The following is a 144,179-nucleotide window of genomic DNA, read 5'->3' as shown; positions in this document are numbered from 1 at the left end:
CAGAGAGAAAGAAACAGAGACAGAGTCAGAGAGAAAGAGATAAGAAAGAAAGAAAGAAAGAAAGAAAGAAAGAAAGAAAGAAAGAAAGAAAGAAAGAAAGAAAGAAAGAAAGAAAGAAAGAAAGAAAGAAAGAAACAAAGAAACAAAGAAAGAAAAGAAAGAAAGAAAGGAAAAGGAAGGAAGGAAGGAAGGAAGGAAGGAAGGAAGGAAGGAAGGAAGGAAGGAAGGAAGGAAGGAAGGAAGGAAGGAAGGAGGGAGGGAAGGAAGGAGAGAGAAAGGAGAGAGACATCAAGACAGAGAGAGAAGTGGGGGAGAGAGAGAGAGAGAGAGAGAGAAAGAGAGAGAGACTACATTTTCAACATGATATCCCATGTTCTACAAGAGAAACGAAATCCTTTATAACATCCACAATGGAACGGAAGTCCTTTATAACAGAAGACAGCACACAGAGCCTATTTCATTATTAGTAACCCAAATGCTGCATTGTTTGCCATAAAATAGAATTTTTTTTTTCTTTTTTGGGTCACACCTGGTGATGCACAGGGGTTACTCCTGGGTCTGCACTCAGAAATTACCCCTGGTGGTGCTCAGGGGAACATATGGGATGCTGGGAATCGAACCCGGGTTGGCCACGTGCAAGGCAAGTGCCCTACCTGCTGTGCTATTGCTCCAGCCCCTAAAGTAGAACTTTTTTTGTTATCTCTTTCTACCCAGTTTGCACGTTTATTCCTTAATATAATCCTATGAGGAAGGTATTCTCACTCCCATGTTACATATGAAAAATAAAAAACTTAGAAAGCATAATCAGTTTTATAGAACACACTGATAAGAGAGACTAAGAATTACACTTGCTTAATCAGTCTTCACAGTTTAGGTCTTCATTGAATTCCAAAATCCAGACTACCAAGCAGTGGGGGGAAGAATAGAGACAAATGAAGACGGAAATAGAGAGACCTCGGGATGCTGGCGATGGGCTTGGGGACTTGACTGCTACAAGTGACTTTATACATCAGTCTCATAAATATTAAGACTGTTGTAACATGTGCCTAAGCTATAATAAAATAAAATTTTATAATTCTATGATGGGGCAGAGGTGGGGCTCAGAGCTAGAGAACATACCTTGAACATAGTTGTTTATTTTCAACAAAGAGGGAAGGAGGCCCTCTTGTTGTAAACAAACTCTATGAAGGGGAATGTTTGAAAACCACAGAAACAGGGCTGGAGCAATGGGACAAACGGTGCTTCTGATCAGGTTCAATTTCTTACACCTCATTTGGCCTAAGAGCCCTGCCAGGAGTGATCCCCTGAGTGTGGATCCAGGAATAAGCCCTAAGCACTACTCTGTGTGACCCAAAAACTAAATAATTTTTTTGGGGTTTTCTTTGGGTTACTCCCAGTGATGCACAGGGTTTACTCCTGGCTCATGCACTCAGGAATTACTCCTAGCAGTGCTTGGGGGACCATATGGGATGCTGGGATTCGAACCCGGGTTGGCCGCGTGCAAGGCAAACACCCTACCCGCTGTGCTATTGCTCCAGCCCCCTAATTTTTTTTTTTAATGACTGAAAAAGTTTAGGTGTTTAAGCAATTCATATTTATTGAATCTGGATAATTTTTGTTCATTTGTTACAGATATACCAATTGTAGCTACTTTCTGGAAAGGAAGCTAAAAAAGTTACTTAAAGGTCAGAGTTAATTGTATTTTATTCATCTGTTTGCTGCCCCATATTCTTACTGATCTCTGTTAATCTTTCTTTTGGGGGGGAGGGACACTTGCCGATACTAGTTCTTTGCCCCACCCTTCTTTGCCCCTCCCCTTGTCTTTAGTTTCTTTCTCCTCTAGGATTCTTCTCTTCCTTGCCTCTCCTGGCTAGGTGGCTTTAACCGCTTAGACCTCAGCACTTGTTCTCTTTCAATTCTTCAGAAAGCTCACCAATTCATCTTTTATTACTATGTAGGTGATCCTTCGTTTGATTCAGTGTGAATGCAAGAAAGAAAGAAAGAAAGAAAGAAAGAAAGAAAGAAAGAAAGAAAGAAAGAAAGAAAGAAAGAAAGAAAGAAAGAAAGAAAGAAAGAGAGAAAGCAAGAGAGAAAGCAAGAAAGCAAGAAAGAAAGCAAGAAAGAAAGCAAGAAAGCAAGCAAGAAAGCAAGCAAGAAAGCAAGAAAGAAAGAAAGAAAGAAAGAAAGAAAGAAAGAAAGAAAGAAAGAAAGAAAGAAAGAAAGAAAGAAAGAAAGAAAGAAAGAAAGAAAGAAAGAAAGAAAGAAAGAGTGAGCAAGGAAGAGGAAGGAAGGAAGGAAGGAAGGAAGGAAGGAAGGAAGGAAGGAAGGAAGGAAGGAAGGAAGGAAGGAAGGAAGGAAGGAAGGAAGGAAGGAAGGAAGGAAGGAAGGAAGGAAGGAAGGAAGGATTTCCCCTTTTTATACCTTTGTAACCATCAAGTGAGCAGCCTGTTTTTTATCTTGTTAGCCCGAGGCATACAGGCAGGATATTTAAGAAAGCTATCACATAGTCATTTATCAGGTCTGGCCCTGTGACATTCCATACAGTTCCACCCCCATCAAATTTTACCCTGCCTATTTCCCCTTGTTCTTTCACTCTTTCCTTTATCACGCTCACATTTGCATCACTTCCTGGTTCCCACACAAGCCACCAACTACATCCCCTCTTGCCTTCAATTTTGATATCAGTTTTATATTTTGTATAGATTTAACCACATTCCTGTGGGAAAAGATAGAGATATTTTGAAGCAAATCATCCCATTTTTACAAGATAACTTACTATATAAGCCCTAGATTGGTAAAGTTAATTAAATTTTAAAATGAAAGACTAGATAACAAGTATTTTTTTTCCTTTTTTGCTTCTATGTTATTTTCAGACAACATTTAATCACTGGATCATTCTGACATCATATTTCTGGAAGAAATGAACATGAAATAGTACTTGAACATGAAATAGTTCTTATGATTAAAACAGTCTTTTTATACCCCATGCTGTAAAAAATTTCAGCACAAAGAATGGGAGAGAAAACATTTAATATGAGGGTATCAAGGCTTGCACCATTAAATATGATGTATATCTACATACACATTCTTTAAAATTTTCTAAGAAAGACCAATTAAAGTATAATCAAAAGTGAAAGATAGTAGCACATCTTTTTGAAATGAAAAAAAAAATTCCTTGATCAAGGGGCCAGAGGCAGCTAATGTGCTTACCTTGCATGCAGCCAAACTGAGTTTGATTCCAGCAACCTATAGGCTCCCTTGTCAGCATTGCCAGGTGTAACCCAGAGCCAGGAGTAAGCCCTAAGCATCATCAGATATGAATCCAAAGCAAAGCAAACCCAAAAGTCCTTGGTCCAATTAGGAAGTGCTGTGGCACTGTATCACTGTCATCCTGTTGTTCATCGATTTGCTCGAGCGGGCACCAGCAACATCTCTATTGTGAGACTTGTTGTTACTGTTTTTGAAGTTTATCGAATACGCTTGTCAGCTGGTAGCTTGCCAGCCTCTGCAGTGCAGGCAGGACACTCTTGGTAGCTTGTCTGGCTCTCTGAGAGGGACTGAGTAATTGAACCTGGGTTGGCCGTTTTCAAGGCAATAGCCCTACCCGCTGTGCTATTGCTCCAGTCCAACATTTAAACACACACCAAATATAGTTTTAGCTCTGAGAATCCATTCTAGCCTACGTCTATTTGCTATGTGTTTATTAAAAACACTTGGAAAAGGGAGCTGAAGCAATAGCACAGTGGGTAGGGCATTTGCCTTGCACGCGGCCAACCCAGGTTCGATTCCCAGCATTCCATATGGTCCCCTGAGCACCTCCAGGAGTAGTTCCTGAGTGCATGAGCCAGGAGTGGGCCTGTGCATCGCTGGTTGTGACCCAAAAAGAAAAAAAAAAACACTTGAAAAAACTGGTAGCTTGACATCATGAAAGAAACAAAATTGTCATGAACTTCTACTAGATCTAAAGGTTGTGGTATGTCACATGTTGGAGAGTTAACAACTGGTAATGTTGAGAACTTGTATTTAGTCAGATCATTACAATAGACTGACTTATAAGTGCCTCAAAATGTATAAATGCTGGGCTAGAAGGCAATTGGAACAGAGAAGGAACCAGTATAGTTGGAAATGATCACTCTGGATAAGAACTTCATGCTGAAAGTAGGTAAAGGAACAAAGGAACAAAGATGATAACCTCTCCGTATCTGTATTGCAAACCATAATGTCCAAAAGGAGAGAGACAGAGACAGAGACAGAGAGACAGACAGAGAGAGACAGAAAGAGACACACACAGAGAAAGAGAGAGAGAGAGAGAGGGGAACTGGGGACATTGGTGGTGGGAAATGTACATGGGTGAAGGGTGTTGGAACACTGTATAACTGAAACCTGATCATGAACAGCTTTGTAACTCTGTAGCTCATAGTGACTCAATGAAAAAACAAAATGTGTGAATAGGTTCAGATAAGGGACCAATATACTTGAGGTAAAATGACTCAATCCAATGACCCTTTGATTCAGAGGGAAGCCAGGGCAATTTTACATAGAAAGGACTGAAACTAAGCCCCCGAGGCAAAAACACTGCTTTTGTTTCTTCAGGAAAAGAGAACTGAAGAATTTGCTTGGCTAATAATTCTGTGCATGTAGTGGAATATGCCTTCCCCAGTCTGTTCTACGATAGCATATACCCTTATTACTCAACCACTCCAAAAGAGTGAGACGAAAAATTAAACTGGTAAATTGAATGAAGTTGATGAAAGGTTCTAGTGCTGAATTAAATGAAACTTTTATTGCCCCTTAAAAGAAAGGGCAAGATTTCACAGTCTAGTTACCTCAAAACCATCAAGAAGACAATAAGAAAATAGAATCTTTGGAAGAGAGCTAGAGGTCAGATTTAATGCCAGAGTATATTGAAGGAGCATTGGATTTTCTCAACTTCCACTGTATCCCAAGCAGTGATGTGGGTTTCTATAACTCATCTCCTAATGTTAACCTGAGGAGGATACAGAATGGTTCTAGTGAAATAAAAGCACCAAATATCATTAGGATGGAAAATAGATATTCTTTTAAAATGCTCAAGAGTTAAATTTGAAAATATTTTCCTTCTGGCTTAAAGAAATAATGATGGGTTAAAGGGACTGTGCCTCCTTCGCTACCCTCAAGGTGCTCAGGATATGTTAGATTTCTTTCATTATTTTTACTCCAGAAGAATTAATATCTTTTCATTACAGTTTTATTTTATTTTTGTTTATTTTGTGAATGCATGCAACCGTGTTCAGGGATTATTCCTGGCTCCGTGCTCAGGAGATCTTTTGTGGTGCCCAGCATTGAATCCGGTTCACGACATGGAAAGCAAGTTCCTTATCCACTAAATTATCTCTCTGACCCTCATTCCAATTTTAAAAGATTCAATAATAGCAATTTAGAAAACTCAGAAAGGCATAAAGGGAGAAAAACACCATATAATTTCACTCTTCAAAGGTATATACTTAAGATATTGCTCATTCGATTCCTTACCAACATCCTAAATACTTCATCCTAAATAAGTAAACTACTTTTCATGATTTCAACAGTATTAGATTTTCCAGTTAGCAATTACACAGCAAAGAAATTACAGATGTCCTAGAGCTTTATTTCAGAAGACAGCAAACTAGTGGATGTTACAAAAACCACTCTGCCACAGTACAGAATGGCACGAGGACAGTGTTCTAAATCTAGTTTACTCTACAAGTGGGGCACTGCAACAGAGTGGTTATGAACTTAAATACTTAAATATTACATCTAGCAAAGGAAGAGTAATTCCTTTCAAGCAAAGCTGCTTTACAGATACAGAAGCGAAATACAGACAGAATATCAAAAACAACTACATGAAATCAAGAGAATGTGACCCCAGACAGCCCATACCTAAATGGGAGTGGAAATATTCAGTGATAAAGGTAATTAGCCTAAGTAAACTTTTTTGGGGAGAGGTCTTTCTTTCTTTTTTTTTTTGCCAACTAGTGTCATGCTTTCTGGCAGAAAGAACAGTCACTAGTAATCTTAGTGACATTAAAAAATATTCAATAACTGGAAAACTATGGATAAGTGGAAATAGAGGAACAAAAAAATAAGGGGAAAATGAAAAAACATATGGTACAAGGTAACAATGAAATGAATCAGAATAACAATGGCATTGAATATAAATTGGTTAAAAATTCTATGTAAAAGAAAGAACTGCTCTTAGTAAATTAGGAAAAATAATATGCAGCAATATGCCATATCTTTACTATACTAATATCAGATACAATAGGCTTTAAGACAAAGATAATTAACAAATATAGTGAAGGATAACTTATAATAGTAAATAGGTTAGTTCCTTAAGATGATAATAATATATGACTTTTACAACATATGAAGTAAGAATTAACAATTTTTTAAAAGGACTGGAGAGAGAGTACAGGGAGTAAGGTGCTTGCCTTGGGTGTGGTTGACCCTGATTCAATAGCTGACAATGCAGATGGTCCCACAAGGAACACCTGTGAGCACAGAGATGACCAGCACCTGAGCACAACTGAGTATGGCCCCAAAATGCACACACACAAAATTAAAGTAAAATAATAAAATAAATTTTTAAAACAGAATAGACAAGTGAAGAAATAGACTAATCTATAATCATAATATTTGCCATGGGTAGCTCATCAGACTCTGCCTGTGTCGGCAGGATATTCTTGGTAGCTTGCCGGGCTCCTGGAGAGGTATGTGTGTGTATATATATATTATATATATATATGTATTATATATATATTACTCTCTATGATTTGTTGCCTACTGTCTGAACAGCATCAAATATGGTGTGATAATTATGGAAAATGGATAGGAAATATATATATATAATGTGTCACACGATCCTGAAGGTTGGCTGCCAGCGCTGGGTCCCTTGGGCCAGGGAGGGTTCTCACCCGCCCCCTCTAGGGTGACCTGAGTGAAAACAGCCTGGTGAGGAGTCTGGTGGCATGGCTATGGGGCCTCATTTTATAGTCCCCCCTGGGAGGAGCAGCCTTGAGATCTGGAGGGTGGCTGATGAGGAGGTTATCTGGTGCCGGCAGGGTGTGGCATGGTGTGGCAGGGAGTGGCTTATGGGTGTGATCACTACAGATTGATTACTAGTGATTGATTGGTCTAGTGATCACTAGATATCACTGGAGATTGGGAGATAGCAGGCAGAGGATCTCTGCTTAAGGTCCCATTAAGTCCAGAGTCCAACGTCATAAAGTTCTGCAGTATCAGGGTTCTGTGGGACTTTATTCATGTGTGAGGCTCAGCAGGAGCATCAGGAAAGTAGCCTGGAGCGTGGTCAGGGTGAGAACCCTCCCTGTCCTAAGGGAACCAGCCCTTAAGAGAAAATAAAATGACAATGTAATTCGTTTTCCGAAGAAAAGAAGGTTACTGACATATTATTAATGGAATAATATTATTAATAATACCTTTTGCTTTTGTCTGAGGAGCAACCCGGTTGCTCTGAGCTACTCCTGGCTCTGTGCTTAAGGATCTCTCCTGTGGTGCTGGGAAGGGGGACATATACAGTGCAGGGGACGGAACCAGGGGTCCAGGTGCAAGGTCAGCACCTCAAAACCTGCACTACATATATGGCACAGCCAAACTTTTGGGAAAATATAGCATCCTACTAACAACAAAATGCAACCAAAATTCTGAATAGTCCTTCAACAGAATCAACTGGATTTTACAATAAACCCGGCCACCAAGAAAACGCTCAGTTCAGACAATTTCTTTAGTGAATCCTATCAAATATTTAAAGAAGAAATTACACCCAGAGGTTACATTATACTTCTTTTTTCTTGCAAAATAAAATAAAGGGCAGTCATAGAAAAGACGGGAAAAACATCAACCTGAGAAAACATTTAACATTGAAATCCATAACAAAGAAAAATTGACCTGTTGTTACAATATATCATAGAACAGCATTTCTTTGGAGAATGGGGTAGGGGGGACCCAGCATCAAGATGGTGTGTTCTGGTGAAGGTTCTTTTCTTGCCTCATAGCACTGTGTCAGCACCTGGTGGAAGGTGCTCAGGAGCTCTGTAGAATTTTTATCAAAGCACTGATCCCTGCCATGAGGAATCATTACTACAAGCCTCCCAAATCCCAGTTTCCTTATTTTGGGAAATGATGGTATCAACAGATAAGTTTTCTGGGTGGAGAGGAGAGGCATGAACATACAGCTTCTAGCAGCCTGATTTCTTCTTCATGGCTCAAGGGATCACAAATAGCACATTGGCCAGGATCAAACAGCAGAGTTGCTTGGCAGGATATGGCAGCACTGGGGACCAAATTCTCAATCTTGTGCTTGCAGGACAGCCACTGAATAGTCTCCAAACACCACAATTAAAAAATTTTTATTTCCAAACTCTCTTAAAGAGGATTTGCCAAAATTTTATAAGATTTGGGATATACAAAAAAAATTGTAATGGGCTATATGAAAATTATATCTACTTTTATTCAAATCGTAGGAAAAAATGAAGAAGAAGGAAGGGATCAAGAACAAGTCACAGATATTGCTTAATCCTAGAGCTTTAAGAAATGGTATATAAGTGGAAGTTAAATATCCAGGAGCCAAAAAAAATGCATATTTCTAATGTACTAAACAAAAAAGAGAGTTTAATTCTATAAAAGGCAAATTGTTTAAAAAAAAAGACTTTTAGTAAATAATACAAAATAAATGGCAGATAAAAATGTAGTCATAGGGGGCTGGAGCAATAGCACAGCGGGTAGGGTGTTTGCTTTGCACGCGGCTGACCCAGGTTCTATTCCCAGCATCCCATATGGTCCTCTGAGCACCGCCAGGAGTGATTCCTGAGTGCAGAGCCAGGAGTAACCCCTGTGCATCGCCAGGTGTGACCCAAAAAGAAAAAAAAAAAGTAGCCATAATAAATAAAAAGAAGCTAAAACCTTGAATAAGATAAAAACACAGCTATTGGACTTAATAAAATGCAGATACAGATGCTTTTTTTTTTTTCCGGAAGAAGTCTTCTTTATTTTTTCTTTTTGGGTCACACCCGGCAATACACAGGGGTTACTCCTGGCTCTGCACTCAGGAATTATTCCTGGCGGTGCTCAGAAAACCATATGGGATCCTGGGAATCGAACCCGGGTCAGACCCATGCAAGGTAAACACCCTACCCGCTGTGCTATCACTCCAGCCCAAGAAGTCTTAATTCTTTTTTTATTTTATTTTATTTATTTATCTATTTATTTATTTTAAATTTTTTATTGAGTCACCATGTGGAAAGTTACAAAGTTTTCAGGTTTAAATCTCAGTTATACAATACTCGAATACCCATCCCTTCACCAGTGCACATATTCCACCACCAAGAATCCCAGTATAGCTCCACCCCGCACCCCCACACCCCACAGATGCTTTTTAAAAGAGAAAAACTTGAAGGGCTGGAGAGAGAACGGTGGGTAAGGCACTAAGTTGCTTGTCTTGTATTCTGCTGACTTAGGCTTGATCTCTGGCACTGCCTACAGTCCCTGAGTCATATCAGGAGTGATTTCTGAGTATAGAGCCAGAGCCAGGAGTAAGCCTTGAGTATAGCATGGTATAGCCCCCAGATCAATAACAAAGGAAAAGAAAGGAAAGAGAAAGTTAAAATAGATTTTTAAATAATATTGAAACACTTAATACCAGCACCGCCTAGAAAATTACCAGCACTGAAACACTTAATACCAGCACTGCCTAGAACCTTCCAGGTTCACTTACAAAAATCATTAAATTATAATAATGTAGTTGATTTTGGGACCCTGGGAAGAAGCCAGGATTTTTGACATAGTTATATACTGATATTCTTTGTGGTTTCTACTGTAGGAGAAATAGAACATCAGTAAATAGAAGTGAAGATGAATTGATGTCTACTTTTACCATATGCATTTTTGCCCTTTGAGCTTTATTTACTGCCTATATATTTTTACCAATTGAAATTTGTTCATGAATGATACAAAACCAATTATACTACCCACTCTGATAATTTAAAAGTTTAATAGAACATGTGGGTGAAGGAAGGAACCTCAATCGATCATATTCAGTTTAACAGGCAAATTACTTGTGCATTGGTGAGTCCATTATAAAGAGAGGGGACACATGGAAAGTACTTCAGGGACAGAAAACTTACAATCTTGTATTACCCTAAAGAGATTCTGCATATACTAATCACTCTATAGGTACAGAATAGATCAGTTAGGATTATGGTCAGAAAACAACTAATGACCAAGATTTTTCTGTTTGTTCTTTTGTTTGGGCACTATGGTATGCTGTGCTCAGGGCAATTCCCAGCTCAGAACTCAGGGGACTTTGTGGTGCTGGGACCCAAATATGGAGCTTCCACATGCAAATTACACCCTCCAGTGCTTTGAATTTTCCCTTGCCCTGCCTGGCATGTTCAAGAATGTGAAACTTGTCTCATATTCCAGGAATGATAGACATGTGAATGAACCTATTTTTTGTCTAGGCCTCACTTTCACTCTGTCTCATAGCGAACAGAGTAAACTTTTCCAGCTACTGTGCAAATCCAGAGCAGCAAAGGAATTCCAGTCACTTTTCTTTCTCCCTGCAACACACACTGAAATTACTATTCTCTGGTCAGTGATTGCCTTCTAGTCTCAGTTCGAATGTTGTATTATCCTCTTCTCACCTTTTCTCTCCACAGCATGCTGATAGTAAAATCAGAAGTTTCAGGATATTCTTCTGAAAGTCTCAGTACTTTCAAAACTCACTTTCAGGAGTCTGGAGAGATAGTACTGTGGGTAGTGCACTTGCCTTGCATGTAACTGACCCAGGTTCAATTCCTGGTACTTCTGAGCATCTCCAGATGTATTTCAAAAACAAAATTTTAAGAATATCTTTTAGGAAAATAAATTGAAAATGAATTTATCCTACAGGTAACAGCTTTAAGGAATTATGTTTTTAAACACAAACACTGAATTTCTAACAGTGGATTGTGGAATGGAGGTTGGTTTTTAGACTAAGAACCTTCCTTCTAACCTTCCTTTTGCTCCTTGTAACTGTAACACATGATCTTTTTCTTTTTCTTTTTTTTCTATTTCCAGTAAAGCTTGTTCTGTTTTCAACAACTACAAAGTGTAGCTGTCTGATCTGCCCTTAGTCTCATGTAACTTTGATCTGTTTTCTGTCAGAGGTATCTCCATCTCAAAAAGCCAGGAGGAACTGGCAAAGAGTTGAAAAGAGTTCCTTTTTCCCTCCCAGACTGGAATGACCTAAGTTGCAAGAATTGAGAACTTTCTCAGATTCTCCGGAAAAGACAAAGTGTTGTTTTTCATGTAGCTAGTAAACAGAGAACAGAACTCATCATTGGCAACATTTATCTAAAGCAACTCTTCAGCTCCTATTTGCCCAAGTTAATTAATTTATTTTTTAAATTGTGGTTTACTACTGAACAGTCTCTAAGAGAGAATTCTGAATATTAAAAAAAAAATGCCAGCATTGACAACTTCCGTAAGAAGCATTAACAACTAAAGTTCAAATTATCCATGTCTTTGCACAGGCAGGAGCAGGTTTATTGTTTAATAAGAAGATACATGAACTTAATAGTTTATACAATATAGCGTTCAAAATTTATAGATCTGCTGCTTTAAGGACTGGAGCGATAGCACAGTGGGTAAGGCATTTGCCTTGCACGAGGCCGACCAGGGTTCAAATCCTCCATTCCTCTCGGAGAGCCCTGCTAGCTACCGAGAGTATCCCACCCACACGGCAGAGCCTGGCAAGCTCCCTGTGGCCTATTCGATGTGCCAAAAACAGTAACAACAAGTTTCACAATGGAGACATTACTGATGCCCGCTCGAGCAAATCAATGAACAACGGGACGACAGTGTTACTACAGACAGTGCTACTACTACAGCTTTAACATTTTGCATAGGGATTTTCAGGGACCAAATCCATGGCCTCATACAAGCAGTCTAGCACTCTATCACTAGCTATCCATCCCATGTAACTTCTTCATTCCTTCCTTCCTTGCAGTGCTCAGGGCTTATTTAGGGTGTTGCCAGGAATCAAACGTGAGTCAGTCATGTGTAATCATGTGTAAGACAAGTGTCTTACCAACTACAATATCTCTCTGGTCCCCAAGTAACTTTAATGTTTTTAATTTGAAAACTGTGTGTGGAGGGTCCATAAACCAAAGAGCTTAATGATATTATATTTATATGATATCATTGTTTTTAGCACAAATAAGAAACCAATATAAGTAACTCAGACAGATGGTGCACTCAATCCTTTTTAGTCAAAATTGACATGCATAATCACTATTTGCAGATGACGTGATACTGTATATTGAAAATTCCAAAGGCTCTATAAAAAACTCTTAAAAATAAGAAACCAATATAGTAAGAATGGGTTATAAAATTACTATACAAAAATCATCATTCCTGTGTGCAAAATAATGATCAAGAAGAAAAATAAATTAAAAAGACCATCTCTTTCAAAATCATGTCCCCAAACGCCAAATATCTAGGAATCAAGTTAAAAAGGGAAGTGAAATACAGTAAAAACTATATATATATAATATGCATTATGAACTACAGATACAGTATCACCTGTATCACCTGTCATCCCATTGTTGCTCATCCATTTGCTTGAGTGGGCGCCAGTAACATCTCCATTCATCCCTGTTGCATTTTTTAGTAACCTTACTCATCCTTCCCAACGATGCCATATTGGGGGCTCTTTAAGGGTCAGGGGAATGAGGCCCATTATTGTTACTGTTTTTGGCATATCAAATACACTATGGATAGCTTGCCAGACTCTGCCATACGAGTGGGATACTTTCGGTAGCTTGCCAGCGTCTCTGAGAGGGACGGAGGAATCGAACCCGAGTCGGCTGCATGCAAGGCAAACGCCTTACCCACTGTGCTATCCTTAACTCTGGCTCAAAATATAGAGGTAATTGTAAAGTCATTTATTGAGATGGCGCAGGGGCTGGGGGGAGGTGCAGTTTGTGGGTGTGACTGCCAAGCTAGTGGAAAACTGGGGAGCTGAGCGGAGGAGGCCCAGTCCGGATCTGAGCAGGCTTGGAGATTTCAGCCGCAGATCCCGCATACCTGAGTTCCCCTGCCAGTTTCTTCATGCGTTGAGGCTCGTCCGAGCATGTGGAGAGTGGCCTTGGGCATGTCTATGGCTGGGTTCTGGAGGTTTTCAACAACCAGGGCTCTGCTTGGGGTGGGGAGGGAGACTCAAGTCGCCCCGCTCCGAGGGGTCTCAGAGAGGATAGCCTGGTGCGGTGCAGGAGATCCTGCACTTATACAGTAAAACTTTATATCAAGAGAAATAGAATAAAACACCAGAAAATGGAAAGATACTCTCTTTTCATGGATTGGAAGAATCAACATTGTCAAAATGACCATTCTACCCAAAGTATCATAAAGATTCAATGTTTTTAAAGGTGTGGAAAAAGTCTACTAAAAATTGTGTGGAACCATAACACTCCTCAAATAGCCTGGCTAATCATAAGAGAAAAAAATATGATGGGATACATTGCACATCCCAACTTTGAACAATATTTCAAAGCTATAATAGTAAAAACTACATGCAACTGGAAGACAGATAGACCTGCAAACCAGTAGGACAGAATTTAGAGTTTTGAGTTAAACCACCAGATTTATGGGCAGTTAAATCTACAACAAAGGAGCTAAATATATGAAATGGAGCAAAGAAAGTCTCTTCAACAAATGGTGTTGGAAAAACTGAATAGCCACATTAACACCATATCTCACACCATTTATAAAAGTAAACTCCAAGTAAATTAAAGACCTTAAGACTAGAGTAGAGCACATAAAATACACTGACGAAAACATGTGTAAAACTCCCCAGGAAATTGACTGCAAAGGTATCTATAATGAAATGGCCACAGAAGCAAAGCCAACATAACCAAAATAAACAAACTTGATTACATCGAAAGGCTCTTCAGAGCAAAAAACTCAAGCTGTAATAAAAAGTCACCCTACTGAATGGGAGAAAATATTTCCACACAAAACATCTAATAGAGGGCTAGTATTTAAGATCTATAAAGCACTCAGAAAACTCAGCAGCAACAACAAAAATCCAATGACCCCACCTAAAAACTGGGAAGAGGAGATGAATAGACACTCTCCCCCAATATCAAATAGGGATATGAAAAAGTGCTCATCGCCACTCATGACTAGGGAATTTTAAATCAAAGCAACATTGAGATATAGTCTCACTCCAATCATAATGACATATATCAAAAAAGTCTAGAAACAATCAGTGTTGGTGGAGTTGTGGTGAGAAAAGAACCCTCATTCACTGTTGGTGGGGATGCTTTTTATCTTCTTTGGAAAGCAATATGGAGATATCTCTCAAAAGGACAGAAATAAAGAAAAAAATACATTCATACATATGACCCAGGATATCACTTCCTGGCATCAATTCCAAATCCACAAAACTTTTTTTAAAGGATATATGCACAGCTATATTCACTGCAGCACTATCATTGCCAAGATATGGAAACAACCCAAAAGCCCAACTATGGATGTATGGATCAAAAAGTTGTGGTGAATATACACAATGGAATACTGTGCAGCTCTAAGAAAGGACAAAACAACAGAATTTGCTGCAACATGGTTGGGGCTCGAGAATATCAGGCTGAATGAAGTCAGAAGGAAAGGGATAGGTACAGAATGATCTTACTCATATGTGGGACTTAAAGTTAGACAACAAGGTAGCAACAAAGGGCAAAAGGCAACACAACAGGAGAACTGATTCAGAGAACTTATTTTGTGGGGGAGGGCATGGGATGGCTTTGAATGGGAGTAGCATTGGGGACCTTGGGGGAGGGAGGTAGGTGATGTGTATGGTGTTAGCATTACATATATGGTAAAATATTATTAACAGTATTATAAATCTAGTACCTCAATCAATAAAAGTTAAAAACATTGATAACCATATATATATCACATTATATGCACTCAATTACTTTAAATAATAATATCATGATATCATGCATGATTAAGAAGTTTCAACTTAAAAAAAGTATCTATCATGACCAATGACAATCAACAAATGGGACTGCTCTTACTGGATAGAGTAACTTACAACGAAAATTGCTAAATAACCATTAACAAAGCATCTCTGATGTGGTATATTGCAGAAAGCACCTATATTGATTTTCATTTTCTATTTTTTAGTTTCGGGCATACTCAACAGTGCTCAAGGATTATTCCTGGAAGTGCTTGGGGGACCATATATGATGCCAGGAATCAAACTGGGGCCAGCCACATGCAAGGCAAATGTTTTAACCTTTGTACTACCTCTACAGTAGTGATGATTTATCTGTAAAGACAAAGCATTAAGATGTATTTTGAGAATTATATGAGTTCATAACTACAAAGCACTTAAGAAAAGTGCCTGACACATAATAAAGTTGTCAGCAAATGTTTTTGCTGCTGCTGCTGATTGTAGTGGTGGTGATAAATATGCATTTCATTTACAAATATATTTATTCATTCAACAATTTTGTGGGGCGGGGAACTCCTGGCAGTGCTCAGGGATTAAACCTGGCTTTGTGCTTAGGAATCACTCCTGGCAGTCTTTCTGGACAATACAGGGTGCTTGGTCAAACCCAAGTCAGCTGCATATAAGGCAAGTGTTTTACCCACTTCACTATCCCTCTGGCCTCCAAAACAACATTTTATGAGAATTTATTAGGCACCAAGCCCACAAGGGCTAGACAAGATGTCTCAGCCATGGCATCAAGGAAATGGGAAGTCTAATCCATCAGTAGGGTAGTAAATCATTAACAAAATGTAATGATAGCAGCCAGATCTTGGAGCATGTGTAATTCTGTCCCTATCAGATTACTGTTGAAAATCCAAAGCTGGTTTCTGGTTGTCAGTTGTTTTCCTTCTTCCTTTCCTCTTCCTTTCCTTTCCTTTCCCTTTCCTTTCCTTTCCTTTCCTTTCCTTTCCTTTCCTTCTCTTTCCTTTCCTTTCCTTTCCTTTTCCTTTCCTTTCCTTTCCTTTCCTTTCCCTTTCCTTCCTGTCTTCCCTTTCCCTTTCCTTTCCTTTCCTTTCCTTCCTTTCCTTTTCCTTTCCTTTCTTTCCTTTCCTTTCCTTTCCTTCCTTTCCTTTTCCTTTCTTCCTTTCCTTTCCCTTTCCTTTCCTCTTCCTTTCCTTTCCTTTCCTTTCCTTTCCTTTCCTTTCCTTTCTTTCCTTCTCTTTTCCTTTCCTTTCCTTTCCTTTCCTTTCCTTTCCTTTTCCTTTCCTTTCTGTTCCTTTCCTTTCCTTTCCTTTCCTTTCCTTTCCTTTCCTTTCCTTTCCTTTCCTTTTCCTTTTCCTTTCCTTTCCTTTCCTTTCCTTTCCTTTCCTTTCCTTTTTCCTTTCCTTTTCCTTTCCTTTCCTTTCCTTTCCTTTCCCTTTTCCTTTCCTTTCCTTTCCTTTTCCTTTCCTTTCCTGTTCCTTTCCTTTTCCTTTCCTTTCCTTTCCTTTCCTTTCCTTTCCTTTCCTTCCTTTCCTTTTCCCTTTCCTTTCCTTTCCCCTTTCCTTTCCTTTCCTTTCCTTTTCCTTTCCTTTCCTTTCCTTTCCTTTCCTTCACACCCAGCGATGCTCAGGGGTTACTCCTGGCTCTGCACTCAGGAATTATTCCTGGTGGTGCTCAGTTAACCATATGGGGATGCTGGGAATCGAATCCGGTAGGCCGTGTGCCAGGCAAATACCCTACCTGCTGTGCTATTGCTCCAGCTCCTGTCAGTTGTCTTTCAAACTGTGAAAATCTCTGGTAAAGCAAAGAGACTGTATGGTCCAGAATTTACAACCTTTTTCTTTTTGCACATATTCCTTTTAAGAAGTCCCTGCGACTTTCTCCAATTTACCAAACTCCATTCTTTCCCACACAAGAGAACCTAATTTACTAGAATCTCTTTAACTCTGTATATTAATTTCACAGGGTGATGTAACAAATTTGCACAAATTGTGGGCTTTCAATAAGAGAAGTTTAAGGAGCCCAGAATTAGCCTGAATATGGTCTCAGTGACTCTGTTTTGGATCCCCAGAACCACAGCCAGGTGTATGCAACCCTCTTTCATCATGATGACATTAAAAAGAAAAGGAAGGTGGAAATTTTTTGAAAACTGAAGAACCAAAAACAAACCAAGGACCGTACTAGGAAATTTAACCTAGGTTTGACTGACCCGCATAGACACATTTTCTTTCTGCTATGTCAAGTTCATCTTTTCAAATTTTCTTTGCAGAGAGACTAAGCAGAGTAATCATTTGGGAGCTTTTCTATCAGTTTGAATCTTATGTCAAAAGCTGCAACTTCATTTTTCCTTTTCTTGATCATTGTCTGGCTCAAAACAGAATTTTAAAAGTTCATTTTGTCCACTCTTAGTATTTTTTTTGCAAGTCTCACCTCATTTGGGGACTTCAGGTTTCCTGACATTATCCTATAGGGGCCCATGTTACCTTTTTATAATTATCCTTGGTATGTGGTTGCTTTCTCCCAAGGTTTCTGTCACTTCAAATTAGCTGAGCAATTCTTCCTTGTTGGTAAGAATTAGATTCTTCAGTTCTCCGTGGGGACATCAAATCATGAGAAAGGCAAATCAAAAACTTGTCAGCTGTATTGCTTTTGGTCCAATGAAACTTTTAAAAGGTGTCCAGCTATTTGAATTTTCATTCTTTTTTAATTTACTTTAGTATTGTGTATTGCTACAGGTATTGACAAACAGGCACCATGCTATCAATAATGAATTCTTTTGTAGATAATTGCATGTGGCAGTATATGGTTAGAACGGGTTTTAAGTGTCTCACATAAAATAATCTAAATCAGTTACAAGCTTCTTACTATATGTACATTTGATCATACAATACTATCCCATTTCTCTTCCTCTATACAAGTTCATTACATAGAGAAGATTTTTAAAATAAGCTAATTTATTGGTGTATCTCATTTTTAATGTAACTCCAAACTAGAAAGTGGAAAAATGGGTTGGGGAATATAACACCTTTGAAGTAGTGCTTCAGAAAGTATGTGAATTAAGGTCATAAAGCAGAGGTCAATAATTTCAGATGGGGAAATAATCCATTTAATTTTTTGCTAACTTCTAATGAAATTTAGCATATTTTTCCCTATCATAACATAAACTGGTGCTTTACTAACAACTTCTTTCACTAATACAGATATTTTCACATTACTTTGTAGTAGGTAAGTCAGGATATAATTAGTGTTTCAATTATTTCACATTATTTAAAAAGTAGGGGCTGAGGAATTTGACTCAGCCACAGAGCTCATGCCTAGAGTACATGAGGCCCTGGGTTCTATACCAGCAATGAGAGAAAAAAGTACATATATCTTCACTTTTATTAAATACAAGAGTATTGCATTCTTACAATATTTTTTGTATACAATGCTATGCATGTTATATGTGTTTATTTCCTCCTCCTCTTCCCATTTTGTTGCTGCTGGGATGATCTGGGATCACACATTTGGCTGCATAGCTTGCATATTTTAGTTGTGGATCACCTCAGAGGTTGTATACATTGTGGGGAGTGGAAGTGAAGGTGGGCTACACCTTTGGTGCTCAGGATTTATTCTTGGCCCTGTGCTCAGAGCACTCCTGGTGGTGCTCAGGGGGACCCATATGTAGCCCCCAGAGATCAAGCTGGGATCAGTGGCATGCAAAGCAAGCACCTTATCCCTTGTATTAGCTCCCTAACCAATAAGTCAAGTGATTTAGCTGCATGTTCGAGTTACACATTTGATTGCAGTGTGCTAGACATTCCATACTTGGTGGCACCAGGGATCCCAGAAAGCATGCCACTGGAATTACACTCATATGTGACACAGTGATTGGGATCAAATTCAAGGTCTCATGCCTATGAAGCCTTATGCCCCTTATATCTACCACTGAGTTGGACCCTGTACACTTAAATATAAGGGATTTATATGCTTCATGAGATTCTCAAAAGGAATCCACAATTAAGCTTGTATTATGGACTCTAGCACTGTGATTGAGCATATAATTTGGTTTCACATTGTTTAGGTTCTATTGCTGTTTCGGTACAACTTTGGCTTGTTAAATATTCATTCTGTGTTTTGGAACTGGTAGTGGATAGAAGGTGGAAGGACTTCTGAGTGTTTAAGAGAATGTGTTGAGTAACCTTGAAAGTTTGAAGAACCTTGAAAAATGGTTTTTCATATGCATAACTTTGAAGATGCAGATGAGATTTTAACAGATTTTAAGTCTTATTGGAATTTGGAGGAAAGTGGCAGAAAAGTTAGCAAATTTGTCACCCTGAAGCTATGTGTAGAACAGAAAAATATGCCTAATGAACTTAGTGATCTAAGATTTCTAGCCAGAACGTTCAAGATGTCATCTGGCTTCTTCTCGTTGCTCATAGTAAAAATGTGAGTGAAGATAAAGAAGCTAAAGGAAGGATCATTAAACAGAAAAAAAGACAGAACTCTTGGAATCTGAAGATTCCTAGCCTTTCCTTTTAGGTAACAAATGTTAAAATTAGGAAATGACTCAGACTGAGAAACAAAATTCAGGACATGACTAAGAAAAAGTGGAGATGAGTATTTGATTATAAAGTCCTTTAGGACCTCTGAACCATTTAAAGGGTACCCCCAGGGTATTTTAATTCAGACGTAAAAGGATGTGCCTTAAAATTTCTCAAACTACAGTGTTTCTAAGATGTTTAGGAGTGTTATACACCACTATCATTTTTTCTATCTTTTCTTTCTCCTATAACATCTTTTCTTTTTTTTTTTTCCAGAATCTCTCATTGCAGAGCCTGGCAAGCTACCCATGGCCTAATTGATATGCCAAAAACAGTAACAATAATGGGCCTCATTTCCCTGACCCTGAACACGACAGGGACGAATGAGACATTACTGGCGCCCACTCAAGCAAATCAATGAGCAACAGGATGACAGTGATAACATCTTTTTGAAGTTTATTTGCCACATTTCCCATAGATTTGCCTGACTGTATAAGTGTGTTTTTAAATAAATTTCCTACATTTTCTACAAATTGATAGATTGGACTAAAGTCTTAATTAGTGTCAGATCCATTTTTTTTTTTTTGATTTGGCAAGACTTGTTTTGGGGGCTACACCTGGTTATATTCAGGGCTAGCTGCTGGCTCTGTGCTTATGGTATGCCAAGGATCAAATCCAGGTTGGGTGTGTACAGGACCTTACCTGCTGTGTTATCTCTTTGGCTCCTGGTGAGGCTTTTTAAATAAGCCATGATTGTTTTCCAGGAGATGTATTTCCTTCCTTGTCATGTTAGCAGTTGTTGAAACACAACATATAAATATGTTTATTCTCTGGGGATCTTAAAATGGCAGTTTTCTAATTTTATCTTCATTATACACACATACATACACATATATATATACACACATACACAAATTTCATCTACCATTTACTTACCTGCGGTAGTTAATATAGGAGAATCCAGGAAGAAAAGAACAAATATTTTCTTAATTACCTTTTTTTCTGAAAGAATCTGGTTTTCAAAATATGTTGATTCCATAGTATTTTCCGTGTTGACCAGAAAATGATTTTTTTGGATTACATTCAGGGGTCCTCAGAGGTTGCTTTTTTGTGTTTCTGGGGGACTATGTGATGCTGAGGATTGAAACTGGTCTGTCTGCAGGTAAAACAGTGCCCAACACATTGAGCTATCTCTCCGGCCTGACCTAAATCTTTTTGGCTAGTATACCATTGTAAATTCACAAATATAAAGACGTACTTGAAAATTTGATATATTTTCATCTATTACATTTTATGTTTCAAATCTGATCACTGGTGGATCTCAATGTTTTTACAAACTTAATTATTATTTCCTAAAACGAGTTATATGGTGCCCCTCAGTTTCATTGGGGTGCTGAAATAATGGGGGTTGTGGTAGTAATCTCAGTGGTAATTGTGAGGTGCGAAGGATACTTTCTATTTGTTTGCTTAAGGAAGATAAATTTTCAGGCAGGTGCTCACTTTATTTTTATTTTTTTTGAGAGGGGTGTGATAGGTTAAATAAGCTTGGGAACCTCTGCCCTGACACTCAAATTGCCCCATTTGTTCTGTTGGATGCTTTCTAGTTACCCTCTAGTCCATTTGACATCATCTTTGCAGTCACTGATAGCTTCCCTGCTTTGGGAACATGACCAGTGCTTCACGAAAATAAATGTGCTTAAGAGTGTTTTTGGAAGTGAGATTTCATGTGTATTTAAATATATGTATTTTTTTTTCCCTTAAGAGTTTGCATTTTTCTACAATAAAAATAATAGATTCCTCACTATTGTATCTTTGAAATATTTAATAGGGTTCTTTCACATTTAAATCTTTAACTTACCTGAAACTGATTTCCTTGTATGGTGTTGCATAGACAGACCCAATTCATTTCTTTCTCCCATGATATCCCCAAACCTTAATAACCTCAAACCATTTATTGAAATAATCTTACTTTTCCCAAAATATCATCTCACTTCTTCAAATTCCTTACAATGTTTCTATTTCTAGGATTTTACTCACTTAGAAAATTCCCAGCTGTAAGACAACATCATACACACTAATTACTGTGCTTGTTGACACAAAATTCACACACAAGTCACCCACTAAAGGGTACTATGGAATGTGTATGTTCACAAATATGTTCAACCCTCACAAATTTAGAACATATTTAGAATCTTAAAAATTAATTCAGTATCTTGTAGCTATTGCTACATTATGCACTCATATCCTTAAACTTCACTCCTAATCACCTGCTATTCTATGCTCTAGGTTGTCTACTGCGGACACTTTATATGAATGGAAATGCATGATAATGTGATCTTTTATGACTGTTTCTTAAGAAATGTAGTGTTTTCAGGGTTCATTCATGTTATAGCAATTATTATAGCAATTATCTGTACTTCATCTTCTTTATGTATCTTTTATTACACTATACAAATATACCAGATTGCTTATCTTTCAATCAGCTGCAAGACATTTGTGTTGATTCTACTATTTGGCTATCATAGACACCAGTACATCATTATCATAGTTTAGTAATAGTTCTTGATATCTGACAAGTCAATTATCTCCATCTAAAATATGCTTTTAGAGTATCTTGTAATTCTTTTTTTTTTCAGATTTTGTATTCTTTTTTTTATTTTTTTATTTTATTTTTTTTTAAATAATTTATTTATTTTTAATTAGAGAATCACCGTGAGGGTACAGTTACAGATTTATACACTTTTGTGCTTATACTTCCCTCATACAAAGTTCGGGAACCCATTCCTTCACCAGTGCCCATTCTCCACCACCCGTAAACCCAGTGTCCCTCCCACCCTCCCCAATCCCATCTCCCCCCCACCCCACCCTGCCACTGTGGCAAGGCATTCCCTTCTGTTTTCTCTCTCTAATTAGCTGTTGTGGTTTGCAATAAAGGTGTTGAGTGGCCACTGTGCTCAGTCTCTAGCCCTCATTCAGCCCGCAACTCCCTTCCCCCACATGGCCTTCGACTACAATGTAGTTGGTGATCCCTTCTCTGAGTTGCCCTTTCCCCGGAACGTGAGGCCAGCCTCGAAGCCATGGAGTCAACCTCCTGGTACTTATTTCTACAGTTCTTGGGTGATAGTCTCCCACTCTGTTATTCTATATACCATAGATGAGTGCAATCTTTCTATGTCTGTCTCTCTCTTTCTGACTCATTTCACTCAGCATGAAACTTTTCATGCCCATCCACTTAACTACAAAATTCTTGACTTCCTTTTTTCTAACAGCTGCATAGTATTCCATTGTATAGATGTACCAAAGTTTCCTCAACCAGTCATCCGTTTTGGGGCATTCGGGTTGTAATTCTTAATCCTTTTCTTTTCAAGACTTCAGCATTCAATTGCCAAGTTTCTGGAAAAGCTCATTTGGAATTTTTATGGCGACTGCTTTCATTTTCTATGGTCAGGAAGATAGCAATGGGCTGGAATGAAGGCTTCCCCGCAGCTTCTGGTTTCGAGCCCTAGCACTGGTTGGTCTCCTGAGCATCTTCTACTGTATCCCAGTGGACTAACGCAGCATGGTATACCCTATCATTCTGTTGCACAGCCTAAATCAGCATCTGTGAGTGGTCTGCAAGTCTCTGAGCAAGGCTGGGGATGCCTCCCCACCCCTAAATATACTCCCAACAGCTCCATTTCTGCTGGAAAGAAACTTCACTTTTGTATTTTCATACCCTATCCAGAATCCTTGCAACATTATCTTCTAGATTAAGACAATTTCCAATCTTTGCATCTTTCTAAAAGAACGTCTTACTAGTTAAAGTCTCCTATAATGCAAAAACTACTTTAAAATCTTGACATTGTTGCTTTTTTTGAAATGTTTATTTTCCTTACATCATCTCTTTATTATAATCAAGATGTTCATGTAAGTAGACAAGACTGAACATGAAGGCCACTCAATACCTCTATTGCAAACTACAACACCCAAAAGAAGAGAGAACAAAAGGAATGCCCTGCCGCAGAGGCAGGGTGGGGTGGTGGGGCATGGGGTGGTGGTGGTGGGAGGGATACTGGGAACATTGGTGGAGGAGAATGGGCACTGGTGGAGGGAAGGGTAAGCAATCACCATATAACTGAAATTAAAAACACAAAAGTTCATAAGTTTGTAACTGTACCTCATGGTAATTCACTAATAAATTTTTTTTTAAAGTTCATGTAATTTTAAAAATTATGTTTATAATATCCCATCTAAATTTCTAGTATTGTCTACAATTTTTTCTTCTGAAATACTGTCAAAAGTTTTTGTTAATAATAAACTTTTCGGGGGCTGGAGTGATAGCACAGCGGGTAGGGTGTTTGCCTTGCACACGGTCGACCCGGGTTCGAATCCCAGCATCCCATATGGTCCCCTGAGCACCGCCAGGAGTAATTACTGAGTGTAGAACCAGGAGTAACCCCTGTGCACTCGCCGGGTTGTGACCCAAAAAAGCAATAAATAAATAAATAAATAAAAACCTCTTTAAAAAAAAAATAATAATTAGAAACTTTTCACTTTACTGTCCTATGTACTTTTTGTTTCATTATTTTATTTCCATTATTCTGTTCCTAATCCTGTTGGCTAATTTGTTCTTTAATAAGAAATCTTCCTTAAGCTTGCCATTTCTTTACAAGTACCATTATAGTTGATTTCTTTAGGTGTTAAAATGTATTATTTTTTATTTTTAATTCTGAGTACATATTTCTATTTTTCATTGAGATTCTTATTTGATTTAAACCCATATTACAAAGAAATGGGGTTTTTTCCTAATGGTTTTCTGAAGTTGTTGTCACTAACTTATAATTTACTGATTCTGATGAGAAACATGTGATCAAAATGATACCAATCCAGTTCTTTTTCCTTTAAGTTTATTTTTATTAAAGGGCCGTGATTTACAGGTTATTAATAGATGAGTATATGAGTCTTAGGCATATAATATTCCAACAATTCTAACACCAGTGTCAACTTCCCTCCACCAGTGTTTCCATGCTCCCTCCTGCTCACTTCCATTCTCACAACTTCCTCCTTTCTCACCTCCTCCCCAATCATGCCTCCCACCTGGACAGGAACATTTCAGAGTTCTGTGGTTGTAGTTTAGATCTCATGTTTCCCGTGTTGTTGAGTCTGTGCCTTGGTTATATAGCTACACCACTTTCCCACACCACTGGTATACTGGGGGCTCCTGATCCTCGTTCCCCCATTACTTCCAATTTTCATCTTCTTTTTTCACCCCTCAATCCTTCCCTTCTCTTCCCTATAATGTAGGCTCATTGCTCAATGACATAATTTTTTTTTTTTTTTAGTTGGGATAATATTTTGTGCTTGAGAGACCATGTGGTTTCCTCAAACCTGGGGCTTCCTACCAATCTAAATCCTTAGACATTTTAAAATCTTCATGGCTATCTTCTATAGATGGTTCATGTATACTTAAAAATTCTTATTTTCAAGTAACAGCCAAGTGATATAGACTGTTCCTTTTAAAAACTAAAAAAAGCTGGATAAATATGAGGCATCAGAGGTAAAGAGGCAGAAAAAGAGGAGAGAAAAAGAGTTGAACACAATAGTCATGATAGCTTTTCCTCTTAGCTATATGCTGATTCTTGAGAAAATATCTGGGAAGCCAAAAAGATTTTCTGCATCACAGAATAAAAAACAATACTTTTGTAATCACTACTGGCTTCAAGTTAAGACCTCAAAATTATTTATCCTGTTGGGGAAAAATAATAACTAGAAAACCTACTCATGTTCCAATCATCTCAATTACTACTAGAGTAAGGTGATTTCTGATACGCTAGTATCCCAATCCGGACTAGTATATTTTCTATCTGCTAAAAATACTACTTTAGATCTCAAAGTACATTTTTTTTTTCATATGCTAGTTCTGGCATCAGTAAAAATGACAATATAAAAATTACTAATTAAAATATATAAAAATAACGATATAAAACAATGAAAAAATCCATAAAACAAAATAAGAATTACTCAGAATGAATCTGAAACAAAAGAAAATATAAAGGATAAAATGAAAGAATTTAACCAACATTACATTGGAGTACTAAAGAGTGAGAAAAGGGAGGTTGTAAAAGGGAGGTAGTGAATAATACCTCAAGGTGAAATATGCATAAGTGGAAAAATCGTGCCTTGCATACATGAGATCTGGGTTCAATCAATCCTAACACAATCGCCTAGGAGTTCAGAAGTTTTCTAAAATTAAAACCCCCAAACCGAATAAAACCCACAAAAAAACCACAAAGAAAACATCAGTCATATCACAATAAGACTGTTTCAAATTTAGACAAAAGCAAAGGAAAAAGATAACATCTAAAAGGGCAAAAATTAAACTGACATTATTTCTTAGTACAATGTACTAATTATAAAATAGCTGCCTTTTCTTTTAGACCAGGTCTGCCTCCTGGCTCTGTTGCTCAAGGGACTGTATAAGATGCCACAGATAGAGGTCTGTCAGCCACCAGCAAGGTGGCTGTACTACCTCTTATGTGCTGTACTACCTCCTCTCCAGACCCGAATATCTGGAAATTTATCAAAAAATTCCACTGAGAAGCTGGAGAGTCAGTACACTTGCCTTGCACACAAGGTCAACCTGGAGTCAGGAATAAGTCCCTAGCACCGCCGGTGTGGGGTCCCTTCCACCCTCGTCTTCTCCCACCTCCTGCCCCAAATCTACAATTTGGCTCTGAAAATGAAGGTGAAGCAAATAGTTTCAGGAAAGAAAAATTAAGAGAATTTGTCAACAAAAGAAACTTAAAAAAAAAAAGTCTTTCAGGAAGAATGACATGACACTCAAACTTAAGAGTAATGAAACATACTAGACAGAATTCAATGTCTGCATAAATATATATGCACACTAATTGTGTCTACTGTAGAGTTGTCCTGAGAAATCAAGGACTATTTAAATCATTATATACAATACATATGTACAGAATTCTTGATAGTAAGGACCACAACTTCTCTTTTCTCCACTTCCAAGTCTATGTTGTGCCTTGGGACAGAAGTCTATGGGCTAGCCCAGCAGGGGAGGGTGGTTTGTCTTGGATTTGGCCAACCTGGGTTTAATACCCAGCATCCCATGATTCTGGAGGCCATCAGGTATGATCCCTGAGCACAGAGACAGGAATAAATAAGCCCTCAGTACCACTGAATGTGGCCCCCAAACAAAAAACTAAAAATGAGAAAGTTTATAATAAATGAAGTTGTTTACTTTTCTAATACCAAAACGTATCAAATGATATCAGATACATTTATATATATCAGTGATCCTTGAAAATGTGGACTCTATAATTTGTATAAAAATTTAAGACTTATTATTCCAATTAAATAAAATGTGGTATAGTTTTAGATATAAATGATAATATGCAAATTAAGCTCAGAGAAAGGCTCATGGTGAAGGATTACAGCATTTCGTTTTTAGACCCACACTGGTGTTGCTCAGTCCAGGGCTCAGAGAACCAATCCTGTTGGTGCTCAAGGGATCATATGAGGTGTCAGGATTCAAAGAGAAGTTGGCTGCAAGCAAAATGAATGTTTCAGCCTTGGTCTATTTTTCAGGCATGACATTGCTAAAAGAATGTTTTTTTTCCTCACTCCTAAATCAAAAATTAAGAGTTAATTATATGGTTACAAAGCATTATTCTGATGGAAAAGGAAGAATGTGCTTCTTCTATTCTTCCCTGAAAAGATGGAGTGGCAATATAAGGAATAGAGAATATATTTGGGTACTTCTATTCCTAAGGTGACTTGGTAAAGTGGGGAGTGAGAAGGCAGCCTTGAGAAAACTTCAGGAGAAGTAAAATAGCAAAATAGTTTTTACTGAAATTGAGATGTTTGTGGATGGAGGTGGAAGGTGGTGGAATAAACGGCTTTGGGAGAAGGTTATATAATTTCTCCAAATTGTCTTGACCTGGCATTCTCTGCATGCATAAAAGTTAGTCTGGGTATTGTCACAGGGAGATAGGTTGGACTATAGTCCTGTGGTTTGGGTTTTTGCTTTGGCCAAACTTAGAGGTGCCAAAGCACCTCTAAGGTGAACACTGAGAGGTGCTCACCACTTAGGCATCACTTCTCGTAGGTCTTAGGAGTCCATAGAGGTGCTGAGGATCAAACCGTTAGCTCTATGCAAGGTAAATGCCCAAGCAGCCATATTATTGTTCAGACCCCATCCTTTCATATGTTTTAAATACTGAGCCATAGTGAGATACACAGTCAACAGAGTTGCTCATGATTGAATGTCATATCATATTTCACATCCATTCCCTTCACCAGTGTACATTTCCCACCACAAATGTCTCCAGTTTCACTCCTGCCCCTCTACCCCCTGCCTCTATGACAGGCATTTTTTTCTCTCTGTCTTCCTTTTTCTATCCCTCTTTCCTTTTGGGCACTATGGTTTACAATTCAGATACTGAAAGGTTATCATGTACATTCCTTTACCTATTTTCAACCCTTGGTTCTTGTCTAGCGTCTATCCTAACTAACTGCCCTCCACCCTCGACACATTTGTGATAGCTTCCAACCACTGACCAGTCCTCCTGGCCCATTTTCTCTGGCCTTGGATATTAGTCTCACACACTTAAAAAAAAAAAAACCACAAATGAATACAGTCATTCTCTATCTGTACCTTTCCTTCTGACTAATTTCACTCAGCATGATACTCTCCATGTCCATCCATTTATAAGCAAATTTCATTACTTCATTTTTCCTAACAGTTATGTAGTATTCCATTGTACAGATGTACCAGTTTCTGTATCTAGTTGTCTGTTCTCAGGCACTCAGGTTATTTAGAGATTCTGGCTATTTAATCTTTGATAAGGGCGCAAGAAATACGAAGTGGTGCAAGGAAAGCCTTTTTAACAACTGGTGCTGGGGAAATTGGGCAGCTATATATAAACAAATCAACTCAAGAGTGCTAACCACATGCACAAAAGTCAGATCAAAATAGATTCACATCAGATGTGAATCCCTAAGGTACATGGAAGAAAATGTAGGCAAAACCCTAGATGACACCGAAGCTAAAGGCATCTTCCAAGATAAAACACCACTGACCAAGCAAGTTGAAGCAAAGATAAACAAATGGGACTACATGAAACTAAGAAGCTTCTGCACCTCAAATGAAGCATTGACCAAAGATAAAAAAGACAGCCCATGGAATGAGAAAAATTATTCACCCAATACCCACCTGATAAGGGGTTAATATCAAAGTACAAGAACTTTATAAGAAATTTCCAACCCTACCAAAAAAATATGGGGAGAAGAAATGAGCAAAAACTTCCTCAAAGAAAAAATTCATATGGCCAAAAGGCACATGAAAAAGAGCTCTACAACATGAGTCATCAGGGAGATGCAAATCTAAATGAGATATCATCTCACAATACAGAGACTAGCACACGCCCAGAAGAACAAGACCAGTGCTGTCATTGATGTAGGGAGAAAGGGACTCATTCATTGTAGGTGGGAATGCTGACAGGTCCACACTGTTTTGAAAAATATGGACATTCCTCAAAAAGCTAGAAATTGAGCTCCCACTTTTTTTTTTTTTTTTTTTTTTTTTTAATTTTTATTAAATCACCATGTGGAAAGTTACAAAGTTCTCAGGTTTATATGTCAGTTATACAATATTCAAACACCCATCCCTTCACCAGTGCCCAAATTCCACCACCAGAAACCCCAGTTTACCCCCCGCCCCCACCCCCTACCCCCTACTGTATAACTAATGAATTCCACTTCATTTTTTCTTTACCTTGATTACATTCCATAATTCAACACAAAACTCACTATAGTTGACATAACTCTCTCTCTCTCTTTTTTTTCTCTTTTTCCTTTTCCATTTTTTTTTTTTTTTAATTTTTCCCCCTCATCCCCCTTCCTGCGCCTCATAGTATGGTGTACTCCACGCCACGTTGGCCAGCGTGGGGCTTTTGCTTAGCTCATAGTCCAGAGGTGGCTGTTACAATAAGAACCTTCAATATTTCAACAAAAACTTACTGTTATTATTTGGAGTTTCCCCCCCAAGTCTGACCTGTTCAAATGGAACCCTTTCACATTGATGACAATTATAAATGTTAAGTCGCGCGGACGCAGCAGCGTCCGCGCGGTTTTGGATTTCTGTATAAAGTCCTGGGAAAATTCTGCCAGAAACCAATTCCTAAAGCTGTCTCTGGTTCCCGCTTGTTCCACATCCACCGGCTCTGCAGGGGCATGGGCGCCCGGGCCGAAAACCCGGCCGGCCGGAGCCGAGCACGGGCCCGACTAGGGCTGGCTCTGTATCCTGCGTGAGCTCCCACTTTTTTACCCAGCAATACTACTTCCAGGATATACCCTGGGGCCCCCAAAGCACAACAGAAACACCATCTGCACGTATATGTTCATTGCAGCACTATTCCTTTCATACTTTTATCATGATCTTTATACTCTCCAGTAGCTTCTCCTTTACTGAGGGGTCCAGTCCATCCATCTCAAGGTCCAGTCTCAATTAGTCCTCTCCAAAGAACTCAGCATTTGCATTTGAAAAGGGATGAGTTCTTCATGCCTTTGGGCTACTTCAAAGCTAGGCAATTTCTTAAGTTTATTATCTCTCAAAAACTCATTACCAGGGTCCCCTGTCTATCAGTTTGCAGCACTTTTCTTTTATTCCACTCTGTGCTTAAGACTTTTTTCAGGTCAGAGCAATCATACTGGTCACAATTTTGCATCCTGCTCTTTTAACTTAGTAAATACACATTTTCCATTTAAAACTTGAGTCAAATAGCTTTTACAAAATAGCTGGTATTTTACGAAGTATATAGAATAGAATTTGACACATTGCTGATTTAAGAATTCCTGAAGTAATACTTTTATCCATAAAATAAGGGCAATTTAAGTGAAATAACTAAAGGGGGGGGGCAGACAACACACACAACAGTCACAAAAAGGCTCTAGCTGTCCTGGCATTTGTCTAATTGGGGGAAAAAAAAAAAAAACCCTTGGGAGTGGGGGAACTAAATTTGTGATTTCATTCTTCTATGAACAGGCTCCACACCCTATAGGTAGTTCCAGTCCTATACTGATGAATCTCAAGGTTTAGGATGGGTGTAAATAACCTCAGAAAGGAAAGAAAAGAATAAATGACAGCTCAAAGCTACTTTCCTTGGGGCTGAAGTGATAGCACAGCGGGTATTAGGGCGTTTGCCTGCCGCACAGCAGACCTGAGTTCCATTCCCAGCATCCCATATGGTCCCGAGCACCGCCAGGGGTAACCATTGTGCATCACTGGATGTGACCCAAAAAGAAAAAAAATGAAATTAAAAAAAACAAACTACTTTCCTTTATCACCCTGTCTTCCCCAAGGATATTAGTTTCTTCTCACAGATACATAGAAACCCAATTCCTCTCCATCCCAATTCCATCAACAGTTGCCTAGGACCTTGCTGTTGTTATACAACAGAAGAGGAATCTTCAGGCAAGTTCTGGATTGGACCTCAGCTAGGCTCTGACTGCTCAACTCCACCCCTTCTGTAGCGCTCCCCAAGTCAGCCTTCAAGATTCCCACAGCCCTTCACATGGGACTCCCACCGCTTTAATAACCAGCCCCTAGGCCCATTTGTAACATCATGCAGTTACCCTAAAGCATGCAGCTTTTCCACTGCTCAGAACCGATTCTTCCGCTTTTACCCCTGGTGCTCTGCAAAAACTTGGATGACTCCCAGCCTGTACAACCTTCATAACTTCTGATTTCCTAGTTTTCCTCAAATTCTGGCTGGGCGGCAGAACTAGACACTAAGAGCAAAACAGATCTCAGATGAAACTGCAGCTCGACCCACGAACTACCTAAGGACCGGGAAACCGTGAACGGGAAAGGGGCCCTGTTTGGGAAGGGGAAACGGGAATATGCCTCTAGAGCCAATACGACTCCAGCATTGTCCAATAAAACGCACAGTAAAATGCAGAGTTGACACAAGGCAGGCAGAGGGGAGAGAGGTACAAACATGTATAGAAAGAGGTCTTTGGAAGTTCCACCCTTTTCTAACTGATACGTTTGAAACGAAAGGGAACCGTGCACATTGGAGCATATTCAACTGGCAGTCTTCTCTCTGCTCTTGGAAGATGTCTTCTTTCCAGCTTCGGTCGTCAACCTCGTGCAGGGGAAAACCTGGCAGCATCAAGTCGCACTGGCTGGAAGGAGAGCGGCGTTTGGAGCCGCCACTTCAGCCCCGCGGGGAGACGACCGAGGAACACGTGCGTGGCGCTCCGTAAAGCGTCCTAGGGGGCCGCCGAGAAGCCAACGTTTAAAAAAAAAAAAAGAGAAATAGGGGCGTGGCCCGAGTGCCGCAACGGCCCCGCGCTGCCAACCGGCGCCCACCTGTACTGTCCCTTCCCCCCCCCTCTCTAGATACTGTGGGTCTGGGGCAGCCCCCACCCCATTTACCAATCTACGCCTCCCCCCGCCCCTACCACCACCTCGGGCGAGAAGGATGCGCTCCGGCCCCAACCACCCAACATACCTCGGGAGTTTCGCAGGCGCAGCAGATGCGCGCCGTCGCCCCCCTCCCGCCCCCCTCCCAAGCTAGCCTGCGCCTGCGCCTGCCTCTCCTGCGCACGCTCAAGGTCAGCACCACCCCGAACCCCTAACCTAGCTCCCACGGAAGCGGCTGGAGAGGACGTTCTGCGTCGCCTCACCTCTGCGTGGCGTGGGGTCGCGGCGCTCGGGAAAGGGGCGGGACTTCCTGTCCCGCGCGGGGAGCACTTCCGGCGGGGCCGGAAGACCCTCTTTCTCACAGGCTCTAGAGGTTCCTGGCGGCTGCCTCAGGACTGGCGGTCTGGACGGCTCCGCAGAGTCCAGGCCGTTGGGTGCGCCACCTGTGTCCTTGACGCCATGGTGAGCTCCGTGAGGCCCGGGGGGACGCTGGTGGGGAAGAAGGCGCCGGTTCAACCAGCCTTGTGGTAGGAGTCGGCCGGGTGCCCCGTCGAGGGGGAAGCGGCTTGGCGCAGTGGGCTGAGCCGCAGGCAGGACACCCCGGCACAGACGCACCCCTACCCGGGCGCCCGCGCTGCCGGGCCCCCGAGGGGGCCGCCTCCATCCCGGCCGGCTAGAGAGCTGCCCAGCCTGCCCGTGGCCCAGACCCCGTAGGGCCCGCGGCGCCGGGGGGTCGCGGTTGACCTTGGCCACTTGGTCACCTTCACTCCCGCCACCCGTCTGGGCTCGGCCAGCGTTTAGGAAATGGCCCTAGCTTTCCCCGCACACACCCAGGGCGCGTGCTCGTCAGGGGTCAGCACCTGTCATTGCCCTGGCCCCGGCGTCTGCCCGTCCCGCCCGGCCCTGCCGGCCCTGGGAAGCTTGAGGAGAGACTCAGTTCGGAAGGAATACTGCAAGGGCGCGGGGGGAGTCGCCGGGGCTGTCGGGGAAGGCCCCCGAGCCGCAGAGCTGCACGAGTTTCAGAGGTTGGCAGAAAGGGGCGGGCGGGGGTCTTTTTTGGGGGGAGAGGTGCCAACGGCCGGCAGGACCAGCCAAAGGTGCGTGAGAGCAGGAAGGTGCTGAGGACGGGCTGGGTGCTACTGGACGCTGAGGCTGGGCAGAGTTCTGGGACGAGGGGGAAGAGGGTCTTGTCCAGATATTGAGGACCAGGTTGTGAGCCCAGCTGATTTGTTTACGCAACAACCGGGGCGGGGGTGGGGTGGGGGATGGGGTGCTGGAGTTGCAGGTTCTGTCCCAGTCTAAGTTTCTCTTAGGGGAACCGGAAGAGCATCTTAGGATCTTTGCCAGGGCTCATTAGGGACAGGTGCAGTGCTTCTTGGCAGTAAGTTCCTGGTTTCCACACCGCAGAAAGATGAAGGTGTCCGGAAGGGGGGATGGGGAGGACAGGTTTCTTAACCTTGAACTCTTGCTCTATTCTAGGGTCACGGGGTGGGGGTGGGGACGTTCTGTGAAGTTCACCATTGTCCAGTTCGTTTCTCATTGGCTTAAGAGATTTCGAGTCTTCAGCTGGAGGAGATTCTGTCTTGAAATTTAGCTGCAGTTTTCTGCTTTTTTAGGGGTGGATGTTGTATTGTCTTTGATTGTTTTTTGAACCCGAATGTGAAACAAGTCTGTTTTAAAATTGTGGTTCCTCCTGCACTCTACCTGCTAACTTGCGTTGTATGTTTAAACCTAGGTGAATAAAGAGTCCTCCTCCTCCCACCCCCTCACATACCCACACACCTTTTTTCCCCTCATGAAATTAACAAAGATGGGGGAAGTCACGGAAGTGCAAGTGATCGTAGGTATTGATTTGCTTATCAGCCTCTCCTTCATCCACCATTGCACCAAAGGAATGAGGTTTTATAAATAGTGTTTGACCTGAAGTAACAATAATTTGACAGTCTGGAACCACAACTCAGATCCCCATTTCTTTCTTTTTTTTTTTTTTTTTTTTTGCTTTTTGGGTCACACCCAGCGATGCTCAGGGGTTACTCCTGGCTTTGCACTCAGGAATTACTTCTGGCGGTGCTTGGGGGACCATATGGGATGCCGGGGATCGAACCCGGGTCGGCCACGTGCAAGGCAAATGCCCTACCCGCTGTGCTATCGCTCCGGCCCCCCCATTTCTTTCTTATATGTGAACTCAGTTTCTGACTCCTTGGAGAAACGTTGGAGGGTGAGGATAATTAAAAGTTTTCATTTCTTGAACAAGGGAAATAGCTCAAAGGATTGGACCACATGCTCTGATTTTGACTCCTGGTAACACATGGCCCCTTGAACCTCACCTGGTATATAGCCCTGGTGGTGCTGCCTATTGCCAGATGTAGCCACAAAACATTGATTAAAAAAAATTAGTTTGCAAGCATCCAAACGTGAACCTGTTTTTACTTAACCTTTAATTACAAGGTTCAGAACCCTTCTCAGCTGTTTCAAGGGGCAGAGTATAGCTGATGCCATGACTGGACAGTTGGGCATGTGCCTTTTATAAGTAAGGTCTTGAGTACAAACTCTGCAGTATCAAAAGAAGTAGTTTTGTATTAAACCAAGTTAAACTCATGCTGTTTCTTAGAATGGCAAGTAAGAATATAATCAGGGGATAGGGTTTGTACTTTCTTCCTTTTAGTAATTGTGTTTTTTTTTTTCTTTTTGGGTCACACCCAGCGATGCTCAGGGGTCACTCCTGGCTCTGCACTCAGAAATTACCCCTGGCCGTGCTCAGGGGACCGTATGGGATGCTGGGAATCGAACCCGGGTCAGCCGCGTGCAAGGCAAATGCCCTACCCGCTGTGCTATTGCTCCAGCCCCTGTTTTAGTAGTTGTTTAACTCTGGTATTCAGGAGATCTGGGACCCTACCAGCAGTTATTGCCTGACTGGACTGAGATTCAGTGCTAGGATTCCAGGTTGCAAAGCTGTTAACAGGGTGCAGTGGACCTTCAGAGCCATACCTTGTTGTGTTGGGGCTTTGTGGTGGCGGGTCTCTAAAGCTGCACTAGGCTATACTCGGGGTACCATGAAGTTGCTGGAAAGCTGTTCATACATGTCAGGCATGCACCCTAATCATTGTACTCATTGTACTATCTCCTAGGCTTTTTTTCATTAAAAATTATTTTTTTCTGCAGTGCTGGGGTCAAAACCATGGCCTTTCCCTTCAGCTTAAATTCCTCTTTGTATGATTCTTATTTTTGCTTTTGATTGCCGGGGGATGAGGGGGTCCTCCTCTTCCTACCTCCTACCAGGGGGTTCTCCTGGTAGTGCTTCAGGGACCATGCATTTCTGGTTCCAGAGAGAACCGGGGTTGATTGCACATATCCTTAGATGGAACTCACCTAGCATGACACTTGTTTTGCAGTGCTTGTTCGGAGTCATCGTATTCTTTAGTTGAAAAGTCCGTGGACGGTCTGGTTGAAGGGCTCCCATGGAGCATTGCAGTGCTTACCCCTGTGCTCTTCTCAGGTTGCACTCCTGGTTATGGTCATCATATATCTTTCCAGTTGGGAGGCTCTCTGTTGTTGCACTCATTACTGTGGTCCAATCCTGGCTACAGTGTGGCCAGAAATCAAGTGTGTTGTGGAGATCATAGATAGCAGAGCTACAGACAGGATTATCATATTTAGTTCTTACAATACACCATGAATTAAACTTCGGGCTTCAAGTTTGTAACACAGGTGCTTTAGCCACCGAGACATCTGACGCCCAATTACTTGATTTATTTTATGTTGAACTAGCCTTAGATTCCACTTGATTGGTTTGCCCATATTTTGTTAAGAATTTTTGCATCTCTTTTCATGAGAAAAATTGATTCATAGCTTTCCTTGTAATGTCTGGTTTGGTGTTGTAATAATGCTGGCTTCGTAGAATGGTAAGTATTTATTTACACCTAGAGATTATAGAACACAAGTGTAACTTATTTGGTAGAATTATTTATTGAATCCTGGTTTAGTGTTTTCTATTTGGAAGGTTATGCATTGATTCAGAGTGTGGGTGTGGGTGTGTGTATGTGGGTGGGTGTATGGTTTTTGGGCCACACCTGGCTGTGCTCAGGGGCTACTCCTGGCTTTGTGCTTAGGAATCATCCTGGAGTTGCTCCAGTAACCATATGGCGTGCTGGGGATTGAACTGTGGTTGGCCTTGTTCAAGGCAAGCACCTTAAATGCTGTACTATCTCTTTGGCCTCTCAGGTGGCATATTTATGTGAGTTTTGGTGAATTTAATCTTTTCAGGAATTTGTCCATTTCATATAATCAGTTTGTCATCCTGGGGCCATATGGCTCCATGTGGGTCCCCAGGATATACTAAAGGGCTGAGAGCTGAAAATTGCATAAATGTTGGACAGTGTGATAAGTCTGGGAGGCCAACTGAAAAATGGGGGGGAGCCGGTTGGTGCACAGGACAGGTTGGATGGAGGCCATAGTCAGAAAAAGGATGAGAAAGAGTGATCTAGATTTGTGAACATGAAGTCTTACTGAGATAATGTTGATTTATAAGATTAAATATAATTGCCTGTATTCCTCCAACTACAGTCCACTGGGGACCTGATCATTAAACTTCCCTTGCCCCATTTTGGTAGTGTCAGTTTTGTGGTCAAAGGGTTTCTTTAACTGAACATCATTCATTTAACTACCTGAGTGAAGTCATCTGGTATTTATTTTCCCCTTCAACTTTTTTTTCCTAGTATGATAGCCTCCAAGTATTTTGTGAGTATGATGCCCTTCAGACTTGTTGTAGGTAAAGGCAAGATTTCATTTTTTTAATGGTTAAATTGCATTCCATTGTGTGTATATTATCTTAATCTTTTGTTTTTGGGTTCTTGAATTGTTCAGGGTTTTAGCTATTGGGATTGAAGAGAGAGTACTGAAACTCTAGTTGCTGAGTTTACGCTTTGAGTGCTGGAGGCTTGCATTTGATCCCAGACACACTTGGTCTCCATTGCAGTGTAGAACTAGGAATGAGCCCTGAGCTTATTAGCAGAGTGTGGCCCTAAAGCCCCAAAACAAACAATTCCTGTTCTAATGGAGCTTATGTATTATTGGAATGGTCTGATGATAATCAAACGAGATATGTCAGTCTTGGTAAATGTAACAAAGAAAGAGCAAAGTACTGCTAATTAAAAAAAGATTGTGATGGTTATTTTAGATAGGGGATTCAAGGAGGTAACATTGGAGCAAATTTGAATTCCTGTGTAGTTTTTCAGCCCTATATCCTAGTGTCTGTGAGTTCATATTTATGAATTATGCCCTACCAAATTGTAAGTTATCAATTGTAACTTGTCATCCCTTTGCTCACTAATTTGCTCGAGTGGGCGCCAGTAATGTCTCCATTTGTCCCTGTTGCGTGCTAGTGTAGCCCAATGGTGTCTGCTCGCTCAAGGAACACAAAGAGCCTCAAACCATTTGTTTAGGGTCTTGACGAAGAAGTCTGACCATTTTATAGGTGGGCGACCAGGCGTTCTTTTGACGTCCTGTGGAATCCAGTCGGTAACAGCTGTAGTCCAGCGGTTGTCACCAAATCGCTTTATATTTGCGGCCCATCTGATTTTCGATGCCTTGGCAAACAAGACAAGCGTCCCTGATTCTCCATTGTCGACAGAGGTCGGAACTCCGGATTCCTTCTCTCGCTTGAGTGAAAAATAATATTCTAAGCATAGCTCTTTTGATTCCTCTTTGGGAGACCCAAATAGCCTTCTTATCCTGTTTTTGTAGGGCCCAGGTCTCTGAGATGTATGTTAGTGCAGGAAGAACGGTGGAGTCGAAAAGATGTGCCCGGAGCCGGAGGTTCTTCGCCCTCCTAACAACTTCTTCAAAGCTCTTGAAGGCGTTCTATGCCGCTCTCTTCCTCCTGCGCAGTTCAGATGCCAAGTCATTCGTCATATTGAGTTCTCGGACCTAGGTACACATAATGGCTGCATTCGGAGATGTTTGTTCCATTGAGAGTAAATGGAACGTCAGGAACTAGTTTGTTTCTTATGAAAATTGTCTTCGTGAGATTCAGCTGCAGTCCAACCTTTCCACACTCATGGTCGAAGTCGGCCAGCATTCGTGCCGCTTGGCTAATGTTTGTTGTTATTAGGACGATGTCATCATCGAAGCGGAGGTGGTGTAGTTGCCAACCGTCTATCTTCACTCCCATTCCTTCCCATTCCTGTCGTTGCACAATGTTCTCGAGGGTGGCACTGAAGAGTTTCGGTGAAACCCTACCAGACCCCTCTCTTTACATCAGTGATCACTTACTTGTAGAATGGTGAGATCCTGGTAGTGAATTTGTAATACAGCTCAGGCAGCATCCTGATGTGCTGAGTTTGAACGCCCTATTTGGCTAGGGCTTCGATGACCGCTTCAGTCTCAACAGAATCAAAGGCCTTCTTTAAATCAATGAACATTAGACAGAGCGGCATCTTGAACTCTCATGAAACTTCAATGAGCTTGGTTGATCATGTTGAGTCCTTTTCGGAACCTGTCTCGCTCGCATGGTTGTCCTTCGTCTAGTGTTCTGCCAATCTTATTCAGGATGACTCGAATGAATAACTTGTAGACGACAGACAACAGGCAGATCGGGCGATAGTTTCCCATGTTGTGGATGTCTCCCTTCTTGTACAACAGGACAGTCCAGCTGGTTTTCCATTGGGATGGAACCTTTCATTCAGACAGGTAGTGTGTGAAGAGCCGAACCAGTGTATTGATGAGTACTGGCAGAGCAGCAGTTTCTTTAGGTGTTCGGGTCTGACCTTGTCTGGACTTAAAATTTATATAAGTTATAAACTCATAAGTTTAAAAAAATTGAATCACCATGAAATACACAGTGACAAAGTTGTGCATGATTGGGTTTCAGTCATACAGTGTTCCAACATCTGTCCTTCACCAGTGTACATTTCTCACCACCAATATCTCCAGTTTCCCTCCCGCCTCCTACCCCAGCCTTCACTTTGTCTCTCTCTGTCTCTGTCTCTTTCTCTGTCTCTCTGTCTCTCTTTCTCTCTCTCTCTCTCACACACATACACACACACTCCCCTCCACCCCTTCTCCCTTTCGTGCTTTTCTTTTGGGGATTATGATTTGCAATATAGGTACCTTAAGGTTATTATGTATATCCCTTTACATCCTTTGAACATTCAGTTTTTGGCCAGGGTGATCGTTACCAACTATGGTTGTCATAGTGGTCCCTTCTCTGTCCTAACTGTCCTCTTTCCCCCCACACCCATCCTCCTTAATATTTTTAGTTATGTAAACTTTAAAAAGTCACATTACTTTTCAGTGAATAGAAAATAGTTGAGTCAATAACCTGATTTTGCATCTGTATTTTGTACTCATATAAGCTTAGTAATCCTTTTAGAATGTATTAAATATCTTTTGTGTTTTGACTATAAAAAAATTTAGAAAAACCTGAATGGTGACTTAGAATCTTAATGTTTGACCATCATACATAGCTTTAAATATTTAAACATCGATATCTCCAAATGACTTTGGAGAAAGTACAGTAAATGATATTGAAAGTTTTGAACTGGATAACCTCTACAACTTGACTCAATGTTCTGTGGATCTAAATTGTTAATTGGTGAATGTTGCTGAGGTACATTTAATTGAATGTACATTGAAGAAACAGGGGGAATATTCAGCTTGATAATATTTGGAGTTCATAGAGGAATGGAGTTAATTTCACAAAAAAATACTAGATCTTTAAGGGTAGAGAGAATTATGTCAAGTTAATAAATTGAATTTTATAATGACAAAAGCTACATTTAGTCACTATCTGTGTTAAGCCATTTAAATATTTATGAAATAATTTTCTTTTAAATCTTAAAATTTTAATTTATTCTATGGGATTACTCCTTGCAGTTACTCCTACTATCTGCCTTCCTGGGGATGTTGGGAGATTTTAAGTTTTTAATTCACTTTTCCTGGCACTTCTCTCTGTTGCTTCTGCTGTTGTGCTGACTGGATGTTGCATGCATGCCTGGCTCTGGTGCTTGTACTTTTTGTTCCCCTAGCTATGTGGTTTTCTGGAATTGTGTACTTCAGATTTCACTAGGCTGTAGTGCTCTGAGGTTTGCACTTCATTCAGTGTGCTGTGCTCCTCAGAAGGCACTCTCTCAGTTGAGGCTCTGCAGGGTGTGTGTGTGTGTGTGTGTGTGTGTGTGTGTGTGTGTGTGTGTGTGTGTGTGTGTGTGTGTGTGTGTGTGTGTGTTTATGTGTATGCATGCAATCTCCATATCAGGGTTTTCGCTTACTGACTGGTGCTTATATGTTTTTTTAGTTCCTGTGCTTGCTGAAGGTAAAGTTTTTGTGGTGACTTCATGCAGTTGGCTGTGGTGTGCCCAGAAATCACTTATAATGCTAAGGATCACAGAGAACCAGGGATCACAGGTAGCAGAGCTACCAGGTTCTCATTTGTTGCACGTAAGAGCCTGGAGGTTTGAACTCATAACCAAACGTTTGCAGACTCTCTAGGCCTCGCTTTTGCTCTGGCCAGCCTCACCTATTTAATACCCAGTGCTCCATCATGTATCATAATGTCATCATCTGTGGCATTAAGGACCAGAATTTCTAACCCAGATTGCAAACACATTGGATACTCCTGCAGTAAATTATAAAGATAGTTTTAGTACATGATAACCTCTTAGTATCTATATTGCAAACCATAATGCCCAAAAGAAGGAGGTAGGGGGAGCAGAGGGAGGGAGGAAGAGAGAGAGAGAAAGAGAGAGGTGAGAAAGGGCGGGAAATGTCTGTCATAGAGACAGGCTGGGGGGTGGGCATGGGTGGGAAACTGGGGTGAGAAATGTACTCTGGTGGAGGGATGATAGGTGTTGGAACATTGTATGACTGAAAGCAGACCATGAACAGCTCTGTAACTGTGTATCTCACTGTGATTGAATTAAAAACAAAACAAAACAAAAAGATTGTTTAGTATGCTCTGTTCTTAACTGTGTTTAGTTCTGTCAGTTCTGTATCTAGGCAAGTTTTCCTTAGACCTGAGGATGGAGTCAAGTAACAGTGATGAAGTGAGAAGCAGCTAGAGAACCAGGGACAAGGAACTGAAATTTCTTGATTTATTTTGATCCCATAAGGGGTTGCATAACTGAATGTGGGGGAGTCACTGAAAATTTGACAACAGTGAGTAGTTTCTGAACACAACTATCAAAAATTTATTCAGAACCAACCATGTAGTGAATGCAAGGTGTTTCTGAAAGCAGTTGCCTGTGTAGTATTTCCTGGGCAAAAAGTGATGGCAAGTGGAAAAAGCTTAAGAAATACTGTTATAGAGACCTTGCTTTTCGTCTCATAGGATCAGTACCCATAATACCTTTAAAATTTTTACTATATGAGAATAATTTTTAAAAGCCATCTGTCCTAAAGATATTTAGGAAAGCAATAGATGACATTGGTGGTCTTGCTAGTAGAAAGGTCTTAATTGTGAAGAGGAAATGAAAGGGGGGCCAGAAAGATAGTACAGCAGTAAGGTATTTGCTTTGCAGTTGACTGATCCGGGTTCAACCCAGGAACCCCATTTGGTCCCCTGAGCACTGTTAATTGTGGGCAAAGAAATTAATTTTTTAATTTTTTTTTTTTTTGCGCTTTTTGGGGTCACACCTGGCGACGCACAGGGGTCACTCCTGGCTCTACACTCAGGAATTACCTCTGGCTGTGCTCAGGGGACCATATGGGATGCTGGGATTTGAACCCGGGTCGGCTGCGTGCAAGGCAAACACCCTACCCGCTGTGCTATCTCTCCAGCCCCCAGAAATTAATTTTTTTAAACTTAAAAAATATGAGGGGAAACACTCTGGGGCATTATAAAGACATAGGGCAACTTTACTAATAAAAATTACTTATAAGGAAGTAATTTCAGCAATATTTTTATTGTGTATATGCATACATATAATTACATATGTATAAAATTATATCTTACCACCAGCTAATGTTGAAAATATTTGGCATTATAAGATCATAGCTAATTCTTTTTAAAAATAAGTTTGATGCTTATTATCTTTTGTGGTAATAGAATCTTTCAAATATTTATCTGCATTGCTTATTTTTCATGATTATCTGTCTTTGCCCTTTACATAGTTCCCAGCTGATTTTTTTCTTATCTTTTACCTGTTGATTGCTGCTGTTTACCCCCTTGCAGTGATCTGCTTAGGAGGGCAACGTCATTGTAGCCTGCCCTTTTTTTGTAAAAGACATTGAAGGATTTTTTTCAAGTTAACTTGGAATCAGGGATATAATTCTTTGGTAAAATTGAATGCCTTATATTCATGAGACCTGAGGCCAGTCCCTGGCACAACCCCTCCACCCCCCAAAAAGCTGAATGCTCATTAATATTTTCATCATTTCAGAAGAAATTTGACCATTTATATGAGTATAAACAATGGGAAAATAATTTGTTATGGAATATGGGAATATATATTTGTTCCATGACAAGTATTATTTGTTTTTGGATATAGTCTTGCTCATAGAGAAACCATAATGTTTTTTTCTCAAGAATTTTGCTTTTTTGTTTTTTTAATCAATAAACATATTAGTAGAAGTTTTGTTGAAATTTATGCTTACCATTTAACCACTAAGGAAATTATGGGTCACTTAAAAAACGATTAACCTAATGAGGGAATTGACCAGGTATCTGAAATGTAAAAAATACATAGATGAAAAGTATAGAATTATGGGTGTTCACAGATCTCCAGAGAACTCCTGCAGACCACTGTTAGGTGAGAATGCTGGTCAGTCAGCTAGGCAGGGAGTTCTGATATCCTTTCAGATCTCTTATAAATGTTATTTCATTTAGTTCTTACAAGGAAAGGTTAATTGTTTATTTCCTTTGGTAAAAATTATAAGTCATAGACTTAATACCCCCGGCTTCTCTTTGTTCTTCGGATGTCCTAGGAGTGCACACATTTGGTAGCAGCGCTTAACACGTGTTGTCCTTGTGTACTTTTTTATTTTCCCACTGTTCAGTGTTCATACACTTCAGTTGTGTGTTTGTGGTATTCACAGTTGTCACGGTACTTAACAGAAGTTTCACACATTTCTCAGGTTTGCTGGTCATTGACCACTTTGTTGAGGTAATAGGGATAACAAATATAGGACATCCGGGATCATGGTTGGAATGTGAAATAGTGTGGAACTAGAACTTGAGCCCTTAAGTCTGTAAGAGAGGCTTGACCCCTGGGCTATTCCTGGTCCTCCCCATCAGGTGGGGGTGGTGGTTTAGAAATGATTTGTCTGTGAATGCCTAGGAAATGTATAATTAAAATATTGCAGTCATTCACAGATATTTTGGGGGTTTCCCACTTTAGTCATTTTGTAGATAACTCATTACTTATCTAATTGCCCTGTTACTAGTGACAAAACTAGTGACAGAACTACTTTAATTCTAGTGTTTAATTATTCAGCACATTAAAATACAATGAACGCATCTTTTGAACAGTTAATATTAGGGATGTTCATTACATTTTCTTGGCTGTCGTATCACTGTCATTCATTGATTGACTCGAGCGGGCACCAATAACATCTGTATTCCTTTCAGCCCTGAGATTTTAGCAGCCTATCCGTACTCATCTTTCCCAATGATTGGAGGCTCTATCAGAGTCAGGGGAATGAGACCTATCGTTACTGTTTTGGCATTGAATATGCCACGAGTAGCTTGCCAGGCTCTGCATAGTGATACTATGCATATATTTTTCAGTAAATCTTTGGAAGTCAAGAAAGATTTTTATAGAGGGAATGAGCATTGAACATTGAGGGAGGAATTTTCTGGACAAGGTGATTTGTAAATGTCAGTTATGTCTTTTAATTGATTAAGTTTGAGTAATAGTTTCTTTGAATATAGATCTATAGGAATATTTTCTACGTTGTCAGAAAATGCTCTTCTATTTAAAGAAGAGTGGCAGAATTAGCATTGTCTCTTCCATTAAAGCTTTGTTACCTGTCAGTCCTATGATGAAACATTTATGCATGTCTTAGCTAGAGATGGAAGTAGATTGTTACGGTCTTCAAAAATATTTCATTCTTCATCAGCATTTTAATGACCGGTGGTGCTCAGGGAATCAAACCAGGGTGAGCAGTGTTCAAGGCAAGTGCCTTAGCCCCTATAGTATCTCTCTGGCCCCATTTTCTAATTCACAGTTAACTCCTTTCTGGAGTATACAGTCACCCTTACCTTGACTGGTTTCTTGCCTTTTGTCTTGAGCACATAGATTTTCCCTTTATAAACATAGGCTTTTGGTAACTAGTCATAGTTACCATAGGTAACTAGTCATAGTTTTCTTCATTGTTTCCCCAAGGATTGATGCCCACACTTTCAGCTTATCTTTAGTTGTTGTTTTTTTCTCACCTGATGCTTTCTTTGCAGAGATAATACTAATCTTATAATTATTCTGTGCCTTTTTGTTTGTTTATTCCTCTAAGTATTCTAATCTGTTTTATGTTACACTTGTTTTTGAAACAAGTTCAGGCTCTTAGGATATTGATTAGACTATTTCAGGAGATTTTAAATTTTCTCTTTGATTCCAATTGCTTTTAGTGCTCTATTTTCCACTACTGTGACAGATTGAATTCTTTCAAAATATGTTTGATTTTTTTTTTTTTCTTTTTGGGTCACACCCGGCTATGCACAGGGGTTGCTCCTGGCTCTGCACTCAGGAATTACCTCTGGCGGTGCTAGAGGGACCATATGGGATACTGGAAATCGAACCCAGGTTGGCCACATGCAAGGCAAACGCCTTACCCGCTGTGCTCTTGCTCCAGCCCATATATTTGATTTTGTTATTTCTTAAGACTTCCAGGTGCTTTTAAGGGAAAAAAAAAAAAACCTGTGCAGTATTTATTTTGTCATTTACTCTGTTACAAAGCTTATCAGTCTTAATTTTTTTCTTTACTTGCATTCCCCCACCTTTCCCACCAGCCTTATACATATTATTTATCATTGGATTACATGTTTCACAAACTGTTACTAGTAGGCTTTCTTACATGAACTGTTCCAACCCAGGGGTCCCTACCATCCACCATTATCCCAGTGTCTCTCACCCTGTCCATCACCCATATGGTATGCTTCCTACTTTAACCTTGTAAGACTAGTTCAGATGTCACCTTTGTGCACCAGTCTTTCCTAGTTCTCCTGTGTAGATTTAATCATGATCCTTTCTTGGCCCATTCTCATAACATTGGAATTGACCGATACTATACTACTTATCACATCTTATTTGTAGGCAGCACTGAGAGGTGTTAACATTTTGAGTTTGGAAAAATCAACACATGATGATAGAAATTCAAGCCCTCTCACCTTGAATTTAGGTATGGCTTGGTTTCAAGACTAAAAGAAGCCTTGGATAGCCCAGCCAATTGTATTTACATAACAAAAGAATAATTTTTATATAGGCTTAGTCTAAAGGGTATCAGTTGGAAAGTAATTTTATCATTTGAAAATCAGAAAAGTTTAACAGAATTGAACATATATTCAGAATTATTTAGAGTTATATTAGTTATATTATTTGTTCATGCTAGAGTATAAAATGTTGTAAGGCCATTTATAATTTGACTTCCAGTGTATGTCAAATGTTATTAAAACAGGAGTCTAACTCTTAGCTGACTCTCTCATCTTTTTGGAATTTTATGTTTCCCTGTAAATAGATTGACACTTAGACCCCCTTTCTTGCTCATCTCTCTTTGATTGTACCAGTAAAGCATGTTTTCTCTGTCTTGAAAAGATGAAGCTAGAACTAAGGTGCTGTTCATCCAGGGATCTGTTTGAGGATTGTTGGCTCTCCTCCTGGAGTTGCCTTTATTCTACAGTTTTACTGTGTGTGGCTCTAGGACACTACCAGTCAACCAGACTAAAATATTCAGAAACAACTGTTATTTCCCATTTTTATTCTAGTTGTTTTCCTTCCTAGTTTCAACTATTTTTTTTTTTTTGCTGGAGGGTGCACACCAATTGATGCTCAGGGGTTACCCCCAGTTCTGCTCTCAAACTACTCCTGGCAGGCTCAGAGGAGCATATGTAATGCCAGAGATAGAATTCATTTCAGCCACATGTAAAGTGTGGGGTCCCATCCTGTCCCGCAGGGAGGACCCCTCGTGGGGCTAAGGAGGGGACGTAACCGAATGAACAGATGCAGAGTCAGAAGGAGGAGGAGAGAGAGAGAGTTTATTCACAGCAGTTACAATACTTATACCTCTTGGTGGGAGGGGGCAGTACGCATGCTTGGACCCCCATAGGAACAATAGTAAAATGCAGATCAGGCATGGGCGTTGGGCAGATCAGGTATGGGCATTGGCTAGTGAGAGGAATGGCGAACTGATAAGATCAGTAAGGTCAGCAGTGGTGACCTTGTTACAGGAATCCCAAGTAAGCCTCCACTGACTAGAGGATAAGAGCCAGGCTTGTAAAATGGCTCCCTACAGTAAAGCAAGACAGTGGCAAGATATTCTTTTTTTTTTTTAATAAATTTATTTATTGAATCATCGTGAGAACAGTTACAAAGCTTTTGGGTTTAAGTCTCGGCCATACAATGATGAAACACCCATCCCCTCACCAGTGCACGTTTTCCACCACCAAAAATTCCAGTATGCCCCCCACCCCACACCTTCCCCCTACCTGTGTGGCAGATGATTTCCACATTACTCTCTCTCTACTTTGTGTTCAGTATTTCGACACCAGACCCACCATTAAAAAATAAAATCCTGTCATATCACTGATAACAGCCAGAAAGATCCTGAGACAGATATTAACTAGACAGCCTCTGAGTGAATTTTCATTTATGTAGCTATTGTAAAGCTATTATCATAGTAAATATAAACATTTGTACTTAAAATTGAGTTTGATAGCAAGTTTAAATTAACACTTTGATATATTTTAAAATTTAGATATAAATTGTTTTTTTTTTTTTTTTTTTTGCTTTTTGGGTCACACCCGGCGATGCACAGGGGTCACTCCTGGCTCATGCACTCAGGAATCACTCCTGGCGGTGCTCAGGGGACCATATGGGATGCTGGGATTCGAACCCGGGTCGGCCGCGTGCAAGGCAAACGCCCTACCCGCTGTGCTATCGCTCCAGCCCCCAAGATATAAATTGTTTTTAGAAATTATTTCTGTAAAATTTGGTTTTTCAGTGAACAATATAGGTTGACAGGGATCCTAATTTATTTATGACATAACACCTGTATTGTGCATCTCACCAATAAATAGGATATGTATATATACTTTAGCTTCTTGCAGTGCAGCTGCTTACACTTCTTACACCTTGGCTGTTATCTTAGAGTTGCTGGACTCTCCATTTTTTATATGGTATCCAGGGTGATTTTTCTGAATACTGATCTGATCTTAATAATTTGTTGGTATTGTTACTTTCATATTAAATTCAAAACTGTATGTCCTATCTTTCAGTATGTTTTATTTATTTATTTTTTAACCAAACCTAATCACTGGATTTACTTAGGTTTTATGTACCAAAATTCCCTTACAGAACCTTTTGTGCATAATTTCTCTCTCTTTTTCTATGTTCTCTTAGAATCCTTTGCTTATCCTCTCATCATCTGTGTCATAATGGTCTGTTTACTGCCCTACTGGAACAGCTGCTCATTGATGGCAGAGATTATATTGTTTCTCTGTTGTGTGAGAGATGGCACATGTAGCTCATTACTCAAAAAATGTTCAGTTGATACACTGAATTGATTAATATTAGGAAGAAAAACTTATGATCAAAAGTTAGCGGTATATGTTCTGAATAAGTTTGTAATTGTGTAGTTCTGTGATATTCGTTGTTTGGACCCTGATTTTCTATTTCTAAATTGTTTAGAGGTGGTTTGTTAAAATGCTTGATGGGTAGTTTGAAGTCTGTGTGAACCAAGGTTGAAATAACAAGTTTACACTTTCTTTTGGAGTATAATTTGAAAATCTAAGTGGTCTGTCTCAACATGTCTATGTATCTCTACAACATGTGAACAGTTAAAAAAAAAAAAAGAATGGAAAACTCCTTGGGATAAATCCATCTCCTTTTTTTCCTAACTTATTCAGGAAAGGGATAATCAGAAATATCGGCTAGTCTGAGTTCCAAGTATATGAGCAATTATGTCTTCTAAAGATATACAGTGTATTTATTTCACTCTGTTTCTCAGCAGGAGAGTTTGTTTAATAAAACAAAATGTCAGCTGAAGTTGACACAATATTTCAAGTTTGAATTTTCATATTGCAGTATGCTTTTGTTTAAGTTCTAAGAATTTTATTTTCCTATTGACAAGCAAGATAAGATTGTTTGACATATTTTGTTTCTTAGAGAATTGTTTAATTTTCCTTTGTAAGAATTTTTCTAACCTGCCCAGAAACGATTACTGACAAAAATTGAAATGATCATTCTTCTAGAGACTAAAGGCAAATAACTTTTTCTTGCTCTTGATGGCCTCAGGTTAATAGATGTGGAAAGGTTGAAACCTAAGTTGCCCCAGTGTTTCACCCTTCTTGGGTGCTTATGAGCTATTTCATAAATGACTTTTCCTAGTTCCAGTTATCGAAAGAATCAGGGCCTAGGGGCAATGAATCCAGACAGAAACCATCTCTTTGGTCAAGTTATTGTTTTGTAGCTTTAATAAAACCATTAGGGCTACTTGAGTCAATGACCCATATTGTTGTGTGTGAGACTTCAGCCATGATGAACTTTTTTGTTTCACTGCATCTCTGCCCAGTTTAACAGTATTCTATTGTGAAATTGGTATTTGTGGTTAAATTATTAAAGCATTTTAGAAATATAATAAAACTATTTAGATAATTTAATGGTTTTGTTTTTGAACCATACCTGGCGGTGCTCAGGGTTTACTCCTGGTTCTGTGCTCAGGAATTACTCCTGGTGAGTTCAGGGGACCATATGGAATGCTGGGGCTCAAACCTTGGTTGGCCATGTACAACACAAGTGTCCTGTAGTACCGCTATAGCCCCTAGATAATTTAATTTTAAAATATTAAGATGCTTTTGTATAAAATTAAATCTACATAGACTTAAATTGGACATTGACACAGATTAGTAGATTGACTTTTAGTTCATGATTTCAGTTTTTTTCGATATTGTTAATCTGGGCTGGAGAGACAGCTCATCAGACTGAATTTGTGGTTCATATGTGGGAGGCCTAGGTTAGGTCTCATCACCAGTTGGTCTCGTTGGGTACTGTGTGATCCTCCAAGCAATCTTTGAGCACTGAGCTGGGAATAGCCCTTGAACACCCCTGGTGTGGTCAAGAATAAACATTGAAGTATTTTCCACATAATTTAAAAAAGTGACCTAGGGGCCAGAGAGATAGTATATCGGGTAGCGTACTTGGCTTGTGCACAGGTTTGATCTCTGGAACCCCACTGGGAGTAAGCCCTGAGCATCACAGGTGTGACTCCAAAAAAACAAGCAAAATTACATCTTCCAAAGATCAGAACATTTTCTCTTTGAACTGCATATAATGTAGTCACCTAAAAATCAGATACATTCTAGAAAAGAATTATTGGCTTCTATTAGAAAGTTGGAAGAGTTGTATTAGTATATAATACACAAATTTTGAGAGCATATTCCTTTCCCCTGCCCCTCCCTTGTTCTGTCCCTTTTTCCCGCCTGGCTGTGCTCAGGGCTTACTCCTGGTTGTAATCTGGGAACCTCAAATGGTGGTAGGCATTGAACCCAGGTTGGCTGTGTGTAAAATAAAAATAAGTGCCTTTTTTATTTGCTGTGCTGCCTCCTTAGCCCTTGAGAAAGTATTTTCATTTAAAAAATTGGAAGTGGCATTGTCAAGTGGAGGAATAGATGAGGACACACTTTTTTATTGAACCTTTTATAGCCTAACATTAATCACAGCATGGAGTCATATTGCAGTGTTTGCCTTCATCTTGGTTGACCAGGCTCCAAATTGTGCAGTTATATACTCCACCACATGGTACCACACTTGTTTGGGCCACACTTGTCAGTGTTGAGGGACGACTCCTGGCTCTCTGTACTCAGGGAACCATTTGCAGTGCTGGGGATCATATGGGGTGTGTGTGTGTGTGTGTGTGTGTGTGTGTTGCAGGGGCTCATACCCAGCAAGACATTTGTTCTACTGCTCAGTCACATTCTTGATTTTTGTTTTCCCTTGTGGCTTATTCTTTACTAGTGATTATTTTAGCATTATCTCATTATACTTAATCAATGGAATAAGGAGTAAGTGCAATAAGATACTGCTTTCCCCCAGTTCATCGCAGTTTTTCTATTAATGTCTTCCAGGTATGTCTTCCTGGAATGCCATTTAATACCTGTATCAGTTATAAGATGTGGCTGATAAAATTTCTGCTCTTACAAAATTTATACTTTATTATATATGTTTGTGAGTGGTTGTGCTAGGTACTGTTAAAGATTCTATGACACTACCACTTTGAAACTTTCCCACAAAAGTTCCTGAGACTATGAAATTTTATCTTTTGTGGTTGTCACTGTCACTATCATCCCATTGCTCATTGATTTGCTCAAGCCGGTACCAGTAACATCTCCATTTTGAGGCTTGTTGTTACTGTTTTTGGCATATTGAATACACCATGCCTCTGCCATGTGGGCGAGATACTCTTGGTAGCTTGCCAGGCTCTCCGAGAGGGGTGGAGGAATCGAACCCGGGTCGGCAGCATGCAAGGCAAATGCCCTACCGCTGTGCTCTCACTCCAGCCCAGTCTTGTGCGGTTAAATATATTATCTCAAATAGACCAACCTTTTGGCATACTTGCTAATATATTCTTGGCCTTCTTCTTCCTAAAAGAGGTCTTTATAGTGGTATTCATTGTATGGAGATTACAGAACTATCACAAACTATAGAGAAAATAGAATAATAAATTCTAATGATTAGAAGTGTGAAAGTGAAAGGTAAAAATATGACCTTTCACTTTCACACTTCCACACTTGTAACTTTCGTTGTTACACGAATATAAAAATGGGCAGTACTTTAGCCCAGTTGGTAGAATTTAAGCATTTGCATTTGCATATCCACAGTAAAACTCATATTTGCTGAAAGTTTTGCAGACAGTATGCCTATGTATGTATTTCACTGTATCACTGTCATCCCGTTGCTCATCGATTTGCTCGAGCGGGCACCAGTAACGTCTGCATTGTGAGACTTGTTGTTACCATTTTTGGCATATCGAATATGTCACTGGTAGCTTGCCAGGCTCTGCCGTGTGGGTGAGATACTCTTGGTAGCTTGCTGGGCTCTCCGAGAGGGGTGGAGGAATTGAACCCTGGTTGGCCGTGTGTGTAAGGCAAATACCCTACCCACTGTGCTATCACTCCAGCCCAGAATAAAATGAAATAAAATAAAAACCAAAAAAACCAAGAGGCATTTGCTGTGAATGAGTTAATGAGGGCGTGAATAAGGCAGTATTGGCTAACACAAAGAAACCAATTCAAAGATTTAACTAAGAAAGTTAAAACTCCCAGATTTTGTGAATAAATGTGAGAGGTAAAGAAAGGAATGATACAAATATTATAGCAACACTTCTGGCTTAAGCAAGCTTGACACAAGATGATGCAATTCACAGAAATAATCATTGAAAGAAGATAAGCAAATCTGATGATGGAGGAAGAAGACAGAAGACTTTGGATATTCAGAAGGTATCATGTCATATGAGAAGTTTGAGGTTAAAAAGTCTAGACAAAAAATACTCCTACACCCAATTATTTCTGCTTCCTTACCTGGGGTTTATGTTAGATTTCACCCTACAGGCAAAGGCTAAGCATGGTGTCTCATATTTTTTCATATTTTGGGCTCATTCTACTAGGATCCTACATGGGGACTGATTCATTTCTGAGTCTCCCTAACACAATATACTCATTAAGTGCAGAAATTATGATTTATTCATTTTTGAATGTGATTCCTGGAACTCTGTAAGTACTTTTAACGAAAAAATGATGATTGAACCACATTTGAAAGTCTTCAAGCTAGAGTTGTGTTGTTAAAAAGAAAAAAAGTGTTAGGTGAGATCAGAGTGATATACCAGGGAGAGCATAATTCAAAACCAGATTCAATCCCTGGCACCTCATATAATTCCCTGAGCATCAACTGCCAGGAGTGATCCCTAACTGCAGGACCAGAAATATGCCCTGAGCACCAGAGTGTGGGCCAAACAAAACAAAAAATATAAGGTACTTCTCTAGATAAGACATACAGATGGCCCACAGACAGATACAGATACACACACACATGCACGCACACGCACACACACACACACACACACACACACAGAGTATCCTTATTATTAGGGGCAAGACAAATCAAACACAATACACAATGAGCTATTTCTTGCCACTTGTGAATATGACCTATATCAAAAATTCTAGAAGGGGCCAGAAAAATAGTACAGGTGTTAGGGTACATCCCTGTGTCCAACATCAGTTAAATTCCAAGCACTTTACAGTCCCCAAAATACCACAAGGGGGACTTCAAGCTCCACTAGGGTGGCTCAGATAATCCCTGGCAGCACAGGGCCTGAGTATCACCAAATAATTTGATCATTATATTAAGCCACCAGCCTGATTGTCACCTGAAAACCACCTCAAGTCTCCTGAGCACCACTTGGGAAACCACCCAAAAAATTGTTTTTGTAAGGCTGGGGTTCCATAGAGATAGTACAGTGGGTAGGGTGCATACCTTGCATGTTGCACCCACAATATGGTCCAAGGAGGAGGAGGAGGAAGAGGAGGTGATGGGGAAGGAGGAGGAGGTGGAAGTTTTGGCACAAATGTGGAGAAAAGGGAATGGATATGAAGGCTGTTGCAGTCTGAGGAAAAACTGTATAATATTCTTTAAAATTTTGAAAATAGAAGTAGGAGGGAATTTGCCTTGCATGTGGCTGACCCAGGGTCATACTCAGCACCCCATATAATCCCCTGAAGACTGTCAGGAGTAACTTCTGAATACAGAGCCAGAAGTAACCCCTGACCATTGCTGGGTGTGTCCCCAAACCAAACAAAAGCCTTAAAAATAGAAATTCCATATGATCAAGTAATATATTTCATAGGCATTGTCTGAAAAACAAATATTCAAAAATATAATTTCCAGAACAGTTATTGAAATTCTGAAGGAAAAATAGTTTTAAAAACTAAAATTATATGTTTCTCTGATTATCAAGTGTGATAGAAAACATTAAACTTCCCATACATGCTAAGACAGAAAATTTCTTCTGTTCTTATTCTTTATGAAACCATATTTATTTGGAACAGCTTTTTAAAAGTTTTTGGTTTACAATGCTGTTAATAATAATTTCTCATGCACATAATTCCAATATCACATCCGTCACCAGTATCCTCATCTCCTTCCTGCAAGGATCCCAACCCTTTTCCCTCTCACCCCTCTACCCATCTCAATTGTGTGGATCAGTTTTCCCATTATATTGCTTTTGATCTTGTTGCTACCTCACTATGTATCTTTAAGTTCCACATATGAGAGAAATCATCCTTTATCTGTCCCTTTTATATGAGAGACTTCAATCAGCATGGTATCCTCCAGTTCCATCTATGTTGCTGAAAATTATATGATTTTGATCTATCTTAGCACTGTATAGTATTCCATTGTGTATATCTACCACAATTTCTTGACTATTCATCTATAGTTAGGTATTTGGGTTGTTTCCATTTCCAATGTCTTGGCTACTGTACCAAGTGTGGCCATAAACATAGGTATGCATATATCCTATTGTCTGGTTCAACATTTATAGAAAACAAAATAGAGATTTCTGGAAAAAAACCAAAACCAGAAATTTAACTCCCATACAACCCAGCAATACCATTTGGCATTTATCCCCCAAATACTTGGAATAATTTTCAAGAAAAATTATTTTCTTGATTGTGTTATCCAGCAAAATGAAAAGGAAATCCAAAAGAAAAAACAGCAGAGCAAATAAATGATGGAACTAAACTAGAAATGGAGTGAAAATAAATCTCAGCAGATAAATGAATAGTAGCATCCAAAAAAGCAATCAACTCAAATTAAAACAAGAGTCCAGAGTACACTGAAGAAACTGTCTCAAAAGGGCGGGGGGGGGGGAGAATCTTCATTAATAAATGAAGCAATTAAAAGTTTAAAGATTTTAGTCAAGTCAGGAATAAGAAATAAAAGGATATCATCAACAAGAAAGATAATAGCCTTTGATTAGGAGACAATAAAATAAGAAGTTGATAGATATAAAAGGAAATTACCTAATTAAATCTTAAATTTGGGATTCAGATCATAGTATTGCAGGTAAAGCATGCGCTGACCCAGGTCTGATCCCTAGCACCATATACGGTGCCCAACCACCCCCAAACTCATTTTTTTCTCTTTTATTTGTGCATTCTAGTTTGGATCACACACGCTAGCGTTGACTCTTGTGGTTTGGATGTATATAGTTATAACACCCCACACAACTGAAATATTTATTTAGTTTTGGATTTGGGGCCACACTTAATGGTGCTCGGGCTTATTCCTGACTCTGCCTAGGAATCATTTCTAGTGGTGCTATGGGGTAACATAAATGGTGTAGGGATCAAACCAGGTTTGGTTTTTTTCAGATCATTGTTCAAGGCCTGTGCTACTCTTGTATTTTCTCTCCAGCCCCCAGAACAAATCCTTTACTTGTGATGTTGACTAAGTACTTTGGAAATAGCTGATATTTTAAATATGATTGAATTAATAAGATAAGTGCTTAACTTAATAAGATAAGTGCTTAACTTGGATAAGACTGGTTAAAATGTGAGGTTGAAAAATGAGGTTTGTGAATATTTTCAAAAAAAATAAAGATTTTAGATATATCTTAAGATATCAGCACAGTTCTAGCAAAGTATAACATTCATTTTTCTGTGTGAAAATTCCCACATGGCTTGAAGGATTTTATTTGGTATTATAACCAGGGGATTTTTGAGCATTGTTGAGTTACACCCTGGATGCTAATGATGACAGCCTACATTAAAATTTCTTTACCTGAAGACTTTGAGATTACTTTGGCTTTCACACTTGTGAATACTTAGAATTGAAAAGTAGGCATACTAATTTTAAAGCTTCCCAAGCACTAGCTAGAGTAAATTAAATTTATAGAGGATGAGGGATAAAAATCACTATTTAACCTCATTTCTGTATCCTTAAATAATGGAGATTATTATCCTTATAATTTCTTGGGAATAATTTTAAGAGTTGTGTTAGTTTTATTTATTTAACTGGGGCCATTCCTTGTTGTTTTCAGGACTTACTTCTGGCTCTTGACTCAGGGATCACTCCTGGCTGAGTGTAGAGGCCCATATGTGGTGCTGGGAATTGACCCTGGGTCAGCTCAAGATGAACCTGGGTTGGCTTAGTGCAAAGTACTTCACCTGCTATGCTATTTCTCCAGCCCCAAATGTCTGCAAATTAATTAAAAAAAAATTTTTTACATGGATGTAACTCTAGCATATAGGTGAGAGCAGTATATTAAGTTTAAACAAATAGTTATGAATACCTAACCACCAGAGTAATGCACATTTTATTAATTTTTTATCGAATCACTATGAATTACAAAATTACTCATTTAGTTTTAGGAATACCACTTCCTTCACTCGTGTCTACTTTCATTCACTATTGTCCCCAGTATCCTTCCCTCCCACCAACCTTCCTTTATAACAAGTACTCTCTCTTTTTTCCCCCCCTTAAGGCACCTGTGGTTTATAATACTGTTACTGATAGGTATCATGTGCAGCACTACCATACTATAGTACCTCTTACTTCTCCAGAGTGACCACTTACTTCCACCATTGTCTAGTTTTCCCCTTTATCGTTTTTCCATCCCCACACTGCCCAGTGGCAAGCTTCCTACTGAACAATTTTCATGCTCTTCGTTTCTGTAATACACATTTTAATAGTGAACTCATTTTTTAAACTAATTTTCAAATGGTTATAGAAAGTTTTCTAAGCCGTCCTTGAATCTAAATTCACTCATTAAAATTTTTTATTTTTTTTTAACGCAGGGCGTGATAGGTATTCAGCTGGTCGTTACCATGGTGATGGCCAGCCTCATGCAGAAGATTATACCTCACTATTCCCTTGCTCGATGGCTACTGTGTAATGGCAGGTAAGGCAAAGAGAGGCTGGTTGTGACTGCCACTTTCAAATCTTAGTTTACCAGGATGGTTAACTTCCTAGAAATTAAATACCAGTTTCTGTTTTCTAAAATTATGGCAATGGAAAGTGAAGTGAAAAATCAAATTTTTCTATGTTCTCTCTCCTAATTAAGGTATTAGTAATTTATCTATTAAGCACATCAGTAATTGGCTTATATTCAAGAATTCAGGCCCTCTGCTTCCTCTACCCCATTCTGTCCATGGTCTCAAAAATACCACATAATTTTTCTAATCATTTAAAAATATCCATCTATAGGGCGTTGAGACTATAAGTTGAAGTACTTAAATATTTTTACTATTTGGAGAAAGGGACTCAATATATAATATTGTGTTTGAGAGTATTCTAAGAGTTTGGGGTATTTTATTTTACTGCAAATAATTTTAAATTTTAATTTAGCAGGTTGTGTGAAGTTATTTTGTAGTAATTTCTATTTTGTAAATTCACTAATCTCCAAACCATCCACAAAGCAATTAAGTTGTCATGATGAAACTTATGCAATAAAACTTTAAAAAATTAGGAGCTGGAGAGATTGTACAGAGGGTACGATGCTTGTCTTACACATGGCTGACCCCCGGCATCTCATGTGGTTTTCTGAGCACCACCAGGAGTAATTCCTGAGTGGAGAAGTAGAAGTAACAGTACCCTAAGCATTGCTAGGTTTGTCCTAAAAACAAAACAAAATTTAATAATTTGGTTAAATGTAGAATAGGGAAAAGTATGAACTGATGTATGCTAAAATCGTATGTAATTATGAAAAGAAAGTTGTTAAAAATTTAATTCCATGATTATAATATTCATCTCCAAAAAGAAAACATTGATTTGGAGCGGGAAAAAGAGTGCAGCGGGTAAGGTGCTTATCTTGCATATGACCAGGCACAGCTAGGTATGGCCCCCAAACCGAAAAGATAGAAACAAGAAACAAAACACATTGATTTATACCCATTATCTTTTGATTCTACATTTTCATATTATAAAATAAGAGATAACTTTCATCCTCCTAAATATTTCATACTGCAACACAAAAACTAAGCCTTTACTTCAAAGTGTTCATTTCCTCCATAGAAGTTTTTCCCAGAGTTCGAGAGCAATAGGGCGCTTGCCTTGCCTGTTGCCAACCCGGGTTCTATTCCTGGCATCCTATATGGTCCCCTGAGCCCTGCCAGAAGTAATTCCTGAGTACAGAGCAAGTAGTAACCCCTGAGCATCGCTGGGTGTGTGACACAGCAAAACAAAACAAAACAACTATCCCCCCAAAAAAACAAACCAAAAAAATGCCTTTCTATACACTAAGGTATTTAGCATAATTTTATTTACATATTTTATAAAGTGATTACTGTAGATTATTTCATCTAACGTGCATATTCCTATATAGACAATAAAAAGTAAAGAAGAAAAAGGCAAAGATTTCCTTGTGATTAGGATTTATAAGTGATAAGAACATTGGTGATGAGAATGCTCAATTCTGTCATAGACTTTAGTTTCTGTTTTAATTATTAAAAGACTTTCTGCTTTACTTTTTTTTTTTTTTTTTGCTTTTGGGTCACACACAGCGATGCTCAGGGGTTACTCCTGGCTTTGCACTCAGGAACCACTCCTGGCGGTGCTTGGGGGACCATATGGGATGCTGGCGATTGAACCCGGGTTGGCTGCGTGCAAGGCAGATGCCCTACCTGCTGTGCTATCGCTCCGGCCCCTCTGCTTTACTTTTTTATATCCTTGTTTAATAGCAAAAATTTTATGTGTGGAATGTGAGCATGGTGTTTAAAAACATGTAAATATTCACATGAATAGTTGAACATCTATCACTGCTAGATAACTGAAAAAGTAATTTGTAATTAGTTTTTGTAGGTTTATGCCCTTTGGTTTTGTTTTTACCTTTCTTGCTTAACAGAACACCCTTTTCATACTGTATTGAATAAGTATCAACTGAGCAAATTATCTTTAAAACATCCTTAATGGAATCTGATTCATAAACTAGATAAAATATATTGATAGTTTATTTTCTATTAAAAGTTGAGTATTTTTGGATTTCTGTTTCTGATGGGTCATCAGATTCTCTTTGCTCTAAAGATCTTATGCTTCTTATGCTATTTAAGTCTATAGACAGTTTTCCTTGGCCTTATATAAATAATCTACTTTCTACTTGTTCTTATAAAATATGTCTTGACCTGTAGGCATTGAAACTTCAGATTTCAAAAACCTGATTCTCTTCTGTTCTTTACTATTGGAATAATGTAGAATAAATTAAAATCTTTATCTTTTTTGACAAGTTTATTTCAGATAGTATGCATACTGCTATTTTCAGGGTGAGTTCAATCTTCATATTTAGCATGAAAGTTGATGTTGTTGTGATTTTTGACTTGCATTTGCAGACACAATAGCTTTAGTGCTAATTAATGCTGTCTCTATGTCAAATAAATTCCCAAAGATTTCATCAGGATTTTCTAGTAATAGTTTTTCTTTCGCTATAGTTTCCTTTCCTTCTTAGATTTTTTTTTTTTTTGAGGGGGGTGGGGGGAAGGGGTGGGGATTGTTGGGGCAAGGTAGGGATTTGGCAACACCTGGTAGATCTCAGGGCCTTACTCATGGCTCTTCTCAGGGATCACTGGTGGTGTTTGGGGGATCCATGTGATGCCAGCAATCAAACCAGGCAGCACCTTTTCTTCCTTATTAGTGAGTAGAGCTGAAGAAACCTTAGTTTCTGTGTATTATCTTTATTATTTTGTTAATTGTAAATAAATCAGTTTTTTTAAAAAATGTGGTTTCTCTGTTGTCAGAGTGTAAATTAATCTTTGTTAATATCTCATTGACCTCATCTGAACTCTTTCCTATTTGAAATGGAGGATTTAACATAGAACTTGATTCTGTTACATTGCTTAATTAATGAGTAAGCTTGCCAGTTTTTGAATAAGTAGATTCCTGGAAGGAATATGTAATTTTTGCTTGTAGATTAGCATCCTGTTTATTTTTTTGCATATAAGAACGTTGCCTATTTTAAGTTCTGTTATGATGAAGACTGTATTGCCATTTGTATTGTAGATACCTAATTTTTAAAAAGGAAAAATTACCTAGGTTTATTTTGTTCTATTTTATTTACTAAGTTATAAAAAATTCATTTTGATGAAATTCTTATTTCTGTTCATTTCATTTGTATCTCCACAGTCTGAGCTCAGTGGGAAAGGAAATGGGTTGAGGTATAATATGACCTCAGAGAATTGTATTCTAATTTTATAAGATTGTCTTTTAGTTTCCTCTGAACAGGTATCATCAGGGTCAAATGGGGTAATCAAAGAGTGATTGGGCAACTGTCCAGGTAGATCCTTCACAAAGTGCTGTTTCAAGGATTCAACTAACCTTTAAGTGGTGACTTGGGGATTCTAGTCTCTGTCTCCTGTTTTTCCTGCTTCCTTGCAGTAGTCTGAGCTGCTGCTGTGCCAATAGATCTGTGCCAATTAGCAATTGGGCTATAAATCATTCTGGAGAATCTAGGGATCAGGCTTAGAATTAGATATATCACTTCTACCCATGCATAACTACCCACTAGTTACAGCCAAAGGACTGGAGAAACTGGTAAATGTAGTTTTTATTTTAGTGAAAGGACTAATGTCTGGTCCTTTTCTGATAGGTGATATCATCTGCGTAGTCACAAATTAAAGAACAAATTTTAATTTTACTCCCATTCACATACTGAGCAAAGCTTGAGGCTAACCCTGCAAGTTTGCTACACAGTTTAGTATTTATTTGATTTATGACTGGCTATTCATCAATTTGCACAAGCTCCAGCAATGGAGTTTTGAATCTGGTGGAGACCAGCTTTTCTGCAATCGCTGAGTTCTGTTGGCAGTTGGCAGCGTAACTTCTTTATGTAAGAATATTTTTTTTTGACCTTGTTTTTCTTAGGGGCTGGAGCAGTAGCACAGCGGGTAGGGTGTTTACCTTGCACGTGGCTGACCAGGGTTCGATTCCTCAATCCTTCTCAGAGAGCCCGGCAAGCTACCGAGAGTATCCCACCCGCATGGCAGAGCCTGGCAAGCTACCCATGGTGTATTCGATATGCCAAAAAGAATATCAAATTTCACAATGGAGACGTTACTGGTGCCTGCTCAAGCAAATCGATGAACAACAGGACGACATGCTATAGTGCTACTATGTTAATGTGACCACCTTTTATTATAAACTAAATTATAAGGCACATCAGTTATTTTTAATACCAAAAAATATGCTAATTATGAAGAAATACTTATTTTTCAAATTAGACTCTCATCTCACCACTTGAGATTAAATTTTTCCACATCACCAAATTATGTTTTACATTTCTAGTATCTTAATAGAAAAATATTTTTTCTAGAAATGTTACTTGGTTCTTCTTTTCTGTGCCTGTTTTTTTTTTACACATCGTTTTATTCAAATATCAGTTTGACCACACATGATCTAAGAACACTCAAGTGAACCAGCTGTTCATTGGTCTTCAGACATTATAGCCAATGAGGCCACGCTTCCCAATGATCTCGCCAACATAGAACCACATTCAGCAGAGCTTCCTTCACTGTGAGATGCCTGAAGCTCCCTGTCTTAGCACTGTTGATTATTTTTTTCAAGCTTTGAATAGCTGTTGGGATCTCAGCAGGGGTTGGAGGAATCAGCTCAACCTTGGCATACTGGAGAAATGTGGCAAATCGAGGCTTCGAGTAAGTCACAGCAGTGCTGATGAGCTCTGGGGCCTTCTCCGTGAGGTTGTGCATGAACTGGGCTATAGTGCCAGCTCGGAGCCTCTGTCGCCCAGCTCGCTGTGCCTGTTTTTAATAAGACAGATTTTCTCGAAAGGACTTCTATTTTACAAGAACTTAATTACCAAGATCTCTTCTGCACACAACCTGTGAACATATATTCCTGACCTTGAGAGACTCAACTCTGAAAGAATCTAGTGTTTTGATTCTCTAGTCTACCCACCTTCCCTAAACAGAAGGAAGAAAAAAAAGCATGGGACATTGATTTCTCTTACCATTAGCATGAACTGCTTAACATAAAGAAAACTTGTTCTAAAGGTTGCCCAGATTGTCTGAAGATGTTAGTTCTTTGTCCAGCATACCACTGATTTTTAGCCAAAGTATACTTTCTATTGTAATTAAAGTTCCTTTTTGTTTTGAAGTTTGCTTGGCTCCTCTTTTCATGGAGAGGTAAGTGATAGGTTACATTCTTTGTACATTTGAATAGTGGGTTTTGCATGATGAGTAGGATTTTGCTTCATCTCTGTAATAGTTTCTTTGCTGAACCTGCTTTCCATTTTCCTGATTGTTCAGCTCAAACCTTCTGCATTTTTCTCTATCCCTTTATCCCCTTAGGCTCTCTCTTTGGTCTTCCTTTGGTCTGCTCTTTCCCTTCATATGTCCCTCATTGAAAATACATTATGTCCAATTCTGATTTGTTTCATCCTACTTTGGGTAAAGAGGGTGTTACTGTACCTTCACATTCGATTGTTTAATTCTTTTTGCCTGGTCTTTTTTGCATGTTGCCTGATCTAAGAATTGCAAGTTCCCTTTGGTGAAAGAAACCTGTTATTCAAATGCACAGTAGGTGGGACCTATGACCTAAGGGAAAGGTTTAAACCTTCAGCTACTCCTCTTATGGAATGCCTGAGTCCTTGTTCTCCTTGCCTTAGCTTTCTTAACTTCCAGTTCCAGAACATCCTGGTATATTCTAGTAAAATTTCCAGTGAATGAGGAAGGCGCAATTGTCTATAACAAAAGGAATTTAACTATATGTATTAAGGAACTTTATGTGTTTTAACTGCTCTTTGCTTTTCCTTTTTTTTTTCCTTTTTGTCAAATTTTGGAGATTTAGAATGGAAACAAATTAGCTATGGTGACTTCTGTTACATACCTTGAAACAGTGATGTACAATTATTTATATACTAAAAGCTTTGTTAACTTGCATAATATTAAGCTTTTCTGTATTTGTTCATTGTTAAGTTTCCATTCTAAATTTTTGAAATTTTAACTATTTTTGTAATTTAGTGGGCTGGAGCAATAGCACAGCAGTTGGGCATTCGCCTTTCACTCGGCTGACCCGTGTTCGATTCCTCCGCCCCTCTCGGAGAGCCTGGCAAGCTACTGAGAGTATGGAGCCCGCACGGCAGAGCCTGGCAAGCTACCCGTACTGTTTTTGGATATGCCAAAAACAGTAACAATAAGTCTCAATGAGAGACATTACTGGTGCCCGCTCGAACAAATTGATGAGCAACGGGATGACAGTGCAATTTAGTGGCATATAAAATAATGTTGACTTTATTACTTTAGACTGTGTTGGCAATCAGAACCAGTGAAAATAGGGGGAAAGAAAGGTAAATGTCAGGCCAGAGCAATAGTATACATCGGGTAGGGCATTTGCCTTGCATGCAGCCCACCCAGGTTCAATCCCCGGCATCCCATATGGACCTCCAAGCACCGCCAGGAGTAATTCTTGAGTCCAGAGCCAGGAGTAACCCCTGAGCATTGCTGGGTGTGACCCAAAAGCAAAAAAAAGTGGGGGGGGTAAATGTCATAAAGTACGCTGAAATTAATACATTTAAATATAAGAGGTTCAGTTTTTTGGTTGGTATCCTGTCAATACATCTTATTTAATTAATTTTTTTCTACTGCAAACAATACTGTGGTGTAGAAAAGATGTAAATTACAAAAGAGAAAAGTTATTTTTATTCTTATCAGCAAAGGACAATCACTGTACACGTAATTTCTAATCTTTTCATTTTTTCATTTTTTCCTTTGGTTGTGATTATATTGCATGGTTGTGACTATATTGCATGTGCCTTTTGTCTATCTTGGTAGCATAAAACATTTTTTCTTGTGTTTTTATAGCAATTATTATTACTTACTAAATTGATTCTAATGCCTAATAAACTTTTAGACATTTTCCAAGTTCATATTAGAAGGGCTCAGTATAGCAGTTGCTAGAAGGTTGTAGAGGTACTTTACCAAGACAGACATACTAATTTATAATAAAGGCAGAAAATTTTTGTATTTGAGACTGGAAGTACGGTGAATGGGAATGATATGGAATGGAATCATGCTGTGCACACTAATTATTGAAGAAATTGATGTTACTGTCTGTACAGACTTTGAATTTGTAGTCTCAGAGCTTAAGTGGCCGTTCCTTGCTGTTTAGGTTTTATTTTTCCTCCAGTGCTTGCCTGCCTTGTCCTCACTCAGAGTTATTGAAACCAGGGACTGTCACTGTTATCTTCACACAATCAAGTCTACAACTCTAGTAAGACATGACACCTCATGTTATATAGTTTTGTGCCATGAAGGAAGTGTTTTGTCTGTCTGTGCCCGGTTCCTGTATTTGTGCTCTGTACCCCATCTCTTCCAGCCTTTATCTAGACAGTTTCATTGAACATTGCTTCTCTGTTATGCCATTAATTACTTAATTTTGAGGGATTCTTGTTAGCATATATTATGTTTGTGCCTGTCTATGTGTATATCCACACATTCACATATATATAGTTGAACACACACACCTGTATGTAACTATATATATTTTAAGAACTTCCATTAAAAGTAACCACAACCAATCAAATCAGAATTACAACCCGTCTTTCCTCTAAAACCAAAATCTCTTTCATAACTGTTAGCTTAGGCCTATTTTCATATTTTTCTCATTACTTCCAATTTATTAGCATGGATTATTTTCATAAAGCATGTTTTCTCATTTTTTAATTAGCTATTTCACTTTCTACTATGCTTTATTTTCTCCTTTTGTGATCTTAATTGCTAAGGATTTAAGTATTATAATTATGTGATGACTCCAAATTGTCTCTGAACTTAGAGATTCTTTAACAGTTGATCTGCCTTGATATCCGTTAGGCCCTTAAGAAAAACTAGCATGTTTAAAATTTTGATTTCTCTTGCTCTTCTACTGTATCTCAGAAAACGTACCATCTCTTGCAAGTGAGAAATGTAGATACAACTTCTTATTTCTTACCTTTTTTTCAAATCCTAACCTTTAGTTCATTAGCAAAACATGTTGCTTTGACATTCAAAATAGGTATCTGCTATTCTTGCCTCTCTGATTCACAGACCATATAAAGAGGGCTTAAATTATAATTCAGATTAAATTTCTCTACCTGCTTTTAGACCATTATAAACTTCATACTAAAACCCACAAAGCTTTGTATGATCTATTCTGGGGCATACCTGGTAGTGCTCAGGACTTAGTCCTGATTCTGTGGTCATAGATCACTCCTGGTGGTTTTAGGAGGTCTATATGTGGTGCTGGGGATTGAATATGGGTCAGCCGAGTGTAAGGCAAGTGCCTTACTTGACATACTATCTCTCTGACCCCTCTTATTTTTCGGTCTCTCCCATGTTTCTCTTTGCATGTGGTAGTACTGCTTCACTGACCTTTTGAGTAGTGCCTCCCCTTCACCCCCACCCACTATCCCCTTTCTTGTGCTTCTGAAAAGTCCTGTTCTTTGCCTGGAATGCTTTTTCTTCTGTACTAATCCTTTCATCTCTGGAACATTACCTCATCTAATTCCTAAGACTTGTATATCTGCTTCTCACCACTTGGTACTTATTTTAATAACAATTTATACCATTCCTGGTGCCTGTTAAATTCTGCACTAATAAGAATATAAATATCAAGAAAGTAGGACCATTGACTTTATTGTATATGATTGTATGTCCATTACCTAGCAGAGTACCTAATCATATGCTCCATTAAGGTTGATAAATGGATGAATGAATGAGTAAATAAATAGATGTGTAGATGAGTAACAGACTAAAATAAGTAGTTCTAAAAGCATCCAACACACTTAGGTTGCAGCTTTGAATTTGGTTGCTATTTAAAGTGACCTCCAAGTGTAGCTATAATTGTTACTAATAAAGATGACTTGAGTTGTCCAGTGAGAACTACAATAAAAGCAATCTATTTTAGAAAAATGGGTTTGCAAAACAAGATTAGACAATTTAGGTATGTTTCAAAAGAAAATTGGTCCCTAGAAGAAGATTTCTATATATCAAAAAAGTATTACATAACTCTAAATGTAAACTTTTTTCTATACTAAAATTACCTCTACTGGTTACTTATCTGAAAATCTTAAGCAACCAATGTTTGTCTTTTTAGATGAGCTATGTAAGCTATTTTAGTGTTTTTCTGTTATGCATTAACTCCATATTATTTGTGTATTCTGTATTTGCTTTACTTCAATTTATTTGTAACCCTCATATCTGTATACTTGCAGTAGTTTTGAGGTCATTTATTAATGTGTGCAGTGGCAAAAAATTTGAGTGCCTGATACCCCATGTTCTAAGCTAAAGCCTTTTTTGTTTCCTCTCACCCCATGTTCTAAGCTGAAGCCTTTTTTGTTTCTTCTTACTCTTTGTAAGCAAGTATTTTTGTTGTTGTTTTTTCCCCAGCTGTGTCAGATATTCCACATTTTTTGCTTCTTGTTGGTGGTTTTGCTATTTAAGGTGATCTCCTCTAGATAGATCCACAAGAACAAAACTCAACAAGGAAACACTGACCCTGAATGAAGAAATTGAAGAGAGAGGCCTAATAGACCTATACAGGGCCTTACACCCCAAAAAGAAAGAATACACATTCTTTTCCAGTGCACATGGAACATTTTCAAAAATAGACCATGTACTGGGCCCCAGAACATACCTCAATAGAATCAGAAAAATAGAAATTGTATCAACCATCTTTTCAGACCACGATGCGCTGAAGATAGAAGCTAACCACCCACAAATACGGAAAATCAAATCAAACACCTGGAAATTAAACAATTCCATGTTGAACAATGAGTGGGTCAAGAAGGAAATCAAGGAAGAAATCAAAAGATACTTAGAAACAAATGAGAATGAAGACACGAGCTACCAAAACCTATGGGACGCAGCTAAAGCCGTGTTAAGGGGAAAATTTATAGCCCTCCAAGCATTCCTCAGGAAGGAAGAAAGGACCCACATAGATAGCTTGACTTTACAACTCAAGACCCTAGAAAAGGACCAGAAAAAGGACCCCAAACCAGACCGAAGGAAAGAAATAATAAAAATTAGAGCAGAAATTAATGACATCGAAACCAAAAAAACAATCCGAAAGATCAATGAAACAAAGAGTTGGTTCTTTGAGAAAATAAATAAGATTGATAAACCGCTAGCAAGTCTCACAAAGAAAGAAAGAGAGAAAACTCTAATAAATCGAATCAGAAATGAAAAGGGGGACATCATAACAGAAACCAGTGAGATTCAAAAGATCATTAGAGACTACTTTGAAAGTCTTTACGCCACAAAAAAGGAGAACCTAAAAGAAATGGATGGATTCCTTGATTCCTACAATCTCCCAAGACTGAAGAAAGAAGACCTGGAATACCTGAATAGACCCATCAATGTTAAGGAAATTGAAACGGTAATCAAAAACCTCCCCAAAAACAAAAGCCCAGGCCCAGATGGTTTCACTGGCGAATTCTTCCAAACATTTAAAGAAGACCTATTGCCTGTTTTCCTCAAACTTTTCCAGGAAATTGAAAAAACAGGAACTCTCCCAAACAGTTTCTATGAAGCACATATCTCCCTAATACCAAAAGCAAACAAAGACACCACTAAGAAAGAAAATTACAGACCAATTTCCCTGATGAACACCGATGCGAAGATCCTCAACAAAATACTAGCAAATAGGATCCAACAACTCATCAAAAAGATCATACACCACGACCAAGTGGGATTCATCCCAGGGATGCAAGGATGGTTTAACATTCGGAAATCAATCAACATAATCCAGCATATCAACAAAAGGAAAGATAAAAACCATATGATCATATCAATAGATGCAGAGAAAGCATTTGACAAGATCCAACATCCTTTCATGATGAAAACCCTTGCCAAAATGGGGTTTGGAGGAACTTTCCTCAAGATAGTCGAAGCCATCTATCACAAGCCTATGGCAAGCATTATCCTCAACGGGGAAAAACTAAGGGCCTTTCCTCTGAGATCAGGCACAAGACAAGGATGCCCACTCTCACCACTCCTCTTCAATATAGTACTGGAAGTACTTGCGATAGCTATTAGACAAGAAAAAGAGATTAAGGGCATCCAGATAGGAAGGGAAGAAATCAAACTCTCACTATTTGCAGACGACATGATACTATATCTAGAGAAGCCTAAAACCTCTACTAAGAAACTCTTAGAAACAATAGACTTATACAGTAAAGTTGCAGGCTACAAAATCAATACCCAAAAATCCATGGCCTTCGTATATGCAAACAATGAGGCAGAGGAAAGGGACATGAAAAAAGCAATCCCATTCACAATCGTGCCCCAGAAAATCAGGTACCTCGGAATCAGCTTAACCAAGGAAGTAAAAGACCTTTACAAAGAAAACTACATAACGCTACTCCATGAAATCAAAGAGGACATGAGGAAATGGAAACATATACCCTGCTCGTGGATAGGGAGAATCAATGTTGTCAAAATGGCAATACTCCCTAAAGCATTATACAGATTCAATGCGATCCCTATAAATATACCCATGACATTCTTCAAAGAAATGGATCAAGCAATCCTAAAATTCATATGGAATAACAAACGTCCAAGGATAGCTAAAACAATTCTTGGGAAAAAGATGATGGGAGGCATCACCATCCCCAACCTCAAACTTTACTACAAAGCAGTAACAATTAAAACAGCATGGTACTGGAACAAAGGCAGAGCCGTAGACCAATGGAACAGGGTGGAATATCCCTACACACAACCCCAAATGTATGACCATCTAATCTTTGATAAGGGAGCAAGAGAAGTGAAGTGGAGCAAGGAAAGCCTCTTTAACAAATGGTGCTGGCACAACTGGACAACCACATGCAAAAAAATGGGTTTAGACCTTGACCTGACACCATGCACAAAAGTCAGATCAAAATGGATTAAAGACCTCAACATTAGACCACAAACCATAAGGTACATTGAAGACAAGGTCGGCGAAACCCTCCACGATATTGAAAATAAGGGTATCTTCAAAGGTGACACGGAACTAAGCAATCTAGTAAAAACAGAGATCAACAAATGGGACTACATTAAGCTATTTAAGGTGATCTCCAAGTAGCATTAAAGTGCAATATACTGTTCCTATATACAGAAAGCTATCTGTGATGTGCCTTTGGAGAAAATTTGCCATAATGACTTACAGAATCAGTAAAATCAGGAGAATACTTGATTTAAGATTACAAATATTAGATAAACTTTGTTCAGGCATGAATTATAGTACAGCTGCTCATGAATTCAGTGTTCATGATAAACAGTTCAAATAAACAGTATACATTCGTTCCAGCCACAATGCATTCAAGTATCTTCAAATAAAAACATATAAAACAGTTCAGTATTGATTAGTATTGAAAAACCGGAGGCTCTCAGGAACCTCACGCTATTTCCCTTAGGAGTAAAACCTTGTATTTCCCCAATGAGTAGTAGTTTGTTGTTTATAAAGACTAGAATATGACTGCAAATAAGAAACAGTGACTGTAAGTTAAAATTCTGGACTTCAGGGTCTGGAGAAGATAGTACAGCAGTTAAGGTGCTTGCCTTGTATGCAGGTTCAATTGACACAGATTAAATTCCCGGCATCCCATACAGTCCCTCAAGCCTGCCAGGAGTGATTTCTGAGTGCAAAGCTATAAGTAACCCCTGAGAACTGCTGGGTGTGGCATGCGCGTGCGTGCACACACACACACAGAAAAAAATTCTGGACTTCATTCAAAATTTCAGGAAGCTTTTCCTCATCCATGTTAATTATAATTTAGGGATTTTGGAGGACTGGAGTATTTTAAAATCTTGAAATCTAAAGGAGATTGTTGAGTTTACTTTGTGATTCTTATGAGCACTTCTCTATGCCAGTAGCTATACTAGTTTTGAAGTAGACTAAAAAATGTGAATCATAAAAGTTTGAACTCACATGGCCAGCGTGATAGTACAGTATGTAGGGCACTTGCCTTGCGTGTGGCTGACCTGGGCTTTATCCTTTGGCTCCACATAAGCTCGCTCTCTTTTTTTTTTGCTTTTTGGGTCACACCCGGCGATGCACAGGGGTTACTCCTGGCTCATGCACTCAGGAATCACCCCTGGCGGTGCTCAGGGGACCATATGGGATGCTGGGATTTGAACCCGGGTCGGCCTCGTGCAAGGCAAATGCCCTACCCGCTGTGCTATCACTCCAGCCCACCACATAAGCTCTCTTGAGTCTCTTCAGGAGTGATTCCTGAGCACTGCTGGTGTGGCCAAAAATAAATACATAAATTTTTGAACTCAAGAAACCTCTCAGTTAGGATAATGTCTCATTTTAATCCATCTAGTCTGATAACCAATGCAGTTTAATTTTTACATTATCTACCTGCTCAGAATTGATACAGACCCTATAGATTGAAGATAAAAATCCGGGGCTGGAGTGATAAGCATAGCGGGTAGGGCGTTTGCCTTGCACGCGGCCGACCCAGGTTCAAATCTCAGCATCCCATATGGTCCCCTGAGCACTGCCAGGAGTAATTCCTGAGTGCAGAGCCAGGAGTAACCCCTGTGCATCGCCGGGTGTGACCCAAAAAAGAAAAAAAAGATAAAAATCCTTCACAATAATGTCCTGGCTACCTGTGACAAGTGCAAGTTCTTGGGATTCCCAGACCTCTCATGCTTCTGACTCACTGGTTTCTAGCAACCACTTTGGGTTCTATAGTTCAGTAGAATGATAGGAACTCAAGAAAAGTGCTGTACTTGAGATTAGGTTTCATTATATAAATGATACATGTAAGAGAAGATTTGGGGAAGAGCTTGTGATTTCCATTGCTATAAAGTCAACATAAGCTTTAGTATCCAGAGGTTTTATGGAATTTCATCACCTAGGTATGATTTAAAATCAAAAGCCACATGATCGGTCTGTCTCTAGCCCTTTCCCTTCCCATAGAAGCCTCAATTCTACTCTCATCTTGATTTATATTTCTGATGACTAGTCTCCATTTTTATGATAATTGGGAGGACTACTAAAATTTCTCCCATTGATATAATAAAACTACCTTCTTATCCAGAACATTTCTAGCAAATTTAAGTTCTTTTCTATGAACTAGAAACGAACACTCTAGTAAGATTGCTTTATATGTGATAAAGTTAAATAGGAGTTTGTCAGCTAGGAACATTGATTTTTTTTTTTTTTAAAGTAGAGAGTAAGAATGCTAAGACATACCAAGATATAAAAAAGTATGTGGAATAAAATGGCAATAAAATTTCACATTTTCAAAAGGGGTTCAAGATTCAGATTAGGAGTTAGAACAGTTCTGAGTCTAGAAAAATTTTCCAAAAAATATTTTAAAGTTCTCATTTAAAAATTATGAATTTTCTGTTCTACTATTGTTAAACTCTTTAATCCATGCTACTTAAAGAAGAATATGTCTGGTATTGGGGAGGGGGATTGTTAAAACAGGCTGGAGAAATAGTGGTCAGTTCATGAAAGGCTATGGGTACTAGATCACAGTTATGTACATGTTTAGGCCTTGTAATATGTGTTTTAACTTTGAAAGTTTTCAAGCAGAATAAACAATAGTATAATGAATAGATAATGATTATAAGGAAATCCTGTGTACTCATAGTTAATACAGATGGTCAGATTTCTCTAATCTCTAGACCCCTTCAATTCTTCCCACCCCCACAAACACATTATTTTGTGGAAGATCTTAACTATTAGATTGACATTAGTACCATTGATTTTTTAAAAAATAATTCCATGAAATAAGTTGTTTTGTTTGAATGAAATCAGTTTCAATACTGATTTCAATATTTCAATACTGAAATACCTTATTGAACTAAAATATTGAAGTAATGTAAGATTTTTTTAATAATTGAAAAATTAAAAGTTCTGGCCATATTAGGTCTATTTCTACCTTATAACAATAGGAACATGATCAAGGTGCTCACTTGCTGCCTTAGTCATTGTTTTACCTTTTGAGAAATCTTTGGAAAGGTTTCAAATACGCATATGCCTTGAGAGATTTGCAGTATGGAATAGAGATGCTAATGGAATGCTTTTGAAGAGATGTCCCAATGGTAGGGAAAGTAGTCAGAAATCTCACTATTGTTAGAGGTAGGGAGGCAGAGTTTATACTATTTAAGGTTTAGAGAACAGATTAATCATAATGTGGAGAGGGCATATTGAAAATAAAATCTGAATACCCAATTTAGATGCCTGGTACATAACTTAAAGCGACACAGGAAGTTTAGATTGCGAAGGTGATTGTTAGGGAGTTAAGAATTATTTGTTTGGATGTTTGGATTGTGTGATTGAGGTGAATATATTTAGTTGTTGGAGCCTTCCCTGAAGTGGGTTAAATATAGTTAGAGTAAAGGATTTTATAAATAGCAAGGTTTTCTTCAATTTTCAGCAAAGTTTCAGAATTCTCCAGGAGACTAAGATAGCAAACTGAAGCAAAGTCTTGTAATTTTTGTTTGGTTTTTGGGTCACACCCGGCGATGCACAGGGGTTACTCCTGGCTCTTCACTCAGGAATTACTTCTGGGGACCATATGGGATGCTGGGATTAGAACCCGGGTCGGCCGTGCGCAAGGCAAACGCCCCACCCTCTCCAGCCCAGTCTTGTAATTTTAAGTACATTTGAAGACTTCTTTTTAAGACAGCTTGGATCCTTCTGTGTAAAAGAATGGTTAGAGAATTCTAACAGTTATAATATGTTTCTGTAGGTTCACCTGTAGAGTTCATTCCATTTTCTTTTTAAGAGTGAATGTGTGTGTGTGTGTGTGTGTGCGTGTGTGTGCCTCTATGTGGGTGCCTCTGTGTGTGCAGGGCAGGGTGGTGGTAGTCGAGGAGATTGCCAAAGTAATAGTGGACCCAGAGGCCACTCCTGATGACAGTCAAACTGGCCTGATGGGTCAATGCAAGGGTTACAGGATTCGATGCTGATTGGACCTGTGCCAGGGGCCACCAGTGCCATACTGCTGTGGGGACCTTGTGTTGCAGGAGATCCAACCAAGTCCTGTGCATGCAAAGCATGTTCCTCAATCCCTGTACTCTCTCCCTGGCCCATTTATTTTTAATAGTAATCCTATATTTTAATATATACTAATACAGTGCCAGTTTTAAGAAAAAACTCACAAATGAACAGCTGTACAGGATTTGGCATTTAGTAAGTGCTTAATAAATAGTATTGGATTTAAATCTAAACCCTTTTAAAGCTTAAACTGGTATGTTTCAGATGGAAACTTTCCATCCATTTTTACCTTCAATATTGCCATAAGGAGGAATTTGGGAAATAATTGTAGAATAAATTAATATTCATGCACTTTAGTTGCTTTGTTTTAATGGATTTTTTCAACTCTTAGTTTGAGATGGTATCAACATCCTACAGAAGAAGAATTAAGAATTCTTGCTGGAAAGCAGCAAAAAGGGAAAAGCAAAAAAGACAGGTAAGTCATTTTCCTTTGCATATTACGTTATAAAGAGTTAAATATTTGACAGAATTATTGTATAGAAATATATTTGTTTAATGTCAAAGGAAAATTTACCATTTATGTTGTAAGCTGTTGATAAATTTGATGGAGTCCATGGTATAAAATGATATATTAATCATCCTTTAAGTTGTGGTAGTATTATAGGTAAGCACATAAAAGTGATTCACTTAAAGGATAGTTAACTTTATTCTTTATGTTTGAATTAGGAAAGCCACATAGCCATATTAATATTTAATACTAACATTTGTCAGTCATGTGTTTACTCATACACAGGTATCAGTTGTCAAGGGTTCTTCTCTAGGTCTTACTCCACCTAGCAAATTTGCCATATTGTCCTCTTTTTCCTAATTATTTACTCCCCCCCCCCCTGCATGGGAGATCCTGGCAAGCTCCCCATGGCGTATTCATATGTCAAAACGAATAACAATGATGGGTCTCATTCCCCTGACCCTGAAAGAGCCTCCAATGTGGCACTGTTGGGAAGGACGAGTAAAGAGAGGCTTCTAAAATCTCAGGGCTAGGACTATTGGAGACGTTACTGAGACTGCTCGAGAAAATCGAGGATCAATATGATGATGATAATGATGGTGATGATTTACTTTATAGGTCCTTTTTAGCTGCTGGATATTAATATGTGAAGATTACTAATAAAAGTGCTGCTCAGTGATCCTCATTGATTTCTCAGGAATAACCTCTATGAGTTGGCCTTAGTTTTCTCAGCTTTTAAAACTAAAACTATGATATTAATATATTAAATGTCAAAGATTAACACTGAATCTCATGCATACCATAAAAATTAATGTTAATCTAGGCCAGTGCTTTGAACAAATTATTATTTGGCATAAAATTAATAATTTCAATATTCTCACTTCTAATTTTACTACTGTTCTGTTTTTCTTGTCATTCATTACAAGCACTGAAGCACATTGGAATTTTAGGTGTAATCCATCCTTTTTTGTTAAGTTACCTTCTTTTATAAAAGTACTGCTACCTAAATAATGTTCAAAACAATTTTATTTCTAATTTTACTTTGTCTGTACAACAGTCCTTGACCTATAGCAGCTATTAATTGACATTTTATTATTGAGAAAACTATAGGTAAGAAATGTTAAATTTCTCAAGTTCACATAGTCAAAATTTTAATTCAGGTTAGTTTTTCGTTTCTATTTTCCCTTTTAACTGTTTCACTTTACCTATTCATGGCTATTGTGTTCAACATTTGTAGAATTTAGTCATGTTTACTTTTGAGGGGGGAGGGGTCACACCCAGCGATGCACAGGGGTTACTTCTGCCTCATGCACTCAGGAATTAATTTCTGGCGGTGCTGCGGGGACCATCTGGGATGCTGGGAATCGAACCTGGGTTTGCCGAGTGCAAAGCAAATGCCCTACTTGCTGTGCTATCGCTCTAGCCCTTCCTTAACTCTTTTACTGTCTCTTTGGCTCCAAACATTTGAATTCTTACATGAAATGTGTTAGCAATCTTATTTTTACAATTTATGTGCCTTATATTTACAAAAGAATGTACTAGCAACACTCAAATTACTATGAAATGCTTTTTATTTTTTAAATTTTTTAAAGAGGGTATCTGTGAGATAGACCATCGCAAAGCTGTTCATAATTGGGTTTTAGTCATACAGTGATCCAGCACCTATCCCTCCACCAGTGTAGATTTCCCACCAATGTCCCTTCTTTCTTCACCACCATCCCTCAACCCTCCACCCTCCACTCCTCCTTGCTCTCTCTCTCTCTTTCCTTTTCCTTTTGTACATTATGGTTTGAAATACTGGTGCTAAAAGGTCATGGTGTTTGTTCAGGGCATTTGGTATTTTTATCTGGCTGGTAAGGCTGGAGTAGCTTTTCAGTTGGGTGGAAGCTATGGGGTATGGATGTGACTGTCGAGGCTTTCAGAAGAACAGGGAAGTGGGGGGTGGTAGCCCATCCTAACCCCAAGAAAGCCTGTATATTATGAAATAGCTATTTGTTGATGTGAATCAATTTTTTATCAGGGTTTTCACTTTTTTCAAGAATATATACAATGGGGTCTGAGCTATAGAATGGCAGGTAGGGCATTTGCCTTGCATACAGCTGACCTGGGGTCAATCACCAGCATCCTATATGGTTCTCCAAGCACTACCAGGAGTAACTCCTGAGTGTAGAGCCAGGGAGTAACCCCTGAGCATCTCTGGGTGCTCTCCCCCCGAAAAAAAAAAGAAGACTATATACAAACTTGTTTGTTTATATTCTAACAGCCAAATTAATTTTTATTCTATTTGTCTCTAAAAATTGAATTTGGAAGTAGTTAAATTTAGATGAACCTTATAATTTTTTGTGTTGGTTTTCTCTATCTTTATTCTTAATAAAAGAAACTTCTGGTTAGCCTTTCAGATATCTGACTTTCTCATACACATATATTTTAATATATTTCTTAAACTGTTTACAGTACAGGTCTGTTTAAGGTCAATATGTGTGTGTTCATATGTATTTCAAAGGAAATTTGTATTTTTTATTTTTTATTTTATTTAATTTTTATTTATTTATTTTTTTTTGCTTTTTTGGGCCATACCCAGCGATGCTCAGGGGTTACTCCTGGCTTTGCACTCAGGAATTACTCCTGGCAGTGCTTGGGGGACCATATGGGATGCCGGGGATTGAACCCAGGTCGGCCGCGTGGAAGGCAAACGCCCTACCCGCTGTGCTATCGCTCCGGCCCCGGAAATTTGTATTTTTTAAATTTGCTTTTACTATTGTGCTAAAAAGGAAGAGGTATTGTTATCTTTAAATATATGAGAGGCAGTAAGAGAAATGGGATGAAATGATAAGTTGGCAGTCAAGATTTTTATTTCAAAATTTAGGTAACTCCCAAATAATTTGTATATTCATGTAAGATTACACATGTATTTGCATTCCTTTAAAAATATCTACCTCATATTAATTAAAATTTTTAAAATTCTGTTTTTTCCCTGTGAAAACTAAACCCTATGTTGTAATTAGCTTGATTTGGGTATTAAATAAAAACAGTGTTGGTAACTTGCTTTTGGTATCACTTGTCTGATTTTTAGGAAATATAATGGTCACATTGAAAATAAGCCACTGACCATTCCAAAGGATATTGATCTCCATCTAGAAACAAAATCAGTTACAGAAGTGGATGCTTTAGGTAAGGGAAGTTTTGGCAAAGTGTTCTGTAAATCTCGGCTTTATATTATGCTAGTAAAAATACTTTTACCTATTTTGGCCAGATTTTTTTTTTAATCAACAAATGCATTATGTAGAATTTGAACTTAAGAATTTAAATGCTCAAAATCTAGTAATCATTAGTTTTTCTGTTATTCAAAGGAGGGCAAATTATACAAGCTTGTTACACAGTTTTTATTAATGTTGAGATCATAGTTTCATTTCAAATTTTGGGCTTTTGGCATTATATACTACTCTGCTATAGTTTATAATGCTGCTTTCAGAAAAGCACGTGTATGTTTTGTATTGAATTATCTATATTTATAGTGAGTCAGCTTTATGCTTACTTTTAGTAGAAAACAAAGTCATTTTAGAATAATGAACTCGATTAGGAGTCAGAAAACTTGAGATTCACTTTTTTACTCTGTATCTTTGAGTAAGCCATATAGTTTTTTTCCTCTGTATTTTTATAATTGTGTAATAACTATAATGACTTTAGAATTTAGATTTATCTGAAATTATCTTAACCGTTGGGAAAAAAGAAGGCATTTAAAACTCTGGGTTCAGACCTGGCTTTATATCAGAATCACTTGAATAGCTTTATAAAAATAAAGATTCCTGTACCTATTCTTAGAGATTCAGTGCATCTAGAATGCGTGCTGGGAATTTGTATTTTTAAAAAGGTTTAAGTGTTTCTGATATTTCACTGGGCATCAGATCTACTAATTTATAAATGAAGTGCTAAAGTCACATTTTTTAAATGTCAGTTTTGTAATGTTGTAGAGTCCTCATATGAATTGGGCCTTCTTGATGTAAATTAATCTGCAGATAAACCTTAATATATTTAATATCTCATATACATTATTTTGTAATGCAAAGTAGTATAAATGTATATATAGAAATCGTGTGTTTATGGAAAATGTCCTAAAGTAAAATTACTAGAGTAAAATTAGCAATGAGGAATAATATAAATTGTCATTAAGATTGTCATCTGTTCTTAACTATTTGAATACTAGTTGTCATTTTCATTTTTTAAAAGTTTATTTTTGATGCAAAATTTAGGACAAATAGGAAGTACTTTGACATTTGGAGTAGTTCTCTTTTATTTATCACTCAACAATTACTTGTCTAAGTATTCATAAGACATAAGCAAATATGAATGTGTGTGTATATGTGTATATGTGTGCTCTCCATAATTTTGTAATTCAGGTTTTTTTGGTCATTTTTGCTGTTAATATTTGTTGAATAATTTATTAGCTGGATTAACAATAATTGCTTGAAGTTGAGTATATCTTGTTTATATATTATATATTAATAATGTCATGAAGTGCTTTTCTTATTTTAACCCCTCAGAATTATTTGAGGTACGTAAGTAATCATCACATCCCGAAAGCAACCATCTTTCCCGTCACCCGCCAAAGAAACAGGAGTTAAATAGCTTGGCCAGTGTTACATACCAGATATGTTAGTTAGCCAGTGAGTGAGAACTTGGCATGTTTTAGTGTATTTTAAAAATGGAAATTAAGGCATTAGCATACAGCTTATTTATTATTTTGTTTCATTTTACGTTAAAATATCTTGGTACCTGGGATTAAACCCAGGGCCTCATACAGGCAAAGTTTATGAATATGTCTGGGTACACCCCCAACTCCCAATATGACAGTTTTGACAACTAATTGCAAATTGTGCTATTTTTAACAGCTGACCACATAATAAGTAAACATTCCAGATAATCACAATAACCCGAAGATATTTGTATTTTTGTAATTTTTTTTTTGTGAATGGAGTGCATGTGGGTTTTTTTCCCTTTTTTTCCCTTTTTTTTTTTTTTGTAATCATTCGTGAATGGAGTGAGTGTGTGGCTATTTGGTACTCAGAAGAGTACCATTTTCCTACCATTATTATGTATGTATCTTACTGAAAATAAAAAAATACAATACTTGGTTTAAATTTATAGCTAAGTATAATTTATACTTTTGCTGGTTGTATTAGCGGCATATAAATAGCTATCTTGAAATAACAATCTGTCCTTATGAGATCCTCTTAAAGAACACACTAATATTTAAATGTCACTTCTCTGTTCTGACTTCCCTGGAGGAGCCTGTGTGAGTGGAGCAAACATGAAGAGTTAAAAACACTGTTTGTTATTAATAGAAATTGCAAATATAATAAGATCTCATAATCTCTCCATTCTTTTTCATCCATCAATCCAAGAAGTTTCCTCCATTTCCCTAGAAAATTTCCTTTATTTCCTTCTTCCACAAAGTTATTTTGAATGACCTAACTAGATGATTTTAAAGGGAGGTGAAGTCATCAAGGATTGGGTATCTTATAACCACTCTAGAATAAATCTTTTAGTAACTATTTGGTCCCTCACCATTCACACACACAATATTAAATTATTTTTTTCCTGAGTGTTAAATTAACTGGAAGTAGTTACAGAATTTTTACATCATAAACAAAATTAGGAATTTTTCATGTACCCTCATAGAGTTAATGTTTTATTAGTTTTCGGTATTTTTAAGCAAAATACAGTAAGTAGGATGCTTGTCTTGTATGCTACTGACTCAAGTTCAATCCCCAGCATCCCATATGATCACCTCAGCCCACCAGAAGTAATCCCTAAACACAGAGCCAGAAGTAAGCCCTGCACCCCACCAGGTTTGCCACCTCCTCTGCCCCCCTCCTTTTTTTTCTACAAATATATGATTTTCTAAATATCCTCAAGTATTGCATATTACAATAGAAATTTTTCCATAGCAGTGTAGATCAGTTTGATATGTGCCATTGAAAACATAGGAATAGATCTTATGTACGTGATTTATTTCAACAGTTTTAGAAAGCCTTCTGCAAAAATGACGTTGCTATTTTGGATTAAACTCTGGGCAGAATATGAGATGGGAGGGAGACCGAGTTACTGACTAGCAGAATGCTAATTTTAATGTAATTACTTAGAGAGGGAATTGTTTGAAAGAGTATGACTTTTTTAGTAGATGTTAAGATTTTACCAGCTTTGCTTATAGGAGTAGAAGAAAGAACAAAAAGTTGCTTATTATTTTAACCTGCAGAACTTTTAAGATTTTGCGAATTATTTGATTTACAAAATCACCAATCCACTGATAGTGTAGTTAATAGTAGTAATAGTTAAACTTTTCACAAGAAATGTAGAATGAAATTAGTAGCCTAAAGCTGTTATCTAGCTTAGATTATTTTTTTAATCTTGATTTGTAATTTCGTAAATGAAATAGCTAATCATCTAAGAAAATTCAGTTCACTTTGTAATCATTTAAAGTACCAGTTTAGGTAATTTTTAAAATCATTTCAGGTTTAATTATTTAATTTATGAAGTATTAAACTTTAGTTTGGGATGCTCAAATTCTCACTTTGCTCCCTGCGTTTGAGAGTCTCATGTTTGCAAACTTTTATGTGTCACATCAACAAATAAAAATATAGCTTGTTTCAATTATCAGAAAATCCTCCTAAGCTGTTTCTGAAAGTTTAAGTAAAATCTGTCATAACATTTATTTTTTCAGCGTTACATTACTTTCCAGAATATCAGTGGTTAGTGGATTTCACCGTGGCTGCTACAGTTGTTTATCTAGTAACTGAAGTCTACTACAGTTTCATGAAGCCCTCACAAGAGATGAATATCAGCTTAGTCTGGTGCCTGCTTGTTTTGTCTTTTGCAATGTATCCTTCCCAACGTCATTAATGCTAATGTATAAATTTGGTTTTTGCAACTAACACCATTAGATCTAATCTCTGATTAGAAAAAGATTTTGGATCATTAGAGAATTTTTGTTATTGTTAATGTGCTCTTTATTGAAAACTTTTTCCCAAAAAAGTGGTAAATGTTCTTAAAAGCAAAATATAATGAAAGATTGCAGCTTCGTTTGACATTGCAGCCATAATGACGTCTTTTAGGTATTTCTTTGATTTTTTGCATCAGTTATTTAAAGAGTATGGGGTTGGGCAGAGAGATAATACCGGAGGTAAGGCACTTACCTTGCATGTGGTTGATGCTGGTTATGCTGGAACTTAACCAAATTAGAGACACATAGTTCTTTACTTACAGAAATTTTCTTTTTTTAATTTTATTGTGATTTTCTTTTTTCCTTTTTATGTTTCTGGAGTGGTTGTTTTGATAGTCAGATATTGAATCACTTTAGGCTGGTTCTCTGAATCTCATGTATTTTTGTATTTTTTAATTTTTTATACTAGAAGTTACCATCAGCTTAGCTTCCTCTCTCCCTCACTCATCCTCATTCATGCAAGGCACATAATCTATTGCTGATCCCTTGACCCTCTTTACCTTTGAGTTTTAATAAGTTCCCTCCTAAAACCTTCCTCTTAATCATAAAATCTACTTGGCTGCTTGTTTTATGATTACAATATTTTTGTGTTATTTGATGTTTTAAGAGTTCTTCCTGTTGTTGCTCTGAGTTGCGTCTGTTTGGTTGGTTTGACCATCTTTCTTTTTAAAGACTTCTATTTAGCCAAGTGTTACTTTAGGGGAGTACTGCATTAAAATCAAATTATTTCTTGGTTTTCTTTACTTTTCTTCTGGGCAGCCAGTTACTTGCTTCCTCATTCCAAATTTTATTGCTTTGTATTTTCTCATTCACTGTACTTATGTACTTAAAAAATATATCTTTACTGTCATTTTGATGGGGATTAAGGTGTGACTGAAAGCAGGCTAATAGACTCAGTCTGCTGGTTTTATACAGTTTGTAGGTTTTTTTCCTTCCTTAAAATTCTAAGTTTTGTGTCTTTTCCAGAAACTTTTTTTTTAATTGATTCACTATGAGATAGAGTACAAAGCTTTCATGATTGAGTTTCAGTCATAAAATGATTGAACACCCATCCCTCCACTAGTGTACATTTTCCATCACCAGGGTCCCCAGTATCTCCTGCCACCCCTACCCCACCACATCCTCTGCCTCTATGGCAGACAATTTTCTTCTTACTCTCTATTTATGGACATTATGGTTTGGAATACAAATACAGAGAGGCCATCATATTTGGTCCTTTATCTACTTTGAGCACACATCTCCCATCCCAAGTGATCCCTGCAACCATTATTGACTTAGTGGTTCTTCTCTTTCCCAGCTGCCTTCTCCCCCAGCTCATGAGGCAGGCTTCCAACTATGGAGCAATGTTCCTGGCCCTTGTCTTCTGTCTTTGGGTGTTAGTCTCATGTTATTTTATATTCTACAAATTAGTGCAGTCATTCTATGTCTGTCCCTCTCTTTCGGACTCATTCCCCTTATGATACTCTCGTGTCCATCCACTTAGCATATTTTATGAGTTCATCTTTCCTAACAGCCACATAGTATCCCAATGTGTAGATATATCATAGTTTCTTTATCCAGTCCTCTGTTCTTGGGCACTAGGGTTGTTTCCAGATTCTGGCTATTGTGAACAGTGCTCCATTGAACATATAGGTGCAGATGTCATTGCACCTGTGGTGTTTTGCATCCCTGGGATATATTCCCAGAGTTGGTATTGCTGTGTCAGATGGAAGCTCAATTGCTGTTTTTTTGAAGAATGCCCATATTGTTTTCCAGAAAGGTTGGACCAATCAGTATTCCCACCAACAATGAAAGAGAGTCCCTTTCTCCCCGCATCCGTGCCAGCACTGATTGTTCTTGTTCTTTTCGATGTGTGCCAATCTCTGTGGTATAAGATGATATCTCATTGTTGTTTTTATTTGCATCTCCCTGATGATTAGAGATATAAGGCATTTTTTCATGTGCCTTTTGGCCATTTACGTTTCTTTTTTGAGAAAGTTTCTGTTCATATCTTTTCCCTGTTCTTTCAAGGGGTTGGAGGTTTTTTTCTTGTATTTTTCTATCAATGTCTTGTATATCCTGGATACTAACACCTTATCTGCTGGGTATTTGATAAATAATTTTTCCCGTTCGGTGGACTCTGTATTTTGGTAACTGTTTTTTTTGAGGCACAGAAAATTCTTGGTTTGATGTAGTCCCATTTGTTTGTTTCCACTCGCTTGGTTGGTGCTGTTTTCATCCTTAAAGAAGCCTTTAGCTTCAATGTCATGGAAGGTTCTGCCTACATTTTCCTCCATGTACCTTATGGATTCAGGTCTGATATTGAGGTCAATAGTCCACTTTGATCTGACTTTCATTCCAGGCATTAGACAGAGGTCTGAGTTCATTTTTTTGCCAGTAGCTGTCCAGTTTTCCCCTCCCAGAAACTTTTTTTTTTTTAATTGAATAACTGTGAGATACAGTCACAAAGCTTTCATGAGTTTCGACTATACAATGATTGAACACCCATCCCTCCACCAGTGTACATTTTAATTGAAATGTCTAGTTTCTTTGAATTCAGGAGCCACTCTTGGTTATGTGCTTAAGGAACCATATTCAATGCCAGGGATCACACAAGGGTCTGCTGTTCAAGGCAGGTGCCTAATCCCTATACTCTCTCCAGCTCCTTTCTCTTGAATGTTTTTGGGAACAGCTATCAATTTTTAAATTTTTAACAACTTTCCTCCTCTGTTCTATTTTCATGGCATGCTCTGACATGGGTGTGTAATATCTTTTTGAAGGGTATGTGTGTGTTTAGATTGCCTCATATATGCTGGTACTTCTGGCTTGTACCTGACCCTGTAGTTAGCAGTCCTCCTGAAGTTTTTAGGGGATCAATCTAGGGTCCACCATGTATAAGGCAAGCTCTTTAACCTCTGTACTCTCTCTTCATCTCAATATCTTTTTATTTCTAAGGATATTATAGTACTGTCTTTTAGCTGTTATTTATTCTGGGGGTGGTGGGGGCAAACCCAGGGTCTCACACTTGATAACCCATGTTCTCTAACACTGAGAAACATCTTGGCTGTATCTTTAAGTTGTGTTTTGTTTTTGTTTTTTTCTTTTGCTTCTGCTTTGTTTTCTGAATTTCTGCCCGTTGCTTTTTTTTTTTTTTACTTTTAATCACTATCATGTTGGAATTTTCCCAAATGTCTTATAAACTTTGAGTATCTCTTTTTTTTTATTTAAGAATGCTCTAAGAAAATTGAAAGTTTGTGCAATGACTAGCCAGTGTTGATTTGTGACTCTTTTTGTGGATGATTGAATAAGGACCTTGTAATCACTATCACTCAAATGATTATCGATTTGCTTGAGCAGGCCCAGTAACATCTCCATTCATCCTAGCCCTGAGATTTTAGCAGCCTCTCTTTACTTGTCCTTCTGAATGGTGCTGCATTAGAGGCTCTTTCAGGGTCAGGAGAATGAGACCCATCATTATTACTATATTTGGCATATGAATACGCCATGGGGAGCTTGCCAGACTCTCCTGGACCTTGTAATATCCTTGTGTAACATAAATATCAGTAACTTTAGGTTGTTAGGCCAATCATTCTCTCCAGACAAGTGTCTGTTCTTCCATCTGTGGGTGTAATTCTCACAGCCAGTATTTTGAAAGCCAAGGAGGCTCAGACACAGAATTTAGCCTTCAGCATAAACTTAAATGTATGTATATATCTTCCCCCCATTCATTGTCTTTATTGCTTAATGAAATTAGATGTTTTACATGGTATTCCCATGACCAGTCTTCTCTGGTTTCATATCTTTATATAGTAAGAATTCAAGATTTGGTAGAGTTAGTGAAGGGCTATCACCAAATATGTGTGATTAGTCAAGATAAACTAAGCATATAACAGTAAGAAAGCACATGTAATTACTAATAGTAAAGACATTAAACCAATCATCTATTTCATCCACATTGAACTCTGCTTCTTTCATAATGCTATGTCCAGTTTTTGACTTTAACAAGGTTCTTTATGAATTAATTGACTTTATTACCAAGTTCTTCCTCTTCTAGACCTAGTATATTGGAGAAGTCTGAAAAAAAAGTCAGTTATTGCTTGTCCCTCTATTTTCTCATCTTCAAAGTTTTATTGACATTTCTTTTTCTGTTCTTTATTTTTGTTTTTTGTTTGTTTTGCCTTTTGGATCACACCCAGCGATGCACAAGGGTTACTCCTGGCTCTGCACGCAGGAATTACCCCTGGCAGTGCTCAGGGGACGATATGGGATGCTGGGAATGGAACCCGGGTCGGCCGCGTGCAAGGCAAACGCCCTACCCGCTGTGCTATTGCTCCAGCCCCTCTGTTCTGGAGTATTCACTTGATGTATGGTTTATACAGTCTGATTTGGGGTGAAGCACGATAAATACATTTCTTACATATTTTATGTTCAATTGGAGACTGCTAAAATTTGACATTCAACACCACTGTGTGATCTTTCTGTTGGCTTATTACAGTTGATTTAAATATAATTCAGAGCAGAATGCCCTGAATTATCTTCACAAAGAATAAATTATACTGGGTATGAATACTGACGTGTTTTCACTTGAAAGACATTCCCATATAGCTGGTATGGAACTAATATCAAGAGCAAGTTAGTCTAGCTTTTAAAATCGTACTATTTCCAAGTCAACAACATAGTGTAATGAGCAAGGTGCTTGCCTGCCTTCTGTTAACGTGATCTCTGAGCAGAGAGTCAGAGGTAAGCCCTGAGTAATAAGGGTATAGCCCTAAAAAATTTATTTAGCATTAAATATATGAAATGCCATTGAAGGTGAATTAAATCCCTAGAAATAAAGTGTGGGGCCTGAGTATTAGTACAGTTGGAAGGGTATATGCCTTTGCAGATTTGATCCCAGAATCTCATGGTTTCCCTGAACATCTCCAGAAGTAATTCTTGAGTGTAGAACCAGGTGTAACACCTGGGATCACTGGATCTGACCCAAAAATCTCTCCCTTCTCCCCCAGAAAAAGAGAAAGTTGAATGAAACACAGAAAATATTGTACTAAAACGGTATTGTACTGTGTCATGTTACTTTTTCTATACTTTGAAATTCATGATTTATAGATAAAATCTTACGGTATTTTGTAGGAATGCATATTCTTGAAATCCTGTTCTATTAAATGTAATGCTGCTCTTGTTACCACAGAAATTAGAAAAATATGCTTAATAGCTACTCAAGTTATTGTTTATGTGAATACATTTTATCTTTCATTTCGCTATTAGTGCTCAATAGTGTGAGAGTAAAGGTCTCACACAGTCTTCAGCACTGAACGGGCTGTGCTTAGTTTAAAGTAGTGCAGTCATGAAAGGCATCAAACAATAGCATCCCTGCAGGAATCTCGTAGCAGGCTGTCTCCCCACCCCAATAAAGACTGAGAGTTCTGAAGGACTTTAGAAACTAAGCTATTTTCAAGCCAACTTTGACCCTACACAAAGGGGGAAGGGAAGGAGGAAAGTAGAATCTTGTGTAAGCTTGGGTGATTTTCTTTTAAAAACTTGTAGCAAGTGAAAAATGACACAGTTTATATTGGCATGCAGGAAGACTATTAAATGCCAGGTGTCCATATTAACACCAATAAGTATTTCCAGCGTATCTTTTATCTTAGTTATAACATATCTGGTATGCCTTTCATACCCATGAACAGAGTCTAGTTGCAGTGACCTCTGTCTGGCTTCTCTTTATTTCCTTATTGTACATGCGTACTTATTAGTCAAACACATGTCTCCATTGATTACCTAGGACAATAGCTCTACTTAATTCCAGAGTCACACATAACATCAATTGATTCAAAATTATTTGTGGATGTTACTGATAAATGCTCTTTGTTAATATGATCCCAGGTTTAAGCACATAAAACCTAAGTAATTTATTTTAAAGTGAGGGAAAATTCTTTTGTTGCCCTGCTCATTTTGTCTTTCCCTTCCCCTTACCCCCATCAGTTTTATTTGACATTTTTTAGTACCACAATTGTGCTTACAAACAAATTTTGAAGGCATGAGACCACCATTTTTTAAGGTTGTGACGTGAAAGTCCTGAACTGTGGCACTTGAAGCTGAGCCAACTCTTCTCATCGGCTCAGCTTTCATCTTGAAGTTGTGCTTTCATTGCTTTCATCTCAGGTACAGCACCTGCTTCCAGTCTTCTAAGCACTGTAGCACTGTCATCTAAATTCAAACTAATTCTCAGCTTGCCTATATGTAATTCTGACTATATCACCAAGTTTGTGTTTCACTTTTCTTTTTGCCTAATTTCGTGGTATGGAGGCGATAAAGAAAACTTTGCAGTGAGAATGTAGCATCTAGTAATTTGTTTTATACTGTGGCCCTTGATATCTTAGTTACTAGAAAGTGTTGCTGATATTATTACATGAGATACACAATTTTCATTTCTGATGAAAAGTAAAAATGTTGCAGAATTTATATGTTTGACCATAGGACTTAACTTTTGAAAAATTAAAGTAGTATGAAATGTTAAAGAACCTTTTCTTAGGAATAAGCTATATGACAGAGTAATGTTGAGTCAGTTGCATGAATTTGAGTGAGAAGAAAGCTATTCTGCAAAGAATGATAAAGCTTCTCAGTAGTCCTATTATATTTGGTTAAAGGGCTGGATCATTTGTCACATTTCCAAAGTGCTTGTATTTTACCATGTGATGGTTTAAGGTACCCAAAAAACCTGTTATATATGTATATGTATAATTTTAAAGCTATGTCTTAAAATTTTAATTTGTTTTGATTGCCAGACATGCAAGATTTATACAAAGCAAAAAGTGTGAATGGTTAAAATTGGAATATATTGTAAGATATTCTGATTAATCAGTTTTTTTTATGCTGATCTATAAATTAAAAATCTACAAATCAGCTACTGCTTTTATTCGTTACAGGGAGTAGAAAACTACAGCAAAGTGTCCAACTTGCTCGTTTTTTCTTATTTAAAAGGTTCTAAATTATTCTTTACAAAAATGTTCCTGCTAATGAGAGCAATAAAACACTAACTCCTGAAGTAAACTGCAAGTCTCCTAGTGAGGAAGGGACAGAGTCAGAGCTATAGAATATGAGCCAAAGTTCTTGTTTTGTCTTGAAATCTTTATATAGTATTATTTATCAAAGCTTGTTTTTTTAAATAAATTTTTAGTATATTTTATGACATTAATGCTGCCAAAAGCATTTTAAGTCAGAAAGAAGTCATATAGAGAACTTAAGTGGAAGGTAAGGCCTTACTTCCAGCTATAAATTTACAATAATTATAACTTTGATATTTTAGTTAGAAAATGTTACATTTTCTTACAAATCTAAAATTCTAAGAATTGCCTCTATTGCTTTGCTTTATTTCATTTAATCCAGAAGATTAGATAATAGGTTTCACCCCTTTGTTTTCTTTTTAAAAAAATCAGCCTGTGGTTGTTGCTTTTAGAAATCTTTGGCTGTTTTGGCAGTCTTGATAGGTTGAGTTACTGAAATTTTTCTTTGTGCAGTGTGAAATAAAATGTGTCATGGCTTTTTGGGTTATGTATAATAATTTAGGCTCTCTTTCTTTTTTTAATTAATTTGTAAGTTGAATTTTTCCAGAGATTCAGTAAGTCACTTGTCTTGCATGCATCCAACCTGGTTTCAATCCTTGGCACTGCATATGGTCCCAGAGGACAAGGAGCAAGCCCTGAGTACAATCAGAGTGGTCCCCAAAATATTCCCCACTCCCACTCCCAAAAGGAGTTGAATTTTGATCTCTGAAAAAAAAAAAGTTCCAATTATCCAGGCATTTAAAAAAATGCTTATTTTTTAAATGTTTAAAAAATGTTTATTTTTTAAATGTTTTAAAAACAGGATCGTTTTTTGCTTTATTTTTTGTTTTTGTTTTCCTTCTGAGGCCTCTGCCCAGGGTGGCTGGAGGATATAGAGGAATGTTACCCTGGTGTGAGGGACTGAACTCAGGCCCTTATGCCGCATGCATGGTATGTTTGCTGTCTCTTCGAGCCAGATCTCACGCCTAGAATTGGGTAATTTAAGAAGGATTTCAATGTACTTCTTATTCTAACTTATGTACCATAGCAATTTCTTGGTATGATATCTAGGTTTCTTTGCAGCAAAAATGTGTTTTGAGTGTTCTGGTTGTCTATTTTTGAGAAAAATGCAGAGAATTGTCAGATTTAACTACTTGAGTTTTGCTGCTAGTAGTTGGATATAACAAGGATGAAATATTTTACAGAGCAAAGAATTTTCATCCACTTTTGTAGGAATTAACTTGGTTTTGAAAATAAAGTTTATGAAAAAATGGTAAACTCAGAAATATGTATAATTATTTTTTCAAATAGCTTTATTAGATTTGTATGTTCAGTTTCTATTCAAAGAGAAGGGGAACATTGCTAAAAATACTTTTGTCTGAGTTCGTTGTCCTATAGACCTGCTACACAACCCTCATCTGGGATATATTTTTGTTTTCTTTAGATTTCTCTTTTCTCACAATTTTATCGTTTCCAGGTTCAGTGTTTTGTTTTATTCTTTTAATTTAATTTAAAATTTTCATTTTAGGCACTGTGATTACAATATTGATTAATGGCAGGGTTCCTGACATAAATATTCTAACACCATACCCTCCACCAAAGTCTCAGCTTTTCTCCACCACTGTCCCAGTGTCTGTCCACCCTTCACCCTGCTTGCCCAGTGATATGCTTTCTATTAAAAACTAACTGATCAGTTTCTGTTGCCTTTTGGCATTTTTTCTTTTCTTGCTTTGTTTCTTTATATCCCATAAAAAGAAAAACCCCATAAAAATCCCATATTCTTTATATTAAAAGGGAAATCATTTTGTATCCGTCCCTCTTCTGACCAACCTCACTCGTATGATACTGGTCAGACCCATCTATGTAGCAACAGATTGCATAGTTTGTCTTTTCTATATCCTGGATGAGTTACCATATTCCACTGTGCATTTATACCTTTTTTCTTTATCTAGTCATCTGTTCTTGGACACTTGGATTATTTCCAGATTTTCGCCATTTGAATAGTGCTGCAATTTACAGATGTGTTTCTGGATAGAGTTTTTTTGATCCTTGGTGTAGGGTGCCAGGAAGTGGAATTGCTGAATATATGAAAGATCAGTTCTTTGATTTTTGAGATGTGTCCATGTTGTTTTCCAAAAAGGTTGAACCAGTTGACATTACTACCAGCACTGGATGCAGTTGCTTTTCCCCCACATCCATGCTAACACTGATAATTTTTGTTCTTTATTGATAATGTTTCAGTCTCAGTGTTGTGGCACTCAGTGATTTTGTTTGTTTGTTTTTATTATCTGGCACTGGGGATTGTTTTTGTCCCTACTTGTTCAAATATTTTGATGGAATTTTCTGCCCGAGTGGAAGTAACTGGTTTTAGGCACTGCATTTTCTATATTTCCATTTGGTTGGCTTTAGGTTGGATATAAAGTTCTAGGTGTTCATATTCTATTTATAATTCTCAAAACATGCTCTTTACTTGGCTTCAGAATTTGCTATTAAGAAGCACAAGATTGGGGCCAGGGATGTTACTTAACCAGTAGGGCACTTGCCCTGCTCATGTGAGACCCGTGGTCAATCCCTAGACCTGCTCCCCTTCCACCTCCGGAAAAACACAGTATCACATGATATATAATCTTTTACATACAACTTAAAGATTTCTTTTTGTTTGTTTGGTTTTCGAATATGACTTAGAGTTTTGCTTTATTTTTCCTCTCATAAGTTTTTTATTAACCATTTTTATTAGTACCTTGCTTTACAGTATTATGTTTTTAGTGCATGCATTTGTTCTAACACCACACCACACCCATCATCAGAGTGCCCTTTTCCCCTCCACTAATGTCCCAAGGGCCCCTCCCTGCCATCTTCTCTCCCATGTAAACTCAGTTCTGTTGACAAAATCTCCAGGTCTGTTGGCTTTGGCCATTTATTATTCTATTAACTATGTTTCTTTATGTTCCACATATGAGAGAGATCTTTGTGTGTACAAGAGACATCTGTGTGTGTGTGTGCACGCGCGCTCAGGCACATGCGTGCATAGGTGGTAACTTACACATATAGATGAATAAATATTCAACTGAATATCCACAAAATTGTAAATCAGTGATAAATTGATAAAGAAATATTTTGCGGAAATCTTTTTAAAGGCGTGTTTTTAAAGTATAATGTGAATAATTCTATTCTAATTTTAATATTTACATAAACTAGATAAATCATACAGATACACTTTTTTGTCTTTTATATATGAAGAGAGTGAAGATAGATTATTTTTAATTTAAGAATCTGATTGTACTTTTTTGCCTCTCTGGGATATATTCCCAGCAGTGGTATTGCTGGGTCAAATGGGAATTCAATATCTAATTTTTTGAGAGTCGTCCAAATTGTTTTCCAGAAGGGCTGAACCAGTCGGCATTCCCACCAGCAGTGAAGAAGGGTCCCTTTCTCCCCACATCCTCTCCAACAGCGGTTGCTTTTGTTCTTTTGGATGTGTGCTAGTCTCTGTGGTGTGAGGTGGTAAATCGAAACAACATCTGCACATGTATGTTCATCGCAGCACTGTTTACAATAGCCAGAATCTGGAAAAAACCCGAATGCCCCAGAACGGATGACTGGTTGAGGAAACTTTGGTACATCTATACAATGGAATACTATGCAGCTGTTAGAAAAAAGGAGGTCAAGAATTTTGTAGTCAAGTGGATGGGCATGAAAAGTTTCATGCTGAGTGAAATGAGTCAGAAAGAGAGAGACAGACATAGAAAGATTGCACTCATCTATGGTATATAGAATAACAGAGTGGGAGACTAACACCCAAGAACTGTAGAAATAAGTACCAGGAGGTTGACTCCATGGCTTCGAGGCTGGCCTCACGTTCCGGGGAAAGGGCAACTCAGAGAAGCGATCACCAACTACATTGTAGTCGAAGGCCATGTGGGGGAAGGGAGTTGCGGGCTGAATGAGGGCTAGAGACTGAGCACAGCGGCCACTCAACACCTTTATTGCAAACCACAACAGCTAATTAGAGAGAGAAAACAGAAGGGAATGCCTTGCCACAGTGGCAGGGTGGGTTGGGGGGGGAGATGGGATTGGGGAGGGTGGGAGGGACACTGGGTTTACGGGTGGTGGAGAATGGGCACTGGTGAAGGGATGGGTTCCCAAACTTTGTATGAGGGAAGTATAAGCACAAAAGTGTATAAATCTGTAACTGTACCCTCACGGTGATTCTCTAATTAAAAATAAAGAAATTTAAAAAAAAAAAAAAGAATCTGAACAGGGTTATAAAAATGAGGTATTTTATTTTAAAAGGATAATATTGACTTTTTGTTAGGAAATATTACAGATAATGTTCAGTATTTGCATTAGTAAGTAAAAGATCATAATACAAATCTCTGGAGAAGAGAAAAGTCACCTAAATAGCCAAAGAACATTGACTGTTTATGAAACAGTTCAGTTTTGAAGAAAGCATAAAAACCTTTAGCAAGTTAGGAATAAATAGACCTTTCTTAACATAGTAGAAGGCAACCAAAAGTGCCTTAAGTGTATGCTACATTTTCTGTGGCACCTGTTGGTTTTTGTAGAGGAGGAGAATCTAAGATCTTGCCTTGGTGAACAAGCCTTCACATATTTCAAAGGCTGAGTATACGTTTGCTATAATAGAAACTTTCACTTACTTATCCTATTTCACTAGAGTTGCTTTCATATCTAAATTCTTCTGTATTTCAGGTTTATTTTCTTCAGAGGTTAAAATCTTAGATTTCTGCTGAATTCAATGTGTAGTTTGTTATCTGGCTGTAGCAGCAAGTAATGACACTGGAGAATTGGGAGCCTAGTTTTATAGCTCTATTTTTAGCTTACACCACACGGTTGTTTTCTGTAGACACTACCTCTTCAATTTTCATGAAAAGGTGAAAAGATTTAAATAATACAAAGAATGGCATCAAAGTAAGATTAACTTCTAATCATTCCAAGGATGTTTGTCCCTAATTCCCATGTTTTTTGTGTTTTGGAAGGTTATACTTTTTTCAGTGTCAGCAGAAGACAGTTGTTACTGAGAACTAAAAAAAAAAATTTTAATTTTCAAAACCATTTCTTGAGTTGATTGATGTATTAATCACAATTTACTAAGGAAGAAATTGGAGACCAGAGATTAATTAACTTCATATGTAAAATTATGGTAGTAAAAGTAAACCTGATTCAGCCAGACTTTCAAGACCTAGCGTGCTTTTGTGTTTACAACTTTGTCACAGCACAGTTCAAGATAGTCTATTATTTACTTAGTGAATGAATGTTATGAGTATGGTTATGAGTTAGAAGACAAAGAAAGTTGTCTGGGTTGGAAAAATAATCCAAGCTTCACGAAAGAAGATGGATTCAAGGATTTATTTTCCTTTTAGTAAAGAAGAATATAAGAACTTCTTTGCCTAGTTCTCAATTTTCTAGAAAAACTGAGTCAGTTATTAAGTGATCGATATGGCTGATTATTTATGAGCAAATGAAAAATGGGGTAAGCTGTATGATGTGAGCATTTCGGTAAAGGGAAGTCAGATTCTGATTTTATTTGCTATTACAAAGAATTTGTATTTTAATTGGGAATGTCACATATGTGTAAGTTTGTGTTACGTTAATTATCACTCTGGAACAATTACAAACAACAAAATATAAATATCAAAAACTACAACTTTCTGAAAGTAATTGGAATGTATAGAAATAAAAACAGCTTTAGGAAGGATGTCAAAATTTGGAAGAGAGAGAATGTGATATAAGATAGACTTTCTGTTATACGGGTTTTTGGCCTGTGGACAGAATAACATTCAGCAGAGTGGCCAAAACTCCATTTGAAAACTTGACATCTCCTTGTGCTTTAAAAATCCTAAAAGAGTTTAAGACAATCACAAGGAAATCAGAGAGCTAGGAATTACGAAGCAAGGTGAGTGAAAGATTATAATAAATATTATATATAACCTAAATATTTTACTCCTAAGTGACACATACAGAGGTCACAATAAAACGTACCAACAAAAGATAGAAATGAGCAGAAATTTGAGCTGTCCCAGAGATAAACTTTGCATTATGACTCATACTGAGTTTAAGGTTGAAAATAAAATTTTTTCAGAGAAGTAAAATAGAACCCAGAGATTCAGAATAGAATAAATAAAATATCTGTGATACAGTACAGAATTATTCAGCAAAAGGATTAGAACAACATGATCCATTCTCAAAAGCCAGCTGTGTTTCTAGGCAAATAATTAAAATTATTATCAGTCATCTATAATAACTACTCTCAATAATAATATAGTAAAAATGCTAATAGTAAATGAATATAGATGAAATCTCATCAAATACTCAGATAAACATTTTAAAACAGCTAGGTGCACATTTAGACCTGCAGAATACAATATCTGAAGTTCAAAATTAACTAAAATGAATTGACATAACAAGAATCAGTGTACTTAAAAGATTCTTCATTCAACCACATTTTATTTTTAAGTGTGTTACTGCCTACTGGTAAGAATTGTTTTCCCTGTACAAAAGTACCTTAAATATTTGTTGAAGATACAGTTTGATGACAATAAATACCTTTTAATTTTCTGAAAGCCCTTTTATCAAAAATAAAATTCTTAATTCTCCTTTCCCTTTCAAAATGTGTTCTTGTTGCAGTGGCCAACACACACACACATACACACACACACACAGTTGTGATCTGCACTTAAGGTTGCATGTTTTGGTTTCAGCTCTTGCACAGGGACTGTCTAAATTTTATGCTTTGTAACTTGTGCTTACAGTGCTTACATCTTTTTCAGTGCAATGTTTACACATTATTGGCTGTGGTACATCAGTAATCACCAACTTTATTGTAATTTGGTGATCTCACAAGGCAGAGTGACCAGAATTGCATTTGGTACATGCCTGGTAGTGCTGAGTATCAAACTCACGGCCTTACAGATGCTTTGCTACTGAGCCATCCGCATGCCCTGAAAAGCAATTTATTTTCTTCTCTAAATATAAGAGATAATTTAGTTGGACAGTATTCTTGGATGGGATGTCTTTTCCATTCAGCACTTCATGTGCATCACACCACTGGCCTTCTAGTCTGTAGATTTTCTGTTGAGAAACTTACTGGTAATCTTTTCAGCATTATGTTGATTAAATTTGCAGTGAAAAAAAGGGCAAGAATTCTTGATCATAGGTAGTTGGCATTCTAGTGGAATTTTAAAGATGTTAGTAATATTTATTATCTTCAAGTTGGTTAAAATATAATTAGAGGTAAGCTGAGACACTGTTTATATTCAGTATCCTAGATATTACCTTAAAAATAGAAAATGGGTGCTTACTGTTTTGACTTTATATATGGGGAGGGAGTGGTTTGGGGCCACACCTGGTGATGCTAAGTGCTTACTCTTGGCTCTGTTGTCAGGGATCACTCATGGTGAGCTTGGAGGACCATACAGGCTGCTTCATGCAAGGCAAATCCCCTGCGCTGCCTGTTGTACTATCACTGCAGCCCCCTGGATTGAATATTTGTAAATAAGACTACAAATGATAGCTTCATTTCAAGGAGCAAAGATGAGAGTCCTTATCCTTGCCCAGAATTTCTCAATAAAAATATCTGATTCTAACAATGTTAAAACTGTTAACTTCTATTACCTCAACTCTAGAACAGATTTAATGTGATACTAAGTTACTACATAATTTAGGTGCTATACACTATTTTATTTTATTTTATTTTATTTTGCTTTTTGGGCCACACCCAGCGATGCACAGGGGTTACTCCTGGCTCTGACTCAGGAATCACTCCTGGTGGTGCTCAGGGACCATATGAGATGCTGGAAATCGAACCTGAGTCAGCCACATGCAAGGCAAATATCCTACCCACTGGGCTGGAGCGATAGCCCAGCAGGTAGGACGTTTGCCTTGCACACGGCCAACCTGGGTTCGATTCCTCTGTCCCTCTCGGAGAGCCTGGCAAGCTACCGAGAGTATCCCCCCTGCATGGCAGAGCCTGGCAAGCTCCTTGTGGCATATTCGATATGCCAAGAATAGTAACAAGAAGTCTCACAATGGAGATGTTACTGGTGCCCACTTGAGCAAATCGATGAACAACTGGATAACAGTGCAGTGCTACAGTGCTACACTATTTTATGTTGGTAATTTTTGCTTTTGCCTTTTTTTTTTTATTGATTTATCATTGACTTACAGAGGGTGTTTATGTTTTAGGTCGAAGATGTTACCATGCCAAGGTTTATTCCGGTTATGATTATATACTACAGTGCAATATATATGTTATATCCACCCCCACTCTCTTTAGGTTCTTTTCGTTCCTTCCCTCCTCTGCCACTTGGCATTCTCAGTTCTCTGTTTTGTCAATAATATCTCAGAATTGATTTTTATTGACCATTATCTGTTACCTTGCTTTGTTTCTTTACATTCCACCTATGAGTGGAATGGTATTTGTCTTCTACTAGCTAACAGCTAAAGTAGAGCATGCTGTCCTCTACTTTCATCCAAGTTAAAGTGAAATGCAAGATTTTATCGCCAGTAGTTGAGAGATAGTCCACTGAGTATATATACACCACAGTTTCTTTTCCATTGATCTTTTGGCTACATGGGTTGTTTATAGGTCTTGGCTATTATAAATAGTGCTGCAATGAACATGTGTGTGCATATATCTTTATTAATTAATATGTTTGTATTTGTGAGTTTGAAAAGAAAGACATGGGTGCACACAGAACTCGAGCATTTGTTGGCTGAGAACCGTTCCCCTAGCTGACCCTTCTCCTTCACAGAAGGGTGGGGGTATACATCAGTGGGGTTGAACATTGTCATAACAACAAACAGATGTAAAGCCACTCCTTCAGAGGAAGTTCTAGAAGATTTACTCAAGGACAAAAGCTCAGCTGAGGGTTCAGCACTCTAGATTACTAGGAAATCCGCTCAAGGGCGGGATTCCATCTAGGGTGTATTGCTTTCTTCTTTCCTCAGCTAGTAATCCGTTTAACCATTCATAGTAAATTTACTTCTTATAATATTTCTAGTCATTTTGTATGAACACATATTCAGCTTAAAGATTGGCTCTTCCTGGGTACATCTCGCTATATATTCCAGACTACAGTCCTAAGGCCAGTATAATCTACCCTAACCCAGCAGGGTCCTTGTCCAGTTACTTTTTTTTGGGTCATAACAGAGTTTGTTCCATGACCATGCTCTTAACTTATGGGGCTTAGCTTGTCCCCTTTCGATGCCAGGGTATCTTACAGCTTGCCCTGGGTCCATCCAATCCCTTCATTGGGACCCTTCTTTTGGGGTGTTAGGAAGTAAAGGCAACTGAGGCTTAAGTCAAGTAAATATGAGTAAACATTTGGAGTCAGTTAACTCCCATGTTACAAAAGCATAGCATGAACTTTCTTCCTGTGTCTATAGAAAAAGGACATTGCTGAGTAAGCCAGGCAAATGACATAAAGGAAAGAGAAAAAGCAATATAGGATTATTAATTGTGCCTCAGGGGCACTGTTGTGGGAGTAATTCATTCAATAAACCGAAGCTCCCTGAGGGAGGAGCAAGGACAACCCAGCGTTATCCAACATGTATTGGGGATAGAGAATTTGGAGTATTTATTCATTTATTTTTGCTTTTTGGGTCATACCCAATGCTCAGGGGTTACTCCTGGCTTTGCACTCAGGAATTAATCCTGGCGGTGCTCAGGGAACCATATGGAATGCTGGGAATCGAACCCGGGTCGGCCGCATGCAAGGCAAACGCCCTACCCACTCACTGTGTTATCACTCCAGCCTTAGAAGTTTTATTTTTAATTTTTTGAGAAATCTCCATCCTGGCTTCCATAAAGACGAACCAGGCAGCATCCCACCAACATTGAATAATGGCTCGTTTTTCATGGCATTTATTTCTGAACTTTTTTATATTGACAATTCTCATTCTTCAGTGTGGTGATAAGTTCTTGTCAGTCATTTTGATTTGCGTTTCCTAGTAGTCAATGATGATGAACGTTTTCATGTCTACTGGCCAGTTGTATGTCCTTTGAGGAAATCATCTGTTGAGCTGCTCTCCCTATTTCTTGATGGGGTTGTTTAGTTTGTTATTGTTGAGATTTCTAAGTGTTTTACATGGAGAATCTTAAAAAAAAAAATTACATGAATTGGTGATCCCCATACTTGGCTTGTATGTCATGGTTAATTAGTGACTATTAGTAATTTAAATTTCAGATTGTTGAATAATTTTACAGATGATTCCTGTGATGTGCTTAATTTTAAGTATAAACTGAATGTGTTAATAAAGGCTATTTTAGTCCTCTAAAAAAGCCTTGAAGCTTTTCTTATCAGTGAAAATTTATTTCGTAAAATTATTGTAATCTAGGAAAAGTTTAGACAAATCCTTTCTCTAGTTACAATTAATATGTACAAATTCTCTAAATGTGCTTTTTAATTTTTTACTTCTGAATGGCACCTTATATATAAGCATGTTAGAGTTCAGGTTCTTTTAAGATTAGGTATGTATAACTTCCACAGGTATTTGTAATTTTTCCTGAACTTTTCCTTCTGCAGCAAAGTTCTGTTTTCATTAACTACACATTATTTTAAAGTTGAAGATGGTGGTGAAAGATCAGTATGTGTCACTTTTGGATTTTTTTTCTTTGTCAAAGCAATGGCAGTTTTGATTGTAACAGAAAATTATCTTGAATTTGGACTTGAAACAGGTAATTATACAACTTTTCTCATGTTGTTAGGTTGGGGCACAGGAAAAATGGGCTAAAGTCATAGTACAGCTGGTAGGGTGCTTGCTTAAAATACAATCAACCCAGTTTCTATCCCGAGTATCCCATATAGGCTCTTGAGCCCACCACGATTGGTCCCTGAGTAGAGAGCCAGAGTAAGTCCTGAGCACTACAGAGTGATGCCCAAATTTCCACCCCCAAAAATGGTAGAAGGGGAGTAAGAAGAGATGAATGGGAGGTAGTGGGTAAGGGCCAGGACTTGGGCACACTGGTGGTATAATCATATGGTCTATGTAAACTACAGAGCCATCAACACTGGAATCATGAGATCCAAAATACAGCAAACAAAATTAAAAATATACGTGTCAACAAGACAGGCTACAGGGTGGGAGGGAACGTGGGTATATTGATAAAGGAAAGTTGACACTGGTAGTAGAGTTGGTGTTGGAACATTGTATGCCTGAAGGTCAACTATGTGAATCATGGTGTCTTAATATTTAAAATATTTTTTATGGGGGTGGGGTTATACCTAGCATTGCTCAGATTCTATTCCTGGCTCTGTGCTCAGAAGTGACCCTTGGGTTCACAGGGAACCTTGTGCAGTGCTAGGGATTGAATCAGGGCTAGTGGCCCACGTAGGAGCCTTTTTTCCCAGTCCTAATTTTACAATTCTTAAAGTCAGTTTTGCTTTACCTGGTGTTAATATTTTTTACTTAAGTATTTTTGTTTGGGCTTACTCCTGGCTCTCAGGGATCACTCCTCATAGACTTAGGAGGCATATGAGGTTCCAGGCTTCAAACCCTGGTTAGTTGCATGTGCCTTACCCATTGTATGATCTCTCTGGCCCCCATATTAGCTTTTGTTTGGGGAATATATTCTGGCTCTTCTCTGGAGTGACAGCAGGCCATGCTAGGTATACCGTAATTGGTTCTAAGGATTAGAACAAAGATCGATGGCATGCAAGGCAAGTGCCTTAACTCCTGACTCTCTGGAACAAATACGATAAATTTTTTTAAAAAATGGGTGTGAAAAATCTTATCCTTTTGAATTTTGTTATTACTGCTTTGGTTACTTTTATCAAAAAATGCTGGCCACTCTCTTTTTCCTTATATTTATGTTTCTGTAATGCTGAGTTTGCTCACATGGATAAAGAGGCAAATTTTAATGCAAATTTTATGCATATTCATGGCATGAGCCAGTATCAGAGATCTGTTTTCCAAAAAGCTTTCTGCTAAAAGCTCAGTTAATTCAAAATTTAAAACGCTATGTTTTCTTTTATTTTCAAAGATTCTTTTTGCATTTTACCTTTGTGATAAGAGTAATTTTTTTCCCTACAGGATTTACAAATTTTTCAGACAGTGCGATGCAGTTTCTTGAAAAACAAGGTTTAGAATCTCAGTAAGTTTTTTTTTTAATTCAGCAATATTTAAAGGTTTTTAAAATTTTTGGTGAAACTATTTACTATAAATATCTACTTTTAATCTGTTGAGTTCTTTATCAAATAGGCCTCTCACTATTACAAATAACCCTACTCATAATTTTTACATTTGTGCAGTTAGTATCTTTCATAGAACTCTTATTTGGATTTGCTACTATTTAATTCCCTATCACCAGAGGTTAAGCTAAATTTATGAATCATCTATCAATTTTATGTTTAAAGTTTCGGTGGATTGTTACTAGTTGTCTGAAAGCAATGCTTGATATATATTTTTTTTAGTTCACCAAGATCCATTATAGGTAGTTAAAAAAGAAGCAGTCTTTTTATAGACATTTACTTTGTATTGCTATTCTAGTTTATAAAGCGGTTAACTAGACGAAATTATGAGTTAAATTATATTCATATGGAGGTTTTCCTATAAGTTATTGACCTCTTAAAATACATTACTCTTGCTAAAATACATTATTCCTTAAAACTTAAAAAATTGATTGATTTTCTTAAACATTTTCCTTTTAGGGGTCCTGTTTCAAAACTTACTTTCAAATTTTTCCTGGCAATTTTCTGTTCGCTCATTGGGGCTTTTTTGACATTTCCTGGATTACGGCTGGCTCAAATGCATCTGGATGCCCTGAATTTGGCAACAGAAAAAATTACACAGTAAGCGGAAAATGTACATAAGCACATGCAGATAAATATATGTTTTCCATCTTATGAAGGTATATTATTGTAATGAAATCATAAATTACTGTATTGAAAATAACCATTCTGTTGCACACTGCTTACTCTTTCCACTATAAGCAAGTTTCTTTTATTTATTTCTAAATTTTAGTCCTATATTTTTTAAAATCTGCCTTAATTCACTTTTTCTTCTGTCAGCATAGAAGCATTAGTATTTATGTTAGAGGTTTTCTTCCCATATCTAGTGTTATTGGGGGCTACTCCCAGCAGTGCTCTGGGCACCTTAAGGTGCTGGGGGATCAAATTCAGGCTTCCTGCATGTAGAACATGCTCTGAACCTATTGAGATGTATTTCTCCAGCTCCATGGAGTTCTTTTTAATTTGAAGGTGACGGTGTAATTTTAATCTCTACTACTGAGCTAAGATTTTATGCAACTTTTCCTTAAGTCAACATTTTAATTGCTTGAATTTTATATGCATAATTTTATTTAGGTTTTGCAAGGTTTCTGAATTAAATTTTATACATATGGAGATTTTCCTATAAGTTGTTGACCTGTTAAAATACATTACTCTTGTTAAAATACATTATTTTGGGATTGTGACTACTTTACAGATATCACAATCACTTTTTAATCTACCAAATTGTACTTTAGTTTTTGAAGCAGAGAAATCATATTTGAATTTCTACAGATCATTCAAATCCTGTTTATTGTATTTATTGTGGTTGTCAGATAAACTTTTGTTAATAACATTTAGACCAAATGACATATTTATATCTTGATTTATCCATATCCAGTTTTCCATCTTGACTTTTTATTTTATAGTAGAAGTCTAATTTGAGAATTTTCCATTTTGATATTTGTAGTTGCTAAATTTTTTTTGAGTGATACTTTATTTCTTTGCTCTTTAAAGCCTCACATTTAGTGATGCTGATTCTCTGGTGTTCTCACATTTGTATCTCTTTTTAATTGTATAATTTTTCTTTATTTACTTGGGCCATTTTTTTCTGTTGTTTTTCCTTATCTCCATTTTCTACATATGCTTTATGTGTTTACTTACTCTCACTTCCTACTGCACACTTAATGTTTTCTTTTAATTCTCCTTTTACTGAGCATGTTCTTGGCTGTGTCCTACATTTCACCCACCATCCAGTCTTTCTAGTGGTTTCTTTTTTAAAAATTCTGGCTTTCTCTCTCTTTCTCTCCCTCTCTACCACATACACACTTTAGCCCGCTAACCCTAGTGTTATGATTTAAATGAGCTGAAAGGGTGGGTGGAGGGAGTCCTTCACCAGCTCCTGAAGCTGCTGTGGACTGCTCCTTGATACTCGAGTGTTCCCTAGCAACACTGCGTATCTAATATTGCTTCATTCTTCCCTCACCCAATGGTTTACCCAGGCAGTGGGATGAAAGAGTCACTTTATAAAAACACTTAAAGCATTAAGTGTGGTTTGGGGGTGGTAGTACTTTTTTGTTTCCCTCTCAGAGAAAGTAGCTTCTTTTTTAAAGACTTTTTTTTCCTTTTTGTGATTTGGGTTTTTATTTCATTTTCATTTTATTGTAAGTCCCGTATCATTGCACTCTGCCTTGGTCCAAGGATGTAGTTCTGCTATGAGAGTAACACGACTGGCACATAAAACAGCATTCTCCTCCGTGTAACCAGCACCCTGTACTTGTTTTAATGTCATTGTTAGGGAGACCTTTCCTTGTCAGGTATTCACCGTACCAACCCAGTCTCTTCCACATAGATCTCTCTTATTTGCATCAGTGTGTGTGTGTGTGTGTGTGTGTGTGTGTGTGTGTGTGTGTGTGTGTGTGTGTGTGTGTGTGAGAGAGAGAGAGAGAGAGGCAGACAGACAGACAGACAGACAGACAGGCAGGCAGGCAGGCAGGCAGGCAGGCAGACAGACAGACCTGAGGTTTAGCCCATCATCATGGTATATAATACAGTAGGTGACCATAAAAGAGTTTGAAGAATTTCCCTTTGTTTTAAAGTAAAGAAAATCATTACCAGGTATCCTCTGTCTCTTTACTACCTTGGGACTTCCGTTCATAGTGAAGTTAGAGCTCAGACCTAAACTTATGCTAGATTAGGTATAGTCCTTGTCTGGAGTAGTAAAAATCTTCTTGATTTGTATAGGATAGAAAAAGCTAATATCAGATATGTTCATAATATTCCAAGAAGAAATAAAGAAAAATATGTAAATCATTTGTTATTTCAGTGGCATAGTTATAACTTTAATGTTTAAAATGAGTGAATATCAGCATATTACAGGTTCTTTATGAGTTACAGTAGGTTTCTTCTGACATAGGCCTTCTCTGCTGTAGACTTCATTAGTAACAAGGTCTTTCTTGTAATTAAATTTTTAAGTACAGACTTTGAGCTATACTGAATGTATTCCCCATAATGACTTCTATACTAAAAATCAGTTAAGTTCATTCAGTACATAGCGCCAGAAATTATATATAGGTATCGGTGTTAGTGAAATCAGTAATATAGTAGGTGATTATTAAAGAATTCTAGAAGTCAGTAGATTTTTAAATTTCACTTTAACCATTCATCTTTAACCTGTTGTATTGCCATGAACAAATCATTTATTTTTCCTGAATCTTAAGTGCTCTTATCTGAAAAACTAAGATAATGGATGGGATAGTTATGCAAGTATTCATCAGTGTGAAGTGATTATGATAAATGTAAAATTGTGGTAACACTAGTTACTATAGACTAGTTAATGTAGACTCTGAAAATAAGTTCCTGACATAATTTATACCAAGTTTCTATAATTTATTAATGGAAATTTTTTTGTATTTTTATATTTGTTTCTTACTACTTTCAGAACATTACTTCATATTAACTTCTTGGCACCATTATTTATGGTTTTGCTCTGGGTAAAACCAATCACCAAAGACTACATTATGAACCCACCATTGGGTAAAGAAAGCGTGCCTTTGTAAGTATGAGTATTTGGGGGCTAATTTACGTTTTCAGAATGTTTTATTTTTAAGGATAGTATTAAATCACTTTACTTTAAAGATATTATTACAAATAGGTGTGCTTAAAAATTGGATCTATGGGCCATTACCCTTTTTATGATCTTTATTCATATTAATGATTATCTCCCAATTAAAGTTAGCATATACATGTGTAAATTTTTCTGCTCTCAGTATCAGTAATGATGTGGCTTTTTTTTTTCTGTAATCTGTTACTTTTTTACTTAGCAATATATTTATCTGGTTAGATTTCTGTAGCTAAAAGGATTATAAAAATAAACCTGTTGTAAACTAGCATACTGTTTTTTATATATCCAACTTTACCTAAGCATAGTTTTATGTATCATGCTGATCATAAACACATAAAACAAGTATGGTAGCATACTTTGGTCTCTGAGAGCACCATGTCAACTTTTTGATCTGTAGAATGACAGAAGCTACATTTGATACTCTGCGACTGTGGTTGATAATCCTGCTGTGTGCCCTACGCTTGGCCATGATGCGTAGTCACCTGCAAGCTTACTTAAATTTAGCACAGAAATGTGTGGATCAGATGAAGAAGGAAGCAGGAAGAATAAGTACAATTGAGCTACAAAAAATGGTAAGATTTTATACTGTGGGCTAATGAAAATACTGTATTGCTTATTTGGTAGCATTAAAAAAAAATAGGTGATTATTTCATCCAATAAAATTTGTACTATAAATAGGGCAGTCTTTTTGTTCGTGTTCTTTGGAAGGGTTTGGGCAACTCACATTAGTGTTTAGGAGTTATTCCTGGCTCCGTGCTCAGGTATCATTCCTGTTTTAAGATATTAAATACCTTTATTAGTTGAATAAAAAATGGAGGTAGTTGTGGATGGTTAGATAGGCTTAAACTTGTAACATGCTCACAGATGTCCCGTTTATACCAAAAATCTGCTAATTTCTGAGTTTCATTGCATTTATATTTATACAAATTGAAGAACTTTGTTATGAGAACACCCTGTTAGACCTTAGCAGGATGCTTCCTGCTTGGTCACAAGTTTACAGCCACCAACTTCTCAACCTGGTCTAAACTTGTTTTATCTAGAAGACCACCCAGATCTTGTGATTAGTATTAATGTGTGATCTCCCACATCTCTCTCGTTGCTTTTAAAGTGAATTGGCAGCACCGCCTTCTTCTAGCACATTTTTAATTAACAGAAGATGGTATTGGTACCTGTAAGTGGTCCTGTTGGGTTGACGGGTAGTGGTACCAATTCCACATCCAAAACAGAATCTTGATGCTACAATAAACCAAAAGGATCAGTATCCCTATTCCTAAGAGAATTTAAGTCTTAATGGTATCTTAGTGTATTAGCTTCATGGGATTGAAGTTACTCTACCTATTCTAAAAGGTGCACTGTTTGTATCTCTAAGGCAGGCACTTTAACTACTGTATTGTCTCTTCAGCTCAAAATGGGATAATCTTAAAGCAGCAGAAATCAAGAATCCGTGATCTGATTGTGGCATCTAAGTAAAGGTCTCAGTTCCTCTTCCGGTCTTATATTTCCTATGTACCATATGGTTGGGTGTTAATTAGCCATGATAATACCAAATTAGGGAAGTCCCAACTAATATGAAAGTTACTGTATCATCTAGCCTTTATCACTTAGAGTAGAAAAAAAATGTGGTGACAAAAACTTATTCCTTGTAACATTATTCTTAGTTGAATAATAAGAATTAAATAATAAAAACTTGAACATGAGACATTATTATTTAACCTATTCTAAAGAAAGAAATGATAGGAATTCATTCATTGTTGTGTTGGTAGACTGGATCATTACCTGATGTGTCTCTTTCAGAGATTTGGTGTTGGTCTGCTAAAATCCAAAACATTTTTAGTCTTTCATAGTCAGAAACATTGATAAGGATTACTTTTTCTTTTACCTTTTATATGTTTTCATATAATTAGTTTTATTTATTAGGGGGTTTACACTTATTTGTAACTACTTGTTACTATTACTTAGTTTGATGTTTTTAGCTGTCTTAAAGATTTTAGCATTCTGTTTTATATTTGAAATGGAAAGCAGATTTTTCTCATTTTGGGGGCATTTATAAATAAGAGTATAAAAGGAAGTTTCAAAGAATTACTGCCATTAGCTTCCTTTCTAGAAACAGTTACTTATCTTAAAGCAATTCCACTTGAAAATTATATGAAAATGTATTTTAACTTCTAACCTGGCCAGCCATAACTGAACTCTTAAGAATGTTGTTGATTGCAGGTTGCCCGAGTGTTTTATTACCTTTGTGTCATTGCACTACAATATGTGGCGCCCCTGGTAATGCTGCTTCACACAACTCTGCTTTTGAAAACTCTGGGTAAGCGTATTCTGGAAACTGGAAAACATGTTTTACTTTCTGCCTATCATTAGTAATGTGTTTTGTTATCTGCAAAGAAATATGCTTCTTTAAAATGATTTCTCTTTGAAAGTTATAAGAGGATTGATAAGTTATAGCTGTAAAAGTTGATTTCTTGATGTTAAAAAACATGGCTTGTTATGACATTCTTTTAAAGAATTGTTCTCTAGGGTTAGGGATGTGGTTCTGTGGTCAAATACTTGTCTCGAGTGTAAGATCCTGGATCTGATTTCCAAGGAAGGGAAATTTGCTTACTAATAATTAATCCCAGTTTTTCTGAGTTAACATGAGTTATCTGAATGATTGTTTTTAATATTAGTTATTTTGTGTTACAAGCAATTTTGTTAACTTTAAATTTTACTTGCAGATTTACCTGAATTACAGATTCATTTGGGGACAATGTTATGGGTAACTTATTGAGAAACTAGTGATTTCTCAGTGGATGAGCTCAGTACTCCTCTAAGTCTATTTCACATATCAGGTTCCTGAATTGGGCCATTTAAAAACTATCCATTATTGTATTAATCATTTTTCTCTTTTTATTAAATCAGGCACTCTGCCAAATATGAAGGTTTATAAAGAAGCCCGAAGGAAATAAAAGTGGTGTTTGTGGGGGCTAAATTTCAGTACCGTGTAGCTAGTGATCATTGTAAATGCCCTTTAGGAATCTAGGAAATGTAAAGGAGTAGCTTGGTTGTAAATTGTGTGACTCACATCCTACCTAATATGAAAAATATATGATAAAAAACTTTCTGAAAGCTATTAATAGTTTCTCACATGGAAATCACAAATAGTTTCTAAGAAAGAAATTTATTTCGATATTCTAGAGGTAGAAAAGATTTCTAAGAAGTCATTGTACCTGTTCTTGTGACTTTAGTAGCTTTAGTAGGGATAGTTGATTCATATATTATACAAGGAAAAAATTTTATCGGATTTTAGAACATGTGTACTTTTACTGATAAAGCCTATTATAGTCATAATTTAAGTGGATTTTTTAACTAGCTCTATAGAAAGATAATTGCTTTTCTTTTGTTTTTCCATCTTTAATATCTTTTTAAAGTTTTAATTTTTATTTGAAATGCCATGGTTTACAATATTGTTAGTGATAGGGTTTCATGTGTCCAACATTCCTATACCACACCCCCCAACAAACTATCTCCTTCTCTCCTTGGTGGGCCATGGATGTGGGTCAGTAGGAAAGTGCTTGCTGGCCTTACATACACGAGACGTAGGTTTAATCCCCAGGTCTTTGCAAACAGCAACAACAAAGTTTTGAGATTAGTTATACTTCAAGATTGATTTGTGTCTTGAATTTTCTAGGTAATCATTCCTGGGGAATTTATCCAGAATCTGTGTCTGCTTTGCCAGTGGATAAGAGTCTACCCTCCCATTCTGTTTACTCTGAATTGCCCTCAGGTGATGGGAAGATGAAGGTAACTGTTACACAGATAACAGTAGCACTAAGCAGCTTAAAAAACATTTTCACTCCTCTGCTTTTTCGAGGAATTCTCTCTTTTCTGACTTGGTGGATTGCTGCTTGTCTTTTTTCTACAAGCCTTTTTGGGCTTTTCTATCACCAATATTTGACTGTAGCATGAACCTCGGTTAACAAAGAAAGGATTTTCAAGTCATATTTTGAATTCAAATACTTGTGCCCTTGAAGGACTGATGAAAACCAGAAGAAAGCAAATACAAAGGATAAAAGAACATATCAGAATATCTTTTTTCAAATGTTTCCTCTGTGTTCTCAGGGTGAATTAATGGTATATTTAAAACTACAGAGTAGATTGTTAACTACTATACTGTGGCATTGGAATGTTAACCCCTTGTATTAACTGACAGGGGAGGGCTATCTACAAGGGTAATACTTCTGATTACCTTGGTTTACAGAAACCTCCAACAGTCTCTGAAATTTTTCATATGACTCCAGTTATTGATCGATTGCTCTTACAGGTATTAAGGTACTGTTGATCTTCATAGTGGGTGCCTATAGAACAATCTTCAAACTGAGCCATGCTTTAGGGAAACAAAAAGAGCAGGTGTTGCTTCTGTTGGTAATATATTAGTCATTCTTGAAACAAAAGCAAAATCCAACAGAAAGGAAGAAATAGCTACTGTATATTACAGTAAAGAAAGCTGCATAGTAATTTTAAATTTGAGAGATGTACGTGCTTAATATATACAAGCACTACTGCTTGAGAGTAGCAAGAGTATTGTTTCAAGTGTATTCTGTCCAACTTGAGGGATATTTTTAAATGTTTGGCCATATGAACATTTACAATCTTGTTGATAGGTTTGGGCCTTCCATCTTTTATTTTACTCTATGATCCTAAATAGTTCTTTTTAATAGTCTAAACATATTTATCAATATTGATCAGTCTTTAAAGAAATTACTTTGTAATCCTGCTGACTACCTGTATGTATTGTGTATATATATTATATTATATATTAAATATATAATATATTGAGATTATAAAGATGAAAATATTGGATCCTATAATATTTTAAGTTTCTAAATGTATGTTAAAATGTGATTGAATGAGTTGTATTTGTATCTAGAAATTTTCCTTTTGGAATGAGATTAAAGTACATTTTGAAAGTTCCTCAGCAAGCAGTTGTCATTACCTATGTGTAAGAGAGTATTTAAAATTTTGTAAGTTCTTGTGATTTCTCTCAAGTTGACATTGTTCTGTCATTTTTGAAAATCAGAATCATTCCCACTCCAAACTTGTAGGACATTATTTAAAACCCTTGTTAAGTGGGACTTGTCTTTAATTTGTAGAATTTGAATTGATTTAGTAATTTAGACCCCCAAATTGGGGTAATTTGAATGAAAAATTCAAATGAAATTGATCGAAGGGAAATTTTTAATTTTTTAAAATCTAAAATCCAAAATGGAGGATGGAAGTCACAAAAGAAATGAACATGTTATATATGTATCTTAAGGCTGGAGAGGTCATTTAGACCACCCTTGACCATGCTCAGGGCTTATACCTGACTATGATGGACTCCAGGCAAACCATATGCTCCTGGGTTTCAGACCGGTTCAGCTGTGGTCGAAAGCAAATAAATTCCGAACTCCTATGCTATCTCTCTTTTGCTACACACATCTTTTTAGCAACTCAAGTAGCATACTTTACAAGTGAATGTACTTTGTCATGAGAGTTTCAGAGCTATTTTGAAAGTCTTTGGAAATTAATTTCAAGACTTTGACTCACATTTATTTGATCTCAGAACAGAAATTTAGGGTAGTTAGTTGGGTGAGTGGGGCTTGGCGCTGCACGCATCTGTGCTTAGGGCTTACTCCTGGCTCTGTGCTAAGAGATCACTCCTGGCATTGCTCAAGGGACTTTATGCAGTTCTGGGATCAAACCAGTTCAAGACAACTGCCTTAAGGCAAGTACCTAACAAGTACTAACTTTCTTGACAGTCCCAAATAGCAAGTTCTTGATTTTTGTTGTAGATTAAAGTTTTGGGGAATAGCTGATTTTTAAATAAGATTAAGTAATAAATACTTGAGTAAGATAACTTTTTTGGTTGAAATGAATTGTGAATGTAGCTCAAGAGTATTTCTAGAGTTATCACTAACATTCCAGCAAAGTATAACAGTAATTTGTATGTAAAAGTTTTCACATGACTTGAGAAGGATTTCATCTGATATTACAGTCATTCTTATTAAAGGACTGTGTTCTAAAAATTGCAATTAAATTAGAACTTTAAATTTCAGATATTGCATAGTACATTAGATTATATCATTGTTGGATAGAATGACATGTATTTCTCAAATATCCTTCATACATTTAACCTGTAATATTTAGGTGTAACAGAGTTGCACAGTCTCTTAATTTTAAGTTAAAGGTTCTTTGATTTTTGGTTTTTTTGGTTCTTTACTTTCAAAGCAGATGTGAAGAGAATGATGGTTATAGCCACCAAGTGGTTTATTTAAGCATATTGCCTTTGTACCAGAAGCTGTGTTCTTTAATTCTAAAAGGGTTTATACTTTATACCAAATAATAGTTTTAATTGAGATATAGTGACATAAAACCTAGTTAGTAAGTATACAACATAATACTTTGATAGTATTATAAATAAGTCGAATTTTTTTTTTAAGTTTTTAATATTGAATTTAGGGAAAATATGTATTGTCACTACAAATGCTTCTAAGATAATTTTTTTAATAGTTTTGCCAAATTAAGCTGGAGCTCTTTTTGATCTTGGCTTTATGTGATTTTTGAGTTTGTTGTGTTCTATTTTCCCTTCTCTGTGTTGCACTATTTTTTTTTTAAAAGAAGGTCTATTCTTTCTTCTACCCCTGTTGACTTGTATGAAATGTAAAGCATATAATTTTATCTTAATATCTGTGCATTTCTATTATTTTCCCTCAGAGTTCTGCCTCCTGTACATAAATGACCGATCCATCCAAACAGAATATCACATTGTCTTATTGTTTCTGATATAAATATCATAGGTAAAATAGTGACATTTCTTGTTGAATTATGATTCAGAAAAGGTAATTCATCCATTAATGGAATTGATATATCCAGGAAGCAATAAGTAGAATTCATTATGAAATCTATAATTGGAACTTCACTAGATAGATTTTATTCTTTCAAATGGAAGATTAAATTCTCAGTACTGCAAGGCATAGGGTTTCAGCATTCCCTGAATTCATACATACTTTTCTGAACTGTCTGATAATTCACAATAGTCTATTGTGGTCATATGGCTCTATTCAGAAAAATAAAACTAAATGAATTTTGCACTTGGATTAGTCTTCAGAGATGAAATAAAGAATGAAATGTAAACACATCACTGATCCAGAGCTGGAACCCATTGTCTCTAGTAGTCATGGAATGTCTTTTTAAGTTTCATTCATCTTTTTATGCTTAGACCCTGGCTTTCTAACTGAAGCTGTTATGTGCTGTGTAACTCTGAAGTGAACACTTGGTATGATCATACGTTTTCCTTGCTTAAAATAGTAGACATAAAAACATTTTTTTTTGTTTTGTTTTGTTTTTGGGTCACACCCGGCGATGCACAGGGGTTACTCCTGGCTCTTCACTCAGGAATTACCCCTGGCGGTGCTCAGGGGACCATATGGGATGCTGGGATTAGAACCGGGGTCGGCCGAGTGCAAGGGAAACGCCCTACCCGCTGTGCTATCGCTCCAGCCCCATAAAAACATTTTTTAACTGTTTAAAAAAACTAGTTTTTCGAATTTCTTCTGCTATTCTTTAACAAACTGTTATTTTGGTTGTGCCTGTCTTTAATGATTCAGAGTCTGTTTTCTGTCCCATTGTGAGTTTTTTTTCCTCTTTAGTCTTTTTCTTTGTAACTCTCTATGTGGTGGTTATTTCTCACATCTCTCATTGGGCAAAAGTATTTTTATAAATGAAGTAGCAGCACAGATTTTAGATAGAATGTTTATTTAAGAATCAGGGTGCCATTCATTACCCATTTCTGCCTGTAATTAGTTGAGGTTTTTTGCATTAAATAGAGAATTATCCTTTGACATATTTTGTGAAATAAAATAGTTTAAATGTATAGCTATCCATTTCTAAGTCTGCTGTCACTTTTTTTTAATTATAGCATGAGAAATTTGAGAGAATGCATTATATACAGTACTGAACAAAACATCAAAACCCCTGCCCTCCAGGAGCTTAGTATCTAAGGTGAGAGAGCAAAAAAAAGATGAGTGTGAGTTCAGTGCAGGCTACATTACATTGACCCACCAGGTGATGAGCGAAGTAACTAGAGAAGGGGGAGAAGGGAATAGCGGGATAGGGACAAAATTAAGATTTTATGTCGGACCTTATTGAGAAGGTGATTTTTGAGTAATGGAAGAATGAGTCCCGTTAAAGTGTTTTCATCATCGCTGGCTGTTCACTGATAGAATATCCTGGATACTTTGACTTTTCTAAGCAGAATTTCTTTGCAAGGCACCTCATGCATGCAAGGTCTACTGCAGAGCTAACTACAGTAAATTTAATTTTGTAAATTTTGCTTTTGTGATTGATGTTTTTATCAACTATTTTTAAGCTTAATTTGGACATGTTTATATTTTAGAAACCTCATAAAGACTCAAAGGATCACAAAAGAGTTGTAGGACCCTAGGGAATGAAATGAAAATCCATTGCATGAAGGTATCATGGCCCAGGGCAAATTTGTGATAATAACATCTTAGGGAAAAAAATTAAATGCATAACAGGATTTGAGAATATTAATACTGTCCATTGCTGAAGTAGTAAAAGTGTGGAGAATTTTTTTTAAATAGTGTTCTACAAAACTAACTTTAGCATCTGTTTATTTGGAATGCATTTTTCTTTAATTTTAGTGTTTGTCTTTACGACTCGAATATTTCAGTAAATTAATAGTGTGAATATATGTATTTACTTATACTTTGTAATTTTAACAATTCCCTAGGCATAAAATGAATTTTTTTCTCCACATAAATTTTTATTATAATTCCTCGTGAGGATATCTGTTTTGGTTTGAGGGAGTTCTTTTTTTTTTTTTATTCTTTTATTGAATCACCATGTGGAAAGTTACAAAGCTTTCAGGTTTAAGTCTCAGTTATACAATGCTCAGACACCCATCCCTTCACCAGTGCACATATTCCACCACCAAGAATCACAGTATGCTTCCCCCCTTTCCCCCCACCTCCCCAGCCCCCCACCCCGCATGTGTAACTGGTAAATTTCACTTTCACTTTACTTTGATTACATTCAATATTTCAACAAAAAATTCACTATTATTGATTTGGAGTTTCTCCCCCCTAAAGTCAACCTGCTGAAAAGAAAGTATTTGATAATTTGTTTTTCATTGTTGAGAATGAAGAGATATGAGGTTAGGAGGCCGCACTAGCAGCCGCACAGTTTTGGATTTCTGTATTTTAGTATTTTAGTAACTAAGTCCAGAGAAATATCTGCCAGAAATCGCAACATTGTAAGCTTGTACCTCTCAGCTACGTTATATTCCACATATGAGTGTAATCTTTCTATGTTTGTCTCTTTCTGACTCCTTTCACTCAGCATGATACTTTCCATGTTGATCCACTTATATGCAAATTTCATGACTTCATGTTTTCTGACAGCTACGTCGTATTCCATTGTGTAGATATACCAGAGTTTCTTTAGCCAATCATCTGTATTCGGGCACTCTGGTTTTTTCCATATTGTGGTTATTGTAAATAGAGCGGCAATGAACATGGAGATGCAGATGTCATCTCTACTGTACCTTTTTGCCTCTCCGGGATATATTCCCAAGAGTGGTATTGCTGGGTCAAATGGGAGCTCAATTTCTAACTTTTTGAGAATCGTCCATATTGTTTTCCAAAAGGGCTGAACCAGTCGGCATTCGGTTTGAGGGAGTTCTTAAGGGAGCTGCAGTGACTCTGCCCAGGGCTTACTCTGGCTCTGTGCTCTGGGATTAGTCCTGGCAGGTCTCTGGGGGTCGAGTGAGTGCAGGGCCAGCACCTTGCCCTCTGTACTCTCCCTCCAGCCCACTGTATCTATTTTGGGTAAGTGGCAATGTTGCTACTTGGTCTATTTAATTGTTAAAATAAAAAAGTTATATTTGAAAAATGTTATCTTTAAAAATTTAGTAATGGCTTGAAACAACAACATTCATTAATGCAGGAAAAATATTTTTTCTTCATATTTTTTGTAATTTTTAAATTACTGTATATTAGAGATTATAATTTCAAAGTTATTCCCCAGAATGTTAAGATCACATTTTTCTTATTTTAGGGCACCACATCTAATGGTACTCAGGGGCTTCTCCCAGCTCAGTGCTTAGGGGTTGCTCTTCGTAGTGCTCAGGATTGAACATAGGTCTCCCACAGGTGAAACATGCTCAGTCAGTTGTGCTGTCTTCCAGTGTCCTTATCAAGAAAGAAAAAAAATTGAATTCCTAGGACTCACAGGCTAGAAGGAATTACATAGAAATTGTCAATACATGAATGGTGTTGCACTGAAAGATACCATGTGTATTAGGATCATGCTATATAGCCTGTCTCTTACTAAATTTATAATCCCACAAAAAACTCACTTTTGTTTCTCTTTGTGGGTGGATGGGGGGTGAGTGCATGTAGATAATGGACTCTCATGTGGTGCTCCAGGCACCAAGGACTACTCTGTGATTCTTTGCCAGCCGGGCCAGGTGACTCAGTGTTAGCCTGAGACCTGAGGATGAAGTACTGCTCAGGCCTTTCATGACTGGAGACTAAGGATGGGGTTGGGGCTGGAGCGATAGCACAGCAGGTAGGGCATTTGCCTTGCATGCAGCCGACCCGGGTTCGATTCCGAGCATCCCATATGGTCCTCCAAGCACCTCCAGGAGTAATTCCTGGGTACAGAGCTAGGAGTAACCTCTGTGCGTCGCTGGGTGTGACCCAAAAAGCAAAAAAAAAAAAAACGGATGGGGTTACACCCCATGCCGGGAGTCCATGGCAGTCCCTAGGCTGTACCCACTGATTCAGGGGCAATGCTCAGGAACATGCAATATGTGTTTTCGAAACCCTGTACTATTGCCCAGTTCAGTATTGTTTTGTAAAGTTGCCTACTACTGTGATTCAGTATTTGTAATGACTGTATTTGCTATTTGAAAAGCATTAACATTTTTTGATATTTGTGTGTGCATACAATTGACTTTTCACCTTTAAAACTTCCTGTAGTACCTTCAGAATACTTAGTTTCTTTGATTTTTGGTTTGTTTTTGTTTGTTTGATTGTTTGTTTGTTTGAGCCATACTCCATTGTGTTCAGAAGCCACTCTCAGCTTGTTGTTCTGGGTCTGTCCTGGTGGGGTCAGGTGACACATACATGGTCTGGAATCGAACCTGACTGCAATGCACGTGTTTTGCCACCCTCCTCTCTCCCCCCCTTTCACATACTTTCAAGTGAATGTTTATATATTAGACATATCATTATCATCATCATCATCATCCCGTTGATCGTCAAATTTCTTGAGCGGTCTCAGTAATGTCTCCAGCCCTGAGATTTTAGAAGCCTCTCTTTACTCGTCCTTTCCAATGGTGCCGCATTGGAGGCTCTTTTAGGGTCAGGGGAATGAGACCCATCGTTGTTACTGGTTTTAGCATATGAATAGGCCATGGGGAGTTTGTGAGACTCTCCCATGGGGGCAGGAAACTCGGTAGCTTGCCGGGTTCTCACAGAGGGAGAACTAGGCTGTAAGATCTCTTCCAGGAGCTTGGTTGTAGTGTCTGGATGTTGGCCGTTAGTGGGATTACACGGCGGTAATCTGAAGGTGGTGCCTATTACATAACTAAAGATTATTGTTAATAGACAGTCTTTTGCTGCATGCAAGACTTAGTCTCTCACTGTTAGTCAGAGAACTACCGGTATGGATCAAAGCTAAAGCCCAGGAAAGAAAACACTGAAAAAATAAAGAGTACACAGTACAACAAGCAAGGCACTTGTCTTGTGCACAGCTGACCCTGGTTCCATCCCTGGCACCTTAACAGTGCCTTGAGTTCTACGAGAAGTGATCCCTGAGCATAGAGTCAGGAGTAAGCCCTGAGCACTACTGAGTATGGCACCAAAAAAAACCCAATTTAGGATTAGGATAAAGTATCAGGATATACTGAAAATTGAAACTAAAAGGCAACCTGTCCCAGTTGGAAACATGAATAGATTGAGGTGATCAGAAGCTCTCCTAAACCAGTGAATATTGGAAATCATTCGCATGGAAAACAGGCTCTGTATTTGTCATACAATCGAGTAATTAAACAAGTGAAAGAAAAGGTATTAACCGTGATCAAAGAAAAATCCAATAGACGTAAAAAATAACTTACAATTACTTTTGAGAAAGAGAAGTAAAAGCACGACAGGAGAATTTTACAGTTTGATTACTCATTCAGATGTATGTTAGAACTGAAAACTGCAGTATTTGAAATTAAGATCTAAATTGATACGATAAATGAAAAATAGTAGACCATATGGTTGGTATACTGCAAAATAAGTTAATAAAAGAGACCCATTCTGATGGACAGGAGGTAAGGACAAGAAATAGTTGTGGGGAAAAATACAGGTAAGTATGTGAGAAGTGCTCCAAAGATTAAGCATGTATTTAGAATTTAAGGGCAGGAGAGAATTGATGTGAATTTTATGAAATTGATTCAAGAAAACAAGTTTACAGAGTAGGATAAGTACTATGGAAAGTTAACCTGGGCAGCATGGAAAAATTGAGGAGACCAAAGACTAAGGGAAATACTGAAAGCAGTGGTAGGAACTATTCCCAGGAATAACTGTTAGACCAACATCTTTCTTTTAAACAAATGATAGAAGACAGAAACATCTTTTTTTATTTAAAAAAAGTTAGAGCCATTTAATTATTATCAACCTAAGAATAGAAATGGGCTCTATATTTAATTTCAGGATACTTCAAGATACAGCATGAATCTGTCCTCTTAAATTTTTAAGTGTACAGTCTGGTGATGTTAACTCTATAACCTGAAACTGCCATTGCATAGCTTCTCTTTTTGCTGTTTGGTTCCCCCTGGGACCCCTAGCAACTGCCATTTTACTTTCTACCTCCATATCTTTCACTTCTTTCAGTGACTCTAAGTGAACGAATCATGTAATGTTTGCATCCCTGTGACTGACTCTTGAAGTAGAATGCCGTTAAAGCGGGATGTAATAGTATATAAAATGACTTAGCTTTTTAAGACAGTAATATTCCATTGTATGTATATATGTACATATATATACATATATATATATATATTTTTCACCTTTTTATTGTTTTTGTTTGGGGCCGCACCTGGTGGTGCTGAGGGACTACTCCTGGTTCTGTACTCAGTAATTTCTGGTGGTGCTCATGGGACCATATGGGACACCAGGGATTAAACCCAGGTCATACGTGTGGAAGGGAGGCACCCTCCCTGATGTACTATCGCTCCAGCCCCATTTTCCACACTTTGAAAACATTTATTCATTGAGGGATATTTTGTTTCTCCCCCTTGATTATTGTGAATAGTGCAACAATAGCAATGCAGACATCTCTTTGAGACACTTTTATTTTGGGAAGCAGAACCTGGAGGTACTGTGGGTTACTCATAGCTCTCACTACCAGCAGTGCTTAGAGGACCATGAAGTGGTGAAAACCCGAGCCTCCCATATGCAAAATACATGTTTATTGGTGCTAGGATCAAACCCTGGTCTCCTGTGTGCAGTGTATGCACTGTGCCACTGAGCCACCTCACTGGCCCTCTCACCTGCGCTTTTGAGTGCATATTAAAGTCACAGTGTCTTGTCTTTTTCTTTTCTTTAATTGGCCACCAATATGCATGGATTCACGATGAACGTTTAAATATTTTTTTAAATCTATTTTGAATTTTTTTTTGCGTTTGGTGTTAAAGATCCAATTTTATTCCTTTAAAGAGATTTCTTTCTACCAGCATCACTTAATAGATTATCCTTTCTGTTTTGTGTGACCTTTGCACTTTTGTTAAAAATCAGTTGAAGATCTGTTTCATTTTCATGTGTTTCAGTGCCAGGATCATAGTGTCTTAATTATTGGAGCTTTGTAATATATTTAGAAATCCTGAAATCTGATGCCTGTATCTTTGTTCCTCTCCTCTCCGTCCCCTCCTCTCCTCCTCCCTTTTACCCCTCCTCTCCAGTGTCTTCCTCTCTCTCTCATTCACACACACACACACACACACACACACACACACATCTAGCAATACTCAAGGGTTTGTGCTCCGACTTTCGTGAACTTTGGTTTGGTGACTGTACTGTCCCAGGGATCAATCTTTACTTTCTACGTGCAAAACATGCATTCCAACCTATAGAGTATCTTTCCAACCTACATCTTTGTTCTCAAAACTGATTTTGGAGAATCAGAGAGAATATAGCAGGTAAGGTACTTGACTTGGATGCAGCACACTAGTTCCATACCCACCATTGCATCTGGCCCCCCAGGCACTGTCAGCAGTGATACTTGAGCATTGATATGTGTAACCACCCCTTCCCCCCAAAAAAACACTTTTTGTTTTTAAAAGAGTGCTTCTGAACATTTGAAGTCCATTGTAGTTCCATATGAAATTTAGGGTTTTATTTTTCCTGTTTGTGTAAAAAATATGTTTTGAGAATTTGGTAGATGTTACACTGAATCTGTGTATCCTTTGTTTAATGTGAACATTTTCAACAGCACTGTCTTCTTCCATGGCCATGGGATGTCTTTCCATTTGTTTTTGTCGTTATTACATCAGTGATTTGTTATTTTCTATGAATAAATCTTTCATCTCTTTGGTTAAGTTTATTGCTAAGTATTTTCTTCTTTTTGATGCTACTATAAATAAAATATTTCCTTAATGCTTGTTTTCAGATGGTTCATTATTGTACAGAAATGCAACTTTGGTTGTTGATGCTGTATCCTATAACTTTCCTGGATTCATTTATTTCAGTACATTCTAAAATGGACTCTTAGGGTTTTCTACATATAACATAATATTCTTGCAGATGGGTTGGTTTACTTTGTCATTTCTGGTTTGAGTAACATTTCTTTTTTATTATCTTGGGGCCACACCTAGTGTGGAATCCTAACAAATCCCTGGCGAACTATATGGTTGCCAGGGATTAAACTCAGGTTGGCCACCTGCAAGGCAAATGCTCTACCCACTGTACTATCTCTCTAGCCCTTTTTTTCTTGATTGTATTGATTGGGATTTTTGATACTATTTGAAATAGAAATGCCAAGAGATGGGTGTCTTTGCCTTGTTTTTGATGTTTTGTGGAGTTTTTTTGGTGTGGTTCTGTATGTGTGTGTGCGCGAGCGCCTGGGCCACAGTCAACAGTGGTATTCAGGGCTTACTCCCTGCTCTGTGCTCAGGGATCACTCCAGACAGGCCTCGGGGGGAACCGTATATGCAGTTTGGGGATCCGTGTTGGCCAAGTGCAAGGTAAGCAACCAGCCTGCTGTTTTACTGTTCAGGCCCCATGATGTTATAGGAAAAGCTTTCAAATTTTCCATGTTGCCTATTATGCTAGTAGTATACTTTATTTCTGGACATCTTATGTTTAAATAAATTTCTTCTGTATTTATACAGACTTTGATCATGAAAGGTTATTGAATTTGTCAAATATATTTGCCGTATCTGTTGATATAATTGTTACCTGTTCAAGTATTTATCACTTTAATTTTAGGGGGTCCAGCTGTCTACACCCAAGATTAAGCCCATTTGTAATGGTTATCTGATGATTAATGTGCTGTTAAATTTGGTTTGCTGATATTTGGGGGTTTTTGTTTTATTTGGGGGCCACATACAACGGTGCTCAGGGGCTTATTCCTTTTTTTTCTTTTAATAATGTAGTAGTACTGCTATTTGTTCAGCCATTGATTAGGTTAATTGAATTGGGCTTGAGCTCCACATTACCTTTTTTTTTAATTGTATCACCGTGAGATAAGAGTTACAAAGCTTTCATGTTTGAGATTAAGCCATACAATGATGGAAGACATCCCTCCACCAACACATCCCTCCACATTTACCACCACCCACATCCCAGTCCTCACCCTGCCTCTATGGCAGACAATTTCCTCAATACTCTCTAATTTGGGGCATTATGTTTTGCTCGAAATTTTCTACCATGATTCAAGCCTACCTACCAGGGGCATATGCTAGATAATTTATTTTCCATTGCTCATTTTGAATATCATGAGCGCTCACACGGCTGCAATTGTAAATGTAAATTTCTAGATTGTAAATGGTTGGGTTCCAAAGACACCTCTATGGCACTAATCCATTTTGGGATTCAATTGGGAGTCTCTGGGCCAGGATTGTTGGTGTGCTAAGATGGCACCCGGAGGCAAATTGTGGGCGTGACAGCCAGTCTCTTGGGCAGGCAGAGATCTAGGGGGACAGCCCAGGTCCTCTGCCACCATGCAGCATGGAGATTTAGTCCTGGAACCCACATACTGGGAGTGGGAGAGCTTGCTTATGGAAGCTCTTGGTCGCTGGGATTTCATCTGGAGTAGACGTGGAGACTGCACCTGCTCCATCTGGGATGAGGGCCTTATTCCTGACTCTGCACTCAGGGATCACTCCTGGCGGACTCTGGGGACCAGATGAGGTGCCTGGGATCAAACTTGGGTCAACTAGGGCAAGCAAGTGCCTTATCCACTGTCTTATCACTATGACCCCTGGTTTGCTAATTTTACTGAAGATCTGTTCATCTCAAACATTTTTTCCCTTTCTCTTTGTAATCTTTCCTTGGGACCTCATTCATACATGTGAAGACTATTCTACCATTGAATTACATCTGACAATTCTTCAAGTGATTTATCGTTTTCTATTTTCAGGAACTTCTTATCTCTTGCTCTCTCTCTGGCAAGAGAAGACAATATAGCCCATCGTATTAGATTACAGAGTCTCTGGAACTGCCTCAAGTCACCCAGCTATTTTGAGTGGCTCCTAAGCTTTTATTATATATTGTCATGGTTATGAGTTAGGTGTAACAGAACAAGTCCCTCCCACAGCACTGAAAAGTCAGACTATTTGGTGTGTACCCAACTTTTCTCTTATCTCCCCATTCCAGAGGGAAAGGCCACCCAGCAGTATTGGTCTGTCTGCTGACAGACCCACGTCTCCCGGAGAGCGGCAAGCACATCACTCTTGTTTTTAGCATCCCCAGGTTTCCAGAGCTGTGTCATTATCATTTGTATTTCAAACTAAGCATGACCAAATTTAGTCTCTGGGCAGCCCTCCTGAGAAGCTCAAGACTGGACACACTCTTCAAGGAAGAATTCAGAAGTTGAAGACTTTCTCTGGCTCCTTTCATGCTGCGTTGGGAAATAGGATTCTGATTTCTGTGTTCCACCAAATTTTCTACCACTTTTCATGGGGCTGTTTTGTTTTGCCATGGGTGCAGGAGCCTCCTAACTGGTTCCTTCTTTATTTCTCACACAGGCAGTTCACCTCTATTATTGCTAAGTTTGTTTCTCTAATGGAGCGGGCATATGGGAGATTCTGTCCTTCATCTTCCTGATACTTGATCTCCATTCTAGGGTTGCTGTTTTAAAAATACAGTAAAATAAAAAAGGAAACACGTTTTTGTTGTTGTTCGTTGTCAGCAAAACTATACTAAAATATATGAGTGTTCTATCAGATGAAGGAAAAACATGGAAATATACAAGGGAGATGCCATATATATGGGAGTAAATAATAGTGACTTGTGAAAATGTTTCATGCATGTTATAATTCAGTTGATTTGATGCCGGGAAGATAACTCAAAGGATTTCAGGTGTTCTGTTTGTGAGCCCCTCATCATGGCACCACACCAGGTATAGCTCCCATCCCACACTAGCACCACTCAAATAAGTCAGGTCTAAAGTTGATTACAGTCCACAGGAAAAGGAGAGAAAGGAGGAAATAAGTCTAAAGAATTAGTTACTAGCAAATTTATTTTCATGAAAATAAAACTTTGATAAAGGATGGATTATATTATTACCTAAGATAATAAGAAAATTGGAGGTGCTAGAACAATGGGTACAGGGGGCACTTACCTGGCATACAGCCCACCTGGCTTCAGAAAAAGAATTGCAAAATAAGTGAGAGAGGCCGGAGCCATAGTGCAGTGGGGAGGGCCTTTGCCTTGCACACAGCCGAACTGGGTTCGCGCCCTGGCATCCCAGTGTACCACCAGGTTTGGTCCCTGAATGCAGAGCCAGGAGTAACCCCTTAGCATCACAAGTTGTGGCAAAAAAAGCAAAAAAAAAAAAAAAATTCGTTCATGTACAATGCAGGTAAGCCAATACAATACCAAAAGTAGTAGGGAACACAATTGCACCTTTAATTAGATTAATTGGACTGTCACAGTTGAAATTTTTTTGATTTCTTAAAACCATATGTTACTACTATGAGGAAAGCATAGACAATGTTGAAAGTAAAGGGTAGGATTGGAGAGATGGTGGGTGGTCTAGACACTTGCCTTGCTCACAGTTCAATCCCCGGTACCACATCTTGTTCCCCAAACACACAGAAATGGCATGAACAACCACTGGGTGCTGCTCTCTCTAAGTAAAGGGATAAACAAAAGATGAAGCACTAAAAGTGCATGATTAGAAGAGAGTTTTACATTAAGAAGCAATACTAAAAGAGATTGTGTCATAACAGGTCATTCCAACAGAAATGATAGCCCTATATCTTTATGTAGCTCAGAGTTACAGAGAATAAAAATCAAACTGACAAATGGATAGATCCAGCATGCTTAAAAACGTAATAGCTCAGTAGCCAAAAAAACTGACTATAGATAAGTGGATGGATCAATAGGCATAGAGTTGGAGTACACAGTGCACATACATGTATATTTAAAACTACAAAATTCTGAACAATGGTAATTTTTATCAGTGGCTGCACCACATTGTGATGCATTTCTTAAAGTCTGGAACTAAAGCATGAGCATGTTTTTAAAATCTCAAGAATTAGTTTTAAAAAATATTCTGAGTATTGTGACTACAAAGGAATAATGAATCACTAATTGTGAAAATATAATTTAAGTATCACATTTCTAAGTAAACCGAGTTTATTGTATAATTTATATGTTATTCATTTAAGAACTAAAAGGAGTTAGGAAGTATTTTGAGCTGAATATATAATGTTGAATTTTTGCTTAACCAATACTTCTACCAAAATTTATAGCCTCAAAGATTACAGTATCTAATGATTTTATCTCAAGATAATATATGAGAAGAACCAAGCAATAGTAATGATTCCTATTTATTAAGCGTTACCAGATCCCATTCGGAAAAAAATGACAGTAATCAATTTCAACTTTGGGATTGTGTGGTTTTGATTCGAGGGCTTCATCCTGTGGTGCTCATGCTATTCATGAGAGGATGTTCACTCCTGCTGGTGCCAGAGGTTGAATCTGGGCTTCCCATCTGCAATGCACGTGCTCTAGCCTTTTGAGCTGTCTGGCTTCGATTTTAAGTTTGGATATCACAGTCATTATAGTGAGCAAAGTTAACATAAGTTATGTCAGTACCATATATACCCTCAATGCATAATGCAAATTGCTTGTATGACCTTAAAGTCTAATAATGGGAAAATATCAGAAAAATCCCAAATGACAATTCTACAAAATTCCCCAGCATTACTTCTTGGAACTTTTAAGAATATCAAAAACAAGGAAAATAAGGGACGCTCTAAGAGCCAAGAGGAACCTGAGGACACATAGAAGCTAAATGAAATGTGCTGTTCTGGATGAAATTCTGGAAGAGGAAAAGATTAGGTGAAAAGTAAGGGGATGATGGTAATAGTAACATCAATAGCGGCTGGAATAATAGCACAGTGGGTATGGCGTTTGCCTTGCACGGGGCCAATCCGGGTTCGATTCCCAGCATCCCATATGGTTCCCTGAGCACTGCCAGGAGTAATTCCTGAGTGCATGAACCAGAAATAACCCCTGTGCATCGTGGGGTGACCCAAAAAGCAAAAAAATCAGTATTGCTTCAATAATTATTATAGATGTGCCATAAGATGTTAATAATAGCTGGGAGTTTGGTATATAGACCTCTGTTACTGTATTGCTATAATTTTCTGTAATTCTAAAATTATTCACAAGTTTATTTTATTTTATTTTATTTTTTTTTTTTTTTTTTTTTTTTTGCTTTTTGGGTCACACCTGGCGATGCACAGGGGTTACTCCTGGCTCTGCACTCAGGAACACCCCTGGCCGTGCTCAGGGGACCATATGGGATGCTGGGATTTGAACCCGGGTCGGCCGCGTGCAAGGCAAACGCCCTACCCGCTGTGCTATCTCTCCAGCCCCCACAAGTTTATTTTAAAGCATAATATTTACTGCCGTTTATATCAACATTTGACTCAGTGCTGAATGAGAAGAGAGGTTTCTAAAGCAAACATCCAAGTGTTTGCTCTTTTGTAACAAGGAGAATAGAGGGGCCAGGTTATAGCTCAAAAAATTAGTCCTCATGCTTTGCATGCTTGGTGACAGGTGAGGGGAGGGAGCCCAGTTTGATTTTCAGCATTGCATGTTCCCTCAAGCAACTTGCTAGGAGTAGCCCCTCAGCACTGCAGCGTAAAGCCTATGGACAATTTTTTTTAAGACTAGGACTGTAACTTTTTTATTATTAAACTGATAAATTTTAAAGGATTGTTCTTTTCTAAGATTTTTAGTTTATGATAGAACATATTTTGCTTTGGAATTGTGCAAATGAGTACATTTGGTCTATTACAGTACGGGACTGGATTCAAAAGGCGAGTTATAGAAATCTGTTTACAATGGAACACAAACACATCACAGGTGACTAGAAGTTACTAGAGTTGGAAGCTCCACTTAGTTTTTGTAAGTTACATTAAAATAATTTAAACTTCGGTCAACTTCTATAACTATAGCTGCTGTTTCCTTTTGGGGTGCTAAATGCATTATATATTTTAAAGCAAGTGGAAGTTCTATGTCTTCCAATTGATGGATAGTTTTAACTCTGAACTGATTTGGTTTTGGGGCCACCCTGACTGTGCTTGGGGCTTGCTTCTGAGTAAGGGATCATTCCTGGTGACCATATGGAGTGCCGGGAATCAAAATATAAACTGCTATTGTTCTAGTGGTGTGTCTTTCATTGAAATGTGCATTAGTTTTCCCAGCAAACGTCATTTGCTACTGCAGTTTGTGCTATGCATATAAACATGAACAAGCAGTCAGTTTTTGTTTTATTGTTTGTGGCCTTCACCCAGCTGTTCTCATGGATCAGTGCTCAGGTGCTTAGATGTGGTGTCAGAGATCGAATTGGAGTTGGTTGTGTGCAAGCCAAGAGCCAAAATCACTGCTCTCTTTCTGACCCCTGAAGGGAACAGTCTGACTTCAAGTAGCTCATAATTCAGTGGAGAGTCGTCATCATCTGTTATGGCTGGAGTGCTCTATCTGCCCCCTAAATTTTGATTTTTTACCATATTATTGACTAGAATGTCAAGATTAATTAAGGAAGAGTCTATGGAGAGTCTCAAAGGGCTGGACCACGTGCTTTGCGTGCACAAACCCCATGCAGAGGTTCTGTTTCCAGTACCACTTGTACCCTTAGCACTGCCAGAGCCACTCCTGAACACCAAACTGGGGGGAATCTCTGACTACCTGCAGGAATGACCCAAAAACCAAAAAAGGAAAAGTTACCAAGACAATAACATTCACACTTAATAGCTGATATAAAGGATGCAGCTTAGAACACAGATATGGGGATAGTAGTTAGCAGTATGACACATTATTTAGGGATTAGGGATATGACTCAGCAGTAGAAAACGGCCTGGGTTTGAACACTGACAGCAGAAAGAAGGATGATTTAAACCATTATTTTAGAATTCTGGGAATCTGAATTATAAACTTAGTTTGAGCAGAACCCTTCATACAATGAAGGGAAAAATCTTTCCTAAAACTCTTATCTTTGCAGTTTCAGATGAAATGCAAAGTAGCAAACATCGAATGCATGGAGCACACATAAAACACACACACACACACACACTCAGAAACAGGGCTAAGGTGCAGTTGAGATCAGAGGAGGAAGGGGGATCAGTTCTGTCTTGCAGAGGAAAGTGATGCAGCCGTGTGTTCTCTACATTTAGCTCAGAAGCAAAGGCCGTGTGATGGATTCAGGAAGTCTTGTTGCTAGGCAAAATGAATACAGTTAAATCACCTAGAGCCAGGTAGGGCCGTGGGCTTGCCTTGCAAAAAACTAACCCATGTTTGACTCGTGGCATCCCATATGGTCCTCTGTGCACTGCCAGAAGTGATTCCTGAGCACATTTGGATGTGCCCTCTCCACCACCACCACCACCTCCAAAAAAAAAAAAAAAAAAAAGTACCAACTGTTCCTCAATCTCTTCCAAATTTAACATTCTCTACAAGTTCTAGTCAAACCCAGATTTCTTGGATGCATTGCTGCTGAGTTCTGGGGTTTTCAGAGAAGAGCTGAGCTGCAGGTAGACAGGTGGGGTGTGTTTGTGTTTTTCTGTCACTTCCACCTACAGTCCTTGCTGGCAGCCCAGAACTGGGTAATACTCCTAACTTTGGGCCAGAGCTGTGTCACCTACTAAAACTTATTTTTCTAGATTATGCCACATTTGTGTGAGTACAATGCTATAATTTTTATTTAAAGTGCATTTTCATTCTAAAGTAGCTTCACTTTTATGTCTAATTGTGTATACATAACTAAATTTTTTCTTAAAGGGCTTCTCATGTTGTTTATGCTTCTGGATCTACAAAGCCTGAATCTGTCTTGTTTAATTCATCTAATAGGGTTTCAATTCCTTCTCCCTTTGCTCCAGTAAGCAATCAGACAACAATAAATCTGCCCATCTACCTACTGATGCATAGAAGTACAAGAAGGCAAAATTTTTGTTTCATATTTGCATGGCAAATCTTTAAGAAAGTAAATACTGATTGAGGTGTTTCCAGCTGCATTTAGTTGTGTAATTAGTTTTCCTGAAAACTTTCCAAATACACAAAGTTCTGTCTTTATAATACAAAGACTGGATGAAAGAGAAAAATGATTCTAGAGACAAAAATAACATTTCACCGTGGAGGCAAATAGGTCAGAAGAAAGCAGCTGAAAATATAGAACGCCCAGCCCAGCCATATTCCTGTTTATCATCAGCCTGATAAAAAGGTACTTTTTGAATGGTACTTAACATTAAAAAGTCGCAAACCTGGGAATCATTTCTCCCTTGGAAAAACATTTTCAGTAGTCCTAGAACATAGATCGATTTTTAGGAAGATGCTTCCTGAGACTGCTGGTAAGAGAATACAAAAATAATTCTCCTGAGAGGTTTGGTAATATTGTTAGATTTGATTTTTTTTCCAGACAAATGAGAAAATTGTTTAAAGATTAAGAATTTTCAGGAAAATTGGGGGTGGGAGGGATACTGGGTTTATTGGTGGTGGGGAATGGGCACTGGTGAAGGGCTGGGTTCTCGAACATTGTATGAGGGAAACACTAGCACAAAAATGTGTAAATCTGTAACTGTACTCTCAGGGTGATTCACTAATTAAAAATTTTTTAAAAGAAAAAAAATAAAGCACTGGTGAGTGACAAAGTAAAAAAAAAAAAGAATTTTCTGGAAACTGTTTAGATGGATGCAGGTGGAATTTGAGTCTACTTTAAGTTGCTCAGTTTTGAAGGCTTATTTTTAGGTAAGAATATACAAATTTAAGTTTTTAGGGAAGGCAAGACATTTCCATTCCAGCTTCACTCTTCACTGTTGTCAGTTTCTTCTGCTGTTTTACCTTTCCTGTAGTACTGTCAGAAAAATAAATCAAGCTAATCAGTGACTGGCAGAGAAGATTAGGGGTTCCTAACCAGGGACATGTACATAACCCCAAGAAGGGAAAATGCCCTTCAAACTCTCTGAACTTTAACAAATCTGTGTGAGTGTGTAAACATTTTTAGAAGGAAGTAGTTCATAACTTGATCAATTTCTGTGGGAAATCTAATTGAAAATAGTCAAAGAAACATTAACATTGGGGATGGAGAAAAAACTCAATGGCCTGGAATGCACGCTTTACATGTGGAAGTCCAAAGTTTCATTCTACAAAACACGGTTTCCTGAACATCACCAGGAGCATCCCTTGAGCACGGAGCCAGGAGTAACCTCTGAGCACCACTGTCTCTGCCTGAAGATTTTTTTCTGTCAAAAAAATCTGGGGGCTAAAGAGATATTACAGTGAGTATACATGGCACATGGCTAACCCAAGTTCAGTCTCCACTAGCACACATGGGTCTCCAAGCCCTCCCTGAAGGTAGAGCCCAAAAGTCAAAAGAAAAATGAAATCTGAAGAATTACTTAGGAGTTTACATTTGGTAAAGTATTAAATAGGGAAAGGCCAAAGAAAGAGTCTCCAGAAATAGAAGAGTCATCAAGCTGTTGCTAGAGAAAGTCCCTGAGCCTGCCAGCTTGGCTCAAGCACCCATTGCTTCCACCCCCCAAAAAAGGTACAAGCTGGGTGAGAAGAAAAAGTAAGTTTTAATGGGAAAAATAATTGCAGTCATTTATTAAATAAAGTAATTCTACATACTGGTATTCTGCGCTGTTCTTTGTAAATGTACTTCTGTTTCTATGATGGAAAAGGTATCACATGGGTTAACCTTTTCTGATACCATGAGAATGTTGTATGTATTTTTAATGCAGGTAATTATTTTTTTAAAGCATTGAGGTGGGAGTTAAAATTAAAGACACAGTCCTGACCGTCTGCCCTAAAAATAACATGAATTACTGAATTGGGTTATTGCAGTTTTCCCAAGCATAAAATAATGTTGATAAACCACTTGTTAACAATATCTCAAAAATGGACTAATAAGTAAAATTATGTTGAGTTCATTTGAGGGACAGAACTCAAGATGATGTTACATTTTTTTTTTCCAAAATGTAATCTGTGCTTTATACATTCTAACAATAATGGTATTGTCTAAGATTTACTTTAATCAATTATAGAGAACATTAAATTATTAGCTTCTGTACTTCAGACTTCTTCAGTATAATGAACATCATAATCAATTTCTTTTTCAAGTCCAGTGATTTTTGCACAGCTATATCGTGTCTGAGACAGCCCATTACCCAAATTCGAAATCCCTGGGCCTCGTGGCGCATACGCTCACACTCATTCATCCATCACTCAAGTCCTCTTCATCTTTTATAGGATGATTTTGATGTTTCCTTATGACTTAAGTTCGGTTCTTCAACTTTGGCAGGCTGATCACATAACACTTTGCCTTTCCCACTGTATCCTTCAAGTTGGACACAGTTACGGATGAGGTTTCCTTTCATCCTTTGGTTAGAGTGGTATATGCCACTATAAAAAGAAAATGTTTATAATATGGTGGTCGCCACCCCCCCCCCCCAAAGAAAAAGCCAAGAGAGAAAAACCTTTCCCCTCCTGGAGTGGTATGGAACCATGGCTTAGTTCACAGTCTAGAGACATTTCTGCAAGAAGCTGCTGGGGGTGGTAGGGGAAGTATACTCAAGTTCTTGGTGGTGGAATATGTGCACTGGGTGTCGATCATTGTATAACTGAGACTTAAGCCTGAATGCTTTGTAACTTTCCACATGGTGATTCAATAAAAAAAAAAATTAAATTTTAAAAAGAAAATGTTTACTGTATTTCTGGAATTGATAGACATTTTGTGGAGAGATACCTCAAAAGAATTTAAACATCTTGGTTCTCATTAAACTTGCAATTCAAAAGTTAATAAAGGGGCTGGAGCGATAGCACAGTGGATGGGGCATTTGCCTTGCACAAGGCCAACCTGAGTTCAATTTTCAGCATCCCATATGGTCCCCGAGCTCCGCCAGGAGTAATTCCTGAGTGCAAAGCCAGGAGTAACCCCTAGGCATTGCCAGGTGTGACCCCAAAAGCAAAAACAAAAATGCATTCAATTCATTAGACTTACATTTATTTTTATTTTTATTTATTTTTATTTTTTTTGCTTTTTGGGTCACACCAAGAGATGCTCAGGGGTTACTCCTGGCTTTGCACTCAGGAATTGCTCCTGGCAGTGCTTGGGGGACCATATGGGATGCCAGGGATCGAACCCAGGTCGGCCGCGTGCAAGGCAAACGCCCTACCCGCTGTGCTATCGCTCCGGCCCCAAGACTTACATTTATTAAATGGGTTGTTACTATTAATTATTTTGATGCTCATATTGTCTTAGATTTTGCCAATGAACCCTTTTAATATGCCCTATTCTTTGAAAACTTCCTTAATTTCTAACTCAGCAAGTTATATTGCTTATATATAATTCTTACCAAGTCTGGGACCGATCACTTATCTAAGATACTTTGGTTTCTTTTTCAGCCGTAAACACTATTTTAAAACCACAACTTACGCATTTAGGTATGTCTATTGATTTCTATTGTTACTGTTTTTAGACCCTCTCTGTGGAAAGAAAACAGCTCTTGAATTTTGTGATACGTACATGTTCACACTAAAACATACATACAAATTTATAATTAATTTCATACCCCTCAATGCATATTGACAACCATAGCAAAGGCTCTCGCCCTACAATGTAAATGACAACTTGTCTCAACCCAGTGAGTCAGGATTGCCCTTAAGGATTATGTTGTTCACAAAGAGGAAGAAGTCAAAAACATTTCCAGTGTACAGATAGAAATCAACAAGACTTATTCACTGTTGTCTTGTTTATCCAACCTTCTAGTTTGTATCTGTCCAGATGAATCTGCATTTCTCTGCACGTGATGGGAAGAGTTCACCTTTAGAAGAGGAGTGTAGAATACTTGCTTGCTTTTGTTCTTATTTAGAGCCATATTTATCCAATGGCACATAGTTGGCTTTTGTGTTTTTGTTGTTGTTTGCTTGCTTTTGGGGTCACACCCAGTGATGCTCAGGGGTTACTCCTGGCTCTGCACTCAGGAGTTACTCCTGGCGGTGCTCAGGGGACCATATGGGATGCTGGGAATCGAACCCCGATCAACCGCGTACAAGGTAAATGCCCTACCCACTGTGCTATCTCTTCAGCTCCCACAGTTGGCTTTTGACTGGGAAGGTCTCACAAACTACAAGATATTTCATATTCCTGACTCTCCGGTCACTGTTGCACTAGAGCCTTCCCCACTCAGTTAGGATAAAGATTTGAGGAACAGAACCAACATATTCCTAGCCATCTTCTAGGAAGGCAATTTTACCGTCATTGAGAACTCTGGAGCTCTTTGTAGTTTATATAATAGCTGTTTCCTTATACAGCCTTAAGTTTGCACAGTTAACATAGAAAGTATACTTTGCTGAAATACTTTTACTACCTCAGCCTGTGTGTTAGTCTTGCTAACAAGTCAATGCTCTCTATCAAGAAAAATCAGATGCATAGACTTGGTAAATATCCCTTGTTCCTATTTTGTATTCTGAGACCCAACATCAAATGCCACTTTGGAAGGGCATTTTCTTCTGTCATTGAACTGCCCCATTGAATTATGTATGTAATTCAGAATGCAAGGCTATCTGAAGCAGCTGGGTTATCAATGAGTAAATTAAGAAACTGATACCAGGTTCAAAATGTGTGTTGTTAGCTTTTAGCTACACACACACACACACACACACACACACACACACACATATTACTGGGTGGGTGGGGGAGGTAGTGGGAAGAGAGGCAGCAACATACCCAGTTATGCTCAAGGCATGCTTCTGGCTCTATCCAGGATCACTCCAGTTAGGGTCTGGCTACCATATGCAGCACCAAGGACTAAACCCAGACAAGCACCCTGTCCACCATACTAATCCCCGCCCCTTCCTTATTTTCATAGACATTTTCATAGGAATGGTAGATCGTATGGGTTAATGCAAGTCAGTTTCAGTGAAGAGCCAAGGCTATGTTCTGCAGGCCCAGAAACAGTGAAACGGAGAGCTTTCTGCTTGGTGCCAGCTTGTTGCCTTGGCTGATTATGAGCTGAAGGCCAAGCCACTGTTTACCTGGCTGGACAAAGAAGAGCCGCATTTCCTCAGGCCCCACAGATTGGACTGTGTGCCTTTCCCTTCCTCACAGCTGCTGTGCTTTGCACCCAGGTCGAAGCAGAGGAAGCCTCTCCCTAGAGCTGGAGCTCTGTTGCTTTTCATTCAGACTGCTGCTGCAGAACACCACAGGCACGCTGACCCACGCAGAAGCGACAAAAATGCATTGCTCACAGTTAACTGAAATTCATTGTTCACAGTTCTGGAGGCCGGAAGCAAGAACGGTGCTGGCACAGTGGGCTCTGGGATCCCTCTCTCTCCTGGGTTGTAGATTGCCACTGTTCCACCTGGTAGAAAGAGATGAGAAAGCTCTCCAGGGTCCGCTCTGTAAAGGCACTGATTTCACCCAGGAGGCATCCCCCTTACAACTATTTACCTCTGGAAGGGCACACCTCCTAATCCCATCACACTGGGGGTTAGGATACCAGTGCACCATTTGGAGGGGATAGGGGAGAATGATGTAAGCATTCAGTCCATTGCACAGTGAGAGACAAAGGCAAGTTGGCTTGCATTTTACTGTTGAGTTCAGGTTCATAGAGGAAAAAAATTATCTCTAATGTCCACCAACTATAAATATGGGAAGAGTTCAAAATTCAGTTACAGTTGGGGCGGCAGGGAAGAAACCATTACCTTACACTTCAAAATCTAAGCTCTGTATGAATCCATACATATTCATATAATTTAATACATTGGGGGTGGTGCTCTGCTTTAAGTAGAACCAGTGGCAGACATTTCCTGCCTATCAAATATGGAACTGCCACGTCTCCCACCTCTCTTGCTGGGAGGTGGATTCAGGAGACTTGTGCCAACTAGTGTGTTCTAGAGTTGTGAGCAGAAGTGTTGTGCATCACCGCAGTCTCACCTTGGTAAGGATGTGCTCATTTTCATGCATGTTTTCAAGCAAACTTCATTCTGACTTTTGCTTAAACTGGGTAGAGAATGTTTCCAATATAATTTGCAGCAGTCCCAGGACATAAATGACATTACTGTGCCAGTCTGGAGGCACAGCTTTTCTGTTTGTTACTGCTAATGTTCTTATGAAGTAAACCTTCTTTTAGAAACTAGCAAGGGATTTTGTTTTGGTTTTAAGGAAGCTTGAACAAACTCATGATCCCTTAGCTAAATGGATCAGATCTGATGGGATTAAATCAGCAGTTTAAAAACCAAAGCAGAATAAATAATAAAAATAAAAATAAAAAAATAAAAACCAAAGCAGAGAAAGGAAGATCGCCCAGTGGACCAACTAAATAATTTTCTGTGGTGTGAGGTGGTATCTCATGGTTGTTTTGATCTTCATCTTCCTGATGATGTAGAGCACTTTTTCATATGCCTTTGGCCATTCATATCACTTCCTTGAACATTGTATGAGGGAAACATGAGCACGAAAATGTATAAATCTGTAACTGTACCCTCACGGTGATTCACTAATTAAAAAATAAATAAATTTAAAAAATTTTAAAAAGTAAATTTTTATGCAGGAAATCCAAGTTTGATACCCCAGCAGAGAGCCCTAGCCCAAAACAACAAAAAAGACCAAAGAAAATGAGTAAATAATATCACCAAAATGATTAGTGCTTCATGGTGGTTGAAGCATAGGAAATTAATTTTAACTCAAAAGAGAAACATAACACAGCACAAAATCCATTTCCTTGACACCCCTTTTTTTGACAATTGCGTACATCTTAAGGACAGAGTCAAAGACTTGCATCAGCAATATTCTTTGCACGTTTGGGTGGCCTCTTTCAAATCACTTAGGATCCTAAGCAGATGTAACACGCGCGCGTGCACACACACACACACACACACACACACCAACAACAATACCACCACTTAGGGCATCTTATCTAAAATCATCTATTCTTTCATTCAACAAATTGTTAAGAATTTTGAGTGGTCACGAGAGAGTACAGTGGGTACGGTGTGTGTCTTGCAGGTAGTTGATCCTTCTTTGATCTCTGGCACCATACATGTTTCCTTGAGTCCCCCATGAGTTATTCCTGAGTATAGAGCCAGGAGTAAGCCCTGATCACTGCCAGGTGTGGTCCATAAAACAAAAAAGAAAAAAAAATTGATTACTCAGTGCTGTTGAAAAGTGTAGAATTTGTATGTGTCCTTATGACCATTTTTTTTTTTATTTTGCACTTGGTGAACAACAAAAACAAGGAAAAAAACAGAACAATTTCACATCTCAAATTGAAGGAGTTGATTACTGTCATTTTGATGATGTGCCTTTTATACGTTTGCCGTGGTTAAGAAAGACTTTATGGTTTGGAGCATGAGCACTTTAAAGTGATTCAAAATTATTGAAGAGCTACAAATTTTATAAAGTGCTTCAATTTGTTACTGACTTGAGCAGCAGTGGAATGATTCGGCAGAGCTTTTAGTACTATGCACAGCCTGCAAATGCTCAAATAATCTTCCCAGGTGTTGCTTCTTTGCACGTGGTGATCTGAACTTCAATTCCTGCCCAGACTCCATCGCTGGAGCAGCAGAGCTTGTTCTGGAGATCTGCAGGCCACAAAGCTCACGCCTGCTTATTATTTTGGCAATGCTGTCTTTGTTGTGACTTGCCTTTACTTGAAATTCAAAGAAAAAAAACCTACACAACTATTGACCTAGATAACCAACTGGACTATTGGTCAGTTAATTAGGTGTCTGGGTGGGTAGCGGTATATGGGGAATAGAAAGGGGGAATGGTGAGTAAGGTGACTTCAGTACTGCAAAATGGGAAAATGACCTGTTAGTCCCTTGAAATACACAGAAGACTTAACTTTTAAGCGAGTTGGCTCTTGGAAGAGAGGCTGAAACTTTGTCGAAGCAGCTTTTAATGATTTCTTTCTACCTTGCCATTAGCCTGCATTATTTTGCTAAACTTTAATTTGCATGTTTTATAGCAACAGTAAGCCTGGCTCTGTAAAATGGGAAAAATAAGGCATAATCTTTGAAATTGAAAATGACCAGGTGGTTTAGATACTGACTTGTAATGTGGGGTTGCACTAAAGCACATGTATAATTTTGCCTTTTAAAATGGATTTACACAGCCAAGATGCATCCTGAATAGTGCACGGCTACTCCGTGTGATGACTGTAAATGGCACATTTCATTTTTTTTAGGACTAGAGTTGCAGAGCTCAGCTAGTTCATTGGCGATCTTAAATCAGCAAAGCTAAATGTAAAAGTCAGTTCAAAGACATACATAACCAGTTTTGAAGGGTAGGGATGGTATTTAGTAGATCTCTAGTCACATTAAGAATGTCCAGTAAACCTTAGTCCATGTGTTAATCTCACATAAGTGAGTCTTTCCAGAGCAGACATTAATGTTCATATTTCCAAGGCTCTTATCTCCCTGGTACAATATTTACCATCAAGATGTTGATCATTCAGTCTATTGGGGAACAAGATAACACCATGTAGAAGACTACTTAGCATGGATAATATTCTTAGAAATAAATTTTAATAGCAATATGTTCCTCTGTCCCTCTCGGAGAACCCGGCAAGCTACCAAGAGTATCCTGCTCACACAGCAGAGCCTGGCAAGCTACCCGTGTCATATTGGATATGCCAAAAACAGTAACAAGTCTCCACAATGGAGACGTTACTGGTGCCCGCTCGAGCAAATCAATGAACAATAGGATGACAGTGCTACAGTGCTACAGCAACATGTTATTCCAGTTTTGTGCCTACAATATGCAGCTCAGTGAGAAAGTACTTGCCCTGCATGTGTGAGGGCCTGGGTTCAATTCCTGGAATCACACACACACACACACACACACACATTCACACACACACACACACACACGAAGAAGAAAGAACTACAGAATCAGCACTGAGATTACTTAGAGCACCCCTCATGCCCAAATTCAAAACTAACCGAACATTTCATCTGAGCTTCTTGGACAAGTTTCCAGTAAATACCTTTGTGAATATCTCTGTGGCTAAGACTATGCTCAGAACATGTGGGTGGCACCAGGGATCAAAATCATGACCTCATGCTTGGCAGGCAGGAACTTTTACCATTGAGCCATCCCTAGCCCTCTTTTGTTTCATTGACACTAATTCATAACTCACTTCACTGACTAATTCTATAGGGACTGGTCAGGTCTATTTTCACAGCTGTACTCCAGTGCTTAGCATAGTTCTTGCACTTACAGGCAGCCGTTAAACATGTGGCTAGAATGAATTGTGCCCAATGTTCTGAAACTGATCATCAACTTTGAGGAATTAGATGGATTAAGATACATTAGGGGACAGAATAGATGGCTCAAGGAGAAGAGCACATGCCTTGCAGCGAGAGGCCCCAGGTTCCAGCCCCAGGACTGCATGATCTTTGAGAATCATCAGGAGAGACCTTTGAGCACCGTCAAATGCACAGAAACAAAGAACAAAAACATAAATTAGAAATTAGAGTCTGCAGCATGTGACAAATCATAGGAGTTAGTGAGTTAAACCTCTGGAACCGAAGGGACTGAGCAGTACCTGCTATGTTTGATGGTGCTCGAGGGTCTCCAGAGGATCTTCAGAGACCTTGCAGACCTGGGGCTGGAACACAGCCCTGTGATTTATCTCTCCTTCCCCATGATACATTTCTTTATTTTTTGGTTTGGGGGCCATACCCAGCAGTGCTTACGGCTTACTCCTGGGTCTGTACTCATAGATCACTCCTGATGGGGTTGGGGAACCCTATGTGCTGCCAGGAATTGAACCCTATTTGGCTGTGTACAAGGCAAGTGCCCTACCCACTGTACTATCACCCTGCCTTCCCCCCACCCCACCGCCCAATACAGCTTAATACATCAAATTCCTCAAACCCAGTGATCAAATTTTTCATTGAACTCTTGGCCTGGTTGGCCAAGTACTCCTGGAAGGAGTCTCCTAAGCACCACTTGGAGCCCCCTCACCCCTACAAAAGAGAAAAGAAAGTGCTTTATTTACTATATCAAGTGTAATGCTGTAAGCACTATACTTTTCAAGATAATTTTGAGGAAGAATTGAAGATTATATGTTGGTAAGAAAGCTTATTTGGGTAATGAATATCACTTGTCAGTATGTGTGCTTTTGCTTTAAGTAGTATTTTCTAGTTCTTTCAAGAAGAATTTGAAAAATCTAATCTCATTGTCTTTTCTAGGCTCTTAATACTAAGACTGGACCAGAGTGATTATACAGGGTATGGCACATGCCTTGTATGCTGCTGACCCTGGTTTGGTCCTCAACACCACATGATGTCCTGAGCACTGCTTGGAGCCCTGCCCACTCGCCAAATAAGATGCTCCCCTTCCCAAATAAACAATTCATGTTCATCTCACATTTCCAAGTATAACTCTAAAAGAGTTATTTTTCATGATTCAAATCATCCAAAACTGTCAGAGTTGTCTTTCCAATTTATACTGAAAATTAAACTCATGATTGAGTAGAAATTGGCAATAAAAAAGAATAAATTAGGTGTGGTATACAATAAGTGAATTACAAACTATATTTAAGATGTAAAAAAAAAATTAACATATGCTTGTGGTTCAATATGTCAGCCTGACCATCCTAAAACAGTAATAAATTATATTATATACAATCACACACAAAGCTCTAAGACAAAGAAAACTGTAATTGCAGAAAAGTTATGGAAGTTAAAAAAAAGATGCAAAAGCGGAAACTTATAAATGAAGAAGGATACATACATGACCAACAGTATGTGCAGGGGTGACTGGAAAGAGGGTGGTGTGTGGAGTCAGAATTCAGAGTCAGCAAGTTGAGGAACAATGGTAATGTTCTGGTGACCCACACCATGTGAGACTGTCAAAGCTCCACCCCCATGTGTTGCACTGGGACATTGTTTCATTCCCAGACAAGAATAGTGATGGGTCTTCTCAGAGAAATTGCCTAAATCGATCCCAGGAAACTTGCACAGACATTGATACCCCCAGAACAAAGACTTCTGAATTATGGCAAGTGTGTTCTTCAGTAAAACAGTTCTTGTTTTACGGAATGAATGTAAAATGTCCCAGTCAGGTGACATGTGTTTAACCCTTCCAGTAAAGAAGACCCTACCCGTGTTCAAGGAGCTAGCCATCTCAGTTTTCAAGTTAAAAACAGAAACCAAGTATCTCTACTCATCGGAGGAAAGCCAACAATATGAATGAGAAATGTCAAAACAAAGTAGTGGAAGAAAAAAGGGAAGATGGCAGCCCTGAAGGAAAGAGACCATTCAGAAGCAGCAACTAACTCATTAAGAAGAACAGAAAACATAGCACACCCGTTAAAAAAAAGTACAGTGGACAGGGTGCTTGCCTTGCACACAGCCAACCCATATAGTCCCCCATTACTACAGCAGTAATTCATGTGTGCATAGCCAGGAGTAATCCCTGAGTATTGCTAGATGTGCTCTCCACCCTGCCAAAAAAGAATACGCTACTATTTTAAAACTCAGATATTATGAAAAAAATATATAAATCAAATAAATACCTTGATATTTAACAAAGGGCTTTGTCAAACTTTAAAAATCAATTCTGAGGGGTGGGGCAGGAGCTGGTGCAGCAGTTAGGCAGCAGTTAGGGTATATTCCTGGCATAAACCTGATTCAGATTTGATTCCTGACATCACACAGTCCCCAGAACATCACCAGGTGCAGCCCTGGAATATCCCTGACCCCATCACCACCAAGTGCGACCCTGGGGTATCCTTCACCAGTATCCCTCATCCCATCACTACCAGCTGCGACCCTGGAGTATCCCTCACCCCATCACCCCCAGGTGAGGCCCTGGACTATCCCTCACCTCCATCACCACTAGGTGCGACCCTGGAATATCCCTCCCCCTATCACCACCATTTGTGGCCCTTACATTAAACTGCCAACCACTCAACAATCAAATTAGCGCAATAAATATGTAAATTGAGGAGCAAGACATATGGCTCAAGTGGTAGAGCACATGCTTGCATATGTAAGACCCTGAGTTCAATGCCCTGAGCATTACCATGCCATGGCCCCAAGCACTCCTTACTTGAGCACTATTCCACTGGGTCCAAGCACAGAACCATCAGACTGGAAACACGAGCTCCCCAGAACTGCTCAATGTCTCCACTGATTGAAAAAAGGCTGGATGGGTGTGGGGTGCAGTGAAGTAGATTTTAGAGAAAGCAAAACAAATAGAATAAAGAAAGGGGAAATACAAACAAAAGTGAAAAGAGAGAGAAGGAATCTTGGTGGCCATTTCCCAACTACTAGGAACTGCAGAAACAGGGGGGAAAAAAGGGACAACTAAAGGAACTAGAGTTGGAAGAGAGTAATTAGATTGGAAGCGTCCATTGGATTTTCAGAGCAATGGAGACATATAAATACATTATTTAGACTTACATAAGACTAAAGAAAATATTCTAAAAGCTTCCTGGAGTGGGACAGAGTGGGTTGTGAAGCTTGAACTTTTGCAGAGGAATTAGAATCAGATTGCATTAGTGTTCTCATTCACCATAGCTAAAGAATGGATCCATGTCCTAAAACTTCTAAGGAAAATATTTTGAACCTGTATCCAGCTTGTCAAAAAATCACAAATACAGAATCAATATTTTTAGAGGAAAAAGTGATTCTAAAAATGTTTCACATGCTCAACCTTAGGAAATTATGAAATCAACCAAAAAGAAATTATTGAGCTGAAATTCAAGTTAAAAGACTAGCAAGTTTTTCTGAGTAGGGGCGGTTGTTTTTTTATCCTCCTTAGTCCAAAAGCCTTAATTTTCACAAGCCTTTGTTTTGGTTTGCAGATAAGACAGATTACGCCTCAGGAGATGACACACAAGGAAATTTGTTGGCTATTTTGGTGCCCATCAATCTTGAAGTCACCTTTTTAAAAAAATAAAAAGTACTTTGCTATTCTTTTTCCTTTATAAAACTGCTTCTGTGACTGTATAAGAAAGAAGGTTTATTTTCAGGACATGGATCTGCCATATTCCAAGCTCTTGATGTTTCTAATAAAGCTCTTTCTTGAGCCATCACTGACCCTCTCAATTGATTGGTCAATTGGTCACCAGCTTCAGTGAAACCAGACCTTTACAGTTACAGATCCAGCAAAGTGGAGGGATGGCGAGGGTGAGGGGGTGATCCAGAGAACAACAGGAAGCTCAGCTCAGAAAATACTGGCAACAACCCTAGAATGTAAAAAGGGATGTTTCAGGATCAGTAATGCATATGTAGTCAAGATTAGAGAAGAAAAGGAGATTTATGGAGGAAGATTTTAGAAGGTTTTAGACAAAGACTGGATTTCAGTGATTTGATGTCATCTACAAAACTTAAGATGCTGAGTAAAATGATTCAAGGAAACAACAATGTCAATGGGAAACTCCAGGAAAACAATGGATGGTTAAGAAACATTATAAAAGTTCTGTAGGGGGGGCCGGAGCGATAGCACAGCGGGTAGGGCGTTTGCCTTGCACGCGGCCGACCCGGGTTCGATCCCCGGCATCCCATATGGTCCCCCAAGCACTGCCAGGAGTAATTCCTGAGTGCAAAGCCAGGAGTAACCCCTGAGCATCGCTGGGTGTGACCCAAAAAAAAAAAAAAAGTTTTGTAGGACCTAGTTCAAATGGTAGAGCATATACTTTGTATGTCTAAGTCCATCTCTGATACTATATGTTCTTCTCAGCCCCAGCACTAAGAAGCATTAAGAAGTTCCCACAGCAAAGTGACAAGAAAAGAAAAAGACAAATAAAAAAAAAAAATGTACAGCAGAGCCTGGCAAGCTACCAGTGGCGTATTCGATATATAAAACAGTAACAAGAAGTCTCACAGTGTTGCTGGTGCCGACTAGAGCAAATCAATGACAGTGACAGTATATGTATATGGTTTTTGTAATAAATAATATTTACATTATCACAGCAATTTTTTAAAAGTAACTTATTTGGGGGCTGGAGACTTAGTTCCGTGTTATAGTACATGCCTTGCATATATAAGCTCTTAGGTCTGATCCCTGGCAATATCCAAAACCACTTCACTGATCTCCAGTTTTATATTCAACTTAAAGTGCACAGACCTAATTTTATAAATTAAGAGAGTGGAACTTTGGGGGATCAGAGTTATAGTTATAGCAGGTCGGGTGTTTGCCTTGCATGCGACTGACCCGAGTTCAATTCCCTGCAACCCATAGGGTTCCCTGAGCCCCACAGGAGTAATTTCTGAGTGCAGAGCCAGGAATAAGCCCTGAATACTGCTGCCAAGTGTGGCCCCAAAATAAGTAAACAAAAACAAAGAGCAAAATTTTAGTAAGATAAATTCAAAATACGAGTAACACTATTTGTATAGTTGAGGATGGGAGAAGATTTCAAGAGTGAAATCAAAGAATCGTGATCAATGTAAGAAATACTCATAGAAGGATGCATAAAATAAAGCTGTGATAGGAACTCAAGAGCATCAGAAGTTCAAATACTTTTTTCCAGGAAAAGCCTCTTTAATTCCTACTTGTGTAAAGAATTTAGGACACAGGTGGGTAAGGGAAATATTCATACTTAATCTTCCCCATAATGCTCCTGTGTGACAGAATCAGTTTATGTCAACATTAGTTGGGTCTTTTATGACAACATTAGTTGGAAATGATCACTCTGGACAAGAAATGAGTGTTGAAAGTAGGCAAAAGGATATACATGATAACCTTTTGGCATCTGTATTGCTAACCATACTGCCTAAATGAGAGAGAAATGGTAATGCACTAAAAAAAAAAAATCACTGTATCACTGTCATCCCATTGCCCATCTATTTACTCGAGCGGGCACCAGTAACGTCTCCATTGTGAGACTTGTTGTTACTGTTTTGGGCATATAGGATACACCACAAATAGCTTGCCAGGCTCTGCCGTGCCAGCGAGATACTCTCGATAGCTTGCCGGGCTCTCCGAGAGGGGCGGAGGAACTGAACCCGGGTTGGCTGCGTGCAAGACAAACGCCCTACTGCTGTGCTGTCTCTCCAGCCCACTAAAATACATAAATAAATAAATAAAATGAGAGAGAGAAAGAGAAAAGAGAGGTGCCTGTCCAGAGGCAAGCTGGGGTGGGAAGTGGCTTAAAGGCGTGGGAGGGAAACTGGGGACCCTGGTCTGGGAAGTTACACTTGTGGAGGGATGTGTGATGGAACACTGCGTGACTGAAATGCAGTCATGAACAGCTTTGTAGTACTTCATCTCACAGTGATTCAATTAAAGGAAAGAGAGAAAAAGAAATGTTACTTTGAATTTCTCATTCTGGAAGCTTTTGTTCTCTCTTGAGCACATGTCTTTATCTACCTCTCTCCTCCCTTCCTTTTATATCTTCAATAAACTTGTAAAAGAACAAAAAATGAAGAAGAAAGGAAAAGAAATACTGGTAGAGCTTGGGGCGTGACTCAGTAGGAAAGCACAGGCCTCGATGGAGATGTGGGTGTGTGATCCCCTGCACCACACAACAAAACTAGCCAGCAAACAAAAAATGTAAAATGCACTATTTTAAATAAGTTAAAAGGAAAACAATATAAAAGCAAAAAGAACAGTGAGGAAACTATATTGAGAAAAGATGTGGGAGTTGTATAGTTAAACTATGCTTACATTTCTCACGGCAGGAAGTTAATGACAACGCCCAAATACATTGAAAGTAGATATTTGGGCACTGGAGTGATAGCACAGGAGCTACGACATTCACCTTGTATTTGGCTGTAGTAGCCATGACTTGGGTTTGAATGCTTCACATCACGTAAGCATCCCTGAGCATCACCATGGGTCATTTCTGAGCCCCAAACCAGGAATAGTCCCTGAACACTGCTGGGTGAAGCCCAATTGCTCACCCCCACTACCAAAATGTAGATGTTAAAACATATGCTAAATATTAGACGTTTAATAATATTATTGTGGAAATCCCCAGAGAAAGGAAAATCAGAAACAACTTAAAGTATTTAAAGTGGTTCTTCATGAGGGATTATAAAGGAAATGGAGAAAGTTAGGAGAGAGCACAGTGACACTTAATTGTTGATCATAGTAAACTTTTGTAATATGTGTACGGACTTTGATGAATTTTATTTTATTTATTTTTTTTTTTTTAGATGATTTAATTTTTTTATTTTTGAAAAATTGTAACTATGATTCCTCTCGGAGACCCCGGCAAGCTACAGACAGTATCTCACCCGCATGGCAGAGCCTGGCAAGCTACCCGTGGCATATTCAGTATGCCAAAAACAGTAACAACAAGTCTCACAATGGAGACATTACTGGTGCTTTGATGAATTTTAAATATTACATAAATATTTAAATAGATCAATATAATAAACATGTAAATAAAGCACTATATAAATGCAATAATAAATATGTAAGTATTGTACATTAAATAAGTATATAAATAAATGACAACTGATTTTACAGAAAAATTAGTGATTATAGTAAAAGGACTATTTTCTCTCTTCCTTAGGAGTGAGGGGTCACATTCGACTGTGCTCAGGGCTTACTCCTGGTTCTGCATTCAGGGATCGCTCCTGGCAGGGCTTGGGGAACCGTATGGGAGACCTAGGTTTGAACTAAGAACTACTTTACTTGCTTTTAATAGAGTTAACTAAAATTAATGTTGACTTGTTGCTTTGGACATTATCATAATTCCTGCCTTGAGAAACACAAGTGTAGTTTACCTGTACTACTTCCCACATCTTTTCTCAGTATAGTTTCCTCTTTATGTTTTTATATTATTTTCCCTTTAACTTAATTTTAAGTAATGCATTTATTTATTTTTAAATAATGTATTTTATGCTTTGTTTGCTTTTTTTGTGATACTGGGGATTATAGCCAAATATTCTGCATGAATGGCAAGTGCCCTACTCTCTGTACTATCATTCTGGTCCCAGGACTATGTACTCTTTCTTAATTTCCCTTATGTTCCTACACAAATATTCCTCATATTCTGGGTCTCTTCCACATGAGACACAGCTTCCAAGACAATAATTTTGGTAAGGAAATTGTTTGTACATTTATCTCTGAAGCATGAAGAACATAATTATTTGACTTTATATTATGTGCAATAGAAACATTCTTTGAAAATAATTGGATAGAAAAAAATAAGTGAGTATTGTGGAAGTAGCAAAGAAGTCTCACCTACAATGTGTTGACATTTAAATTCCAAAATAAAGCCATGTTTTACTTGGGATACAATTCAATTCTATAATCCAGTAACTGCATGACAATAAATAATATTTATTATATTATTATTTCATATAAGTATATGAATTAAGTATAATAGTACTTTATAGCTGTTATACTTAATCATGAATATTCCATGGAATTAGTTTTTTAATTTTTATTGTCAATTTATCATTGAGGAATTGGGGCTCAATGAGGTTAAGATACTTGTCCAGTATCTTACAGTGGGGAGACAGTTCAGGTAGTAATCATTTTTTTTCATACTTCACCGTCTCTGTGCTTATTTATTATTTTGTATTAGATATCTCAGTGTGCATTTTGGATTATTAGACACACCTCCTATTTTTCTAGTATTTCTCTAATTCCTATTTATTATATTTCTTTTAACAAATTTTATGAGAAAAACAAGAAAACCAAAAAATAGGGAAAAAAACCCAAATGACCACTATATCGATGTCATCCCCTTGCTCATCAATTTGCTCAATCGGGCACCAGTAATGTCTCCATTGTGAGACTTGTTGTTACTGTTTTTGGCATATTGAATACGCCAGGGGTAGTTTGCCAGGTTTGCAGGCAAGACGTTTGCTTTGCACATGGCCAACCCCGGTTTGATTCCTCTGTCCCTCTTGGAGAGTCCAGGAAACTACCAAGAATATCTCGCCCGAACCCAAATGATATGAACATCAATTTAACATTGTTTTGTGTAAGAGTCAGAGAGAGAGGATGAGTACAAGGTTTAAGGCAAGCACAACCGACCCAATTTATATCCCTGGCACCGCATATGAACCCCTAAGCACAGAGCCAGGAGCACTGAACACTGAACGCTTCTGGGTATGGCCCCAAACTAAAAATAAAACAAAACAAAAAACCCACAAGAACCATAGTTTGGCATGAAGCACTAATGGCTAATGCCTCTATAACCAGACTGCCTCTGTTTGAATATGGGCAGTCATTAACATCTTAAGAGGCACAGTGGGGCCCAAGAGATAGAACCGCCTTGCACGCCCACCACCCTGATTTGATCCTTTCCTCCTGAGCCCTGCTATGAGTGATCCCTTAGCCAGGAGTAAGCCCTGAGCACTGCCAAATCAGGTCCCCGAAACAAAAAGAGGTGTAGTGGTGGATTATAGTCCATGTCTTGGTTTTTTGTTGTTGTTGTTCTGAAAGACTGAGATAGTCCACCCAAAGAACTAGAAATGGGGCTTTTTCTCTGTAATCTTTGGGTCTTTCTTTCCAAAGAAATTTAGTTTTCACTTCACCCATTTCTATCAGTTGGAAGACTTGTAAAAAGAACTCTTGGACAGTGAGTTAATTAACTCAGAAATTTATTTCAGACTTAGGATATCTGTTTAGTATTTCATTATATTCATTTCATATATATATATGCATATATATATAAATCTAAGAGTATTTAAGATAGTGGAATGATGTTAGGGATGATGAAAATGCTGTCTCTGGTCCCACAGGTTTGGTTTTGAAGAGTAAAACACTCAGATAAACATTGTATATTTATCACTTGTTTATTCACTTATTTTCTCAGTCATTTGCCTGGTATATGCAGATTTATAGAAATAAGATAAAGACAAACCAGTGTTCTAACCTTATCTACAAATAGCAGACAAAATACAATGTCCAAATTGCCCTTTGATGTTCTCTTATATGAATGCTAGTTGGGAAAGAAACTTAATGGTATCTGTCATTCTGAATGTGCATCTCTTAGTCACTTGTAATCTTTTAATATTTAACAATTAAACGGTTGTGGACTAGTGCAACAGAATAA

The 144,179-nt window shown here is 38.1% G+C and overlaps 1 protein-coding gene and 1 pseudogene across 5 annotated transcripts; one reads left to right on the top strand and one right to left on the bottom strand.

The window, feature by feature from the left end:
• Positions 1–32,272: 32,272 nt before the first annotated feature.
• On the top strand, positions 32,273–110,333 carry TMEM161B (transmembrane protein 161B). Of its 5 annotated transcripts, XM_004613066.2 has the most exons (12): positions 32,273–32,407; positions 55,941–56,044; positions 72,452–72,535; positions 75,642–75,739; positions 79,290–79,446; positions 97,135–97,286; positions 98,642–98,702; positions 99,259–99,399; positions 102,257–102,370; positions 102,837–103,011; positions 104,654–104,750; positions 106,110–110,333. In XM_004613066.2, the coding sequence occupies exons 1-12, from the start codon at positions 32,405–32,407 to the stop codon at positions 106,385–106,387; spliced, it is 1,464 nt and encodes a 487-aa protein (XP_004613123.2). In that variant the 5' UTR covers positions 32,273–32,404; the 3' UTR covers positions 106,388–110,333. The 5 variants fall into 5 exon arrangements, with proteins under 5 accessions (XP_004613123.2, XP_054993258.1, XP_054993256.1 ...); XM_055137281.1 differs by lacking the exon at positions 55,941–56,044 and having other exon boundaries at positions 32,285–32,407; XM_055137280.1 differs by lacking the exons at positions 32,273–32,407; positions 55,941–56,044 and adding an exon at positions 61,247–61,271.
• Positions 60,475–61,105, bottom strand: LOC129400833 (ATP synthase subunit g, mitochondrial-like; annotated as a pseudogene).
• Positions 110,334–144,179: the final 33,846 nt, after the last annotated feature.

Source organism: Sorex araneus, chromosome 1 (assembly GCF_027595985.1).
Source record: "Sorex araneus isolate mSorAra2 chromosome 1, mSorAra2.pri, whole genome shotgun sequence".
Lineage (NCBI taxonomy): Eukaryota > Metazoa > Chordata > Mammalia > Eulipotyphla > Soricidae > Sorex > Sorex araneus.
Note: the sequence above shows the minus strand (reverse complement) of the source record. Positions and strands in the feature narration are given on the sequence as shown.

Excerpts from the sequence above, each read along its gene's own strand:
- TMEM161B (XM_004613066.2), top strand. Across the intron at positions 98,703-99,258 it reads AAACAAGGTTTAGAATCTCA|GGGTCCTGTTTCAAAACTTA; the intron begins GTAAGTTTTTTT and ends TTTTCCTTTTAG. Across the intron at positions 103,012-104,653 it reads CAATTGAGCTACAAAAAATG|GTTGCCCGAGTGTTTTATTA; the intron begins GTAAGATTTTAT and ends TGTTGATTGCAG.